General features: G+C 55.5%; 10 long non-coding RNA genes across 10 annotated transcripts; all 10 read left to right on the forward strand.

Annotated features, from left to right (window-relative positions):
• The first annotated feature begins 1454 nt into the window (after positions 1 to 1454).
• LOC142082343 (uncharacterized) lies at positions 1455 to 3788 on the forward strand. The gene is made up of 4 exons (XR_012673680.1): positions 1455 to 2241; positions 2661 to 2724; positions 3109 to 3282; positions 3387 to 3788. It is a non-coding gene; the product is annotated as an uncharacterized LOC142082343 (long non-coding RNA).
• A 6714-nt stretch (positions 3789 to 10502) lies between these two features.
• On the forward strand, positions 10503 to 13004 carry LOC142082344 (uncharacterized). Its single transcript, XR_012673681.1, has 4 exons — positions 10503 to 11457; positions 11877 to 11940; positions 12325 to 12498; positions 12603 to 13004. It is a non-coding gene; the product is annotated as an uncharacterized LOC142082344 (long non-coding RNA).
• A 6909-nt stretch (positions 13005 to 19913) lies between these two features.
• On the forward strand, positions 19914 to 22246 carry LOC142082345 (uncharacterized). Its single transcript, XR_012673682.1, has 4 exons — positions 19914 to 20700; positions 21119 to 21182; positions 21567 to 21740; positions 21845 to 22246. It is a non-coding gene; the product is annotated as an uncharacterized LOC142082345 (long non-coding RNA).
• Positions 22247 to 29035: 6789 nt separating this feature from the next.
• LOC142082346 (uncharacterized) lies at positions 29036 to 31537 on the forward strand. Its single transcript, XR_012673683.1, has 4 exons — positions 29036 to 29990; positions 30410 to 30473; positions 30858 to 31031; positions 31136 to 31537. It is a non-coding gene; the product is annotated as an uncharacterized LOC142082346 (long non-coding RNA).
• A 7111-nt stretch (positions 31538 to 38648) lies between these two features.
• Positions 38649 to 40572, forward strand: LOC142082347 (uncharacterized). Its single transcript, XR_012673684.1, has 5 exons — positions 38649 to 38937; positions 39183 to 39306; positions 39724 to 39787; positions 40172 to 40345; positions 40450 to 40572. It is a non-coding gene; the product is annotated as an uncharacterized LOC142082347 (long non-coding RNA).
• A 7165-nt stretch (positions 40573 to 47737) lies between these two features.
• Positions 47738 to 50071, forward strand: LOC142082348 (uncharacterized). Its single transcript, XR_012673685.1, has 4 exons — positions 47738 to 48524; positions 48944 to 49007; positions 49392 to 49565; positions 49670 to 50071. It is a non-coding gene; the product is annotated as an uncharacterized LOC142082348 (long non-coding RNA).
• A 6827-nt stretch (positions 50072 to 56898) lies between these two features.
• LOC142082349 (uncharacterized) lies at positions 56899 to 58824 on the forward strand. Its single transcript, XR_012673686.1, has 5 exons — positions 56899 to 57187; positions 57433 to 57556; positions 57976 to 58039; positions 58424 to 58597; positions 58702 to 58824. It is a non-coding gene; the product is annotated as an uncharacterized LOC142082349 (long non-coding RNA).
• Positions 58825 to 66211: 7387 nt separating this feature from the next.
• Positions 66212 to 68135, forward strand: LOC142082540 (uncharacterized). Its single transcript, XR_012673726.1, has 5 exons — positions 66212 to 66500; positions 66746 to 66869; positions 67287 to 67350; positions 67735 to 67908; positions 68013 to 68135. It is a non-coding gene; the product is annotated as an uncharacterized LOC142082540 (long non-coding RNA).
• A 7161-nt stretch (positions 68136 to 75296) lies between these two features.
• Positions 75297 to 77630, forward strand: LOC142082541 (uncharacterized). The gene is made up of 4 exons (XR_012673727.1): positions 75297 to 76083; positions 76503 to 76566; positions 76951 to 77124; positions 77229 to 77630. It is a non-coding gene; the product is annotated as an uncharacterized LOC142082541 (long non-coding RNA).
• A 34374-nt stretch (positions 77631 to 112004) lies between these two features.
• LOC142082350 (uncharacterized) lies at positions 112005 to 115746 on the forward strand. The gene is made up of 5 exons (XR_012673687.1): positions 112005 to 112959; positions 113385 to 113448; positions 113833 to 114006; positions 114111 to 114226; positions 115050 to 115746. It is a non-coding gene; the product is annotated as an uncharacterized LOC142082350 (long non-coding RNA).
• The last annotated feature ends 22047 nt before the right edge of the window (positions 115747 to 137793 follow it).

Genomic DNA, 137793 nt, shown 5'->3' on the forward strand with positions numbered 1-137793 from the left:
GTCCCAGCCAGCTCGCCTCTGCTCCCCCGGCACCGGGATCGGACCTTTCAGCCCCGTTTCTGCCCGAAGCATCACGCAAGCGCTTGCCCTCCCCGGGGGCACCTTTGGGACTTGAGAAGAGGCGCAGCAGCTGGGGTTTTGGGCTCAGAAATGGGCGCTAAGTGAGCTGGTTTGGGGGCCCAAAGCAGAAGCCGGTTTGGCCGTTTGTGCGGGGGGATGGGAGGGCGTTGGGGGCTGCGGGGGAAAGCAGGGGGTGGGCAGGGTGCGTGGACCCTCTCCGGGGAGGGGTCGGGTCTGGTCCTGCTGGACCCCGAAGTGCGGGAGGCCGGCACGCACCAGGCCCAACTCAACGTCTGCGGTGGTCTCTGGGGGGAAGAGGTGGTCTCTGCTTTTCAGACCCCGTACGCCCTCTTCGAGTCCAGCTCTTGCTTGTCGACTGCTTAGAATAGTTATTAACTAATTAGTCGTACAAACTCATTAATGCTTATACAATGTCCAACTATGATATTTAATCCTAATAGCCGAGTTTTGACGGCGATTGGTTTACGACCTTGTCAAAAGCCCAGGCTGTTGTAAATAGCCGGAGCTTGTAAGGAGAAGGAGCTGAAATCAACGGTGCAGAGCGGGAGCTTCAATTAGCCAGAACCGTAGCAAGCAGGAGCTGGAACGAGACGGGGTGTCTGCTGTCTGGGGCATGCCTTAGCCAGAGGCAAAATTACCAGCAGCTGTAACGAGCGGGAGCTGCGATTCGCTGCAGTGTCTGTTTGCCGGAGCATCCGTCGGCCAGACTGCACTCCCAGCACGGCTGAAGAGCAGCCGGGCGCAGGCAGGGCTGTCCCCGGCGAGGCGCTCCGAGCGGCAGGGAGGCGAGTTGTCCTTCTGCCAGCGGGGAGTCCGGCCTCTTCCCTCGGGGATTAAATCCACGCCACGCGTGGATCCGCTCTCTTTGCGTGGAGGGTCTCTCCCGGACCCGTTCCCGAGGGCTGAAGTGAGGTGGGGGTCCCCCGGCTCTCCCCGGGGGGCAGGCGGCAGCACGAGGCGGCGGTGTCTCCCCGGTACCCGGCAAAGGGGAGCGAAACCGGCCGGCTGGAGCTCCGGGGGTGCACAGCCCGGCCCCGCACGGCAGAATCCTTCCCTGGGTTTTCACCGTTGGCTGGGTGTGACAAACAGGTTCATTTTGTGCCTCCTCTTTTCCCAGCGTCACCTTCTGCGTCACGCGAAGAAAATCCTGCGCGGTTGACGCCGCTTGCTGCTCAGGTAACGGCACGTGTGGGGCCGGGGGAGCGGGGAGAAACATTGGCGCGTTCAAGGACGCTGCAGGTGCTCCGCGTCAAACCCAGGGAAAAGGCAAATTTGTGCCGGTGCAGAAAAGCTGATGAACAGTTGCCGTGAACAGAGCGCGCGTGCCTCGTTCCTGCATCGGTCCCTGGGTAGTTACGAGCGTTTTCCTTTCAGGGAAAAGAATGAGCTTTCGCCTACGATAAATTAAGAGCTGCCTGTGACCTTCTTTAGGGTCAAGTGTTTCTCTTCTGTTTGTTCGTACTGATTTTACGGGCAGGTTGGAAATAGCCTTTTATTTTTACACGCGTAATTGTAATTTGTAGTACTACGTGGTGTCAGGAGAGTGAATTTTGGAGCACCCAGGTACTACTAGAAACGTAATGAACGAGACACGATGGAAACTGATACTTCAACTTGATTTTTACTTGATTTTTTTTTCATTAGAGTGTTGACGGCATGTTGTCCTGTGGCTCCATCCACATTCTGTTCAGCGGAGTCTTCAATCTAGGACTTTGAAGGAAAAAAGTTGGTCCTTCCAAAACAGGGCTAGTCATTCATAGGATCGAGGCATAGACTTGGCGAGCCGCTTAAGTACGTGATCGGAATTAAAGCCAAATGCCGCTTCGCGTTGCTGCTGTTGGTCTTCGCTTTCATTAGTTTTCCCGCTGCTCCGTCATGGTTGGGAGCTCTGAATCATCCTTTTTTTCGCTCCCTAACGCATTTTTCTCCCCAAGGAGAGGCTACGTTTAAAAGCTACTTAGTTTCCTCACAAACGCATTGGTCAGTAAAATGGAGTTAGGATGCTTGGAACCACAAAAATGACACCAGTCTTACAGATCTGGACTATTTCTGAACACGTGTTCATCGCGTGCAGATGTCATCGGGATACGGATCATCTGCACTTCGTGCTCTGACGAGACGATCAGCTGAGACAGGGACGAGCTCCAAAAGGAAAGAAAGGTACAACGTCAAAGTTTTGTTTTGTTGTTGGGTTTTGTGGGTTTTTTTTGTGTTTGTGTGTTTTGGGGGTTTTTTTGTTTGTTGTTTTTTTTTTTTTGTTTGGTTGGTTGTTTGTTTTTCCTTAAGAGTGCGACGTTGACTGGTGGCAGCCTGCAGAGCTCTCTTGCTGCCTGACCTCTCTTTTCCTTCTCTGTCACTCCTCTTTCTAGGCAAGTGAGTTCTTGCGAAACTAAAGCTGCCAATGAGCCAAAAAAAAGGCACGGTTGTCTAAAACATGCAGAAGCTCTAGTGGCCTGTCTCAACAACCGCACCAAAGACGATGCCAAATACTTTCTCCTCCACTCAGTTGTAGCCTTCACAGAAGAGGAAGCTTTGTGCTCAACGTTGTTTGTTTTTTTTTTTTCCTTTCCTCTCAGCAGAACGTCAACTGCCGTGAAAGTACGAGACAGGTGGAAAGGATCCCTAGTGGTCTGCAAGTACAAGGTAGGCCTGTGACATGTGTCTGCGTTTTTCCTAAGGTGCTCGTAGCACGGACTTTACAGTTAACACGAGGAACGTGGCAGCTCTCCTTCTATGTGATTTTTTAACGTGAAATATTTTAACGCAAATACTAAAAATAAAGGAGGTCTGTTCTGGAGCGTGGTACGCCTCTGCAAAGCTTGCTTCCCTCCGTCTGTTTTCTCTTCCTGCAAGCACGGTCTTCTGTTTCTGTGCGCTTGCTAGGAAAGGGTGCTGTGAAAATAATGTTGGACTAGAAGAGGAAAGGAACCGTTTGTAAGAGTTGGGATGTTCGGGAGAAACAGGCTTTGTTTTCACGATAAAAGCTGTATGCTTTTTCAGTCAGTCAGTTTTTAAAATGCCTTACAGGAGCACTCGAACACCTTACTGAGATGCTAACATCTGCGCTAAAAGCAATCAAGGTCAAAGAAGAGGCGTGGACAACACGGGACAAATCGGTGTCGCTTCGGTGCGCTTTCCAGGCTTTCCCGAGAAGCGGTAGCAGCCTCGTAACTAGCGACAGAGAGTCCTGATGTGGTTTTGGTGAGTTACTGCTTCTATCGCGTCCTTTTTCCTAACCTGCAGCGCGTAATTTTGACTTTGGTTGGAAAGAGATTTTCCAGAATGGAAATCTTTCTCGTTCAAAGGAGTCGCCTTTTACGAACTTCCCCTCAGAATGGATCTGCAGAGATGACGTGCTCGGCAGTAGAAGTCATCCGCAAGGAGACTTTTCGCGCTCTCTCTGGAAAAAAAAAAAAAAGGGGTAGGTCGATTTCCTTGCACAGACCCAAGCGCGGCACGTCTTCCGATAGTCGACGTACGGCTGATCTTTGGTTCTCGGGTGTAACGGTCGAGAGATCGTAAAGACGCGTTCCTCCGCACGCTCGGGTACGGCCAACAGCGTTAGCAAACCTGCCGGTCCTTTTTGGTAGCCTGATGTATTGCAGCACCGGGGATTTGATATTCCCCACCGCCTGCCCCCCCCCCACCCCTCCCCAAAAATGTAAAACCGTATGGGAGATCTCTTATCTCCCTGATTTTTCTATCGTAAACGAAACTTTAAAAAGAAAGTTAAAATTGTATAACTTCCAAACTGACTTGCGTTGTTTAAACTGCAACTGCCAAATAGCTGTAGCGTATAATTTATTAGGTGTGCTTAAGCAGTTAGGTAGTTGCTCTAAACGTTTAAAAAGAGAGGCAACTGATCGGGTTTTTTTCCCGATCTTTTGGCAGAGCGCTCTGAAGTCCTTTATTTCTGCCTCGCTTTCAGTGGCGCGTTTCCCCGGCAGTTGGGTAGCATCGGTCTCGGCGCAGCTGGCCAGGCGTCCCTCCTAGTCATGTGACGCACGCAAAACCCCTGGTCAAACGATAGCTGTGTAGTTTGGAGGTAGATAATTTAACGGTATGAATTCACAGCTACGCAATTTCAATTAACGCAAAAGGAAAATCAAATATTTTTATAGTATAAGCCTTCTCGTTGTACGTCTGTAAGCGTACGCATGCCTTTTTAGCATAAAATGAATTGCTGAGGTTTGTTCTTTCTTTTTCATTTTACTCTTCAAAGTTTTACGCTTCACTTTCAGCTTTATCGGCCAAGCGAGCGAGATGCGCAGCAGCAGCTGCAGCAGCAGCAGCAGCAGCAGCGCCAGGGCTGGAGCTGTGGCGGCGGATCCGTGAGCGTAGATGCCGATTACGGCGCGCCCTTGTCCTGCAGCCTCACGGGGTTATCTCCCGGCAGCGGTGCTGTAAGGAAGGGACGAGGCGTTTTCCGACACCAGCGAGAGCGTTTACTTCTCTGCGAAGGACGCGTTCAGAATCGCGTCAATTAGTCCTCACGCGGATTTTAAGCGTTCGGATCGCTCGAGCTTTTAAAGGCCGCGTTGTATTTCGAGCTGACCCGTTTGCCTGGCACCCTCCTTTAGCTCGACTGCTACCCTCTCCCTTGTCCTGACCGAATTCCTCTGCTGCCTTCGGTGCTGTTTTTTTTAACGTGCTGAAATATATCCGTTGGGATTTTTGTTTTTCAGATGCCGCGCTGTAAGCGTCCCGTGGTGCTCAGGAGAGACCCCCGGCCCGGGTTTGCCTGCCGGTCGTTGGGCGTGCTGAGGGTAAGGGGCCGGCTGCCAGCCTGCGGGACGGGGGCTGAGGGGGGGCTGCAAGCGTTTGGGGGGGCCGCCCCTCCTTTATCTTTCTAGCAGAGCCCCCCTTTTTGGCGGGGGTGCGTGCGTACATACGCCAACGGCATTATTAAAGTAACGAGCTGCCGGTTGGGGCCGTTTCCCTCATGTTGTGCCTTTTTGGGGGCTGAATAAAAAGGGGGGGGTTGGGGGCCTGGAGGGGCGATGATGTCATTTGGGGCACCCCAACATCACCGGCGGGCTGATGATGCCGTGGAGGAGCAGGTGAGTGGGGAATGGGGGGTCATGGGGGGTCCCCCCCCCCCCGCCCAAAAAAGGGGGTCACAGCCCAAAAGTGCCTGATAATTCCTGGGGGGGTTCAAAAATTTTTAAAAACTGTAAATCTATCTGTGACGCCTCGAAATAGAGAAAAATCTCTCCTTGTTCTATACATTGAAAAATAATATTCCTTTATATGTATACAAGGATTTCAAAATAGGAACCTATATCTGCCCTATTATCTAAAGGATTTTAGAGCATAAAAAAATTCGGAAGACGTATATAGGGTTTTAAAATACAAAAAGAACTCCCGTCTATATAAATTAAAAAAGAAAGCACTTCCAAATGCAAAAGGGATGATATATTTTATGTGTGAAGGAATTGAAAATAGAAAAAACTCTGAATAGATACCGCTGTCTACACTTACTACGTGTTACATAGAGAGCCTAAATAGGCATTATATGTAATCTAAGAGATGATCTATAAGTGCAAATAGAAATCTAAGTCTATAAAGAGATAAGTGTAAATATACGTAAGTGTAAATAGAGAAGTCTATAAAGACATTTAAGTGTCAAAATACGTAAGTCGACAGATATCTAGTCTGAGCAGGTATTATATATAATGAGTGGGAAATAGGGGGGTATAAGTGAAACATAAATACATTCACTAAATATATAGAGAGAGAGGTATGTGTAAATACGTTAAGCGTAAACGTCTATGATAGATAAGGTTTTTAAAATGCAAAGAAACCCTGTTTCTAGAAAGGATTTAAAAACTCTTCACCCCCCCGAAACACCTCTCTGTTGAAGATCCGAAAGCGCTTTCAAAAGCTGCCTCTTCCCTGTTCTCTTTTTCCGTCTTTTCCCATCCTGATTGGGGGCCGGTCCCCCCAACAGGGACTTTCCCCTGCAGGGCCGTGCACACAGAGCGGGACCTGCCGCCGTGGCCTAAAAACACCACAAAACCCCTAATTCGGGGCCTGCAAGGGGTGGGGAAAAAGAAAACCCGCAATTTGGGGGGGAAAAATACCCAACTTGGAGCTCCCGGGAAAGCCAAATCCACCAGGATTTGGGCAGCCGGAAAGCAAAAAAACCCCCATTTTCATGCACAAAACGAAAAAGCAAAAATCACCAAGTTTTGTTGTGAAAAAGCGTTGAAAAACCTCCAAGTGGAATATTTTGGAAAAGGAAAAAACCCCAGCTTTGATATTATAAAAAAGCAAAAAAAACCCCGATTTGGGGAAGCTTTGGGGTGAAACACCAGCCATTTGAGGGGCCCGGACCCCTGGGGTGCTGCCTGCCCCGCCAACCTGCCCGTTGCCCCCCGCCCAAACTCTGACACCCCCCTCCCGCTCCCCCGCCCCCCACTCCCACCCCGCTCTCCCTCCTCCTGCGTTTTGGGTTTGTGCTGAGAACGGCGTCGGTGACGCGGGGCTGCGTGAGTTCCCGCTGCGCAGCGCTTGCACGGCGCCGGGGGCTGTGCTGCTCCTCGCCCCGCCCTGCCGGCGAGCGGGCTGGGGGTGCGCGAGGGCCTGGGAGGGGGCACCGCTGGGAGAGCTGACCCCGGCGGACCCAGGGGGTGTTCCAGGCCCTATGACGTCAGGAAATAAAACTCGGGGGGGAGGTCGGCGGGGGGGCCGCTGCTGGGCTGCGGCTGGCTGGGCGGGCATCGGGCGGTTGGCGGCGAGCCCTTGCTTTCGTTTGTACCGCTTGTCTGTCTGGGGTTTTTCTCTCTGTTGTTTGGGGTTTTTTTTTTTCCCCCCTTTCCCTCACGAGTGGAGTGTTTTCACTTTTGCCCTTCCAATTCTCTCCCCCCTCCCGCTGAGGGGGCAGCGAGGGAGCGGTTGTGTGGTGCTGAGTTGCCGGCTGGGATTCAACCCCGGCACAAGGTGAGTGGCAAGCCCTGCCTGGCTAAACGCTTTAGGCTCCCCGCGTTATTCCTGCCATCTGGCGAGGCCCTCCTTGTTCTTTCCTGCTGCTTTCAAGTGCCTTGTGCTCCAGCAGCAGGCTGGGAAGGAGGGTTGTGGCAGGAGCGGCGGCCCCCCGTGACTCCTTCTCGGGCTGTGAGCTTCGCCCCGCGTGTGGGCTGCCGAGGATCGTGGGCTCTGCAGGGGCCACAGGCAGCCCGCAGAGCTTGAGGCCGAGCCGTTCCTTTCCCCCTGTGAGCATCTGGGGAGGGGGACTGGGGGGGCTGCGGACCCCCGAGGGGGCCGAGGAGTGGGGCTGTGCATCCCGGGGGGGCCGGGGAGTGGGGCCGGGGGGGGCTGCGAGCCCTAGGGGGTTGGGGAGAGGGGCTGGAGGACTTCCGGACCATAGAGACCAGACCAGTCCAGACCAGAGAGTATAGCTGGAGGACTCCCGGACCATAGAGATGGCGGACTCCCAGACCAGAGAGTATGCCTGGAGGACTTCCGGACCATAGAGACGGAGGTTAGATGCATAGAATGTACCCGGGGGACTGCCGCACCATAGAGGAAAATGTCCGGCCTAGAGAGTACCCCTGGAGGACTGCCGGACCATAGAGAGCAAAGTCCGGCCTAGAGAGTACCCCGGACCATAGAGAGCAAAGTCCGGCCTAGAGAGTACCCCTGGAGGACTGCCGGACCATAGAGAGCAAAGGCTGGCCTAGAGAGTACCCCTGGAGGACTGCCGGACCATAGAGACGGGAGCTGGACCAGAGAGTACCCCTGGAGGACTGCCGGACCATGGAGAGCAAAGTCCGGCCTAGAGAGTACCCCTGGAGGACTGCCGGACCATAGAGAGCAAAGTCCGGCCTAGAGAGTACCCCTGGAGGACTGCCGGACCATAGAGAGCAAAGTCCGGCCTAGAGAGTACCCCTGGAGGACTGCCGGACCATAGAGACGGGAGCTGGACCAGAGAGAACCCCTGGAGGACTGCCGGACCATAGAGAGCAAAGTCCGGCCTAGAGAGTACCCCTGGAGGACTCCCGGACCATCGAGATCAAGGTCCCCCAAGAGCTGGGGAGTGGGGCTGTGGGTCCTGGCGGGACTTGAGAGTGGGGCTCCCAGGGGGCTGGAAAATGGTGTGGTCGGGTGCTGTGAGCTCCGGGGGTCCTGGGGCTGAGAAGTGCTTGCAAACGCTGGGGAGGGGCTGCGAGCCCTGCGCATGCGCGGTCCCCGGGCGCCGTGCGCATGCGCGGTCCCCGGGCGCCGTGCGCATGCGCGGTCCCCGGGCGCCGTGCGCATGCGCGGTCCCCGGGCGCCGTGCGCATGCGCGGTCCCCGGGCGCCGTGCGCATGCGCGGTCCCCGGGCGCCGTGCGCATGCGCGGTCCCCGGGCGCCGTGCGCATGCGCGGTCCCCGGGCGCCGTGCGCATGCGCGGTCCCCGGGCGCCGTGCGCATGCGCGGTCCCCGGGCGCCGTGCGCATGCGCGGTCCCCGGGCGCCGTGCGCATGCGCGGTCCCCGAGCTCCGACTACAACTCCCGGCGTGCCTCGCGCGGGCGGTCCGGTGGAGCCGCGCGCTCATTGGTTGCGGACGGCATTTCAACGGGGCGCCGTGCGCATGCGCGGTCCCGGGGCGCCGACTACAACTCCCGGCGTGCCTCGCGCGGGCGGTCCCGTGGAGCCGCGCGCTGATTGGTTGCGGACGGTATTTCAACGGGGCGCGCGGCGGGCTTTGCACCGAGGCGGCGGCGCAGCGTGAGTGTGAGGAGCCGCGGGCCCGGGGAGCCGGGCTGTGGCGGGGGGGGGGGGGGGGCGGTTCTGCAGGCTCCGGGGACGGGGGCTGGGGGGGCTCCAGGCGGGGGAGGGCCTGTGAGCATCTGGGGAGTGGGGAGTTGGGGGGGGGCTGCGTGCCCTAGGGGGGCCGCGCAGTGGGCCGGGGCGGGGGGGGGGGGGGGCGCTTTGTGCAAACAGATCCTCCCTGCGAGTCCCCACTGTCGCCCCGTGGGGCCGGGGACCGCCCAGCCCTCCCTGCAGGCAGACTGGGGGCTTCGCGGGCCGAGTCGAGGGAGGAGCTGCTGGAGAGAGGGCTTAGAAACGCCCTTCTGCCCCCGAAACTGCTGGAGCGTTTGAAGGGGAGGGACAGGTCCAGCCCAGGGCTGTTCCAGGAGCAAAAGCTGGTCCCAGCCAGCTCGCCTCTGCTCCCCCGGCACCGGGATCGGACCTTTCAGCCCCGTTTCTGCCCGAAGCATCACGCAAGCGCTTGCCCTCCCCGGGGGCACCTTTGGGACTTGAGAAGAGGCGCAGCAGCTGGGGTTTTGGGCTCAGAAATGGGCGCTAAGTGAGCTGGTTTGGGGGCCCAAAGCAGAAGCCGGTTTGGCCGTTTGTGCGGGGGGATGGGAGGGCGTTGGGGGCTGCGGGGGAAAGCAGGGGGTGGGCAGGGTGCGTGGACCCTCTCCGGGGAGGGGTCGGGTCTGGTCCTGCTGGACCCCGAAGTGCGGGAGGCCGGCACGCACCAGGCCCAACTCAACGTCTGCGGTGGTCTCTGGGGGGAAGAGGTGGTCTCTGCTTTTCAGACCCCGTACGCCCTCTTCGAGTCCAGCTCTTGCTTGTCGACTGCTTAGAATAGTTATTAACTAATTAGTCGTACAAACTCATTAATGCTTATACAATGTCCAACTATGATATTTAATCCTAATAGCCGAGTTTTGACGGCGATTGGTTTACGACCTTGTCAAAAGCCCAGGCTGTTGTAAATAGCCGGAGCTTGTAAGGAGAAGGAGCTGAAATCAACGGTGCAGAGCGGGAGCTTCAATTAGCCAGAACCGTAGCAAGCAGGAGCTGGAACGAGACGGGGTGTCTGCTGTCTGGGGCATGCCTTAGCCAGAGGCAAAATTACCAGCAGCTGTAACGAGCGGGAGCTGCGATTCGCTGCAGTGTCTGTTTGCCGGAGCATCCGTCGGCCAGACTGCACTCCCAGCACGGCTGAAGAGCAGCCGGGCGCAGGCAGGGCTGTCCCCGGCGAGGCGCTCCGAGCGGCAGGGAGGCGAGTTGTCCTTCTGCCAGCGGGGAGTCCGGCCTCTTCCCTCGGGGATTAAATCCACGCCACGCGTGGATCCGCTCTCTTTGCGTGGAGGGTCTCTCCCGGACCCGTTCCCGAGGGCTGAAGTGAGGTGGGGGTCCCCCGGCTCTCCCCGGGGGGCAGGCGGCAGCACGAGGCGGCGGTGTCTCCCCGGTACCCGGCAAAGGGGAGCGAAACCGGCCGGCTGGAGCTCCGGGGGTGCACAGCCCGGCCCCGCACGGCAGAATCCTTCCCTGGGTTTTCACCGTTGGCTGGGTGTGACAAACAGGTTCATTTTGTGCCTCCTCTTTTCCCAGCGTCACCTTCTGCGTCACGCGAAGAAAATCCTGCGCGGTTGACGCCGCTTGCTGCTCAGGTAACGGCACGTGTGGGGCCGGGGGAGCGGGGAGAAACATTGGCGCGTTCAAGGACGCTGCAGGTGCTCCGCGTCAAACCCAGGGAAAAGGCAAATTTGTGCCGGTGCAGAAAAGCTGATGAACAGTTGCCGTGAACAGAGCGCGCGTGCCTCGTTCCTGCATCGGTCCCTGGGTAGTTACGAGCGTTTTCCTTTCAGGGAAAAGAATGAGCTTTCGCCTACGATAAATTAAGAGCTGCCTGTGACCTTCTTTAGGGTCAAGTGTTTCTCTTCTGTTTGTTCGTACTGATTTTACGGGCAGGTTGGAAATAGCCTTTTATTTTTACACGCGTAATTGTAATTTGTAGTACTACGTGGTGTCAGGAGAGTGAATTTTGGAGCACCCAGGTACTACTAGAAACGTAATGAACGAGACACGATGGAAACTGATACTTCAACTTGATTTTTACTTGATTTTTTTTTCATTAGAGTGTTGACGGCATGTTGTCCTGTGGCTCCATCCACATTCTGTTCAGCGGAGTCTTCAATCTAGGACTTTGAAGGAAAAAAGTTGGTCCTTCCAAAACAGGGCTAGTCATTCATAGGATCGAGGCATAGACTTGGCGAGCCGCTTAAGTACGTGATCGGAATTAAAGCCAAATGCCGCTTCGCGTTGCTGCTGTTGGTCTTCGCTTTCATTAGTTTTCCCGCTGCTCCGTCATGGTTGGGAGCTCTGAATCATCCTTTTTTTCGCTCCCTAACGCATTTTTCTCCCCAAGGAGAGGCTACGTTTAAAAGCTACTTAGTTTCCTCACAAACGCATTGGTCAGTAAAATGGAGTTAGGATGCTTGGAACCACAAAAATGACACCAGTCTTACAGATCTGGACTATTTCTGAACACGTGTTCATCGCGTGCAGATGTCATCGGGATACGGATCATCTGCACTTCGTGCTCTGACGAGACGATCAGCTGAGACAGGGACGAGCTCCAAAAGGAAAGAAAGGTACAACGTCAAAGTTTTGTTTTGTTGTTGGGTTTTGTGGGTTTTTTTTGTGTTTGTGTGTTTTGGGGGTTTTTTTGTTTGTTTTTTTTTTTTTTTTGTTTGGTTGGTTGTTTGTTTTTCCTTAAGAGTGCGACGTTGACTGGTGGCAGCCTGCAGAGCTCTCTTGCTGCCTGACCTCTCTTTTCCTTCTCTGTCACTCCTCTTTCTAGGCAAGTGAGTTCTTGCGAAACTAAAGCTGCCAATGAGCCAAAAAAAAGGCACGGTTGTCTAAAACATGCAGAAGCTCTAGTGGCCTGTCTCAACAACCGCACCAAAGACGATGCCAAATACTTTCTCCTCCACTCAGTTGTAGCCTTCACAGAAGAGGAAGCTTTGTGCTCAACGTTGTTTGTTTTTTTTTTTTCCTTTCCTCTCAGCAGAACGTCAACTGCCGTGAAAGTACGAGACAGGTGGAAAGGATCCCTAGTGGTCTGCAAGTACAAGGTAGGCCTGTGACATGTGTCTGCGTTTTTCCTAAGGTGCTCGTAGCACGGACTTTACAGTTAACACGAGGAACGTGGCAGCTCTCCTTCTATGTGATTTTTTAACGTGAAATATTTTAACGCAAATACTAAAAATAAAGGAGGTCTGTTCTGGAGCGTGGTACGCCTCTGCAAAGCTTGCTTCCCTCCGTCTGTTTTCTCTTCCTGCAAGCACGGTCTTCTGTTTCTGTGCGCTTGCTAGGAAAGGGTGCTGTGAAAATAATGTTGGACTAGAAGAGGAAAGGAACCGTTTGTAAGAGTTGGGATGTTCGGGAGAAACAGGCTTTGTTTTCACGATAAAAGCTGTATGCTTTTTCAGTCAGTCAGTTTTTAAAATGCCTTACAGGAGCACTCGAACACCTTACTGAGATGCTAACATCTGCGCTAAAAGCAATCAAGGTCAAAGAAGAGGCGTGGACAACACGGGACAAATCGGTGTCGCTTCGGTGCGCTTTCCAGGCTTTCCCGAGAAGCGGTAGCAGCCTCGTAACTAGCGACAGAGAGTCCTGATGTGGTTTTGGTGAGTTACTGCTTCTATCGCGTCCTTTTTCCTAACCTGCAGCGCGTAATTTTGACTTTGGTTGGAAAGAGATTTTCCAGAATGGAAATCTTTCTCGTTCAAAGGAGTCGCCTTTTACGAACTTCCCCTCAGAATGGATCTGCAGAGATGACGTGCTCGGCAGTAGAAGTCATCCGCAAGGAGACTTTTCGCGCTCTCTCTGGAAAAAAAAAAAAAAGGGGTAGGTCGATTTCCTTGCACAGACCCAAGCGCGGCACGTCTTCCGATAGTCGACGTACGGCTGATCTTTGGTTCTCGGGTGTAACGGTCGAGAGATCGTAAAGACGCGTTCCTCCGCACGCTCGGGTACGGCCAACAGCGTTAGCAAACCTGCCGGTCCTTTTTGGTAGCCTGATGTATTGCAGCACCGGGGATTTGATATTCCCCACCGCCTGCCCCCCCCCCACCCCTCCCCAAAAATGTAAAACCGTATGGGAGATCTCTTATCTCCCTGATTTTTCTATCGTAAACGAAACTTTAAAAAGAAAGTTAAAATTGTATAACTTCCAAACTGACTTGCGTTGTTTAAACTGCAACTGCCAAATAGCTGTAGCGTATAATTTATTAGGTGTGCTTAAGCAGTTAGGTAGTTGCTCTAAACGTTTAAAAAGAGAGGCAACTGATCGGGTTTTTTTCCCGATCTTTTGGCAGAGCGCTCTGAAGTCCTTTATTTCTGCCTCGCTTTCAGTGGCGCGTTTCCCCGGCAGTTGGGTAGCATCGGTCTCGGCGCAGCTGGCCAGGCGTCCCTCCTAGTCATGTGACGCACGCAAAACCCCTGGTCAAACGATAGCTGTGTAGTTTGGAGGTAGATAATTTAACGGTATGAATTCACAGCTACGCAATTTCAATTAACGCAAAAGGAAAATCAAATATTTTTATAGTATAAGCCTTCTCGTTGTACGTCTGTAAGCGTACGCATGCCTTTTTAGCATAAAATGAATTGCTGAGGTTTGTTCTTTCTTTTTCATTTTACTCTTCAAAGTTTTACGCTTCACTTTCAGCTTTATCGGCCAAGCGAGCGAGATGCGCAGCAGCAGCTGCAGCAGCAGCAGCAGCAGCAGCGCCAGGGCTGGAGCTGTGGCGGCGGATCCGTGAGCGTAGATGCCGATTACGGCGCGCCCTTGTCCTGCAGCCTCACGGGGTTATCTCCCGGCAGCGGTGCTGTAAGGAAGGGACGAGGCGTTTTCCGACACCAGCGAGAGCGTTTACTTCTCTGCGAAGGACGCGTTCAGAATCGCGTCAATTAGTCCTCACGCGGATTTTAAGCGTTCGAATCGCTCGAGCTTTTAAAGGCCGCGTTGTATTTCGAGCTGACCCGTTTGCCTGGCACCCTCCTTTAGCTCGACTGCTACCCTCTCCCTTGTCCTGACCGAATTCCTCTGCTGCCTTCGGTGCTGTTTTTTTTAACGTGCTGAAATATATCCGTTGGGATTTTTGTTTTTCAGATGCCGCGCTGTAAGCGTCCCGTGGTGCTCAGGAGAGACCCCCGGCCCGGGTTTGCCTGCCGGTCGTTGGGCGTGCTGAGGGTAAGGGGCCGGCTGCCAGCCTGCGGGACGGGGGCTGAGGGGGGGCTGCAAGCGTTTGGGGGGGCCGCCCCTCCTTTATCTTTCTAGCAGAGCCCCCCTTTTTGGCGGGGGTGCGTGCGTACATACGCCAACGGCATTATTAAAGTAACGAGCTGCCGGTTGGGGCCGTTTCCCTCATGTTGTGCCTTTTTGGGGGCTGAATAAAAAGGGGGGGGTTGGGGGCCTGGAGGGGCGATGATGTCATTTGGGGCACCCCAACATCACCGGCGGGCTGATGATGCCGTGGAGGAGCAGGTGAGTGGGGAATGGGGGGTCATGGGGGGTCCCCCCCCCCCCCCCCCCAAAAAAGGGGGTCACAGCCCAAAAGTGCCTGATAATTCCTGGGGGGGTTCAAAAATTTTTAAAAACTGTAAATCTATCTGTGACGCCTCGAAATAGAGAAAAATCTCTCCTTGTTCTATACATTGAAAAATAATATTCCTTTATATGTATACAAGGATTTCAAAATAGGAACCTATATCTGCCCTATTATCTAAAGGATTTTAGAGCATAAAAAAATTCGGAAGACGTATATAGGGTTTTAAAATACAAAAAGAACTCCCGTCTATATAAATTAAAAAAGAAAGCACTTCCAAATGCAAAAGGGATGATATATTTTATGTGTGAAGGAATTGAAAATAGAAAAAACTCTGAATAGATACCGCTGTCTACACTTACTACGTGTTACATAGAGAGCCTAAATAGGCATTATATGTAATCTAAGAGATGATCTATAAGTGCAAATAGAAATCTAAGTCTATAAAGAGATAAGTGTAAATATACGTAAGTGTAAATAGAGAAGTCTATAAAGACATTTAAGTGTCAAAATACGTAAGTCGACAGATATCTAGTCTGAGCAGGTATTATATATAATGAGTGGGAAATAGGGGGGTATAAGTGAAACATAAATACATTCACTAAATATATATAGAGAGAGGTATGTGTAAATACGTTAAGCGTAAACGTCTATGATAGATAAGGTTTTTAAAATGCAAAGAAACCCTGTTTCTAGAAAGGATTTAAAAACTCTTCACCCCCCCGAAACACCTCTCTGTTGAAGATCCGAAAGCGCTTTCAAAAGCTGCCTCTTCCCTGTTCTCTTTTTCCGTCTTTTCCCATCCTGATTGGGGGCCGGTCCCCCCAACAGGGACTTTCCCCTGCAGGGCCGTGCACACAGAGCGGGACCTGCCGCCGTGGCCTAAAAACACCACAAAACCCCTAATTCGGGGCCTGCAAGGGGTGGGGAAAAAGAAAACCCGCAATTTGGGGGGGAAAAATACCCAACTTGGAGCTCCCGGGAAAGCCAAATCCACCAGGATTTGGGCAGCCGGAAAGCAAAAAAACCCCCATTTTCATGCACAAAACGAAAAAGCAAAAATCACCAAGTTTTGTTGTGAAAAAGCGTTGAAAAACCTCCAAGTGGAATATTTTGGAAAAGGAAAAAACCCCAGCTTTGATATTATAAAAAAGCAAAAAAAACCCCGATTTGGGGAAGCTTTGGGGTGAAACACCAGCCATTTGAGGGGCCCGGACCCCTGGGGTGCTGCCTGCCCCGCCAACCTGCCCGTTGCCCCCCGCCCAAACTCTGACACCCCCCTCCCGCTCCCCCGCCCCCCACTCCCACCCCGCTCTCCCTCCTCCTGCGTTTTGGGTTTGTGCTGAGAACGGCGTCGGTGACGCGGGGCTGCGTGAGTTCCCGCTGCGCAGCGCTTGCACGGCGCCGGGGGCTGTGCTGCTCCTCGCCCCGCCCTGCCGGCGAGCGGGCTGGGGGTGCGCGAGGGCCTGGGAGGGGGCACCGCTGGGAGAGCTGACCCCGGCGGACCCAGGGGGTGTTCCAGGCCCTATGACGTCAGGAAATAAAACTCGGGGGGGAGGTCGGCGGGGGGGCCGCTGCTGGGCTGCGGCTGGCTGGGCGGGCATCGGGCGGTTGGCGGCGAGCCCTTGCTTTCGTTTGTACCGCTTGTCTGTCTGGGGTTTTTCTCTCTGTTGTTTGGGGTTTTTTTTTTTCCCCCCTTTCCCTCACGAGTGGAGTGTTTTCACTTTTGCCCTTCCAATTCTCTCCCCCCTCCCGCTGAGGGGGCAGCGAGGGAGCGGTTGTGTGGTGCTGAGTTGCCGGCTGGGATTCAACCCCGGCACAAGGTGAGTGGCAAGCCCTGCCTGGCTAAACGCTTTAGGCTCCCCGCGTTATTCCTGCCATCTGGCGAGGCCCTCCTTGTTCTTTCCTGCTGCTTTCAAGTGCCTTGTGCTCCAGCAGCAGGCTGGGAAGGAGGGTTGTGGCAGGAGCGGCGGCCCCCCGTGACTCCTTCTCGGGCTGTGAGCTTCGCCCCGCGTGTGGGCTGCCGAGGATCGTGGGCTCTGCAGGGGCCACAGGCAGCCCGCAGAGCTTGAGGCCGAGCCGTTCCTTTCCCCCTGTGAGCATCTGGGGAGGGGGACTGGGGGGGCTGCGGACCCCCGAGGGGGCCGAGGAGTGGGGCTGTGCATCCCGGGGGGGCCGGGGAGTGGGGCCGGGGGGGGCTGCGAGCCCTAGGGGGTTGGGGAGAGGGGCTGGAGGACTTCCGGACCATAGAGACCAGACCAGTCCAGACCAGAGAGTATAGCTGGAGGACTCCCGGACCATAGAGATGGCGGACTCCCAGACCAGAGAGTATGCCTGGAGGACTTCCGGACCATAGAGACGGAGGTTAGATGCATAGAATGTACCCGGGGGACTGCCGCACCATAGAGGAAAATGTCCGGCCTAGAGAGTACCCCTGGAGGACTGCCGGACCATAGAGAGCAAAGTCCGGCCTAGAGAGTACCCCGGACCATAGAGAGCAAAGTCCGGCCTAGAGAGTACCCCTGGAGGACTGCCGGACCATAGAGAGCAAAGGCTGGCCTAGAGAGTACCCCTGGAGGACTGCCGGACCATAGAGACGGGAGCTGGACCAGAGAGTACCCCTGGAGGACTGCCGGACCATGGAGAGCAAAGTCCGGCCTAGAGAGTACCCCTGGAGGACTGCCGGACCATAGAGAGCAAAGTCCGGCCTAGAGAGTACCCCTGGAGGACTGCCGGACCATAGAGAGCAAAGTCCGGCCTAGAGAGTACCCCTGGAGGACTGCCGGACCATAGAGACGGGAGCTGGACCAGAGAGAACCCCTGGAGGACTGCCGGACCATAGAGAGCAAAGTCCGGCCTAGAGAGTACCCCTGGAGGACTCCCGGACCATCGAGATCAAGGTCCCCCAAGAGCTGGGGAGTGGGGCTGTGGGTCCTGGCGGGACTTGAGAGTGGGGCTCCCAGGGGGCTGGAAAATGGTGTGGTCGGGTGCTGTGAGCTCCGGGGGTCCTGGGGCTGAGAAGTGCTTGCAAACGCTGGGGAGGGGCTGCGAGCCCTGCGCATGCGCGGTCCCCGGGCGCCGTGCGCATGCGCGGTCCCCGGGCGCCGTGCGCATGCGCGGTCCCCGGGCGCCGTGCGCATGCGCGGTCCCCGGGCGCCGTGCGCATGCGCGGTCCCCGGGCGCCGTGCGCATGCGCGGTCCCCGGGCGCCGTGCGCATGCGCGGTCCCCGGGCGCCGTGCGCATGCGCGGTCCCCGGGCGCCGTGCGCATGCGCGGTCCCCGGGCGCCGTGCGCATGCGCGGTCCCCGGGCGCCGTGCGCATGCGCGGTCCCCGGGCGCCGTGCGCATGCGCGGTCCCCGGGCGCCGTGCGCATGCGCGGTCCCCGAGCTCCGACTACAACTCCCGGCGTGCCTCGCGCGGGCGGTCCGGTGGAGCCGCGCGCTCATTGGTTGCGGACGGCATTTCAACGGGGCGCCGTGCGCATGCGCGGTCCCGGGGCGCCGACTACAACTCCCGGCGTGCCTCGCGCGGGCGGTCCCGTGGAGCCGCGCGCTGATTGGTTGCGGACGGTATTTCAACGGGGCGCGCGGCGGGCTTTGCACCGAGGCGGCGGCGCAGCGTGAGTGTGAGGAGCCGCGGGCCCGGGGAGCCGGGCTGTGGCGGGGGGGGGGGGGGGCGGTTCTGCAGGCTCCGGGGACGGGGGCTGGGGGGGCTCCAGGCGGGGGAGGGCCTGTGAGCATCTGGGGAGTGGGGAGTTGGGGGGGGGCTGCGTGCCCTAGGGGGGCCGCGCAGTGGGCCGGGGCGGGGGGGGGGGGGGGCGCTTTGTGCAAACAGATCCTCCCTGCGAGTCCCCACTGTCGCCCCGTGGGGCCGGGGACCGCCCAGCCCTCCCTGCAGGCAGACTGGGGGCTTCGCGGGCCGAGTCGAGGGAGGAGCTGCTGGAGAGAGGGCTTAGAAACGCCCTTCTGCCCCCGAAACTGCTGGAGCGTTTGAAGGGGAGGGACAGGTCCAGCCCAGGGCTGTTCCAGGAGCAAAAGCTGGTCCCAGCCAGCTCGCCTCTGCTCCCCCGGCACCGGGATCGGACCTTTCAGCCCCGTTTCTGCCCGAAGCATCACGCAAGCGCTTGCCCTCCCCGGGGGCACCTTTGGGACTTGAGAAGAGGCGCAGCAGCTGGGGTTTTGGGCTCAGAAATGGGCGCTAAGTGAGCTGGTTTGGGGGCCCAAAGCAGAAGCCGGTTTGGCCGTTTGTGCGGGGGGATGGGAGGGCGTTGGGGGCTGCGGGGGAAAGCAGGGGGTGGGCAGGGTGCGTGGACCCTCTCCGGGGAGGGGTCGGGTCTGGTCCTGCTGGACCCCGAAGTGCGGGAGGCCGGCACGCACCAGGCCCAACTCAACGTCTGCGGTGGTCTCTGGGGGGAAGAGGTGGTCTCTGCTTTTCAGACCCCGTACGCCCTCTTCGAGTCCAGCTCTTGCTTGTCGACTGCTTAGAATAGTTATTAACTAATTAGTCGTACAAACTCATTAATGCTTATACAATGTCCAACTATGATATTTAATCCTAATAGCCGAGTTTTGACGGCGATTGGTTTACGACCTTGTCAAAAGCCCAGGCTGTTGTAAATAGCCGGAGCTTGTAAGGAGAAGGAGCTGAAATCAACGGTGCAGAGCGGGAGCTTCAATTAGCCAGAACCGTAGCAAGCAGGAGCTGGAACGAGACGGGGTGTCTGCTGTCTGGGGCATGCCTTAGCCAGAGGCAAAATTACCAGCAGCTGTAACGAGCGGGAGCTGCGATTCGCTGCAGTGTCTGTTTGCCGGAGCATCCGTCGGCCAGACTGCACTCCCAGCACGGCTGAAGAGCAGCCGGGCGCAGGCAGGGCTGTCCCCGGCGAGGCGCTCCGAGCGGCAGGGAGGCGAGTTGTCCTTCTGCCAGCGGGGAGTCCGGCCTCTTCCCTCGGGGATTAAATCCACGCCACGCGTGGATCCGCTCTCTTTGCGTGGAGGGTCTCTCCCGGACCCGTTCCCGAGGGCTGAAGTGAGGTGGGGGTCCCCCGGCTCTCCCCGGGGGGCAGGCGGCAGCACGAGGCGGCGGTGTCTCCCCGGTACCCGGCAAAGGGGAGCGAAACCGGCCGGCTGGAGCTCCGGGGGTGCACAGCCCGGCCCCGCACGGCAGAATCCTTCCCTGGGTTTTCACCGTTGGCTGGGTGTGACAAACAGGTTCATTTTGTGCCTCCTCTTTTCCCAGCGTCACCTTCTGCGTCACGCGAAGAAAATCCTGCGCGGTTGACGCCGCTTGCTGCTCAGGTAACGGCACGTGTGGGGCCGGGGGAGCGGGGAGAAACATTGGCGCGTTCAAGGACGCTGCAGGTGCTCCGCGTCAAACCCAGGGAAAAGGCAAATTTGTGCCGGTGCAGAAAAGCTGATGAACAGTTGCCGTGAACAGAGCGCGCGTGCCTCGTTCCTGCATCGGTCCCTGGGTAGTTACGAGCGTTTTCCTTTCAGGGAAAAGAATGAGCTTTCGCCTACGATAAATTAAGAGCTGCCTGTGACCTTCTTTAGGGTCAAGTGTTTCTCTTCTGTTTGTTCGTACTGATTTTACGGGCAGGTTGGAAATAGCCTTTTATTTTTACACGCGTAATTGTAATTTGTAGTACTACGTGGTGTCAGGAGAGTGAATTTTGGAGCACCCAGGTACTACTAGAAACGTAATGAACGAGACACGATGGAAACTGATACTTCAACTTGATTTTTACTTGATTTTTTTTTCATTAGAGTGTTGACGGCATGTTGTCCTGTGGCTCCATCCACATTCTGTTCAGCGGAGTCTTCAATCTAGGACTTTGAAGGAAAAAAGTTGGTCCTTCCAAAACAGGGCTAGTCATTCATAGGATCGAGGCATAGACTTGGCGAGCCGCTTAAGTACGTGATCGGAATTAAAGCCAAATGCCGCTTCGCGTTGCTGCTGTTGGTCTTCGCTTTCATTAGTTTTCCCGCTGCTCCGTCATGGTTGGGAGCTCTGAATCATCCTTTTTTTCGCTCCCTAACGCATTTTTCTCCCCAAGGAGAGGCTACGTTTAAAAGCTACTTAGTTTCCTCACAAACGCATTGGTCAGTAAAATGGAGTTAGGATGCTTGGAACCACAAAAATGACACCAGTCTTACAGATCTGGACTATTTCTGAACACGTGTTCATCGCGTGCAGATGTCATCGGGATACGGATCATCTGCACTTCGTGCTCTGACGAGACGATCAGCTGAGACAGGGACGAGCTCCAAAAGGAAAGAAAGGTACAACGTCAAAGTTTTGTTTTGTTGTTGGGTTTTGTGGGTTTTTTTTGTGTTTGTGTGTTTTGGGGGTTTTTTTGTTTGTTTTTTTTTTTTTTTGTTTGGTTGGTTGTTTGTTTTTCCTTAAGAGTGCGACGTTGACTGGTGGCAGCCTGCAGAGCTCTCTTGCTGCCTGACCTCTCTTTTCCTTCTCTGTCACTCCTCTTTCTAGGCAAGTGAGTTCTTGCGAAACTAAAGCTGCCAATGAGCCAAAAAAAAGGCACGGTTGTCTAAAACATGCAGAAGCTCTAGTGGCCTGTCTCAACAACCGCACCAAAGACGATGCCAAATACTTTCTCCTCCACTCAGTTGTAGCCTTCACAGAAGAGGAAGCTTTGTGCTCAACGTTGTTTGTTTTTTTTTTTTCCTTTCCTCTCAGCAGAACGTCAACTGCCGTGAAAGTACGAGACAGGTGGAAAGGATCCCTAGTGGTCTGCAAGTACAAGGTAGGCCTGTGACATGTGTCTGCGTTTTTCCTAAGGTGCTCGTAGCACGGACTTTACAGTTAACACGAGGAACGTGGCAGCTCTCCTTCTATGTGATTTTTTAACGTGAAATATTTTAACGCAAATACTAAAAATAAAGGAGGTCTGTTCTGGAGCGTGGTACGCCTCTGCAAAGCTTGCTTCCCTCCGTCTGTTTTCTCTTCCTGCAAGCACGGTCTTCTGTTTCTGTGCGCTTGCTAGGAAAGGGTGCTGTGAAAATAATGTTGGACTAGAAGAGGAAAGGAACCGTTTGTAAGAGTTGGGATGTTCGGGAGAAACAGGCTTTGTTTTCACGATAAAAGCTGTATGCTTTTTCAGTCAGTCAGTTTTTAAAATGCCTTACAGGAGCACTCGAACACCTTACTGAGATGCTAACATCTGCGCTAAAAGCAATCAAGGTCAAAGAAGAGGCGTGGACAACACGGGACAAATCGGTGTCGCTTCGGTGCGCTTTCCAGGCTTTCCCGAGAAGCGGTAGCAGCCTCGTAACTAGCGACAGAGAGTCCTGATGTGGTTTTGGTGAGTTACTGCTTCTATCGCGTCCTTTTTCCTAACCTGCAGCGCGTAATTTTGACTTTGGTTGGAAAGAGATTTTCCAGAATGGAAATCTTTCTCGTTCAAAGGAGTCGCCTTTTACGAACTTCCCCTCAGAATGGATCTGCAGAGATGACGTGCTCGGCAGTAGAAGTCATCCGCAAGGAGACTTTTCGCGCTCTCTCTGGAAAAAAAAAAAAAAGGGGTAGGTCGATTTCCTTGCACAGACCCAAGCGCGGCACGTCTTCCGATAGTCGACGTACGGCTGATCTTTGGTTCTCGGGTGTAACGGTCGAGAGATCGTAAAGACGCGTTCCTCCGCACGCTCGGGTACGGCCAACAGCGTTAGCAAACCTGCCGGTCCTTTTTGGTAGCCTGATGTATTGCAGCACCGGGGATTTGATATTCCCCACCGCCTGCCCCCCCCCCACCCCTCCCCAAAAATGTAAAACCGTATGGGAGATCTCTTATCTCCCTGATTTTTCTATCGTAAACGAAACTTTAAAAAGAAAGTTAAAATTGTATAACTTCCAAACTGACTTGCGTTGTTTAAACTGCAACTGCCAAATAGCTGTAGCGTATAATTTATTAGGTGTGCTTAAGCAGTTAGGTAGTTGCTCTAAACGTTTAAAAAGAGAGGCAACTGATCGGGTTTTTTTCCCGATCTTTTGGCAGAGCGCTCTGAAGTCCTTTATTTCTGCCTCGCTTTCAGTGGCGCGTTTCCCCGGCAGTTGGGTAGCATCGGTCTCGGCGCAGCTGGCCAGGCGTCCCTCCTAGTCATGTGACGCACGCAAAACCCCTGGTCAAACGATAGCTGTGTAGTTTGGAGGTAGATAATTTAACGGTATGAATTCACAGCTACGCAATTTCAATTAACGCAAAAGGAAAATCAAATATTTTTATAGTATAAGCCTTCTCGTTGTACGTCTGTAAGCGTACGCATGCCTTTTTAGCATAAAATGAATTGCTGAGGTTTGTTCTTTCTTTTTCATTTTACTCTTCAAAGTTTTACGCTTCACTTTCAGCTTTATCGGCCAAGCGAGCGAGATGCGCAGCAGCAGCTGCAGCAGCAGCAGCAGCAGCAGCGCCAGGGCTGGAGCTGTGGCGGCGGATCCGTGAGCGTAGATGCCGATTACGGCGCGCCCTTGTCCTGCAGCCTCACGGGGTTATCTCCCGGCAGCGGTGCTGTAAGGAAGGGACGAGGCGTTTTCCGACACCAGCGAGAGCGTTTACTTCTCTGCGAAGGACGCGTTCAGAATCGCGTCAATTAGTCCTCACGCGGATTTTAAGCGTTCGGATCGCTCGAGCTTTTAAAGGCCGCGTTGTATTTCGAGCTGACCCGTTTGCCTGGCACCCTCCTTTAGCTCGACTGCTACCCTCTCCCTTGTCCTGACCGAATTCCTCTGCTGCCTTCGGTGCTGTTTTTTTTAACGTGCTGAAATATATCCGTTGGGATTTTTGTTTTTCAGATGCCGCGCTGTAAGCGTCCCGTGGTGCTCAGGAGAGACCCCCGGCCCGGGTTTGCCTGCCGGTCGTTGGGCGTGCTGAGGGTAAGGGGCCGGCTGCCAGCCTGCGGGACGGGGGCTGAGGGGGGGCTGCAAGCGTTTGGGGGGGCCGCCCCTCCTTTATCTTTCTAGCAGAGCCCCCCTTTTTGGCGGGGGTGCGTGCGTACATACGCCAACGGCATTATTAAAGTAACGAGCTGCCGGTTGGGGCCGTTTCCCTCATGTTGTGCCTTTTTGGGGGCTGAATAAAAAGGGGGGGGTTGGGGGCCTGGAGGGGCGATGATGTCATTTGGGGCACCCCAACATCACCGGCGGGCTGATGATGCCGTGGAGGAGCAGGTGAGTGGGGAATGGGGGGTCATGGGGGGTCCCCCCCCCCCCCCCCCAAAAAAGGGGGTCACAGCCCAAAAGTGCCTGATAATTCCTGGGGGGGTTCAAAAATTTTTAAAAACTGTAAATCTATCTGTGACGCCTCGAAATAGAGAAAAATCTCTCCTTGTTCTATACATTGAAAAATAATATTCCTTTATATGTATACAAGGATTTCAAAATAGGAACCTATATCTGCCCTATTATCTAAAGGATTTTAGAGCATAAAAAAATTCGGAAGACGTATATAGGGTTTTAAAATACAAAAAGAACTCCCGTCTATATAAATTAAAAAAGAAAGCACTTCCAAATGCAAAAGGGATGATATATTTTATGTGTGAAGGAATTGAAAATAGAAAAAACTCTGAATAGATACCGCTGTCTACACTTACTACGTGTTACATAGAGAGCCTAAATAGGCATTATATGTAATCTAAGAGATGATCTATAAGTGCAAATAGAAATCTAAGTCTATAAAGAGATAAGTGTAAATATACGTAAGTGTAAATAGAGAAGTCTATAAAGACATTTAAGTGTCAAAATACGTAAGTCGACAGATATCTAGTCTGAGCAGGTATTATATATAATGAGTGGGAAATAGGGGGGTATAAGTGAAACATAAATACATTCACTAAATATATATAGAGAGAGGTATGTGTAAATACGTTAAGCGTAAACGTCTATGATAGATAAGGTTTTTAAAATGCAAAGAAACCCTGTTTCTAGAAAGGATTTAAAAACTCTTCACCCCCCCGAAACACCTCTCTGTTGAAGATCCGAAAGCGCTTTCAAAAGCTGCCTCTTCCCTGTTCTCTTTTTCCGTCTTTTCCCATCCTGATTGGGGGCCGGTCCCCCCAACAGGGACTTTCCCCTGCAGGGCCGTGCACACAGAGCGGGACCTGCCGCCGTGGCCTAAAAACACCACAAAACCCCTAATTCGGGGCCTGCAAGGGGTGGGGAAAAAGAAAACCCGCAATTTGGGGGGGAAAAATACCCAACTTGGAGCTCCCGGGAAAGCCAAATCCACCAGGATTTGGGCAGCCGGAAAGCAAAAAAACCCCCATTTTCATGCACAAAACGAAAAAGCAAAAATCACCAAGTTTTGTTGTGAAAAAGCGTTGAAAAACCTCCAAGTGGAATATTTTGGAAAAGGAAAAAACCCCAGCTTTGATATTATAAAAAAGCAAAAAAAACCCCGATTTGGGGAAGCTTTGGGGTGAAACACCAGCCATTTGAGGGGCCCGGACCCCTGGGGTGCTGCCTGCCCCGCCAACCTGCCCGTTGCCCCCCGCCCAAACTCTGACACCCCCCTCCCGCTCCCCCGCCCCCCACTCCCACCCCGCTCTCCCTCCTCCTGCGTTTTGGGTTTGTGCTGAGAACGGCGTCGGTGACGCGGGGCTGCGTGAGTTCCCGCTGCGCAGCGCTTGCACGGCGCCGGGGGCTGTGCTGCTCCTCGCCCCGCCCTGCCGGCGAGCGGGCTGGGGGTGCGCGAGGGCCTGGGAGGGGGCACCGCTGGGAGAGCTGACCCCGGCGGACCCAGGGGGTGTTCCAGGCCCTATGACGTCAGGAAATAAAACTCGGGGGGGAGGTCGGCGGGGGGGCCGCTGCTGGGCTGCGGCTGGCTGGGCGGGCATCGGGCGGTTGGCGGCGAGCCCTTGCTTTCGTTTGTACCGCTTGTCTGTCTGGGGTTTTTCTCTCTGTTGTTTGGGGTTTTTTTTTTTTCCCCCCTTTCCCTCACGAGTGGAGTGTTTTCACTTTTGCCCTTCCAATTCTCTCCCCCCTCCCGCTGAGGGGGCAGCGAGGGAGCGGTTGTGTGGTGCTGAGTTGCCGGCTGGGATTCAACCCCGGCACAAGGTGAGTGGCAAGCCCTGCCTGGCTAAACGCTTTAGGCTCCCCGCGTTATTCCTGCCATCTTGCGAGGCCCTCCTTGTTCTTTCCTGCTGCTTTCAAGTGCCTTGTGCTCCAGCAGCAGGCTGGGAAGGAGGGTTGTGGCAGGAGCGGTGGCCCCCCGTGACTCCTTCTCGGGCTGTGAGCTTCGCCCCGCGTGTGGGCTGCCGAGGATCGTGGGCTCTGCAGGGGCCACAGGCAGCCCGCAGAGCTTGAGGCCGAGCCGTTCCTTTCCCCCTGTGAGCATCTGGGGAGGGGGACTGGGGGGGCTGCGGACCCCCGAGGGGGCCGAGGAGTGGGGCTGTGCATCCCGGGGGGGCCGGGGAGTGGGGCCGGGGGGGGCTGCGAGCCCTAGGGGGTCGGGGAGAGGGGCTGGAGGACTTCCGGACCATAGAGACCAGACCAGTCCAGACCAGAGAGTATAGCTGGAGGACTCCCGGACCATAGAGATGGCGGACTCCCAGACCAGAGAGTATGCCTGGAGGACTTCCGGACCATAGAGACGGAGGTTAGATGCATAGAATGTACCCGGGGGACTGCCGCACCATAGAGGAAAATGTCCGGCCTAGAGAGTACAGCTGGAGGACTTCTGGACCATCGAGACGGTCGTCCGGAGCGGAGAGTGCACGTGGGGAACTTCCGGACCACAGAGAGCCAAGTCCGGCCTAGAGAGTACCCCTGGAGGACTGCCGGACCATAGAGAGCAAAGTCCGGCCTAGAGAGTACCCCTGGACCATAGAGAGCAAAGTCCGGCCTAGAGAGTACCCCTGGAGGACTGCCGGACCATAGAGAGCAAAGGCTGGCCTAGAGAGTACCCCTGGAGGACTGCCGGACCATAGAGACGGGAGCTGGACCAGAGAGTACCCCTGGAGGACTGCCGGACCATGGAGAGCAAAGTCCGGCCTAGAGAGTACCCCTGGAGGACTGCCGGACCATAGAGAGCAAAGTCCGGCCTAGAGAGTACCCCTGGAGGACTGCCGGACCATAGAGAGCAAAGTCCGGCCTAGAGAGTACCCCTGGAGGACTGCCGGACCATAGAGAGCAAAGTCCGGCCTAGAGAGTACCCCTGGAGGACTGCCGGACCATAGAGACGGGAGCTGGACCAGAGAGAACCCCTGGAGGACTGCCGGACCATAGAGAGCAAAGTCCGGCCTAGAGAGTACCCCTGGAGGACTCCCGGACCATCGAGATCAAGGTCCCCCAAGAGCTGGGGAGTGGGGCTGTGGGTCCTGGCGGGACTTGAGAGTGGGGCTCCCAGGGGGCTGGAAAATGGTGTGGTCGGGTGCTGTGAGCTCCGGGGGTCCTGGGGCTGAGAAGTGCTTGCAAACGCTGGGGAGGGGCTGCGAGCCCTGCGCATGCGCGGTCCCCGGGCGCCGTGCGCATGCGCGGTCCCCGGGCGCCGTGCGCATGCGCGGTCCCCGGGCGCCGTGCGCATGCGCGGTCCCCGGGCGCCGTGCGCATGCGCGGTCCCCGGGCGCCGTGCGCATGCGCGGTCCCCGGGCGCCGTGCGCATGCGCGGTCCCCGGGCGCCGTGCGCATGCGCGGTCCCCGGGCGCCGTGCGCATGCGCGGTCCCCGAGCTCCGACTACAACTCCCGGCGTGCCTCGCGCGGGCGGTCCGGTGGAGCCGCGCGCTCATTGGTTGCGGACGGCATTTCAACGGGGCGCCGTGCGCATGCGCGGTCCCGGGGCGCCGACTACAACTCCCGGCGTGCCTCGCGCGGGCGGTCCCGTGGAGCCGCGCGCTGATTGGTTGCGGACGGTATTTCAACGGGGCGCGCGGCGGGCTTTGCACCGAGGCGGCGGCGCAGCGTGAGTGTGAGGAGCCGCGGGCCCGGGGAGCCGGGCTGTGGCGGGGGGGGGGGGGCGGTGGTTCTGCAGGCTCCGGGGACGGGGGCTGGGGGGGCTCCAGGCGGGGGAGGGCCTGTGAGCATCTGGGGAGTGGGGAGTTGGGGGGGGGCTGCGTGCCCTAGGGGGGCCGCGCAGTGGGCCGGGGCGGGGGGGGGGGGGGGCGCTTTGTGCAAACAGATCCTCCCTGCGAGTCCCCACTGTCGCCCCGTGGGGCCGGGGACCGCCCAGCCCTCCCTGCAGGCAGACTGGGGGCTTCGCGGGCCGAGTCGAGGGAGGAGCTGCTGGAGAGAGGGCTTAGAAACGCCCTTCTGCCCCCGAAACTGCTGGAGCGTTTGAAGGGGAGGGACAGGTCCAGCCCAGGGCTGTTCCAGGAGCAAAAGCTGGTCCCAGCCAGCTCGCCTCTGCTCCCCCGGCACCGGGATCGGACCTTTCAGCCCCGTTTCTGCCCGAAGCATCACGCAAGCGCTTGCCCTCCCCGGGGGCACCTTTGGGACTTGAGAAGAGGCGCAGCAGCTGGGGTTTTGGGCTCAGAAATGGGCGCTAAGTGAGCTGGTTTGGGGGCCCAAAGCAGAAGCCGGTTTGGCCGTTTGTGCGGGGGGATGGGAGGGCGTTGGGGGCTGCGGGGGAAAGCAGGGGGTGGGCAGGGTGCGTGGACCCTCTCCGGGGAGGGGTCGGGTCTGGTCCTGCTGGACCCCGAAGTGCGGGAGGCCGGCACGCACCAGGCCCAACTCAACGTCTGCGGTGGTCTCTGGGGGGAAGAGGTGGTCTCTGCTTTTCAGACCCCGTACGCCCTCTTCGAGTCCAGCTCTTGCTTGTCGACTGCTTAGAATAGTTATTAACTAATTAGTCGTACAAACTCATTAATGCTTATACAATGTCCAACTATGATATTTAATCCTAATAGCCGAGTTTTGACGGCGATTGGTTTACGACCTTGTCAAAAGCCCAGGCTGTTGTAAATAGCCGGAGCTTGTAAGGAGAAGGAGCTGAAATCAACGGTGCAGAGCGGGAGCTTCAATTAGCCAGAACCGTAGCAAGCAGGAGCTGGAACGAGACGGGGTGTCTGCTGTCTGGGGCATGCCTTAGCCAGAGGCAAAATTACCAGCAGCTGTAACGAGCGGGAGCTGCGATTCGCTGCAGTGTCTGTTTGCCGGAGCATCCGTCGGCCAGACTGCACTCCCAGCACGGCTGAAGAGCAGCCGGGCGCAGGCAGGGCTGTCCCCGGCGAGGCGCTCCGAGCGGCAGGGAGGCGAGTTGTCCTTCTGCCAGCGGGGAGTCCGGCCTCTTCCCTCGGGGATTAAATCCACGCCACGCGTGGATCCGCTCTCTTTGCGTGGAGGGTCTCTCCCGGACCCGTTCCCGAGGGCTGAAGTGAGGTGGGGGTCCCCCGGCTCTCCCCGGGGGGCAGGCGGCAGCACGAGGCGGCGGTGTCTCCCCGGTACCCGGCAAAGGGGAGCGAAACCGGCCGGCTGGAGCTCCGGGGGTGCACAGCCCGGCCCCGCACGGCAGAATCCTTCCCTGGGTTTTCACCGTTGGCTGGGTGTGACAAACAGGTTCATTTTGTGCCTCCTCTTTTCCCAGCGTCACCTTCTGCGTCACGCGAAGAAAATCCTGCGCGGTTGACGCCGCTTGCTGCTCAGGTAACGGCACGTGTGGGGCCGGGGGAGCGGGGAGAAACATTGGCGCGTTCAAGGACGCTGCAGGTGCTCCGCGTCAAACCCAGGGAAAAGGCAAATTTGTGCCGGTGCAGAAAAGCTGATGAACAGTTGCCGTGAACAGAGCGCGCGTGCCTCGTTCCTGCATCGGTCCCTGGGTAGTTACGAGCGTTTTCCTTTCAGGGAAAAGAATGAGCTTTCGCCTACGATAAATTAAGAGCTGCCTGTGACCTTCTTTAGGGTCAAGTGTTTCTCTTCTGTTTGTTCGTACTGATTTTACGGGCAGGTTGGAAATAGCCTTTTATTTTTACACGCGTAATTGTAATTTGTAGTACTACGTGGTGTCAGGAGAGTGAATTTTGGAGCACCCAGGTACTACTAGAAACGTAATGAACGAGACACGATGGAAACTGATACTTCAACTTGATTTTTACTTGATTTTTTTTTCATTAGAGTGTTGACGGCATGTTGTCCTGTGGCTCCATCCACATTCTGTTCAGCGGAGTCTTCAATCTAGGACTTTGAAGGAAAAAAGTTGGTCCTTCCAAAACAGGGCTAGTCATTCATAGGATCGAGGCATAGACTTGGCGAGCCGCTTAAGTACGTGATCGGAATTAAAGCCAAATGCCGCTTCGCGTTGCTGCTGTTGGTCTTCGCTTTCATTAGTTTTCCCGCTGCTCCGTCATGGTTGGGAGCTCTGAATCATCCTTTTTTTCGCTCCCTAACGCATTTTTCTCCCCAAGGAGAGGCTACGTTTAAAAGCTACTTAGTTTCCTCACAAACGCATTGGTCAGTAAAATGGAGTTAGGATGCTTGGAACCACAAAAATGACACCAGTCTTACAGATCTGGACTATTTCTGAACACGTGTTCATCGCGTGCAGATGTCATCGGGATACGGATCATCTGCACTTCGTGCTCTGACGAGACGATCAGCTGAGACAGGGACGAGCTCCAAAAGGAAAGAAAGGTACAACGTCAAAGTTTTGTTTTGTTGTTGGGTTTTGTGGGTTTTTTTTGTGTTTGTGTGTTTTGGGGGTTTTTTTGTTTGTTTTTTTTTTTTTTTTGTTTGGTTGGTTGTTTGTTTTTCCTTAAGAGTGCGACGTTGACTGGTGGCAGCCTGCAGAGCTCTCTTGCTGCCTGACCTCTCTTTTCCTTCTCTGTCACTCCTCTTTCTAGGCAAGTGAGTTCTTGCGAAACTAAAGCTGCCAATGAGCCAAAAAAAAGGCACGGTTGTCTAAAACATGCAGAAGCTCTAGTGGCCTGTCTCAACAACCGCACCAAAGACGATGCCAAATACTTTCTCCTCCACTCAGTTGTAGCCTTCACAGAAGAGGAAGCTTTGTGCTCAACGTTGTTTGTTTTTTTTTTTTCCTTTCCTCTCAGCAGAACGTCAACTGCCGTGAAAGTACGAGACAGGTGGAAAGGATCCCTAGTGGTCTGCAAGTACAAGGTAGGCCTGTGACATGTGTCTGCGTTTTTCCTAAGGTGCTCGTAGCACGGACTTTACAGTTAACACGAGGAACGTGGCAGCTCTCCTTCTATGTGATTTTTTAACGTGAAATATTTTAACGCAAATACTAAAAATAAAGGAGGTCTGTTCTGGAGCGTGGTACGCCTCTGCAAAGCTTGCTTCCCTCCGTCTGTTTTCTCTTCCTGCAAGCACGGTCTTCTGTTTCTGTGCGCTTGCTAGGAAAGGGTGCTGTGAAAATAATGTTGGACTAGAAGAGGAAAGGAACCGTTTGTAAGAGTTGGGATGTTCGGGAGAAACAGGCTTTGTTTTCACGATAAAAGCTGTATGCTTTTTCAGTCAGTCAGTTTTTAAAATGCCTTACAGGAGCACTCGAACACCTTACTGAGATGCTAACATCTGCGCTAAAAGCAATCAAGGTCAAAGAAGAGGCGTGGACAACACGGGACAAATCGGTGTCGCTTCGGTGCGCTTTCCAGGCTTTCCCGAGAAGCGGTAGCAGCCTCGTAACTAGCGACAGAGAGTCCTGATGTGGTTTTGGTGAGTTACTGCTTCTATCGCGTCCTTTTTCCTAACCTGCAGCGCGTAATTTTGACTTTGGTTGGAAAGAGATTTTCCAGAATGGAAATCTTTCTCGTTCAAAGGAGTCGCCTTTTACGAACTTCCCCTCAGAATGGATCTGCAGAGATGACGTGCTCGGCAGTAGAAGTCATCCGCAAGGAGACTTTTCGCGCTCTCTCTGGAAAAAAAAAAAAAAGGGGTAGGTCGATTTCCTTGCACAGACCCAAGCGCGGCACGTCTTCCGATAGTCGACGTACGGCTGATCTTTGGTTCTCGGGTGTAACGGTCGAGAGATCGTAAAGACGCGTTCCTCCGCACGCTCGGGTACGGCCAACAGCGTTAGCAAACCTGCCGGTCCTTTTTGGTAGCCTGATGTATTGCAGCACCGGGGATTTGATATTCCCCACCGCCTGCCCCCCCCCCACCCCTCCCCAAAAATGTAAAACCGTATGGGAGATCTCTTATCTCCCTGATTTTTCTATCGTAAACGAAACTTTAAAAAGAAAGTTAAAATTGTATAACTTCCAAACTGACTTGCGTTGTTTAAACTGCAACTGCCAAATAGCTGTAGCGTATAATTTATTAGGTGTGCTTAAGCAGTTAGGTAGTTGCTCTAAACGTTTAAAAAGAGAGGCAACTGATCGGGTTTTTTTCCCGATCTTTTGGCAGAGCGCTCTGAAGTCCTTTATTTCTGCCTCGCTTTCAGTGGCGCGTTTCCCCGGCAGTTGGGTAGCATCGGTCTCGGCGCAGCTGGCCAGGCGTCCCTCCTAGTCATGTGACGCACGCAAAACCCCTGGTCAAACGATAGCTGTGTAGTTTGGAGGTAGATAATTTAACGGTATGAATTCACAGCTACGCAATTTCAATTAACGCAAAAGGAAAATCAAATATTTTTATAGTATAAGCCTTCTCGTTGTACGTCTGTAAGCGTACGCATGCCTTTTTAGCATAAAATGAATTGCTGAGGTTTGTTCTTTCTTTTTCATTTTACTCTTCAAAGTTTTACGCTTCACTTTCAGCTTTATCGGCCAAGCGAGCGAGATGCGCAGCAGCAGCTGCAGCAGCAGCAGCAGCAGCAGCGCCAGGGCTGGAGCTGTGGCGGCGGATCCGTGAGCGTAGATGCCGATTACGGCGCGCCCTTGTCCTGCAGCCTCACGGGGTTATCTCCCGGCAGCGGTGCTGTAAGGAAGGGACGAGGCGTTTTCCGACACCAGCGAGAGCGTTTACTTCTCTGCGAAGGACGCGTTCAGAATCGCGTCAATTAGTCCTCACGCGGATTTTAAGCGTTCGAATCGCTCGAGCTTTTAAAGGCCGCGTTGTATTTCGAGCTGACCCGTTTGCCTGGCACCCTCCTTTAGCTCGACTGCTACCCTCTCCCTTGTCCTGACCGAATTCCTCTGCTGCCTTCGGTGCTGTTTTTTTTAACGTGCTGAAATATATCCGTTGGGATTTTTGTTTTTCAGATGCCGCGCTGTAAGCGTCCCGTGGTGCTCAGGAGAGACCCCCGGCCCGGGTTTGCCTGCCGGTCGTTGGGCGTGCTGAGGGTAAGGGGCCGGCTGCCAGCCTGCGGGACGGGGGCTGAGGGGGGGCTGCAAGCGTTTGGGGGGGCCGCCCCTCCTTTATCTTTCTAGCAGAGCCCCCCTTTTTGGCGGGGGTGCGTGCGTACATACGCCAACGGCATTATTAAAGTAACGAGCTGCCGGTTGGGGCCGTTTCCCTCATGTTGTGCCTTTTTGGGGGCTGAATAAAAAGGGGGGGGTTGGGGGCCTGGAGGGGCGATGATGTCATTTGGGGCACCCCAACATCACCGGCGGGCTGATGATGCCGTGGAGGAGCAGGTGAGTGGGGAATGGGGGGTCATGGGGGGTCCCCCCCCCCCCCCCCCAAAAAAGGGGGTCACAGCCCAAAAGTGCCTGATAATTCCTGGGGGGGTTCAAAAATTTTTAAAAACTGTAAATCTATCTGTGACGCCTCGAAATAGAGAAAAATCTCTCCTTGTTCTATACATTGAAAAATAATATTCCTTTATATGTATACAAGGATTTCAAAATAGGAACCTATATCTGCCCTATTATCTAAAGGATTTTAGAGCATAAAAAAATTCGGAAGACGTATATAGGGTTTTAAAATACAAAAAGAACTCCCGTCTATATAAATTAAAAAAGAAAGCACTTCCAAATGCAAAAGGGATGATATATTTTATGTGTGAAGGAATTGAAAATAGAAAAAACTCTGAATAGATACCGCTGTCTACACTTACTACGTGTTACATAGAGAGCCTAAATAGGCATTATATGTAATCTAAGAGATGATCTATAAGTGCAAATAGAAATCTAAGTCTATAAAGAGATAAGTGTAAATATACGTAAGTGTAAATAGAGAAGTCTATAAAGACATTTAAGTGTCAAAATACGTAAGTCGACAGATATCTAGTCTGAGCAGGTATTATATATAATGAGTGGGAAATAGGGGGGTATAAGTGAAACATAAATACATTCACTAAATATATATAGAGAGAGGTATGTGTAAATACGTTAAGCGTAAACGTCTATGATAGATAAGGTTTTTAAAATGCAAAGAAACCCTGTTTCTAGAAAGGATTTAAAAACTCTTCACCCCCCCGAAACACCTCTCTGTTGAAGATCCGAAAGCGCTTTCAAAAGCTGCCTCTTCCCTGTTCTCTTTTTCCGTCTTTTCCCATCCTGATTGGGGGCCGGTCCCCCCAACAGGGACTTTCCCCTGCAGGGCCGTGCACACAGAGCGGGACCTGCCGCCGTGGCCTAAAAACACCACAAAACCCCTAATTCGGGGCCTGCAAGGGGTGGGGAAAAAGAAAACCCGCAATTTGGGGGGGAAAAATACCCAACTTGGAGCTCCCGGGAAAGCCAAATCCACCAGGATTTGGGCAGCCGGAAAGCAAAAAAACCCCCATTTTCATGCACAAAACGAAAAAGCAAAAATCACCAAGTTTTGTTGTGAAAAAGCGTTGAAAAACCTCCAAGTGGAATATTTTGGAAAAGGAAAAAACCCCAGCTTTGATATTATAAAAAAGCAAAAAAAACCCCGATTTGGGGAAGCTTTGGGGTGAAACACCAGCCATTTGAGGGGCCCGGACCCCTGGGGTGCTGCCTGCCCCGCCAACCTGCCCGTTGCCCCCCGCCCAAACTCTGACACCCCCCTCCCGCTCCCCCGCCCCCCACTCCCACCCCGCTCTCCCTCCTCCTGCGTTTTGGGTTTGTGCTGAGAACGGCGTCGGTGACGCGGGGCTGCGTGAGTTCCCGCTGCGCAGCGCTTGCACGGCGCCGGGGGCTGTGCTGCTCCTCGCCCCGCCCTGCCGGCGAGCGGGCTGGGGGTGCGCGAGGGCCTGGGAGGGGGCACCGCTGGGAGAGCTGACCCCGGCGGACCCAGGGGGTGTTCCAGGCCCTATGACGTCAGGAAATAAAACTCGGGGGGGAGGTCGGCGGGGGGGCCGCTGCTGGGCTGCGGCTGGCTGGGCGGGCATCGGGCGGTTGGCGGCGAGCCCTTGCTTTCGTTTGTACCGCTTGTCTGTCTGGGGTTTTTCTCTCTGTTGTTTGGGGTTTTTTTTTTTTCCCCCCTTTCCCTCACGAGTGGAGTGTTTTCACTTTTGCCCTTCCAATTCTCTCCCCCCTCCCGCTGAGGGGGCAGCGAGGGAGCGGTTGTGTGGTGCTGAGTTGCCGGCTGGGATTCAACCCCGGCACAAGGTGAGTGGCAAGCCCTGCCTGGCTAAACGCTTTAGGCTCCCCGCGTTATTCCTGCCATCTTGCGAGGCCCTCCTTGTTCTTTCCTGCTGCTTTCAAGTGCCTTGTGCTCCAGCAGCAGGCTGGGAAGGAGGGTTGTGGCAGGAGCGGCGGCACCCCGTGACTCCTTCTCGGGCTGTGAGCTTCGCCCCGCGTGTGGGCTGCCGAGGATCGTGGGCTCTGCAGGGGCCACAGGCAGCCCGCAGAGCTTGAGGCCGAGCCGTTCCTTTCCCCCTGTGAGCATCTGGGGAGGGGGACTGGGGGGGCTGCGGACCCCCGAGGGGGCCGAGGAGTGGGGCTGTGCATCCCGGGGGGGCCGGGGAGTGGGGCCGGGGGGGGCTGCGAGCCCTAGGGGGTCGGGGAGAGGGGCTGGAGGACTTCCGGACCATAGAGACCAGACCAGTCCAGACCAGAGAGTATAGCTGGAGGACTCCCGGACCATAGAGATGGCGGACTCCCAGACCAGAGAGTATGCCTGGAGGACTTCCGGACCATAGAGACGGAGGTTAGATGCATAGAATGTACCCGGGGGACTGCCGCACCATAGAGGAAAATGTCCGGCCTAGAGAGTACAGCTGGAGGACTTCTGGACCATCGAGACGGTCGTCCGGAGCGGAGAGTGCACGTGGGGAACTTCCGGACCACAGAGAGCCAAGTCCGGCCTAGAGAGTACCCCTGGAGGACTGCCGGACCATAGAGAGCAAAGTCCGGCCTAGAGAGTACCCCTGGACCATAGAGAGCAAAGTCCGGCCTAGAGAGTACCCCTGGAGGACTGCCGGACCATAGAGAGCAAAGGCTGGCCTAGAGAGTACCCCTGGAGGACTGCCGGACCATAGAGACGGGAGCTGGACCAGAGAGTACCCCTGGAGGACTGCCGGACCATGGAGAGCAAAGTCCGGCCTAGAGAGTACCCCTGGAGGACTGCCGGACCATAGAGAGCAAAGTCCGGCCTAGAGAGTACCCCTGGAGGACTGCCGGACCATAGAGAGCAAAGTCCGGCCTAGAGAGTACCCCTGGAGGACTGCCGGACCATAGAGAGCAAAGTCCGGCCTAGAGAGTACCCCTGGAGGACTGCCGGACCATAGAGACGGGAGCTGGACCAGAGAGAACCCCTGGAGGACTGCCGGACCATAGAGAGCAAAGTCCGGCCTAGAGAGTACCCCTGGAGGACTCCCGGACCATCGAGATCAAGGTCCCCCAAGAGCTGGGGAGTGGGGCTGTGGGTCCTGGCGGGACTTGAGAGTGGGGCTCCCAGGGGGCTGGAAAATGGTGTGGTCGGGTGCTGTGAGCTCCGGGGGTCCTGGGGCTGAGAAGTGCTTGCAAACGCTGGGGAGGGGCTGCGAGCCCTGCGCATGCGCGGTCCCCGGGCGCCGTGCGCATGCGCGGTCCCCGGGCGCCGTGCGCATGCGCGGTCCCCGGGCGCCGTGCGCATGCGCGGTCCCCGGGCGCCGTGCGCATGCGCGGTCCCCGGGCGCCGTGCGCATGCGCGGTCCCCGGGCGCCGTGCGCATGCGCGGTCCCCGGGCGCCGTGCGCATGCGCGGTCCCCGGGCGCCGTGCGCATGCGCGGTCCCCGGGCGCCGTGCGCATGCGCGGTCCCCGAGCTCCGACTACAACTCCCGGCGTGCCTCGCGCGGGCGGTCCGGTGGAGCCGCGCGCTCATTGGTTGCGGACGGCATTTCAACGGGGCGCCGTGCGCATGCGCGGTCCCGGGGCGCCGACTACAACTCCCGGCGTGCCTCGCGCGGGCGGTCCCGTGGAGCCGCGCGCTGATTGGTTGCGGACGGTATTTCAACGGGGCGCGCGGCGGGCTTTGCACCGAGGCGGCGGCGCAGCGTGAGTGTGAGGAGCCGCGGGCCCGGGGAGCCGGGCTGTGGCGGGGGGGGGGGGGCGGTGGTTCTGCAGGCTCCGGGGACGGGGGCTGGGGGGGCTCCAGGCGGGGGAGGGCCTGTGAGCATCTGGGGAGTGGGGAGTTGGGGGGGGGCTGCGTGCCCTAGGGAGGCCGCGCAGTGGGCCGGGGCGGGGGGGGGGGGGGCGCTTTGTGCAAACAGATCCTCCCTGCGAGTCCCCACTGTCGCCCCGTGGGGCCGGGGACCGCCCAGCCCTCCCTGCAGGCAGACTGGGGGCTTCGCGGGCCGAGTCGAGGGAGGAGCTGCTGGAGAGAGGGCTTAGAAACGCCCTTCTGCCCCCGAAACTGCTGGAGCGTTTGAAGGGGAGGGACAGGTCCAGCCCAGGGCTGTTCCAGGAGCAAAAGCTGGTCCCAGCCAGCTCGCCTCTGCTCCCCCGGCACCGGGATCGGACCTTTCAGCCCCGTTTCTGCCCGAAGCATCACGCAAGCGCTTGCCCTCCCCGGGGGCACCTTTGGGACTTGAGAAGAGGCGCAGCAGCTGGGGTTTTGGGCTCAGAAATGGGCGCTAAGTGAGCTGGTTTGGGGGCCCAAAGCAGAAGCCGGTTTGGCCGTTTGTGCGGGGGGATGGGAGGGCGTTGGGGGCTGCGGGGGAAAGCAGGGGGTGGGCAGGGTGCGTGGACCCTCTCCGGGGAGGGGTCGGGTCTGGTCCTGCTGGACCCCGAAGTGCGGGAGGCCGGCACGCACCAGGCCCAACTCAACGTCTGCGGTGGTCTCTGGGGGGAAGAGGTGGTCTCTGCTTTTCAGACCCCGTACGCCCTCTTCGAGTCCAGCTCTTGCTTGTCGACTGCTTAGAATAGTTATTAACTAATTAGTCGTACAAACTCATTAATGCTTATACAATGTCCAACTATGATATTTAATCCTAATAGCCGAGTTTTGACGGCGATTGGTTTACGACCTTGTCAAAAGCCCAGGCTGTTGTAAATAGCCGGAGCTTGTAAGGAGAAGGAGCTGAAATCAACGGTGCAGAGCGGGAGCTTCAATTAGCCAGAACCGTAGCAAGCAGGAGCTGGAACGAGACGGGGTGTCTGCTGTCTGGGGCATGCCTTAGCCAGAGGCAAAATTACCAGCAGCTGTAACGAGCGGGAGCTGCGATTCGCTGCAGTGTCTGTTTGCCGGAGCATCCGTCGGCCAGACTGCACTCCCAGCACGGCTGAAGAGCAGCCGGGCGCAGGCAGGGCTGTCCCCGGCGAGGCGCTCCGAGCGGCAGGGAGGCGAGTTGTCCTTCTGCCAGCGGGGAGTCCGGCCTCTTCCCTCGGGGATTAAATCCACGCCACGCGTGGATCCGCTCTCTTTGCGTGGAGGGTCTCTCCCGGACCCGTTCCCGAGGGCTGAAGTGAGGTGGGGGTCCCCCGGCTCTCCCCGGGGGGCAGGCGGCAGCACGAGGCGGCGGTGTCTCCCCGGTACCCGGCAAAGGGGAGCGAAACCGGCCGGCTGGAGCTCCGGGGGTGCACAGCCCGGCCCCGCACGGCAGAATCCTTCCCTGGGTTTTCACCGTTGGCTGGGTGTGACAAACAGGTTCATTTTGTGCCTCCTCTTTTCCCAGCGTCACCTTCTGCGTCACGCGAAGAAAATCCTGCGCGGTTGACGCCGCTTGCTGCTCAGGTAACGGCACGTGTGGGGCCGGGGGAGCGGGGAGAAACATTGGCGCGTTCAAGGACGCTGCAGGTGCTCCGCGTCAAACCCAGGGAAAAGGCAAATTTGTGCCGGTGCAGAAAAGCTGATGAACAGTTGCCGTGAACAGAGCGCGCGCGCCTCGTTCCTGCATCGGTCCCTGGGTAGTTACGAGCGTTTTCCTTTCAGGGAAAAGAATGAGCTTTCGCCTACGATAAATTAAGAGCTGCCTGTGACCTTCTTTAGGGTCAAGTGTTTCTCTTCTGTTTGTTCGTACTGATTTTACGGGCAGGTTGGAAATAGCCTTTTATTTTTACACGCGTAATTGTAATTTGTAGTACTACGTGGTGTCAGGAGAGTGAATTTTGGAGCACCCAGGTACTACTAGAAACGTAATGAACGAGACACGATGGAAACTGATACTTCAACTTGATTTTTACTTGATTTTTTTTTCATTAGAGTGTTGACGGCATGTTGTCCTGTGGCTCCATCCACATTCTGTTCAGCGGAGTCTTCAATCTAGGACTTTGAAGGAAAAAAGTTGGTCCTTCCAAAACAGGGCTAGTCATTCATAGGATCGAGGCATAGACTTGGCGAGCCGCTTAAGTACGTGATCGGAATTAAAGCCAAATGCCGCTTCGCGTTGCTGCTGTTGGTCTTCGCTTTCATTAGTTTTCCCGCTGCTCCGTCATGGTTGGGAGCTCTGAATCATCCTTTTTTTCGCTCCCTAACGCATTTTTCTCCCCAAGGAGAGGCTACGTTTAAAAGCTACTTAGTTTCCTCACAAACGCATTGGTCAGTAAAATGGAGTTAGGATGCTTGGAACCACAAAAATGACACCAGTCTTACAGATCTGGACTATTTCTGAACACGTGTTCATCGCGTGCAGATGTCATCGGGATACGGATCATCTGCACTTCGTGCTCTGACGAGACGATCAGCTGAGACAGGGACGAGCTCCAAAAGGAAAGAAAGGTACAACGTCAAAGTTTTGTTTTGTTGTTGGGTTTTGTGGGGTTTTTTTGTGTTTGTGTGTTTTGGGGGTTTTTTTGTTTGTTTTTTTTTTTTTTGTTTGGTTGGTTGTTTGTTTTTCCTTAAGAGTGCGACGTTGACTGGTGGCAGCCTGCAGAGCTCTCTTGCTGCCTGACCTCTCTTTTCCTTCTCTGTCACTCCTCTTTCTAGGCAAGTGAGTTCTTGCGAAACTAAAGCTGCCAATGAGCCAAAAAAAAGGCACGGTTGTCTAAAACATGCAGAAGCTCTAGTGGCCTGTCTCAACAACCGCACCAAAGACGATGCCAAATACTTTCTCCTCCACTCAGTTGTAGCCTTCACAGAAGAGGAAGCTTTGTGCTCAACGTTGTTTGTTTTTTTTTTTTCCTTTCCTCTCAGCAGAACGTCAACTGCCGTGAAAGTACGAGACAGGTGGAAAGGATCCCTAGTGGTCTGCAAGTACAAGGTAGGCCTGTGACATGTGTCTGCGTTTTTCCTAAGGTGCTCGTAGCACGGACTTTACAGTTAACACGAGGAACGTGGCAGCTCTCCTTCTATGTGATTTTTTAACGTGAAATATTTTAACGCAAATACTAAAAATAAAGGAGGTCTGTTCTGGAGCGTGGTACGCCTCTGCAAAGCTTGCTTCCCTCCGTCTGTTTTCTCTTCCTGCAAGCACGGTCTTCTGTTTCTGTGCGCTTGCTAGGAAAGGGTGCTGTGAAAATAATGTTGGACTAGAAGAGGAAAGGAACCGTTTGTAAGAGTTGGGATGTTCGGGAGAAACAGGCTTTGTTTTCACGATAAAAGCTGTATGCTTTTTCAGTCAGTCAGTTTTTAAAATGCCTTACAGGAGCACTCGAACACCTTACTGAGATGCTAACATCTGCGCTAAAAGCAATCAAGGTCAAAGAAGAGGCGTGGACAACACGGGACAAATCGGTGTCGCTTCGGTGCGCTTTCCAGGCTTTCCCGAGAAGCGGTAGCAGCCTCGTAACTAGCGACAGAGAGTCCTGATGTGGTTTTGGTGAGTTACTGCTTCTATCGCGTCCTTTTTCCTAACCTGCAGCGCGTAATTTTGACTTTGGTTGGAAAGAGATTTTCCAGAATGGAAATCTTTCTCGTTCAAAGGAGTCGCCTTTTACGAACTTCCCCTCAGAATGGATCTGCAGAGATGACGTGCTCGGCAGTAGAAGTCATCCGCAAGGAGACTTTTCGCGCTCTCTCTGGAAAAAAAAAAAAAAGGGGTAGGTCGATTTCCTTGCACAGACCCAAGCGCGGCACGTCTTCCGATAGTCGACGTACGGCTGATCTTTGGTTCTCGGGTGTAACGGTCGAGAGATCGTAAAGACGCGTTCCTCCGCACGCTCGGGTACGGCCAACAGCGTTAGCAAACCTGCCGGTCCTTTTTGGTAGCCTGATGTATTGCAGCACCGGGGATTTGATATTCCCCACCGCCTGCCCCCCCCCCACCCCTCCCCAAAAATGTAAAACCGTATGGGAGATCTCTTATCTCCCTGATTTTTCTATCGTAAACGAAACTTTAAAAAGAAAGTTAAAATTGTATAACTTCCAAACTGACTTGCGTTGTTTAAACTGCAACTGCCAAATAGCTGTAGCGTATAATTTATTAGGTGTGCTTAAGCAGTTAGGTAGTTGCTCTAAACGTTTAAAAAGAGAGGCAACTGATCGGGTTTTTTTCCCGATCTTTTGGCAGAGCGCTCTGAAGTCCTTTATTTCTGCCTCGCTTTCAGTGGCGCGTTTCCCCGGCAGTTGGGTAGCATCGGTCTCGGCGCAGCTGGCCAGGCGTCCCTCCTAGTCATGTGACGCACGCAAAACCCCTGGTCAAACGATAGCTGTGTAGTTTGGAGGTAGATAATTTAACGGTATGAATTCACAGCTACGCAATTTCAATTAACGCAAAAGGAAAATCAAATATTTTTATAGTATAAGCCTTCTCGTTGTACGTCTGTAAGCGTACGCATGCCTTTTTAGCATAAAATGAATTGCTGAGGTTTGTTCTTTCTTTTTCATTTTACTCTTCAAAGTTTTACGCTTCACTTTCAGCTTTATCGGCCAAGCGAGCGAGATGCGCAGCAGCAGCTGCAGCAGCAGCAGCAGCAGCAGCGCCAGGGCTGGAGCTGTGGCGGCGGATCCGTGAGCGTAGATGCCGATTACGGCGCGCCCTTGTCCTGCAGCCTCACGGGGTTATCTCCCGGCAGCGGTGCTGTAAGGAAGGGACGAGGCGTTTTCCGACACCAGCGAGAGCGTTTACTTCTCTGCGAAGGACGCGTTCAGAATCGCGTCAATTAGTCCTCACGCGGATTTTAAGCGTTCGGATCGCTCGAGCTTTTAAAGGCCGCGTTGTATTTCGAGCTGACCCGTTTGCCTGGCACCCTCCTTTAGCTCGACTGCTACCCTCTCCCTTGTCCTGACCGAATTCCTCTGCTGCCTTCGGTGCTGTTTTTTTTAACGTGCTGAAATATATCCGTTGGGATTTTTGTTTTTCAGATGCCGCGCTGTAAGCGTCCCGTGGTGCTCAGGAGAGACCCCCGGCCCGGGTTTGCCTGCCGGTCGTTGGGCGTGCTGAGGGTAAGGGGCCGGCTGCCAGCCTGCGGGACGGGGGCTGAGGGGGGGCTGCAAGCGTTTGGGGGGGCCGCCCCTCCTTTATCTTTCTAGCAGAGCCCCCCTTTTTGGCGGGGGTGCGTGCGTACATACGCCAACGGCATTATTAAAGTAACGAGCTGCCGGTTGGGGCCGTTTCCCTCATGTTGTGCCTTTTTGGGGGCTGAATAAAAAGGGGGGGGTTGGGGGCCTGGAGGGGCGATGATGTCATTTGGGGCACCCCAACATCACCGGCGGGCTGATGATGCCGTGGAGGAGCAGGTGAGTGGGGAATGGGGGGTCATGGGGGGTCCCCCCCCCCCCGCCCAAAAAAGGGGGTCACAGCCCAAAAGTGCCTGATAATTCCTGGGGGGGTTCAAAAATTTTTAAAAACTGTAAATCTATCTGTGACGCCTCGAAATAGAGAAAAATCTCTCCTTGTTCTATACATTGAAAAATAATATTCCTTTATATGTATACAAGGATTTCAAAATAGGAACCTATATCTGCCCTATTATCTAAAGGATTTTAGAGCATAAAAAAATTCGGAAGACGTATATAGGGTTTTAAAATACAAAAAGAACTCCCGTCTATATAAATTAAAAAAGAAAGCACTTCCAAATGCAAAAGGGATGATATATTTTATGTGTGAAGGAATTGAAAATAGAAAAAACTCTGAATAGATACCGCTGTCTACACTTACTACGTGTTACATAGAGAGCCTAAATAGGCATTATATGTAATCTAAGAGATGATCTATAAGTGCAAATAGAAATCTAAGTCTATAAAGAGATAAGTGTAAATATACGTAAGTGTAAATAGAGAAGTCTATAAAGACATTTAAGTGTCAAAATACGTAAGTCGACAGATATCTAGTCTGAGCAGGTATTATATATAATGAGTGGGAAATAGGGGGGTATAAGTGAAACATAAATACATTCACTAAATATATAGAGAGAGAGGTATGTGTAAATACGTTAAGCGTAAACGTCTATGATAGATAAGGTTTTTAAAATGCAAAGAAACCCTGTTTCTAGAAAGGATTTAAAAACTCTTCACCCCCCCGAAACACCTCTCTGTTGAAGATCCGAAAGCGCTTTCAAAAGCTGCCTCTTCCCTGTTCTCTTTTTCCGTCTTTTCCCATCCTGATTGGGGGCCGGTCCCCCCAACAGGGACTTTCCCCTGCAGGGCCGTGCACACAGAGCGGGACCTGCCGCCGTGGCCTAAAAACACCACAAAACCCCTAATTCGGGGCCTGCAAGGGGTGGGGAAAAAGAAAACCCGCAATTTGGGGGGGAAAAATACCCAACTTGGAGCTCCCGGGAAAGCCAAATCCACCAGGATTTGGGCAGCCGGAAAGCAAAAAAACCCCCATTTTCATGCACAAAACGAAAAAGCAAAAATCACCAAGTTTTGTTGTGAAAAAGCGTTGAAAAACCTCCAAGTGGAATATTTTGGAAAAGGAAAAAACCCCAGCTTTGATATTATAAAAAAGCAAAAAAAACCCCGATTTGGGGAAGCTTTGGGGTGAAACACCAGCCATTTGAGGGGCCCGGACCCCTGGGGTGCTGCCTGCCCCGCCAACCTGCCCGTTGCCCCCCGCCCAAACTCTGACACCCCCCTCCCGCTCCCCCGCCCCCCACTCCCACCCCGCTCTCCCTCCTCCTGCGTTTTGGGTTTGTGCTGAGAACGGCGTCGGTGACGCGGGGCTGCGTGAGTTCCCGCTGCGCAGCGCTTGCACGGCGCCGGGGGCTGTGCTGCTCCTCGCCCCGCCCTGCCGGCGAGCGGGCTGGGGGTGCGCGAGGGCCTGGGAGGGGGCACCGCTGGGAGAGCTGACCCCGGCGGACCCAGGGGGTGTTCCAGGCCCTATGACGTCAGGAAATAAAACTCGGGGGGGAGGTCGGCGGGGGGGCCGCTGCTGGGCTGCGGCTGGCTGGGCGGGCATCGGGCGGTTGGCGGCGAGCCCTTGCTTTCGTTTGTACCGCTTGTCTGTCTGGGGTTTTTCTCTCTGTTGTTTGGGGTTTTTTTTTTTCCCCCCTTTCCCTCACGAGTGGAGTGTTTTCACTTTTGCCCTTCCAATTCTCTCCCCCCTCCCGCTGAGGGGGCAGCGAGGGAGCGGTTGTGTGGTGCTGAGTTGCCGGCTGGGATTCAACCCCGGCACAAGGTGAGTGGCAAGCCCTGCCTGGCTAAACGCTTTAGGCTCCCCGCGTTATTCCTGCCATCTGGCGAGGCCCTCCTTGTTCTTTCCTGCTGCTTTCAAGTGCCTTGTGCTCCAGCAGCAGGCTGGGAAGGAGGGTTGTGGCAGGAGCGGCGGCCCCCCGTGACTCCTTCTCGGGCTGTGAGCTTCGCCCCGCGTGTGGGCTGCCGAGGATCGTGGGCTCTGCAGGGGCCACAGGCAGCCCGCAGAGCTTGAGGCCGAGCCGTTCCTTTCCCCCTGTGAGCATCTGGGGAGGGGGACTGGGGGGGCTGCGGACCCCCGAGGGGGCCGAGGAGTGGGGCTGTGCATCCCGGGGGGGCCGGGGAGTGGGGCCGGGGGGGGCTGCGAGCCCTAGGGGGTTGGGGAGAGGGGCTGGAGGACTTCCGGACCATAGAGACCAGACCAGTCCAGACCAGAGAGTATAGCTGGAGGACTCCCGGACCATAGAGATGGCGGACTCCCAGACCAGAGAGTATGCCTGGAGGACTTCCGGACCATAGAGACGGAGGTTAGATGCATAGAATGTACCCGGGGGACTGCCGCACCATAGAGGAAAATGTCCGGCCTAGAGAGTACCCCTGGAGGACTGCCGGACCATAGAGAGCAAAGTCCGGCCTAGAGAGTACCCCGGACCATAGAGAGCAAAGTCCGGCCTAGAGAGTACCCCTGGAGGACTGCCGGACCATAGAGAGCAAAGGCTGGCCTAGAGAGTACCCCTGGAGGACTGCCGGACCATAGAGACGGGAGCTGGACCAGAGAGTACCCCTGGAGGACTGCCGGACCATGGAGAGCAAAGTCCGGCCTAGAGAGTACCCCTGGAGGACTGCCGGACCATAGAGAGCAAAGTCCGGCCTAGAGAGTACCCCTGGAGGACTGCCGGACCATAGAGAGCAAAGTCCGGCCTAGAGAGTACCCCTGGAGGACTGCCGGACCATAGAGACGGGAGCTGGACCAGAGAGAACCCCTGGAGGACTGCCGGACCATAGAGAGCAAAGTCCGGCCTAGAGAGTACCCCTGGAGGACTCCCGGACCATCGAGATCAAGGTCCCCCAAGAGCTGGGGAGTGGGGCTGTGGGTCCTGGCGGGACTTGAGAGTGGGGCTCCCAGGGGGCTGGAAAATGGTGTGGTCGGGTGCTGTGAGCTCCGGGGGTCCTGGGGCTGAGAAGTGCTTGCAAACGCTGGGGAGGGGCTGCGAGCCCTGCGCATGCGCGGTCCCCGGGCGCCGTGCGCATGCGCGGTCCCCGGGCGCCGTGCGCATGCGCGGTCCCCGGGCGCCGTGCGCATGCGCGGTCCCCGGGCGCCGTGCGCATGCGCGGTCCCCGGGCGCCGTGCGCATGCGCGGTCCCCGGGCGCCGTGCGCATGCGCGGTCCCCGGGCGCCGTGCGCATGCGCGGTCCCCGGGCGCCGTGCGCATGCGCGGTCCCCGGGCGCCGTGCGCATGCGCGGTCCCCGGGCGCCGTGCGCATGCGCGGTCCCCGGGCGCCGTGCGCATGCGCGGTCCCCGAGCTCCGACTACAACTCCCGGCGTGCCTCGCGCGGGCGGTCCGGTGGAGCCGCGCGCTGATTGGTTGCGGACGGTATTTCAACGGGGCGCCGTGCGCATGCGCGGTCCCGGGGCGCCGACTACAACTCCCGGCGTGCCTCGCGCGGGCGGTCCCGTGGAGCCGCGCGCTGATTGGTTGCGGACGGTATTTCAACGGGGCGCGCGGCGGGCTTTGCACCGAGGCGGCGGCGCAGCGTGAGTGTGAGGAGCCGCGGGCCCGGGGAGCCGGGCTGTGGCGGGGGGGGGGGGGGGGGGGGGCGGTTCTGCAGGCTCTGGGGACGGGGGCTGGGGGGGCTCCAGGCGGGGGAGGGCCTGTGAGCATCTGGGGAGTGGGGAGTTGGGGGGGGGCTGCGTGCCCTAGGGGGGCCGCGCAGTGGGCCGGGGCGGGGGGGGGGGGGGCGCTTTGTGCAAACAGATCCTCCCTGCGAGTCCCCACTGTCGCCCCGTGGGGCCGGGGACCGCCCAGCCCTCCCTGCAGGCAGACTGGGGGCTTCGCGGGCCGAGTCGAGGGAGGAGCTGCTGGAGAGAGGGCTTAGAAACGCCCTTCTGCCCCCGAAACTGCTGGAGCGTTTGAAGGGGAGGGACAGGTCCAGCCCAGGGCTGTTCCAGGAGCAAAAGCTGGTCCCAGCCAGCTCGCCTCTGCTCCCCCGGCACCGGGATCGGACCTTTCAGCCCCGTTTCTGCCCGAAGCATCACGCAAGCGCTTGCCCTCCCCGGGGGCACCTTTGGGACTTGAGAAGAGGCGCAGCAGCTGGGGTTTTGGGCTCAGAAATGGGCGCTAAGTGAGCTGGTTTGGGGGCCCAAAGCAGAAGCCGGTTTGGCCGTTTGTGCGGGGGGATGGGAGGGCGTTGGGGGCTGCGGGGGAAAGCAGGGGGTGGGCAGGGTGCGTGGACCCTCTCCGGGGAGGGGTCGGGTCTGGTCCTGCTGGACCCCGAAGTGCGGGAGGCCGGCACGCACCAGGCCCAACTCAACGTCTGCGGTGGTCTCTGGGGGGAAGAGGTGGTCTCTGCTTTTCAGACCCCGTACGCCCTCTTCGAGTCCAGCTCTTGCTTGTCGACTGCTTAGAATAGTTATTAACTAATTAGTCGTACAAACTCATTAATGCTTATACAATGTCCAACTATGATATTTAATCCTAATAGCCGAGTTTTGACGGCGATTGGTTTACGACCTTGTCAAAAGCCCAGGCTGTTGTAAATAGCCGGAGCTTGTAAGGAGAAGGAGCTGAAATCAACGGTGCAGAGCGGGAGCTTCAATTAGCCAGAACCGTAGCAAGCAGGAGCTGGAACGAGACGGGGTGTCTGCTGTCTGGGGCATGCCTTAGCCAGAGGCAAAATTACCAGCAGCTGTAACGAGCGGGAGCTGCGATTCGCTGCAGTGTCTGTTTGCCGGAGCATCCGTCGGCCAGACTGCACTCCCAGCACGGCTGAAGAGCAGCCGGGCGCAGGCAGGGCTGTCCCCGGCGAGGCGCTCCGAGCGGCAGGGAGGCGAGTTGTCCTTCTGCCAGCGGGGAGTCCGGCCTCTTCCCTCGGGGATTAAATCCACGCCACGCGTGGATCCGCTCTCTTTGCGTGGAGGGTCTCTCCCGGACCCGTTCCCGAGGGCTGAAGTGAGGTGGGGGTCCCCCGGCTCTCCCCGGGGGGCAGGCGGCAGCACGAGGCGGCGGTGTCTCCCCGGTACCCGGCAAAGGGGAGCGAAACCGGCCGGCTGGAGCTCCGGGGGTGCACAGCCCGGCCCCGCACGGCAGAATCCTTCCCTGGGTTTTCACCGTTGGCTGGGTGTGACAAACAGGTTCATTTTGTGCCTCCTCTTTTCCCAGCGTCACCTTCTGCGTCACGCGAAGAAAATCCTGCGCGGTTGACGCCGCTTGCTGCTCAGGTAACGGCACGTGTGGGGCCGGGGGAGCGGGGAGAAACATTGGCGCGTTCAAGGACGCTGCAGGTGCTCCGCGTCAAACCCAGGGAAAAGGCAAATTTGTGCCGGTGCAGAAAAGCTGATGAACAGTTGCCGTGAACAGAGCGCGCGTGCCTCGTTCCTGCATCGGTCCCTGGGTAGTTACGAGCGTTTTCCTTTCAGGGAAAAGAATGAGCTTTCGCCTACGATAAATTAAGAGCTGCCTGTGACCTTCTTTAGGGTCAAGTGTTTCTCTTCTGTTTGTTCGTACTGATTTTACGGGCAGGTTGGAAATAGCCTTTTATTTTTACACGCGTAATTGTAATTTGTAGTACTACGTGGTGTCAGGAGAGTGAATTTTGGAGCACCCAGGTACTACTAGAAACGTAATGAACGAGACACGATGGAAACTGATACTTCAACTTGATTTTTACTTGATTTTTTTTTCATTAGAGTGTTGACGGCATGTTGTCCTGTGGCTCCATCCACATTCTGTTCAGCGGAGTCTTCAATCTAGGACTTTGAAGGAAAAAAGTTGGTCCTTCCAAAACAGGGCTAGTCATTCATAGGATCGAGGCATAGACTTGGCGAGCCGCTTAAGTACGTGATCGGAATTAAAGCCAAATGCCGCTTCGCGTTGCTGCTGTTGGTCTTCGCTTTCATTAGTTTTCCCGCTGCTCCGTCATGGTTGGGAGCTCTGAATCATCCTTTTTTTCGCTCCCTAACGCATTTTTCTCCCCAAGGAGAGGCTACGTTTAAAAGCTACTTAGTTTCCTCACAAACGCATTGGTCAGTAAAATGGAGTTAGGATGCTTGGAACCACAAAAATGACACCAGTCTTACAGATCTGGACTATTTCTGAACACGTGTTCATCGCGTGCAGATGTCATCGGGATACGGATCATCTGCACTTCGTGCTCTGACGAGACGATCAGCTGAGACAGGGACGAGCTCCAAAAGGAAAGAAAGGTACAACGTCAAAGTTTTGTTTTGTTGTTGGGTTTTGTGGGTTTTTTTTGTGTTTGTGTGTTTTGGGGGTTTTTTTGTTTGTTGTTTTTTTTTTTTTGTTTGGTTGGTTGTTTGTTTTTCCTTAAGAGTGCGACGTTGACTGGTGGCAGCCTGCAGAGCTCTCTTGCTGCCTGACCTCTCTTTTCCTTCTCTGTCACTCCTCTTTCTAGGCAAGTGAGTTCTTGCGAAACTAAAGCTGCCAATGAGCCAAAAAAAAGGCACGGTTGTCTAAAACATGCAGAAGCTCTAGTGGCCTGTCTCAACAACCGCACCAAAGACGATGCCAAATACTTTCTCCTCCACTCAGTTGTAGCCTTCACAGAAGAGGAAGCTTTGTGCTCAACGTTGTTTGTTTTTTTTTTTTCCTTTCCTCTCAGCAGAACGTCAACTGCCGTGAAAGTACGAGACAGGTGGAAAGGATCCCTAGTGGTCTGCAAGTACAAGGTAGGCCTGTGACATGTGTCTGCGTTTTTCCTAAGGTGCTCGTAGCACGGACTTTACAGTTAACACGAGGAACGTGGCAGCTCTCCTTCTATGTGATTTTTTAACGTGAAATATTTTAACGCAAATACTAAAAATAAAGGAGGTCTGTTCTGGAGCGTGGTACGCCTCTGCAAAGCTTGCTTCCCTCCGTCTGTTTTCTCTTCCTGCAAGCACGGTCTTCTGTTTCTGTGCGCTTGCTAGGAAAGGGTGCTGTGAAAATAATGTTGGACTAGAAGAGGAAAGGAACCGTTTGTAAGAGTTGGGATGTTCGGGAGAAACAGGCTTTGTTTTCACGATAAAAGCTGTATGCTTTTTCAGTCAGTCAGTTTTTAAAATGCCTTACAGGAGCACTCGAACACCTTACTGAGATGCTAACATCTGCGCTAAAAGCAATCAAGGTCAAAGAAGAGGCGTGGACAACACGGGACAAATCGGTGTCGCTTCGGTGCGCTTTCCAGGCTTTCCCGAGAAGCGGTAGCAGCCTCGTAACTAGCGACAGAGAGTCCTGATGTGGTTTTGGTGAGTTACTGCTTCTATCGCGTCCTTTTTCCTAACCTGCAGCGCGTAATTTTGACTTTGGTTGGAAAGAGATTTTCCAGAATGGAAATCTTTCTCGTTCAAAGGAGTCGCCTTTTACGAACTTCCCCTCAGAATGGATCTGCAGAGATGACGTGCTCGGCAGTAGAAGTCATCCGCAAGGAGACTTTTCGCGCTCTCTCTGGAAAAAAAAAAAAAAGGGGTAGGTCGATTTCCTTGCACAGACCCAAGCGCGGCACGTCTTCCGATAGTCGACGTACGGCTGATCTTTGGTTCTCGGGTGTAACGGTCGAGAGATCGTAAAGACGCGTTCCTCCGCACGCTCGGGTACGGCCAACAGCGTTAGCAAACCTGCCGGTCCTTTTTGGTAGCCTGATGTATTGCAGCACCGGGGATTTGATATTCCCCACCGCCTGCCCCCCCCCCACCCCTCCCCAAAAATGTAAAACCGTATGGGAGATCTCTTATCTCCCTGATTTTTCTATCGTAAACGAAACTTTAAAAAGAAAGTTAAAATTGTATAACTTCCAAACTGACTTGCGTTGTTTAAACTGCAACTGCCAAATAGCTGTAGCGTATAATTTATTAGGTGTGCTTAAGCAGTTAGGTAGTTGCTCTAAACGTTTAAAAAGAGAGGCAACTGATCGGGTTTTTTTCCCGATCTTTTGGCAGAGCGCTCTGAAGTCCTTTATTTCTGCCTCGCTTTCAGTGGCGCGTTTCCCCGGCAGTTGGGTAGCATCGGTCTCGGCGCAGCTGGCCAGGCGTCCCTCCTAGTCATGTGACGCACGCAAAACCCCTGGTCAAACGATAGCTGTGTAGTTTGGAGGTAGATAATTTAACGGTATGAATTCACAGCTACGCAATTTCAATTAACGCAAAAGGAAAATCAAATATTTTTATAGTATAAGCCTTCTCGTTGTACGTCTGTAAGCGTACGCATGCCTTTTTAGCATAAAATGAATTGCTGAGGTTTGTTCTTTCTTTTTCATTTTACTCTTCAAAGTTTTACGCTTCACTTTCAGCTTTATCGGCCAAGCGAGCGAGATGCGCAGCAGCAGCTGCAGCAGCAGCAGCAGCAGCAGCGCCAGGGCTGGAGCTGTGGCGGCGGATCCGTGAGCGTAGATGCCGATTACGGCGCGCCCTTGTCCTGCAGCCTCACGGGGTTATCTCCCGGCAGCGGTGCTGTAAGGAAGGGACGAGGCGTTTTCCGACACCAGCGAGAGCGTTTACTTCTCTGCGAAGGACGCGTTCAGAATCGCGTCAATTAGTCCTCACGCGGATTTTAAGCGTTCGGATCGCTCGAGCTTTTAAAGGCCGCGTTGTATTTCGAGCTGACCCGTTTGCCTGGCACCCTCCTTTAGCTCGACTGCTACCCTCTCCCTTGTCCTGACCGAATTCCTCTGCTGCCTTCGGTGCTGTTTTTTTTAACGTGCTGAAATATATCCGTTGGGATTTTTGTTTTTCAGATGCCGCGCTGTAAGCGTCCCGTGGTGCTCAGGAGAGACCCCCGGCCCGGGTTTGCCTGCCGGTCGTTGGGCGTGCTGAGGGTAAGGGGCCGGCTGCCAGCCTGCGGGACGGGGGCTGAGGGGGGGCTGCAAGCGTTTGGGGGGGCCGCCCCTCCTTTATCTTTCTAGCAGAGCCCCCCTTTTTGGCGGGGGTGCGTGCGTACATACGCCAACGGCATTATTAAAGTAACGAGCTGCCGGTTGGGGCCGTTTCCCTCATGTTGTGCCTTTTTGGGGGCTGAATAAAAAGGGGGGGGTTGGGGGCCTGGAGGGGCGATGATGTCATTTGGGGCACCCCAACATCACCGGCGGGCTGATGATGCCGTGGAGGAGCAGGTGAGTGGGGAATGGGGGGTCATGGGGGGTCCCCCCCCCCCCGCCCAAAAAAGGGGGTCACAGCCCAAAAGTGCCTGATAATTCCTGGGGGGGTTCAAAAATTTTTAAAAACTGTAAATCTATCTGTGACGCCTCGAAATAGAGAAAAATCTCTCCTTGTTCTATACATTGAAAAATAATATTCCTTTATATGTATACAAGGATTTCAAAATAGGAACCTATATCTGCCCTATTATCTAAAGGATTTTAGAGCATAAAAAAATTCGGAAGACGTATATAGGGTTTTAAAATACAAAAAGAACTCCCGTCTATATAAATTAAAAAAGAAAGCACTTCCAAATGCAAAAGGGATGATATATTTTATGTGTGAAGGAATTGAAAATAGAAAAAACTCTGAATAGATACCGCTGTCTACACTTACTACGTGTTACATAGAGAGCCTAAATAGGCATTATATGTAATCTAAGAGATGATCTATAAGTGCAAATAGAAATCTAAGTCTATAAAGAGATAAGTGTAAATATACGTAAGTGTAAATAGAGAAGTCTATAAAGACATTTAAGTGTCAAAATACGTAAGTCGACAGATATCTAGTCTGAGCAGGTATTATATATAATGAGTGGGAAATAGGGGGGTATAAGTGAAACATAAATACATTCACTAAATATATAGAGAGAGAGGTATGTGTAAATACGTTAAGCGTAAACGTCTATGATAGATAAGGTTTTTAAAATGCAAAGAAACCCTGTTTCTAGAAAGGATTTAAAAACTCTTCACCCCCCCGAAACACCTCTCTGTTGAAGATCCGAAAGCGCTTTCAAAAGCTGCCTCTTCCCTGTTCTCTTTTTCCGTCTTTTCCCATCCTGATTGGGGGCCGGTCCCCCCAACAGGGACTTTCCCCTGCAGGGCCGTGCACACAGAGCGGGACCTGCCGCCGTGGCCTAAAAACACCACAAAACCCCTAATTCGGGGCCTGCAAGGGGTGGGGAAAAAGAAAACCCGCAATTTGGGGGGGAAAAATACCCAACTTGGAGCTCCCGGGAAAGCCAAATCCACCAGGATTTGGGCAGCCGGAAAGCAAAAAAACCCCCATTTTCATGCACAAAACGAAAAAGCAAAAATCACCAAGTTTTGTTGTGAAAAAGCGTTGAAAAACCTCCAAGTGGAATATTTTGGAAAAGGAAAAAACCCCAGCTTTGATATTATAAAAAAGCAAAAAAAACCCCGATTTGGGGAAGCTTTGGGGTGAAACACCAGCCATTTGAGGGGCCCGGACCCCTGGGGTGCTGCCTGCCCCGCCAACCTGCCCGTTGCCCCCCGCCCAAACTCTGACACCCCCCTCCCGCTCCCCCGCCCCCCACTCCCACCCCGCTCTCCCTCCTCCTGCGTTTTGGGTTTGTGCTGAGAACGGCGTCGGTGACGCGGGGCTGCGTGAGTTCCCGCTGCGCAGCGCTTGCACGGCGCCGGGGGCTGTGCTGCTCCTCGCCCCGCCCTGCCGGCGAGCGGGCTGGGGGTGCGCGAGGGCCTGGGAGGGGGCACCGCTGGGAGAGCTGACCCCGGCGGACCCAGGGGGTGTTCCAGGCCCTATGACGTCAGGAAATAAAACTCGGGGGGGAGGTCGGCGGGGGGGCCGCTGCTGGGCTGCGGCTGGCTGGGCGGGCATCGGGCGGTTGGCGGCGAGCCCTTGCTTTCGTTTGTACCGCTTGTCTGTCTGGGGTTTTTCTCTCTGTTGTTTGGGGTTTTTTTTTTTCCCCCCTTTCCCTCACGAGTGGAGTGTTTTCACTTTTGCCCTTCCAATTCTCTCCCCCCTCCCGCTGAGGGGGCAGCGAGGGAGCGGTTGTGTGGTGCTGAGTTGCCGGCTGGGATTCAACCCCGGCACAAGGTGAGTGGCAAGCCCTGCCTGGCTAAACGCTTTAGGCTCCCCGCGTTATTCCTGCCATCTGGCGAGGCCCTCCTTGTTCTTTCCTGCTGCTTTCAAGTGCCTTGTGCTCCAGCAGCAGGCTGGGAAGGAGGGTTGTGGCAGGAGCGGCGGCCCCCCGTGACTCCTTCTCGGGCTGTGAGCTTCGCCCCGCGTGTGGGCTGCCGAGGATCGTGGGCTCTGCAGGGGCCACAGGCAGCCCGCAGAGCTTGAGGCCGAGCCGTTCCTTTCCCCCTGTGAGCATCTGGGGAGGGGGACTGGGGGGGCTGCGGACCCCCGAGGGGGCCGAGGAGTGGGGCTGTGCATCCCGGGGGGGCCGGGGAGTGGGGCCGGGGGGGGCTGCGAGCCCTAGGGGGTTGGGGAGAGGGGCTGGAGGACTTCCGGACCATAGAGACCAGACCAGTCCAGACCAGAGAGTATAGCTGGAGGACTCCCGGACCATAGAGATGGCGGACTCCCAGACCAGAGAGTATGCCTGGAGGACTTCCGGACCATAGAGACGGAGGTTAGATGCATAGAATGTACCCGGGGGACTGCCGCACCATAGAGGAAAATGTCCGGCCTAGAGAGTACCCCTGGAGGACTGCCGGACCATAGAGAGCAAAGTCCGGCCTAGAGAGTACCCCGGACCATAGAGAGCAAAGTCCGGCCTAGAGAGTACCCCTGGAGGACTGCCGGACCATAGAGAGCAAAGGCTGGCCTAGAGAGTACCCCTGGAGGACTGCCGGACCATAGAGACGGGAGCTGGACCAGAGAGTACCCCTGGAGGACTGCCGGACCATGGAGAGCAAAGTCCGGCCTAGAGAGTACCCCTGGAGGACTGCCGGACCATGGAGAGCAAAGTCCGGCCTAGAGAGTACCCCTGGAGGACTGCCGGACCATAGAGAGCAAAGTCCGGCCTAGAGAGTACCCCTGGAGGACTGCCGGACCATAGAGACGGGAGCTGGACCAGAGAGAACCCCTGGAGGACTGCCGGACCATAGAGAGCAAAGTCCGGCCTAGAGAGTACCCCTGGAGGACTCCCGGACCATCGAGATCAAGGTCCCCCAAGAGCTGGGGAGTGGGGCTGTGGGTCCTGGCGGGACTTGAGAGTGGGGCTCCCAGGGGGCTGGAAAATGGTGTGGTCGGGTGCTGTGAGCTCCGGGGGTCCTGGGGCTGAGAAGTGCTTGCAAACGCTGGGGAGGGGCTGCGAGCCCTGCGCATGCGCGGTCCCCGGGCGCCGTGCGCATGCGCGGTCCCCGGGCGCCGTGCGCATGCGCGGTCCCCGGGCGCCGTGCGCATGCGCGGTCCCCGGGCGCCGTGCGCATGCGCGGTCCCCGAGCTCCGACTACAACTCCCGGTGTGCCTCGCGCGGGCGGTCCGGTGGAGCCGCGCGCTCATTGGTTGCGGACGGCATTTCAACGGGGCGCCGTGCGCATGCGCGGTCCCGGGGCGCCGACTACAACTCCCGGCGTGCCTCGCGCGGGCGGTCCCGTGGAGCCGCGCGCTGATTGGTTGCGGACGGTATTTCAACGGGGCGCGCGGCGGGCTTTGCACCGAGGCGGCGGCGCAGCGTGAGTGTGAGGAGCCGCGGGCCCGGGGAGCCGGGCTGTGGCGGGGGGGGGGGGGGGCGGTTCTGCAGGCTCCGGGGACGGGGGCTGGGGGGGCTCCAGGCGGGGGAGGGCCTGTGAGCATCTGGGGAGTGGGGAGTTGGGGGGGGGCTGCGTGCCCTAGGGGGGCCGCGCAGTGGGCCGGGGCGGGGGGGGGGGGGGCGCTTTGTGCAAACAGATCCTCCCTGCGAGTCCCCACTGTCGCCCCGTGGGGCCGGGGACCGCCCAGCCCTCCCTGCAGGCAGACTGGGGGCTTCGCGGGCCGAGTCGAGGGAGGAGCTGCTGGAGAGAGGGCTTAGAAACGCCCTTCTGCCCCCGAAACTGCTGGAGCGTTTGAAGGGGAGGGACAGGTCCAGCCCAGGGCTGTTCCAGGAGCAAAAGCTGGTCCCAGCCAGCTCGCCTCTGCTCCCCCGGCACCGGGATCGGACCTTTCAGCCCCGTTTCTGCCCGAAGCATCACGCAAGCGCTTGCCCTCCCCGGGGGCACCTTTGGGACTTGAGAAGAGGCGCAGCAGCTGGGGTTTTGGGCTCAGAAATGGGCGCTAAGTGAGCTGGTTTGGGGGCCCAAAGCAGAAGCCGGTTTGGCCGTTTGTGCGGGGGGATGGGAGGGCGTTGGGGGCTGCGGGGGAAAGCAGGGGGTGGGCAGGGTGCGTGGACCCTCTCCGGGGAGGGGTCGGGTCTGGTCCTGCTGGACCCCGAAGTGCGGGAGGCCGGCACGCACCAGGCCCAACTCAACGTCTGCGGTGGTCTCTGGGGGGAAGAGGTGGTCTCTGCTTTTCAGACCCCGTACGCCCTCTTCGAGTCCAGCTCTTGCTTGTCGACTGCTTAGAATAGTTATTAACTAATTAGTCGTACAAACTCATTAATGCTTATACAATGTCCAACTATGATATTTAATCCTAATAGCCGAGTTTTGACGGCGATTGGTTTACGACCTTGTCAAAAGCCCAGGCTGTTGTAAATAGCCGGAGCTTGTAAGGAGAAGGAGCTGAAATCAACGGTGCAGAGCGGGAGCTTCAATTAGCCAGAACCGTAGCAAGCAGGAGCTGGAACGAGACGGGGTGTCTGCTGTCTGGGGCATGCCTTAGCCAGAGGCAAAATTACCAGCAGCTGTAACGAGCGGGAGCTGCGATTCGCTGCAGTGTCTGTTTGCCGGAGCATCCGTCGGCCAGACTGCACTCCCAGCACGGCTGAAGAGCAGCCGGGCGCAGGCAGGGCTGTCCCCGGCGAGGCGCTCCGAGCGGCAGGGAGGCGAGTTGTCCTTCTGCCAGCGGGGAGTCCGGCCTCTTCCCTCGGGGATTAAATCCACGCCACGCGTGGATCCGCTCTCTTTGCGTGGAGGGTCTCTCCCGGACCCGTTCCCGAGGGCTGAAGTGAGGTGGGGGTCCCCCGGCTCTCCCCGGGGGGCAGGCGGCAGCACGAGGCGGCGGTGTCTCCCCGGTACACGGCAAAGGGGAGCGAAACCGGCCGGCTGGAGCTCCGGGGGTGCACAGCCCGGCCCCGCACGGCAGAATCCTTCCCTGGGTTTTCACCGTTGGCTGGGTGTGACAAACAGGTTCATTTTGTGCCTCCTCTTTTCCCAGCGTCACCTTCTGCGTCACGCGAAGAAAATCCTGCGCGGTTGACGCCGCTTGCTGCTCAGGTAACGGCACGTGTGGGGCCGGGGGAGCGGGGAGAAACATTGGCGCGTTCAAGGACGCTGCAGGTGCTCCGCGTCAAACCCAGGGAAAAGGCAAATTTGTGCCGGTGCAGAAAAGCTGATGAACAGTTGCCGTGAACAGAGCGCGCGTGCCTCGTTCCTGCATCGGTCCCTGGGTAGTTACGAGCGTTTTCCTTTCAGGGAAAAGAATGAGCTTTCGCCTACGATAAATTAAGAGCTGCCTGTGACCTTCTTTAGGGTCAAGTGTTTCTCTTCTGTTTGTTCGTACTGATTTTACGGGCAGGTTGGAAATAGCCTTTTATTTTTACACGCGTAATTGTAATTTGTAGTACTACGTGGTGTCAGGAGAGTGAATTTTGGAGCACCCAGGTACTACTAGAAACGTAATGAACGAGACACGATGGAAACTGATACTTCAACTTGATTTTTACTTGATTTTTTTTTCATTAGAGTGTTGACGGCATGTTGTCCTGTGGCTCCATCCACATTCTGTTCAGCGGAGTCTTCAATCTAGGACTTTGAAGGAAAAAAGTTGGTCCTTCCAAAACAGGGCTAGTCATTCATAGGATCGAGGCATAGACTTGGCGAGCCGCTTAAGTACGTGATCGGAATTAAAGCCAAATGCCGCTTCGCGTTGCTGCTGTTGGTCTTCGCTTTCATTAGTTTTCCCGCTGCTCCGTCATGGTTGGGAGCTCTGAATCATCCTTTTTTTCGCTCCCTAACGCATTTTTCTCCCCAAGGAGAGGCTACGTTTAAAAGCTACTTAGTTTCCTCACAAACGCATTGGTCAGTAAAATGGAGTTAGGATGCTTGGAACCACAAAAATGACACCAGTCTTACAGATCTGGACTATTTCTGAACACGTGTTCATCGCGTGCAGATGTCATCGGGATACGGATCATCTGCACTTCGTGCTCTGACGAGACGATCAGCTGAGACAGGGACGAGCTCCAAAAGGAAAGAAAGGTACAACGTCAAAGTTTTGTTTTGTTGTTGGGTTTTGTGGGTTTTTTTTGTGTTTGTGTGTTTTGGGGGTTTTTTTGTTTGTTTTTTTTTTTTTTTTGTTTGGTTGGTTGTTTGTTTTTCCTTAAGAGTGCGACGTTGACTGGTGGCAGCCTGCAGAGCTCTCTTGCTGCCTGACCTCTCTTTTCCTTCTCTGTCACTCCTCTTTCTAGGCAAGTGAGTTCTTGCGAAACTAAAGCTGCCAATGAGCCAAAAAAAAGGCACGGTTGTCTAAAACATGCAGAAGCTCTAGTGGCCTGTCTCAACAACCGCACCAAAGACGATGCCAAATACTTTCTCCTCCACTCAGTTGTAGCCTTCACAGAAGAGGAAGCTTTGTGCTCAACGTTGTTTGTTTTTTTTTTTTCCTTTCCTCTCAGCAGAACGTCAACTGCCGTGAAAGTACGAGACAGGTGGAAAGGATCCCTAGTGGTCTGCAAGTACAAGGTAGGCCTGTGACATGTGTCTGCGTTTTTCCTAAGGTGCTCGTAGCACGGACTTTACAGTTAACACGAGGAACGTGGCAGCTCTCCTTCTATGTGATTTTTTAACGTGAAATATTTTAACGCAAATACTAAAAATAAAGGAGGTCTGTTCTGGAGCGTGGTACGCCTCTGCAAAGCTTGCTTCCCTCCGTCTGTTTTCTCTTCCTGCAAGCACGGTCTTCTGTTTCTGTGCGCTTGCTAGGAAAGGGTGCTGTGAAAATAATGTTGGACTAGAAGAGGAAAGGAACCGTTTGTAAGAGTTGGGATGTTCGGGAGAAACAGGCTTTGTTTTCACGATAAAAGCTGTATGCTTTTTCAGTCAGTCAGTTTTTAAAATGCCTTACAGGAGCACTCGAACACCTTACTGAGATGCTAACATCTGCGCTAAAAGCAATCAAGGTCAAAGAAGAGGCGTGGACAACACGGGACAAATCGGTGTCGCTTCGGTGCGCTTTCCAGGCTTTCCCGAGAAGCGGTAGCAGCCTCGTAACTAGCGACAGAGAGTCCTGATGTGGTTTTGGTGAGTTACTGCTTCTATCGCGTCCTTTTTCCTAACCTGCAGCGCGTAATTTTGACTTTGGTTGGAAAGAGATTTTCCAGAATGGAAATCTTTCTCGTTCAAAGGAGTCGCCTTTTACGAACTTCCCCTCAGAATGGATCTGCAGAGATGACGTGCTCGGCAGTAGAAGTCATCCGCAAGGAGACTTTTCGCGCTCTCTCTGGAAAAAAAAAAAAAAGGGGTAGGTCGATTTCCTTGCACAGACCCAAGCGCGGCACGTCTTCCGATAGTCGACGTACGGCTGATCTTTGGTTCTCGGGTGTAACGGTCGAGAGATCGTAAAGACGCGTTCCTCCGCACGCTCGGGTACGGCCAACAGCGTTAGCAAACCTGCCGGTCCTTTTTGGTAGCCTGATGTATTGCAGCACCGGGGATTTGATATTCCCCACCGCCTGCCCCCCCCCCACCCCTCCCCAAAAATGTAAAACCGTATGGGAGATCTCTTATCTCCCTGATTTTTCTATCGTAAACGAAACTTTAAAAAGAAAGTTAAAATTGTATAACTTCCAAACTGACTTGCGTTGTTTAAACTGCAACTGCCAAATAGCTGTAGCGTATAATTTATTAGGTGTGCTTAAGCAGTTAGGTAGTTGCTCTAAACGTTTAAAAAGAGAGGCAACTGATCGGGTTTTTTTCCCGATCTTTTGGCAGAGCGCTCTGAAGTCCTTTATTTCTGCCTCGCTTTCAGTGGCGCGTTTCCCCGGCAGTTGGGTAGCATCGGTCTCGGCGCAGCTGGCCAGGCGTCCCTCCTAGTCATGTGACGCACGCAAAACCCCTGGTCAAACGATAGCTGTGTAGTTTGGAGGTAGATAATTTAACGGTATGAATTCACAGCTACGCAATTTCAATTAACGCAAAAGGAAAATCAAATATTTTTATAGTATAAGCCTTCTCGTTGTACGTCTGTAAGCGTACGCATGCCTTTTTAGCATAAAATGAATTGCTGAGGTTTGTTCTTTCTTTTTCATTTTACTCTTCAAAGTTTTACGCTTCACTTTCAGCTTTATCGGCCAAGCGAGCGAGATGCGCAGCAGCAGCTGCAGCAGCAGCAGCAGCAGCAGCGCCAGGGCTGGAGCTGTGGCGGCGGATCCGTGAGCGTAGATGCCGATTACGGCGCGCCCTTGTCCTGCAGCCTCACGGGGTTATCTCCCGGCAGCGGTGCTGTAAGGAAGGGACGAGGCGTTTTCCGACACCAGCGAGAGCGTTTACTTCTCTGCGAAGGACGCGTTCAGAATCGCGTCAATTAGTCCTCACGCGGATTTTAAGCGTTCGAATCGCTCGAGCTTTTAAAGGCCGCGTTGTATTTCGAGCTGACCCGTTTGCCTGGCACCCTCCTTTAGCTCGACTGCTACCCTCTCCCTTGTCCTGACCGAATTCCTCTGCTGCCTTCGGTGCTGTTTTTTTTAACGTGCTGAAATATATCCGTTGGGATTTTTGTTTTTCAGATGCCGCGCTGTAAGCGTCCCGTGGTGCTCAGGAGAGACCCCCGGCCCGGGTTTGCCTGCCGGTCGTTGGGCGTGCTGAGGGTAAGGGGCCGGCTGCCAGCCTGCGGGACGGGGGCTGAGGGGGGGCTGCAAGCGTTTGGGGGGGCCGCCCCTCCTTTATCTTTCTAGCAGAGCCCCCCTTTTTGGCGGGGGTGCGTGCGTACATACGCCAACGGCATTATTAAAGTAACGAGCTGCCGGTTGGGGCCGTTTCCCTCATGTTGTGCCTTTTTGGGGGCTGAATAAAAAGGGGGGGGTTGGGGGCCTGGAGGGGCGATGATGTCATTTGGGGCACCCCAACATCACCGGCGGGCTGATGATGCCGTGGAGGAGCAGGTGAGTGGGGAATGGGGGGTCATGGGGGGTCCCCCCCCCCCCCCCCCCAAAAAAGGGGGTCACAGCCCAAAAGTGCCTGATAATTCCTGGGGGGGTTCAAAAATTTTTAAAAACTGTAAATCTATCTGTGACGCCTCGAAATAGAGAAAAATCTCTCCTTGTTCTATACATTGAAAAATAATATTCCTTTATATGTATACAAGGATTTCAAAATAGGAACCTATATCTGCCCTATTATCTAAAGGATTTTAGAGCATAAAAAAATTCGGAAGACGTATATAGGGTTTTAAAATACAAAAAGAACTCCCGTCTATATAAATTAAAAAAGAAAGCACTTCCAAATGCAAAAGGGATGATATATTTTATGTGTGAAGGAATTGAAAATAGAAAAAACTCTGAATAGATACCGCTGTCTACACTTACTACGTGTTACATAGAGAGCCTAAATAGGCATTATATGTAATCTAAGAGATGATCTATAAGTGCAAATAGAAATCTAAGTCTATAAAGAGATAAGTGTAAATATACGTAAGTGTAAATAGAGAAGTCTATAAAGACATTTAAGTGTCAAAATACGTAAGTCGACAGATATCTAGTCTGAGCAGGTATTATATATAATGAGTGGGAAATAGGGGGGTATAAGTGAAACATAAATACATTCACTAAATATATATAGAGAGAGGTATGTGTAAATACGTTAAGCGTAAACGTCTATGATAGATAAGGTTTTTAAAATGCAAAGAAACCCTGTTTCTAGAAAGGATTTAAAAACTCTTCACCCCCCCGAAACACCTCTCTGTTGAAGATCCGAAAGCGCTTTCAAAAGCTGCCTCTTCCCTGTTCTCTTTTTCCGTCTTTTCCCATCCTGATTGGGGGCCGGTCCCCCCAACAGGGACTTTCCCCTGCAGGGCCGTGCACACAGAGCGGGACCTGCCGCCGTGGCCTAAAAACACCACAAAACCCCTAATTCGGGGCCTGCAAGGGGTGGGGAAAAAGAAAACCCGCAATTTGGGGGGGAAAAATACCCAACTTGGAGCTCCCGGGAAAGCCAAATCCACCAGGATTTGGGCAGCCGGAAAGCAAAAAAACCCCCATTTTCATGCACAAAACGAAAAAGCAAAAATCACCAAGTTTTGTTGTGAAAAAGCGTTGAAAAACCTCCAAGTGGAATATTTTGGAAAAGGAAAAAACCCCAGCTTTGATATTATAAAAAAGCAAAAAAAACCCCGATTTGGGGAAGCTTTGGGGTGAAACACCAGCCATTTGAGGGGCCCGGACCCCTGGGGTGCTGCCTGCCCCGCCAACCTGCCCGTTGCCCCCCGCCCAAACTCTGACACCCCCCTCCCGCTCCCCCGCCCCCCACTCCCACCCCGCTCTCCCTCCTCCTGCGTTTTGGGTTTGTGCTGAGAACGGCGTGGGTGACGCGGGGCTGCGTGAGTTCCCGCTGCGCAGCGCTTGCACGGCGCCGGGGGCTGTGCTGCTCCTCGCCCCGCCCTGCCGGCGAGCGGGCTGGGGGTGCGCGAGGGCCTGGGAGGGGGCACCGCTGGGAGAGCTGACCCCGGCGGACCCAGGGGGTGTTCCAGGCCCTATGACGTCAGGAAATAAAACTCGGGGGGGAGGTCGGCGGGGGGGCCGCTGCTGGGCTGCGGCTGGCTGGGCGGGCATCGGGCGGTTGGCGGCGAGCCCTTGCTTTCGTTTGTACCGCTTGTCTGTCTGGGGTTTTTCTCTCTGTTGTTTGGGGTTTTTTTTTTTCCCCCCTTTCCCTCACGAGTGGAGTGTTTTCACTTTTGCCCTTCCAATTCTCTCCCCCCTCCCGCTGAGGGGGCAGCGAGGGAGCGGTTGTGTGGTGCTGAGTTGCCGGCTGGGATTCAACCCCGGCACAAGGTGAGTGGCAAGCCCTGCCTGGCTAAACGCTTTAGGCTCCCCGCGTTATTCCTGCCATCTTGCGAGGCCCTCCTTGTTCTTTCCTGCTGCTTTCAAGTGCCTTGTGCTCCAGCAGCAGGCTGGGAAGGAGGGTTGTGGCAGGAGCGGTGGCCCCCCGTGACTCCTTCTCGGGCTGTGAGCTTCGCCCCGCGTGTGGGCTGCCGAGGATCGTGGGCTCTGCAGGGGCCACAGGCAGCCCGCAGAGCTTGAGGCCGAGCCGTTCCTTTCCCCCTGTGAGCATCTGGGGAGGGGGACTGGGGGGGCTGCGGACCCCCGAGGGGGCCGAGGAGTGGGGCTGTGCATCCCGGGGGGGCCGGGGAGTGGGGCCGGGGGGGGCTGCGAGCCCTAGGGGGTCGGGGAGAGGGGCTGGAGGACTTCCGGACCATAGAGACCAGACCAGTCCAGACCAGAGAGTATAGCTGGAGGACTCCCGGACCATAGAGATGGCGGACTCCCAGACCAGAGAGTATGCCTGGAGGACTTCCGGACCATAGAGACGGAGGTTAGATGCATAGAATGTACCCGGGGGACTGCCGCACCATAGAGGAAAATGTCCGGCCTAGAGAGTACAGCTGGAGGACTTCTGGACCATCGAGACGGTCGTCCGGAGCGGAGAGTGCACGTGGGGAACTTCCGGACCACAGAGAGCCAAGTCCGGCCTAGAGAGTACCCCTGGAGGACTGCCGGACCATAGAGAGCAAAGTCCGGCCTAGAGAGTACCCCTGGACCATAGAGAGCAAAGTCCGGCCTAGAGAGTACCCCTGGAGGACTGCCGGACCATAGAGAGCAAAGGCTGGCCTAGAGAGTACCCCTGGAGGACTGCCGGACCATAGAGACGGGAGCTGGACCAGAGAGTACCCCTGGAGGACTGCCGGACCATGGAGAGCAAAGTCCGGCCTAGAGAGTACCCCTGGAGGACTGCCGGACCATAGAGAGCAAAGTCCGGCCTAGAGAGTACCCCTGGAGGACTGCCGGACCATAGAGAGCAAAGTCCGGCCTAGAGAGTACCCCTGGAGGACTGCCGGACCATAGAGAGCAAAGTCCGGCCTAGAGAGTACCCCTGGAGGACTGCCGGACCATAGAGACGGGAGCTGGACCAGAGAGAACCCCTGGAGGACTGCCGGACCATAGAGAGCAAAGTCCGGCCTAGAGAGTACCCCTGGAGGACTCCCGGACCATCGAGATCAAGGTCCCCCAAGAGCTGGGGAGTGGGGCTGTGGGTCCTGGCGGGACTTGAGAGTGGGGCTCCCAGGGGGCTGGAAAATGGTGTGGTCGGGTGCTGTGAGCTCCGGGGGTCCTGGGGCTGAGAAGTGCTTGCAAACGCTGGGGAGGGGCTGCGAGCCCTGCGCATGCGCGGTCCCCGGGCGCCGTGCGCATGCGCGGTCCCCGGGCGCCGTGCGCATGCGCGGTCCCCGGGCGCCGTGCGCATGCGCGGTCCCCGGGCGCCGTGCGCATGCGCGGTCCCCGGGCGCCGTGCGCATGCGCGGTCCCCGGGCGCCGTGCGCATGCGCGGTCCCCGGGCGCCGTGCGCATGCGCGGTCCCCGGGCGCCGTGCGCATGCGCGGTCCCCGGGCGCCGTGCGCATGCGCGGTCCCCGAGCTCCGACTACAACTCCCGGCGTGCCTCGCGCGGGCGGTCCGGTGGAGCCGCGCGCTCATTGGTTGCGGACGGCATTTCAACGGGGCGCCGTGCGCATGCGCGGTCCCGGGGCGCCGACTACAACTCCCGGCGTGCCTCGCGCGGGCGGTCCCGTGGAGCCGCGCGCTGATTGGTTGCGGACGGTATTTCAACGGGGCGCGCGGCGGGCTTTGCACCGAGGCGGCGGCGCAGCGTGAGTGTGAGGAGCCGCGGGCCCGGGGAGCCGGGCTGTGGCGGGGGGGGGGGGGCGGTTCTGCAGGCTCCGGGGACGGGGGCTGGGGGGGCTCCAGGCGGGGGAGGGCCTGTGAGCATCTGGGGAGTGGGGAGTTGGGGGGGGGCTGCGTGCCCTAGGGAGGCCGCGCAGTGGGCCGGGGCGGGGGGGGGGGGGGCGCTTTGTGCAAACAGATCCTCCCTGCGAGTCCCCACTGTCGCCCCGTGGGGCCGGGGACCGCCCAGCCCTCCCTGCAGGCAGACTGGGGGCTTCGCGGGCCGAGTCGAGGGAGGAGCTGCTGGAGAGAGGGCTTAGAAACGCCCTTCTGCCCCCGAAACTGCTGGAGCGTTTGAAGGGGAGGGACAGGTCCAGCCCAGGGCTGTTCCAGGAGCAAAAGCTGGTCCCAGCCAGCTCGCCTCTGCTCCCCCGGCACCGGGATCGGACCTTTCAGCCCCGTTTCTGCCCGAAGCATCACGCAAGCGCTTGCCCTCCCCGGGGGCACCTTTGGGACTTGAGAAGAGGCGCAGCAGCTGGGGTTTTGGGCTCAGAAATGGGCGCTAAGTGAGCTGGTTTGGGGGCCCAAAGCAGAAGCCGGTTTGGCCGTTTGTGCGGGGGGATGGGAGGGCGTTGGGGGCTGCGGGGGAAAGCAGGGGGTGGGCAGGGTGCGTGGACCCTCTCCGGGGAGGGGTCGGGTCTGGTCCTGCTGGACCCCGAAGTGCGGGAGGCCGGCACGCACCAGGCCCAACTCAACGTCTGCGGTGGTCTCTGGGGGGAAGAGGTGGTCTCTGCTTTTCAGACCCCGTACGCCCTCTTCGAGTCCAGCTCTTGCTTGTCGACTGCTTAGAATAGTTATTAACTAATTAGTCGTACAAACTCATTAATGCTTATACAATGTCCAACTATGATATTTAATCCTAATAGCCGAGTTTTGACGGCGATTGGTTTACGACCTTGTCAAAAGCCCAGGCTGTTGTAAATAGCCGGAGCTTGTAAGGAGAAGGAGCTGAAATCAACGGTGCAGAGCGGGAGCTTCAATTAGCCAGAACCGTAGCAAGCAGGAGCTGGAACGAGACGGGGTGTCTGCTGTCTGGGGCATGCCTTAGCCAGAGGCAAAATTACCAGCAGCTGTAACGAGCGGGAGCTGCGATTCGCTGCAGTGTCTGTTTGCCGGAGCATCCGTCGGCCAGACTGCACTCCCAGCACGGCTGAAGAGCAGCCGGGCGCAGGCAGGGCTGTCCCCGGCGAGGCGCTCCGAGCGGCAGGGAGGCGAGTTGTCCTTCTGCCAGCGGGGAGTCCGGCCTCTTCCCTCGGGGATTAAATCCACGCCACGCGTGGATCCGCTCTCTTTGCGTGGAGGGTCTCTCCCGGACCCGTTCCCGAGGGCTGAAGTGAGGTGGGGGTCCCCCGGCTCTCCCCGGGGGGCAGGCGGCAGCACGAGGCGGCGGTGTCTCCCCGGTACCCGGCAAAGGGGAGCGAAACCGGCCGGCTGGAGCTCCGGGGGTGCACAGCCCGGCCCCGCACGGCAGAATCCTTCCCTGGGTTTTCACCGTTGGCTGGGTGTGACAAACAGGTTCATTTTGTGCCTCCTCTTTTCCCAGCGTCACCTTCTGCGTCACGCGAAGAAAATCCTGCGCGGTTGACGCCGCTTGCTGCTCAGGTAACGGCACGTGTGGGGCCGGGGGAGCGGGGAGAAACATTGGCGCGTTCAAGGACGCTGCAGGTGCTCCGCGTCAAACCCAGGGAAAAGGCAAATTTGTGCCGGTGCAGAAAAGCTGATGAACAGTTGCCGTGAACAGAGCGCGCGCGCCTCGTTCCTGCATCGGTCCCTGGGTAGTTACGAGCGTTTTCCTTTCAGGGAAAAGAATGAGCTTTCGCCTACGATAAATTAAGAGCTGCCTGTGACCTTCTTTAGGGTCAAGTGTTTCTCTTCTGTTTGTTCGTACTGATTTTACGGGCAGGTTGGAAATAGCCTTTTATTTTTACACGCGTAATTGTAATTTGTAGTACTACGTGGTGTCAGGAGAGTGAATTTTGGAGCACCCAGGTACTACTAGAAACGTAATGAACGAGACACGATGGAAACTGATACTTCAACTTGATTTTTACTTGATTTTTTTTTCATTAGAGTGTTGACGGCATGTTGTCCTGTGGCTCCATCCACATTCTGTTCAGCGGAGTCTTCAATCTAGGACTTTGAAGGAAAAAAGTTGGTCCTTCCAAAACAGGGCTAGTCATTCATAGGATCGAGGCATAGACTTGGCGAGCCGCTTAAGTACGTGATCGGAATTAAAGCCAAATGCCGCTTCGCGTTGCTGCTGTTGGTCTTCGCTTTCATTAGTTTTCCCGCTGCTCCGTCATGGTTGGGAGCTCTGAATCATCCTTTTTTTCGCTCCCTAACGCATTTTTCTCCCCAAGGAGAGGCTACGTTTAAAAGCTACTTAGTTTCCTCACAAACGCATTGGTCAGTAAAATGGAGTTAGGATGCTTGGAACCACAAAAATGACACCAGTCTTACAGATCTGGACTATTTCTGAACACGTGTTCATCGCGTGCAGATGTCATCGGGATACGGATCATCTGCACTTCGTGCTCTGACGAGACGATCAGCTGAGACAGGGACGAGCTCCAAAAGGAAAGAAAGGTACAACGTCAAAGTTTTGTTTTGTTGTTGGGTTTTGTGGGGTTTTTTTGTGTTTGTGTGTTTTGGGGGTTTTTTTGTTTGTTTTTTTTTTTTTTGTTTGGTTGGTTGTTTGTTTTTCCTTAAGAGTGCGACGTTGACTGGTGGCAGCCTGCAGAGCTCTCTTGCTGCCTGACCTCTCTTTTCCTTCTCTGTCACTCCTCTTTCTAGGCAAGTGAGTTCTTGCGAAACTAAAGCTGCCAATGAGCCAAAAAAAAGGCACGGTTGTCTAAAACATGCAGAAGCTCTAGTGGCCTGTCTCAACAACCGCACCAAAGACGATGCCAAATACTTTCTCCTCCACTCAGTTGTAGCCTTCACAGAAGAGGAAGCTTTGTGCTCAACGTTGTTTGTTTTTTTTTTTTCCTTTCCTCTCAGCAGAACGTCAACTGCCGTGAAAGTACGAGACAGGTGGAAAGGATCCCTAGTGGTCTGCAAGTACAAGGTAGGCCTGTGACATGTGTCTGCGTTTTTCCTAAGGTGCTCGTAGCACGGACTTTACAGTTAACACGAGGAACGTGGCAGCTCTCCTTCTATGTGATTTTTTAACGTGAAATATTTTAACGCAAATACTAAAAATAAAGGAGGTCTGTTCTGGAGCGTGGTACGCCTCTGCAAAGCTTGCTTCCCTCCGTCTGTTTTCTCTTCCTGCAAGCACGGTCTTCTGTTTCTGTGCGCTTGCTAGGAAAGGGTGCTGTGAAAATAATGTTGGACTAGAAGAGGAAAGGAACCGTTTGTAAGAGTTGGGATGTTCGGGAGAAACAGGCTTTGTTTTCACGATAAAAGCTGTATGCTTTTTCAGTCAGTCAGTTTTTAAAATGCCTTACAGGAGCACTCGAACACCTTACTGAGATGCTAACATCTGCGCTAAAAGCAATCAAGGTCAAAGAAGAGGCGTGGACAACACGGGACAAATCGGTGTCGCTTCGGTGCGCTTTCCAGGCTTTCCCGAGAAGCGGTAGCAGCCTCGTAACTAGCGACAGAGAGTCCTGATGTGGTTTTGGTGAGTTACTGCTTCTATCGCGTCCTTTTTCCTAACCTGCAGCGCGTAATTTTGACTTTGGTTGGAAAGAGATTTTCCAGAATGGAAATCTTTCTCGTTCAAAGGAGTCGCCTTTTACGAACTTCCCCTCAGAATGGATCTGCAGAGATGACGTGCTCGGCAGTAGAAGTCATCCGCAAGGAGACTTTTCGCGCTCTCTCTGGAAAAAAAAAAAAAAGGGGTAGGTCGATTTCCTTGCACAGACCCAAGCGCGGCACGTCTTCCGATAGTCGACGTACGGCTGATCTTTGGTTCTCGGGTGTAACGGTCGAGAGATCGTAAAGACGCGTTCCTCCGCACGCTCGGGTACGGCCAACAGCGTTAGCAAACCTGCCGGTCCTTTTTGGTAGCCTGATGTATTGCAGCACCGGGGATTTGATATTCCCCACCGCCTGCCCCCCCCCCACCCCTCCCCAAAAATGTAAAACCGTATGGGAGATCTCTTATCTCCCTGATTTTTCTATCGTAAACGAAACTTTAAAAAGAAAGTTAAAATTGTATAACTTCCAAACTGACTTGCGTTGTTTAAACTGCAACTGCCAAATAGCTGTAGCGTATAATTTATTAGGTGTGCTTAAGCAGTTAGGTAGTTGCTCTAAACGTTTAAAAAGAGAGGCAACTGATCGGGTTTTTTTCCCGATCTTTTGGCAGAGCGCTCTGAAGTCCTTTATTTCTGCCTCGCTTTCAGTGGCGCGTTTCCCCGGCAGTTGGGTAGCATCGGTCTCGGCGCAGCTGGCCAGGCGTCCCTCCTAGTCATGTGACGCACGCAAAACCCCTGGTCAAACGATAGCTGTGTAGTTTGGAGGTAGATAATTTAACGGTATGAATTCACAGCTACGCAATTTCAATTAACGCAAAAGGAAAATCAAATATTTTTATAGTATAAGCCTTCTCGTTGTACGTCTGTAAGCGTACGCATGCCTTTTTAGCATAAAATGAATTGCTGAGGTTTGTTCTTTCTTTTTCATTTTACTCTTCAAAGTTTTACGCTTCACTTTCAGCTTTATCGGCCAAGCGAGCGAGATGCGCAGCAGCAGCTGCAGCAGCAGCAGCAGCAGCAGCGCCAGGGCTGGAGCTGTGGCGGCGGATCCGTGAGCGTAGATGCCGATTACGGCGCGCCCTTGTCCTGCAGCCTCACGGGGTTATCTCCCGGCAGCGGTGCTGTAAGGAAGGGACGAGGCGTTTTCCGACACCAGCGAGAGCGTTTACTTCTCTGCGAAGGACGCGTTCAGAATCGCGTCAATTAGTCCTCACGCGGATTTTAAGCGTTCGGATCGCTCGAGCTTTTAAAGGCCGCGTTGTATTTCGAGCTGACCCGTTTGCCTGGCACCCTCCTTTAGCTCGACTGCTACCCTCTCCCTTGTCCTGACCGAATTCCTCTGCTGCCTTCGGTGCTGTTTTTTTTAACGTGCTGAAATATATCCGTTGGGATTTTTGTTTTTCAGATGCCGCGCTGTAAGCGTCCCGTGGTGCTCAGGAGAGACCCCCGGCCCGGGTTTGCCTGCCGGTCGTTGGGCGTGCTGAGGGTAAGGGGCCGGCTGCCAGCCTGCGGGACGGGGGCTGAGGGGGGGCTGCAAGCGTTTGGGGGGGCCGCCCCTCCTTTATCTTTCTAGCAGAGCCCCCCTTTTTGGCGGGGGTGCGTGCGTACATACGCCAACGGCATTATTAAAGTAACGAGCTGCCGGTTGGGGCCGTTTCCCTCATGTTGTGCCTTTTTGGGGGCTGAATAAAAAGGGGGGGGTTGGGGGCCTGGAGGGGCGATGATGTCATTTGGGGCACCCCAACATCACCGGCGGGCTGATGATGCCGTGGAGGAGCAGGTGAGTGGGGAATGGGGGGTCATGGGGGGTCCCCCCCCCCCCGCCCAAAAAAGGGGGTCACAGCCCAAAAGTGCCTGATAATTCCTGGGGGGGTTCAAAAATTTTTAAAAACTGTAAATCTATCTGTGACGCCTCGAAATAGAGAAAAATCTCTCCTTGTTCTATACATTGAAAAATAATATTCCTTTATATGTATACAAGGATTTCAAAATAGGAACCTATATCTGCCCTATTATCTAAAGGATTTTAGAGCATAAAAAAATTCGGAAGACGTATATAGGGTTTTAAAATACAAAAAGAACTCCCGTCTATATAAATTAAAAAAGAAAGCACTTCCAAATGCAAAAGGGATGATATATTTTATGTGTGAAGGAATTGAAAATAGAAAAAACTCTGAATAGATACCGCTGTCTACACTTACTACGTGTTACATAGAGAGCCTAAATAGGCATTATATGTAATCTAAGAGATGATCTATAAGTGCAAATAGAAATCTAAGTCTATAAAGAGATAAGTGTAAATATACGTAAGTGTAAATAGAGAAGTCTATAAAGACATTTAAGTGTCAAAATACGTAAGTCGACAGATATCTAGTCTGAGCAGGTATTATATATAATGAGTGGGAAATAGGGGGGTATAAGTGAAACATAAATACATTCACTAAATATATAGAGAGAGAGGTATGTGTAAATACGTTAAGCGTAAACGTCTATGATAGATAAGGTTTTTAAAATGCAAAGAAACCCTGTTTCTAGAAAGGATTTAAAAACTCTTCACCCCCCCGAAACACCTCTCTGTTGAAGATCCGAAAGCGCTTTCAAAAGCTGCCTCTTCCCTGTTCTCTTTTTCCGTCTTTTCCCATCCTGATTGGGGGCCGGTCCCCCCAACAGGGACTTTCCCCTGCAGGGCCGTGCACACAGAGCGGGACCTGCCGCCGTGGCCTAAAAACACCACAAAACCCCTAATTCGGGGCCTGCAAGGGGTGGGGAAAAAGAAAACCCGCAATTTGGGGGGGAAAAATACCCAACTTGGAGCTCCCGGGAAAGCCAAATCCACCAGGATTTGGGCAGCCGGAAAGCAAAAAAACCCCCATTTTCATGCACAAAACGAAAAAGCAAAAATCACCAAGTTTTGTTGTGAAAAAGCGTTGAAAAACCTCCAAGTGGAATATTTTGGAAAAGGAAAAAACCCCAGCTTTGATATTATAAAAAAGCAAAAAAAACCCCGATTTGGGGAAGCTTTGGGGTGAAACACCAGCCATTTGAGGGGCCCGGACCCCTGGGGTGCTGCCTGCCCCGCCAACCTGCCCGTTGCCCCCCGCCCAAACTCTGACACCCCCCTCCCGCTCCCCCGCCCCCCACTCCCACCCCGCTCTCCCTCCTCCTGCGTTTTGGGTTTGTGCTGAGAACGGCGTCGGTGACGCGGGGCTGCGTGAGTTCCCGCTGCGCAGCGCTTGCACGGCGCCGGGGGCTGTGCTGCTCCTCGCCCCGCCCTGCCGGCGAGCGGGCTGGGGGTGCGCGAGGGCCTGGGAGGGGGCACCGCTGGGAGAGCTGACCCCGGCGGACCCAGGGGGTGTTCCAGGCCCTATGACGTCAGGAAATAAAACTCGGGGGGGAGGTCGGCGGGGGGGCCGCTGCTGGGCTGCGGCTGGCTGGGCGGGCATCGGGCGGTTGGCGGCGAGCCCTTGCTTTCGTTTGTACCGCTTGTCTGTCTGGGGTTTTTCTCTCTGTTGTTTGGGGTTTTTTTTTTTCCCCCCTTTCCCTCACGAGTGGAGTGTTTTCACTTTTGCCCTTCCAATTCTCTCCCCCCTCCCGCTGAGGGGGCAGCGAGGGAGCGGTTGTGTGGTGCTGAGTTGCCGGCTGGGATTCAACCCCGGCACAAGGTGAGTGGCAAGCCCTGCCTGGCTAAACGCTTTAGGCTCCCCGCGTTATTCCTGCCATCTGGCGAGGCCCTCCTTGTTCTTTCCTGCTGCTTTCAAGTGCCTTGTGCTCCAGCAGCAGGCTGGGAAGGAGGGTTGTGGCAGGAGCGGCGGCCCCCCGTGACTCCTTCTCGGGCTGTGAGCTTCGCCCCGCGTGTGGGCTGCCGAGGATCGTGGGCTCTGCAGGGGCCACAGGCAGCCCGCAGAGCTTGAGGCCGAGCCGTTCCTTTCCCCCTGTGAGCATCTGGGGAGGGGGACTGGGGGGGCTGCGGACCCCCGAGGGGGCCGAGGAGTGGGGCTGTGCATCCCGGGGGGGCCGGGGAGTGGGGCCGGGGGGGGCTGCGAGCCCTAGGGGGTTGGGGAGAGGGGCTGGAGGACTTCCGGACCATAGAGACCAGACCAGTCCAGACCAGAGAGTATAGCTGGAGGACTCCCGGACCATAGAGATGGCGGACTCCCAGACCAGAGAGTATGCCTGGAGGACTTCCGGACCATAGAGACGGAGGTTAGATGCATAGAATGTACCCGGGGGACTGCCGCACCATAGAGGAAAATGTCCGGCCTAGAGAGTACCCCTGGAGGACTGCCGGACCATAGAGAGCAAAGTCCGGCCTAGAGAGTACCCCGGACCATAGAGAGCAAAGTCCGGCCTAGAGAGTACCCCTGGAGGACTGCCGGACCATAGAGAGCAAAGGCTGGCCTAGAGAGTACCCCTGGAGGACTGCCGGACCATAGAGACGGGAGCTGGACCAGAGAGTACCCCTGGAGGACTGCCGGACCATGGAGAGCAAAGTCCGGCCTAGAGAGTACCCCTGGAGGACTGCCGGACCATAGAGAGCAAAGTCCGGCCTAGAGAGTACCCCTGGAGGACTGCCGGACCATAGAGAGCAAAGTCCGGCCTAGAGAGTACCCCTGGAGGACTGCCGGACCATAGAGACGGGAGCTGGACCAGAGAGAACCCCTGGAGGACTGCCGGACCATAGAGAGCAAAGTCCGGCCTAGAGAGTACCCCTGGAGGACTCCCGGACCATCGAGATCAAGGTCCCCCAAGAGCTGGGGAGTGGGGCTGTGGGTCCTGGCGGGACTTGAGAGTGGGGCTCCCAGGGGGCTGGAAAATGGTGTGGTCGGGTGCTGTGAGCTCCGGGGGTCCTGGGGCTGAGAAGTGCTTGCAAACGCTGGGGAGGGGCTGCGAGCCCTGCGCATGCGCGGTCCCCGGGCGCCGTGCGCATGCGCGGTCCCCGGGCGCCGTGCGCATGCGCGGTCCCCGGGCGCCGTGCGCATGCGCGGTCCCCGGGCGCCGTGCGCATGCGCGGTCCCCGGGCGCCGTGCGCATGCGCGGTCCCCGGGCGCCGTGCGCATGCGCGGTCCCCGGGCGCCGTGCGCATGCGCGGTCCCCGGGCGCCGTGCGCATGCGCGGTCCCCGGGCGCCGTGCGCATGCGCGGTCCCCGGGCGCCGTGCGCATGCGCGGTCCCCGGGCGCCGTGCGCATGCGCGGTCCCCGAGCTCCGACTACAACTCCCGGCGTGCCTCGCGCGGGCGGTCCGGTGGAGCCGCGCGCTCATTGGTTGCGGACGGCATTTCAACGGGGCGCCGTGCGCATGCGCGGTCCCGGGGCGCCGACTACAACTCCCGGCGTGCCTCGCGCGGGCGGTCCCGTGGAGCCGCGCGCTGATTGGTTGCGGACGGTATTTCAACGGGGCGCGCGGCGGGCTTTGCACCGAGGCGGCGGCGCAGCGTGAGTGTGAGGAGCCGCGGGCCCGGGGAGCCGGGCTGTGGCGGGGGGGGGGGGGGGGCGGTTCTGCAGGCTCCGGGGACGGGGGCTGGGGGGGCTCCAGGCGGGGGAGGGCCTGTGAGCATCTGGGGAGTGGGGAGTTGGGGGGGGGCTGCGTGCCCTAGGGGGGCCGCGCAGTGGGCCGGGGCGGGGGGGGGGGGGGGCGCTTTGTGCAAACAGATCCTCCCTGCGAGTCCCCACTGTCGCCCCGTGGGGCCGGGGACCGCCCAGCCCTCCCTGCAGGCAGACTGGGGGCTTCGCGGGCCGAGTCGAGGGAGGAGCTGCTGGAGAGAGGGCTTAGAAACGCCCTTCTGCCCCCGAAACTGCTGGAGCGTTTGAAGGGGAGGGACAGGTCCAGCCCAGGGCTGTTCCAGGAGCAAAAGCTGGTCCCAGCCAGCTCGCCTCTGCTCCCCCGGCACCGGGATCGGACCTTTCAGCCCCGTTTCTGCCCGAAGCATCACGCAAGCGCTTGCCCTCCCCGGGGGCACCTTTGGGACTTGAGAAGAGGCGCAGCAGCTGGGGTTTTGGGCTCAGAAATGGGCGCTAAGTGAGCTGGTTTGGGGGCCCAAAGCAGAAGCCGGTTTGGCCGTTTGTGCGGGGGGATGGGAGGGCGTTGGGGGCTGCGGGGGAAAGCAGGGGGTGGGCAGGGTGCGTGGACCCTCTCCGGGGAGGGGTCGGGTCTGGTCCTGCTGGACCCCGAAGTGCGGGAGGCCGGCACGCACCAGGCCCAACTCAACGTCTGCGGTGGTCTCTGGGGGGAAGAGGTGGTCTCTGCTTTTCAGACCCCGTACGCCCTCTTCGAGTCCAGCTCTTGCTTGTCGACTGCTTAGAATAGTTATTAACTAATTAGTCGTACAAACTCATTAATGCTTATACAATGTCCAACTATGATATTTAATCCTAATAGCCGAGTTTTGACGGCGATTGGTTTACGACCTTGTCAAAAGCCCAGGCTGTTGTAAATAGCCGGAGCTTGTAAGGAGAAGGAGCTGAAATCAACGGTGCAGAGCGGGAGCTTCAATTAGCCAGAACCGTAGCAAGCAGGAGCTGGAACGAGACGGGGTGTCTGCTGTCTGGGGCATGCCTTAGCCAGAGGCAAAATTACCAGCAGCTGTAACGAGCGGGAGCTGCGATTCGCTGCAGTGTCTGTTTGCCGGAGCATCCGTCGGCCAGACTGCACTCCCAGCACGGCTGAAGAGCAGCCGGGCGCAGGCAGGGCTGTCCCCGGCGAGGCGCTCCGAGCGGCAGGGAGGCGAGTTGTCCTTCTGCCAGCGGGGAGTCCGGCCTCTTCCCTCGGGGATTAAATCCACGCCACGCGTGGATCCGCTCTCTTTGCGTGGAGGGTCTCTCCCGGACCCGTTCCCGAGGGCTGAAGTGAGGTGGGGGTCCCCCGGCTCTCCCCGGGGGGCAGGCGGCAGCACGAGGCGGCGGTGTCTCCCCGGTACCCGGCAAAGGGGAGCGAAACCGGCCGGCTGGAGCTCCGGGGGTGCACAGCCCGGCCCCGCACGGCAGAATCCTTCCCTGGGTTTTCACCGTTGGCTGGGTGTGACAAACAGGTTCATTTTGTGCCTCCTCTTTTCCCAGCGTCACCTTCTGCGTCACGCGAAGAAAATCCTGCGCGGTTGACGCCGCTTGCTGCTCAGGTAACGGCACGTGTGGGGCCGGGGGAGCGGGGAGAAACATTGGCGCGTTCAAGGACGCTGCAGGTGCTCCGCGTCAAACCCAGGGAAAAGGCAAATTTGTGCCGGTGCAGAAAAGCTGATGAACAGTTGCCGTGAACAGAGCGCGCGTGCCTCGTTCCTGCATCGGTCCCTGGGTAGTTACGAGCGTTTTCCTTTCAGGGAAAAGAATGAGCTTTCGCCTACGATAAATTAAGAGCTGCCTGTGACCTTCTTTAGGGTCAAGTGTTTCTCTTCTGTTTGTTCGTACTGATTTTACGGGCAGGTTGGAAATAGCCTTTTATTTTTACACGCGTAATTGTAATTTGTAGTACTACGTGGTGTCAGGAGAGTGAATTTTGGAGCACCCAGGTACTACTAGAAACGTAATGAACGAGACACGATGGAAACTGATACTTCAACTTGATTTTTACTTGATTTTTTTTTCATTAGAGTGTTGACGGCATGTTGTCCTGTGGCTCCATCCACATTCTGTTCAGCGGAGTCTTCAATCTAGGACTTTGAAGGAAAAAAGTTGGTCCTTCCAAAACAGGGCTAGTCATTCATAGGATCGAGGCATAGACTTGGCGAGCCGCTTAAGTACGTGATCGGAATTAAAGCCAAATGCCGCTTCGCGTTGCTGCTGTTGGTCTTCGCTTTCATTAGTTTTCCCGCTGCTCCGTCATGGTTGGGAGCTCTGAATCATCCTTTTTTTCGCTCCCTAACGCATTTTTCTCCCCAAGGAGAGGCTACGTTTAAAAGCTACTTAGTTTCCTCACAAACGCATTGGTCAGTAAAATGGAGTTAGGATGCTTGGAACCACAAAAATGACACCAGTCTTACAGATCTGGACTATTTCTGAACACGTGTTCATCGCGTGCAGATGTCATCGGGATACGGATCATCTGCACTTCGTGCTCTGACGAGACGATCAGCTGAGACAGGGACGAGCTCCAAAAGGAAAGAAAGGTACAACGTCAAAGTTTTGTTTTGTTGTTGGGTTTTGTGGGTTTTTTTTGTGTTTGTGTGTTTTGGGGGTTTTTTTGTTTGTTTTTTTTTTTTTTTTGTTTGGTTGGTTGTTTGTTTTTCCTTAAGAGTGCGACGTTGACTGGTGGCAGCCTGCAGAGCTCTCTTGCTGCCTGACCTCTCTTTTCCTTCTCTGTCACTCCTCTTTCTAGGCAAGTGAGTTCTTGCGAAACTAAAGCTGCCAATGAGCCAAAAAAAAGGCACGGTTGTCTAAAACATGCAGAAGCTCTAGTGGCCTGTCTCAACAACCGCACCAAAGACGATGCCAAATACTTTCTCCTCCACTCAGTTGTAGCCTTCACAGAAGAGGAAGCTTTGTGCTCAACGTTGTTTGTTTTTTTTTTTTCCTTTCCTCTCAGCAGAACGTCAACTGCCGTGAAAGTACGAGACAGGTGGAAAGGATCCCTAGTGGTCTGCAAGTACAAGGTAGGCCTGTGACATGTGTCTGCGTTTTTCCTAAGGTGCTCGTAGCACGGACTTTACAGTTAACACGAGGAACGTGGCAGCTCTCCTTCTATGTGATTTTTTAACGTGAAATATTTTAACGCAAATACTAAAAATAAAGGAGGTCTGTTCTGGAGCGTGGTACGCCTCTGCAAAGCTTGCTTCCCTCCGTCTGTTTTCTCTTCCTGCAAGCACGGTCTTCTGTTTCTGTGCGCTTGCTAGGAAAGGGTGCTGTGAAAATAATGTTGGACTAGAAGAGGAAAGGAACCGTTTGTAAGAGTTGGGATGTTCGGGAGAAACAGGCTTTGTTTTCACGATAAAAGCTGTATGCTTTTTCAGTCAGTCAGTTTTTAAAATGCCTTACAGGAGCACTCGAACACCTTACTGAGATGCTAACATCTGCGCTAAAAGCAATCAAGGTCAAAGAAGAGGCGTGGACAACACGGGACAAATCGGTGTCGCTTCGGTGCGCTTTCCAGGCTTTCCCGAGAAGCGGTAGCAGCCTCGTAACTAGCGACAGAGAGTCCTGATGTGGTTTTGGTGAGTTACTGCTTCTATCGCGTCCTTTTTCCTAACCTGCAGCGCGTAATTTTGACTTTGGTTGGAAAGAGATTTTCCAGAATGGAAATCTTTCTCGTTCAAAGGAGTCGCCTTTTACGAACTTCCCCTCAGAATGGATCTGCAGAGATGACGTGCTCGGCAGTAGAAGTCATCCGCAAGGAGACTTTTCGCGCTCTCTCTGGAAAAAAAAAAAAAAGGGGTAGGTCGATTTCCTTGCACAGACCCAAGCGCGGCACGTCTTCCGATAGTCGACGTACGGCTGATCTTTGGTTCTCGGGTGTAACGGTCGAGAGATCGTAAAGACGCGTTCCTCCGCACGCTCGGGTACGGCCAACAGCGTTAGCAAACCTGCCGGTCCTTTTTGGTAGCCTGATGTATTGCAGCACCGGGGATTTGATATTCCCCACCGCCTGCCCCCCCCCCACCCCTCCCCAAAAATGTAAAACCGTATGGGAGATCTCTTATCTCCCTGATTTTTCTATCGTAAACGAAACTTTAAAAAGAAAGTTAAAATTGTATAACTTCCAAACTGACTTGCGTTGTTTAAACTGCAACTGCCAAATAGCTGTAGCGTATAATTTATTAGGTGTGCTTAAGCAGTTAGGTAGTTGCTCTAAACGTTTAAAAAGAGAGGCAACTGATCGGGTTTTTTTCCCGATCTTTTGGCAGAGCGCTCTGAAGTCCTTTATTTCTGCCTCGCTTTCAGTGGCGCGTTTCCCCGGCAGTTGGGTAGCATCGGTCTCGGCGCAGCTGGCCAGGCGTCCCTCCTAGTCATGTGACGCACGCAAAACCCCTGGTCAAACGATAGCTGTGTAGTTTGGAGGTAGATAATTTAACGGTATGAATTCACAGCTACGCAATTTCAATTAACGCAAAAGGAAAATCAAATATTTTTATAGTATAAGCCTTCTCGTTGTACGTCTGTAAGCGTACGCATGCCTTTTTAGCATAAAATGAATTGCTGAGGTTTGTTCTTTCTTTTTCATTTTACTCTTCAAAGTTTTACGCTTCACTTTCAGCTTTATCGGCCAAGCGAGCGAGATGCGCAGCAGCAGCTGCAGCAGCAGCAGCAGCAGCAGCGCCAGGGCTGGAGCTGTGGCGGCGGATCCGTGAGCGTAGATGCCGATTACGGCGCGCCCTTGTCCTGCAGCCTCACGGGGTTATCTCCCGGCAGCGGTGCTGTAAGGAAGGGACGAGGCGTTTTCCGACACCAGCGAGAGCGTTTACTTCTCTGCGAAGGACGCGTTCAGAATCGCGTCAATTAGTCCTCACGCGGATTTTAAGCGTTCGGATCGCTCGAGCTTTTAAAGGCCGCGTTGTATTTCGAGCTGACCCGTTTGCCTGGCACCCTCCTTTAGCTCGACTGCTACCCTCTCCCTTGTCCTGACCGAATTCCTCTGCTGCCTTCGGTGCTGTTTTTTTTAACGTGCTGAAATATATCCGTTGGGATTTTTGTTTTTCAGATGCCGCGCTGTAAGCGTCCCGTGGTGCTCAGGAGAGACCCCCGGCCCGGGTTTGCCTGCCGGTCGTTGGGCGTGCTGAGGGTAAGGGGCCGGCTGCCAGCCTGCGGGACGGGGGCTGAGGGGGGGCTGCAAGCGTTTGGGGGGGCCGCCCCTCCTTTATCTTTCTAGCAGAGCCCCCCTTTTTGGCGGGGGTGCGTGCGTACATACGCCAACGGCATTATTAAAGTAACGAGCTGCCGGTTGGGGCCGTTTCCCTCATGTTGTGCCTTTTTGGGGGCTGAATAAAAAGGGGGGGGTTGGGGGCCTGGAGGGGCGATGATGTCATTTGGGGCACCCCAACATCACCGGCGGGCTGATGATGCCGTGGAGGAGCAGGTGAGTGGGGAATGGGGGGTCATGGGGGGTCCCCCCCCCCCCCCCCAAAAAAGGGGGTCACAGCCCAAAAGTGCCTGATAATTCCTGGGGGGGTTCAAAAATTTTTAAAAACTGTAAATCTATCTGTGACGCCTCGAAATAGAGAAAAATCTCTCCTTGTTCTATACATTGAAAAATAATATTCCTTTATATGTATACAAGGATTTCAAAATAGGAACCTATATCTGCCCTATTATCTAAAGGATTTTAGAGCATAAAAAAATTCGGAAGACGTATATAGGGTTTTAAAATACAAAAAGAACTCCCGTCTATATAAATTAAAAAAGAAAGCACTTCCAAATGCAAAAGGGATGATATATTTTATGTGTGAAGGAATTGAAAATAGAAAAAACTCTGAATAGATACCGCTGTCTACACTTACTACGTGTTACATAGAGAGCCTAAATAGGCATTATATGTAATCTAAGAGATGATCTATAAGTGCAAATAGAAATCTAAGTCTATAAAGAGATAAGTGTAAATATACGTAAGTGTAAATAGAGAAGTCTATAAAGACATTTAAGTGTCAAAATACGTAAGTCGACAGATATCTAGTCTGAGCAGGTATTATATATAATGAGTGGGAAATAGGGGGGTATAAGTGAAACATAAATACATTCACTAAATATATATAGAGAGAGGTATGTGTAAATACGTTAAGCGTAAACGTCTATGATAGATAAGGTTTTTAAAATGCAAAGAAACCCTGTTTCTAGAAAGGATTTAAAAACTCTTCACCCCCCCGAAACACCTCTCTGTTGAAGATCCGAAAGCGCTTTCAAAAGCTGCCTCTTCCCTGTTCTCTTTTTCCGTCTTTTCCCATCCTGATTGGGGGCCGGTCCCCCCAACAGGGACTTTCCCCTGCAGGGCCGTGCACACAGAGCGGGACCTGCCGCCGTGGCCTAAAAACACCACAAAACCCCTAATTCGGGGCCTGCAAGGGGTGGGGAAAAAGAAAACCCGCAATTTGGGGGGGAAAAATACCCAACTTGGAGCTCCCGGGAAAGCCAAATCCACCAGGATTTGGGCAGCCGGAAAGCAAAAAAACCCCCATTTTCATGCACAAAACGAAAAAGCAAAAATCACCAAGTTTTGTTGTGAAAAAGCGTTGAAAAACCTCCAAGTGGAATATTTTGGAAAAGGAAAAAACCCCAGCTTTGATATTATAAAAAAGCAAAAAAAACCCCGATTTGGGGAAGCTTTGGGGTGAAACACCAGCCATTTGAGGGGCCCGGACCCCTGGGGTGCTGCCTGCCCCGCCAACCTGCCCGTTGCCCCCCGCCCAAACTCTGACACCCCCCTCCCGCTCCCCCGCCCCCCACTCCCACCCCGCTCTCCCTCCTCCTGCGTTTTGGGTTTGTGCTGAGAACGGCGTCGGTGACGCGGGGCTGCGTGAGTTCCCGCTGCGCAGCGCTTGCACGGCGCCGGGGGCTGTGCTGCTCCTCGCCCCGCCCTGCCGGCGAGCGGGCTGGGGGTGCGCGAGGGCCTGGGAGGGGGCACCGCTGGGAGAGCTGACCCCGGCGGACCCAGGGGGTGTTCCAGGCCCTATGACGTCAGGAAATAAAACTCGGGGGGGAGGTCGGCGGGGGGGCCGCTGCTGGGCTGCGGCTGGCTGGGCGGGCATCGGGCGGTTGGCGGCGAGCCCTTGCTTTCGTTTGTACCGCTTGTCTGTCTGGGGTTTTTCTCTCTGTTGTTTGGGGTTTTTTTTTTTCCCCCCTTTCCCTCACGAGTGGAGTGTTTTCACTTTTGCCCTTCCAATTCTCTCCCCCCTCCCGCTGAGGGGGCAGCGAGGGAGCGGTTGTGTGGTGCTGAGTTGCCGGCTGGGATTCAACCCCGGCACAAGGTGAGTGGCAAGCCCTGCCTGGCTAAACGCTTTAGGCTCCCCGCGTTATTCCTGCCATCTTGCGAGGCCCTCCTTGTTCTTTCCTGCTGCTTTCAAGTGCCTTGTGCTCCAGCAGCAGGCTGGGAAGGAGGGTTGTGGCAGGAGCGGTGGCCCCCCGTGACTCCTTCTCGGGCTGTGAGCTTCGCCCCGCGTGTGGGCTGCCGAGGATCGTGGGCTCTGCAGGGGCCACAGGCAGCCCGCAGAGCTTGAGGCCGAGCCGTTCCTTTCCCCCTGTGAGCATCTGGGGAGGGGGACTGGGGGGGCTGCGGACCCCCGAGGGGGCCGAGGAGTGGGGCTGTGCATCCCGGGGGGGCCGGGGAGTGGGGCCGGGGGGGGCTGCGAGCCCTAGGGGGTCGGGGAGAGGGGCTGGAGGACTTCCGGACCATAGAGACCAGACCAGTCCAGACCAGAGAGTATAGCTGGAGGACTCCCGGACCATAGAGATGGCGGACTCCCAGACCAGAGAGTATGCCTGGAGGACTTCCGGACCATAGAGACGGAGGTTAGATGCATAGAATGTACCCGGGGGACTGCCGCACCATAGAGGAAAATGTCCGGCCTAGAGAGTACAGCTGGAGGACTTCTGGACCATCGAGACGGTCGTCCGGAGCGGAGAGTGCACGTGGGGAACTTCCGGACCACAGAGAGCCAAGTCCGGCCTAGAGAGTACCCCTGGAGGACTGCCGGACCATAGAGAGCAAAGTCCGGCCTAGAGAGTACCCCTGGACCATAGAGAGCAAAGTCCGGCCTAGAGAGTACCCCTGGAGGACTGCCGGACCATAGAGAGCAAAGGCTGGCCTAGAGAGTACCCCTGGAGGACTGCCGGACCATAGAGACGGGAGCTGGACCAGAGAGTACCCCTGGAGGACTGCCGGACCATGGAGAGCAAAGTCCGGCCTAGAGAGTACCCCTGGAGGACTGCCGGACCATAGAGAGCAAAGTCCGGCCTAGAGAGTACCCCTGGAGGACTGCCGGACCATAGAGAGCAAAGTCCGGCCTAGAGAGTACCCCTGGAGGACTGCCGGACCATAGAGACGGGAGCTGGACCAGAGAGAACCCCTGGAGGACTGCCGGACCATAGAGAGCAAAGTCCGGCCTAGAGAGTACCCCTGGAGGACTCCCGGACCATCGAGATCAAGGTCCCCCAAGAGCTGGGGAGTGGGGCTGTGGGTCCTGGCGGGACTTGAGAGTGGGGCTCCCAGGGGGCTGGAAAATGGTGTGGTCGGGTGCTGTGAGCTCCGGGGGTCCTGGGGCTGAGAAGTGCTTGCAAACGCTGGGGAGGGGCTGCGAGCCCTGCGCATGCGCGGTCCCCGGGCGCCGTGCGCATGCGCGGTCCCCGGGCGCCGTGCGCATGCGCGGTCCCCGGGCGCCGTGCGCATGCGCGGTCCCCGGGCGCCGTGCGCATGCGCGGTCCCCGGGCGCCGTGCGCATGCGCGGTCCCCGGGCGCCGTGCGCATGCGCGGTCCCCGGGCGCCGTGCGCATGCGCGGTCCCCGGGCGCCGTGCGCATGCGCGGTCCCCGGGCGCCGTGCGCATGCGCGGTCCCCGGGCGCCGTGCGCATGCGCGGTCCCCGGGCGCCGTGCGCATGCGCGGTCCCCGGGCGCCGTGCGCATGCGCGGTCCCCGAGCTCCGACTACAACTCCCGGCGTGCCTCGCGCGGGCGGTCCGGTGGAGCCGCGCGCTCATTGGTTGCGGACGGCATTTCAACGGGGCGCCGTGCGCATGCGCGGTCCCGGGGCGCCGACTACAACTCCCGGCGTGCCTCGCGCGGGCGGTCCCGTGGAGCCGCGCGCTGATTGGTTGCGGACGGTATTTCAACGGGGCGCGCGGCGGGCTTTGCACCGAGGCGGCGGCGCAGCGTGAGTGTGAGGAGCCGCGGGCCCGGGGAGCCGGGCTGTGGCGGGGGGGGGGGGGGCGGTTCTGCAGGCTCCGGGGACGGGGGCTGGGGGGGCTCCAGGCGGGGGAGGGCCTGTGAGCATCTGGGGAGTGGGGAGTTGGGGGGGGGCTGCGTGCCCTAGGGAGGCCGCGCAGTGGGCCGGGGCGGGGGGGGGGGGGGCGCTTTGTGCAAACAGATCCTCCCTGCGAGTCCCCACTGTCGCCCCGTGGGGCCGGGGACCGCCCAGCCCTCCCTGCAGGCAGACTGGGGGCTTCGCGGGCCGAGTCGAGGGAGGAGCTGCTGGAGAGAGGGCTTAGAAACGCCCTTCTGCCCCCGAAACTGCTGGAGCGTTTGAAGGGGAGGGACAGGTCCAGCCCAGGGCTGTTCCAGGAGCAAAAGCTGGTCCCAGCCAGCTCGCCTCTGCTCCCCCGGCACCGGGATCGGACCTTTCAGCCCCGTTTCTGCCCGAAGCATCACGCAAGCGCTTGCCCTCCCCGGGGGCACCTTTGGGACTTGAGAAGAGGCGCAGCAGCTGGGGTTTTGGGCTCAGAAATGGGCGCTAAGTGAGCTGGTTTGGGGGCCCAAAGCAGAAGCCGGTTTGGCCGTTTGTGCGGGGGGATGGGAGGGCGTTGGGGGCTGCGGGGGAAAGCAGGGGGTGGGCAGGGTGCGTGGACCCTCTCCGGGGAGGGGTCGGGTCTGGTCCTGCTGGACCCCGAAGTGCGGGAGGCCGGCACGCACCAGGCCCAACTCAACGTCTGCGGTGGTCTCTGGGGGGAAGAGGTGGTCTCTGCTTTTCAGACCCCGTACGCCCTCTTCGAGTCCAGCTCTTGCTTGTCGACTGCTTAGAATAGTTATTAACTAATTAGTCGTACAAACTCATTAATGCTTATACAATGTCCAACTATGATATTTAATCCTAATAGCCGAGTTTTGACGGCGATTGGTTTACGACCTTGTCAAAAGCCCAGGCTGTTGTAAATAGCCGGAGCTTGTAAGGAGAAGGAGCTGAAATCAACGGTGCAGAGCGGGAGCTTCAATTAGCCAGAACCGTAGCAAGCAGGAGCTGGAACGAGACGGGGTGTCTGCTGTCTGGGGCATGCCTTAGCCAGAGGCAAAATTACCAGCAGCTGTAACGAGCGGGAGCTGCGATTCGCTGCAGTGTCTGTTTGCCGGAGCATCCGTCGGCCAGACTGCACTCCCAGCACGGCTGAAGAGCAGCCGGGCGCAGGCAGGGCTGTCCCCGGCGAGGCGCTCCGAGCGGCAGGGAGGCGAGTTGTCCTTCTGCCAGCGGGGAGTCCGGCCTCTTCCCTCGGGGATTAAATCCACGCCACGCGTGGATCCGCTCTCTTTGCGTGGAGGGTCTCTCCCGGACCCGTTCCCGAGGGCTGAAGTGAGGTGGGGGTCCCCCGGCTCTCCCCGGGGGGCAGGCGGCAGCACGAGGCGGCGGTGTCTCCCCGGTACCCGGCAAAGGGGAGCGAAACCGGCCGGCTGGAGCTCCGGGGGTGCACAGCCCGGCCCCGCACGGCAGAATCCTTCCCTGGGTTTTCACCGTTGGCTGGGTGTGACAAACAGGTTCATTTTGTGCCTCCTCTTTTCCCAGCGTCACCTTCTGCGTCACGCGAGGAAAATCCTGCGCGGTTGACGCCGCTTGCTGCTCAGGTAACGGCACGTGTGGGGCCGGGGGAGCGGGGAGAAACATTGGCGCGTTCAAGGACGCTGCAGGTGCTCCGCGTCAAACCCAGGGAAAAGGCAAATTTGTGCCGGTGCAGAAAAGCTGATGAACAGTTGCCGTGAACAGAGCGCGCGTGCCTCGTTCCTGCATCGGTCCCTGGGTAGTTACGAGCGTTTTCCTTTCAGGGAAAAGAATGAGCTTTCGCCTACGATAAATTAAGAGCTGCCTGTGACCTTCTTTAGGGTCAAGTGTTTCTCTTCTGTTTGTTCGTACTGATTTTACGGGCAGGTTGGAAATAGCCTTTTATTTTTACACGCGTAATTGTAATTTGTAGTACTACGTGGTGTCAGGAGAGTGAATTTTGGAGCACCCAGGTACTACTAGAAACGTAATGAACGAGACACGATGGAAACTGATACTTCAACTTGATTTTTACTTGATTTTTTTTTCATTAGAGTGTTGACGGCATGTTGTCCTGTGGCTCCATCCACATTCTGTTCAGCGGAGTCTTCAATCTAGGACTTTGAAGGAAAAAAGTTGGTCCTTCCAAAACAGGGCTAGTCATTCATAGGATCGAGGCATAGACTTGGCGAGCCGCTTAAGTACGTGATCGGAATTAAAGCCAAATGCCGCTTCGCGTTGCTGCTGTTGGTCTTCGCTTTCATTAGTTTTCCCGCTGCTCCGTCATGGTTGGGAGCTCTGAATCATCCTTTTTTTCGCTCCCTAACGCATTTTTCTCCCCAAGGAGAGGCTACGTTTAAAAGCTACTTAGTTTCCTCACAAACGCATTGGTCAGTAAAATGGAGTTAGGATGCTTGGAACCACAAAAATGACACCAGTCTTACAGATCTGGACTATTTCTGAACACGTGTTCATCGCGTGCAGATGTCATCGGGATACGGATCATCTGCACTTCGTGCTCTGACGAGACGATCAGCTGAGACAGGGACGAGCTCCAAAAGGAAAGAAAGGTACAACGTCAAAGTTTTGTTTTGTTGTTGGGTTTTGTGGGTTTTTTTTGTGTTTGTGTGTTTTGGGGGTTTTTTTGTTTGTGTTTTTTTTTTTTGTTTGGTTGTTTGGTTGGTTGTTTGTTTTTCCTTAAGAGTGCGACGTTGACTGGTGGCAGCCTGCAGAGCTCTCTTGCTGCCTGACCTCTCTTTTCCTTCTCTGTCACTCCTCTTTCTAGGCAAGTGAGTTCTTGCGAAACTAAAGCTGCCAATGAGCCAAAAAAAAGGCACGGTTGTCTAAAACATGCAGAAGCTCTAGTGGCCTGTCTCAACAACCGCACCAAAGACGATGCCAAATACTTTCTCCTCCACTCAGTTGTAGCCTTCACAGAAGAGGAAGCTTTGTGCTCAACGTTGTTTGTTTTTTTTTTTTCCTTTCCTCTCAGCAGAACGTCAACTGCCGTGAAAGTACGAGACAGGTGGAAAGGATCCCTAGTGGTCTGCAAGTACAAGGTAGGCCTGTGACATGTGTCTGCGTTTTTCCTAAGGTGCTCGTAGCACGGACTTTACAGTTAACACGAGGAACGTGGCAGCTCTCCTTCTATGTGATTTTTTAACGTGAAATATTTTAACGCAAATACTAAAAATAAAGGAGGTCTGTTCTGGAGCGTGGTACGCCTCTGCAAAGCTTGCTTCCCTCCGTCTGTTTTCTCTTCCTGCAAGCACGGTCTTCTGTTTCTGTGCGCTTGCTAGGAAAGGGTGCTGTGAAAATAATGTTGGACTAGAAGAGGAAAGGAACCGTTTGTAAGAGTTGGGATGTTCGGGAGAAACAGGCTTTGTTTTCACGATAAAAGCTGTATGCTTTTTCAGTCAGTCAGTTTTTAAAATGCCTTACAGGAGCACTCGAACACCTTACTGAGATGCTAACATCTGCGCTAAAAGCAATCAAGGTCAAAGAAGAGGCGTGGACAACACGGGACAAATCGGTGTCGCTTCGGTGCGCTTTCCAGGCTTTCCCGAGAAGCGGTAGCAGCCTCGTAACTAGCGACAGAGTGTCCTGATGTGGTTTTGGTGAGTTACTGCTTCTATCGCGTCCTTTTTCCTAACCTGCAGCGCGTAATTTTGACTTTGGTTGGAAAGAGATTTTCCAGAATGGAAATCTTTCTCGTTCAAAGGAGTCGCCTTTTACGAACTTCCCCTCAGAATGGATCTGCAGAGATGACGTGCTCGGCAGTAGAAGTCATCCGCAAGGAGACTTTTCGCGCTCTCTCTGGAAAAAAAAAAAAAAGGGGTAGGTCGATTTCCTTGCACAGACCCAAGCGCGGCACGTCTTCCGATAGTCGACGTACGGCTGATCTTTGGTTCTCGGGTGTAACGGTCGAGAGATCGTAAAGACGCGTTCCTCCGCACGCTCGGGTACGGCCAACAGCGTTAGCAAACCTGCCGGTCCTTTTTGGTAGCCTGATGTATTGCAGCACCGGGGATTTGATATTCCCCACCGCCTGCCCCCCCCCCACCCCTCCCCAAAAATGTAAAACCGTATGGGAGATCTCTTATCTCCCTGATTTTTCTATCGTAAACGAAACTTTAAAAAGAAAGTTAAAATTGTATAACTTCCAAACTGACTTGCGTTGTTTAAACTGCAACTGCCAAATAGCTGTAGCGTATAATTTATTAGGTGTGCTTAAGCAGTTAGGTAGTTGCTCTAAACGTTTAAAAAGAGAGGCAACTGATCGGGTTTTTTTCCCGATCTTTTGGCAGAGCGCTCTGAAGTCCTTTATTTCTGCCTCGCTTTCAGTGGCGCGTTTCCCCGGCAGTTGGGTAGCATCGGTCTCGGCGCAGCTGGCCAGGCGTCCCTCCTAGTCATGTGACGCACGCAAAACCCCTGGTCAAACGATAGCTGTGTAGTTTGGAGGTAGATAATTTAACGGTATGAATTCACAGCTACGCAATTTCAATTAACGCAAAAGGAAAATCAAATATTTTTATAGTATAAGCCTTCTCGTTGTACGTCTGTAAGCGTACGCATGCCTTTTTAGCATAAAATGAATTGCTGAGGTTTGTTCTTTCTTTTTCATTTTACTCTTCAAAGTTTTACGCTTCGCTTTCAGCTTTATCGGCCAAGCGAGCGAGATGCGCAGCAGCAGCTGCAGCAGCAGCAGCAGCAGCAGCGCCAGGGCTGGAGCTGTGGCGGCGGATCCGTGAGCGTAGATGCCGATTACGGCGCGCCCTTGTCCTGCAGCCTCACGGGGTTATCTCCCGGCAGCGGTGCTGTAAGGAAGGGACGAGGCGTTTTCCGACACCAGCGAGAGCGTTTACTTCTCTGCGAAGGACGCGTTCAGAATCGCGTCAATTAGTCCTCACGCGGATTTTAAGCGTTCGGATCGCTCGAGCTTTTAAAGGCCGCGTTGTATTTCGAGCTGACCCGTTTGCCTGGCACCCTCCTTTAGCTCGACTGCTACCCTCTCCCTTGTCCTGACCGAATTCCTCTGCTGCCTTCGGTGCTGTTTTTTTTAACGTGCTGAAATATATCCGTTGGGATTTTTGTTTTTCAGATGCCGCGCTGTAAGCGTCCCGTGGTGCTCAGGAGAGACCCCCGGCCCGGGTTTGCCTGCCGGTCGTTGGGCGTGCTGAGGGTAAGGGGCCGGCTGCCAGCCTGCGGGACGGGGGCTGAGGGGGGGCTGCAAGCGTTTGGGGGGGCCGCCCCTCCTTTATCTTTCTAGCAGAGCCCCCCTTTTTGGCGGGGGTGCGTGCGTACATACGCCAACGGCATTATTAAAGTAACGAGCTGCCGGTTGGGGCCGTTTCCCTCATGTTGTGCCTTTTTGGGGGCTGAATAAAAAGGGGGGGGTTGGGGGCCTGGAGGGGCGATGATGTCATTTGGGGCACCCCAACATCACCGGCGGGCTGATGATGCCGTGGAGGAGCAGGTGAGTGGGGAATGGGGGGTCATGGGGGGTCCCCCCCCCCCCGCCCAAAAAAGGGGGTCACAGCCCAAAAGTGCCTGATAATTCCTGGGGGGGTTCAAAAATTTTTAAAAACTGTAAATCTATCTGTGACGCCTCGAAATAGAGAAAAATCTCTCCTTGTTCTATACATTGAAAAATAATATTCCTTTATATGTATACAAGGATTTCAAAATAGGAACCTATATCTGCCCTATTATCTAAAGGATTTTAGAGCATAAAAAAATTCGGAAGACGTATATAGGGTTTTAAAATACAAAAAGAACTCCCGTCTATATAAATTAAAAAAGAAAGCACTTCCAAATGCAAAAGGGATGATATATTTTATGTGTGAAGGAATTGAAAATAGAAAAAACTCTGAATAGATACCGCTGTCTACACTTACTACGTGTTACATAGAGAGCCTAAATAGGCATTATATGTAATCTAAGAGATGATCTATAAGTGCAAATAGAAATCTAAGTCTATAAAGAGATAAGTGTAAATATACGTAAGTGTAAATAGAGAAGTCTATAAAGACATTTAAGTGTCAAAATACGTAAGTCGACAGATATCTAGTCTGAGCAGGTATTATATATAATGAGTGGGAAATAGGGGGGTATAAGTGAAACATAAATACATTCACTAAATATATAGAGAGAGAGGTATGTGTAAATACGTTAAGCGTAAACGTCTATGATAGATAAGGTTTTTAAAATGCAAAGAAACCCTGTTTCTAGAAAGGATTTAAAAACTCTTCACCCCCCCGAAACACCTCTCTGTTGAAGATCCGAAAGCGCTTTCAAAAGCTGCCTCTTCCCTGTTCTCTTTTTCCGTCTTTTCCCATCCTGATTGGGGGCCGGTCCCCCCAACAGGGACTTTCCCCTGCAGGGCCGTGCACACAGAGCGGGACCTGCCGCCGTGGCCTAAAAACACCACAAAACCCCTAATTCGGGGCCTGCAAGGGGTGGGGAAAAAGAAAACCCGCAATTTGGGGGGGAAAAATACCCAACTTGGAGCTCCCGGGAAAGCCAAATCCACCAGGATTTGGGCAGCCGGAAAGCAAAAAAACCCCCATTTTCATGCACAAAACGAAAAAGCAAAAATCACCAAGTTTTGTTGTGAAAAAGCGTTGAAAAACCTCCAAGTGGAATATTTTGGAAAAGGAAAAAACCCCAGCTTTGATATTATAAAAAAGCAAAAAAAACCCCGATTTGGGGAAGCTTTGGGGTGAAACACCAGCCATTTGAGGGGCCCGGACCCCTGGGGTGCTGCCTGCCCCGCCAACCTGCCCGTTGCCCCCCGCCCAAACTCTGACACCCCCCTCCCGCTCCCCCGCCCCCCACTCCCACCCCGCTCTCCCTCCTCCTGCGTTTTGGGTTTGTGCTGAGAACGGCGTCGGTGACGCGGGGCTGCGTGAGTTCCCGCTGCGCAGCGCTTGCACGGCGCCGGGGGCTGTGCTGCTCCTCGCCCCGCCCTGCCGGCGAGCGGGCTGGGGGTGCGCGAGGGCCTGGGAGGGGGCACCGCTGGGAGAGCTGACCCCGGCGGACCCAGGGGGTGTTCCAGGCCCTATGACGTCAGGAAATAAAACTCGGGGGGGAGGTCGGCGGGGGGGCCGCTGCTGGGCTGCGGCTGGCTGGGCGGGCATCGGGCGGTTGGCGGCGAGCCCTTGCTTTCGTTTGTACCGCTTGTCTGTCTGGGGTTTTTCTCTCTGTTGTTTGGGGTTTTTTTTTTTCCCCCCTTTCCCTCACGAGTGGAGTGTTTTCACTTTTGCCCTTCCAATTCTCTCCCCCCTCCCGCTGAGGGGGCAGCGAGGGAGCGGTTGTGTGGTGCTGAGTTGCCGGCTGGGATTCAACCCCGGCACAAGGTGAGTGGCAAGCCCTGCCTGGCTAAACGCTTTAGGCTCCCCGCGTTATTCCTGCCATCTGGCGAGGCCCTCCTTGTTCTTTCCTGCTGCTTTCAAGTGCCTTGTGCTCCAGCAGCAGGCTGGGAAGGAGGGTTGTGGCAGGAGCGGCGGCCCCCCGTGACTCCTTCTCGGGCTGTGAGCTTCGCCCCGCGTGTGGGCTGCCGAGGATCGTGGGCTCTGCAGGGGCCACAGGCAGCCCGCAGAGCTTGAGGCCGAGCCGTTCCTTTCCCCCTGTGAGCATCTGGGGAGGGGGACTGGGGGGGCTGCGGACCCCCGAGGGGGCCGAGGAGTGGGGCTGTGCATCCCGGGGGGGCCGGGGAGTGGGGCCGGGGGGGGCTGCGAGCCCTAGGGGGTTGGGGAGAGGGGCTGGAGGACTTCCGGACCATAGAGACCAGACCAGTCCAGACCAGAGAGTATAGCTGGAGGACTCCCGGACCATAGAGATGGCGGACTCCCAGACCAGAGAGTATGCCTGGAGGACTTCCGGACCATAGAGACGGAGGTTAGATGCATAGAATGTACCCGGGGGACTGCCGCACCATAGAGGAAAATGTCCGGCCTAGAGAGTACCCCTGGAGGACTGCCGGACCATAGAGAGCAAAGTCCGGCCTAGAGAGTACCCCGGACCATAGAGAGCAAAGTCCGGCCTAGAGAGTACCCCTGGAGGACTGCCGGACCATAGAGAGCAAAGGCTGGCCTAGAGAGTACCCCTGGAGGACTGCCGGACCATAGAGACGGGAGCTGGACCAGAGAGTACCCCTGGAGGACTGCCGGACCATGGAGAGCAAAGTCCGGCCTAGAGAGTACCCCTGGAGGACTGCCGGACCATAGAGAGCAAAGTCCGGCCTAGAGAGTACCCCTGGAGGACTGCCGGACCATGGAGAGCAAAGTCCGGCCTAGAGAGTACCCCTGGAGGACTGCCGGACCATAGAGACGGGAGCTGGACCAGAGAGAACCCCTGGAGGACTGCCGGACCATAGAGAGCAAAGTCCGGCCTAGAGAGTACCCCTGGAGGACTCCCGGACCATCGAGATCAAGGTCCCCCAAGAGCTGGGGAGTGGGGCTGTGGGTCCTGGCGGGACTTGAGAGTGGGGCTCCCAGGGGGCTGGAAAATGGTGTGGTCGGGTGCTGTGAGCTCCGGGGGTCCTGGGGCTGAGAAGTGCTTGCAAACGCTGGGGAGGGGCTGCGAGCCCTGCGCATGCGCGGTCCTCGGGCGCCGTGCGCATGCGCGGTCCCCGGGCGCCGTGCGCATGCGCGGTCCCCGGGCGCCGTGCGCATGCGCGGTCCCCGGGCGCCGTGCGCATGCGCGGTCCCCGAGCTCCGACTACAACTCCCGGCGTGCCTCGCGCGGGCGGTCCGGTGGAGCCGCGCGCTCATTGGTTGCGGACGGCATTTCAACGGGGCGCCGTGCGCATGCGCGGTCCCGGGGCGCCGACTACAACTCCCGGCGTGCCTCGCGCGGGCGGTCCCGTGGAGCCGCGCGCTGATTGGTTGCGGACGGTATTTCAACGGGGCGCGCGGCGGGCTTTGCACCGAGGCGGCGGCGCAGCGTGAGTGTGAGGAGCCGCGGGCCCGGGGAGCCGGGCTGTGGCGGGGGGGGGGGGGGCGGTTCTGCAGGCTCCGGGGACGGGGGCTGGGGGGGCTCCAGGCGGGGGAGGGCCTGTGAGCATCTGGGGAGTGGGGAGTTGGGGGGGGGCTGCGTGCCCTAGGGGGGCCGCGCAGTGGGCCGGGGCGGGGGGGGGGGGGGCGCTTTGTGCAAACAGATCCTCCCTGCGAGTCCCCACTGTCGCCCCGTGGGGCCGGGGACCGCCCAGCCCTCCCTGCAGGCAGACTGGGGGCTTCGCGGGCCGAGTCGAGGGAGGAGCTGCTGGAGAGAGGGCTTAGAAACGCCCTTCTGCCCCCGAAACTGCTGGAGCGTTTGAAGGGGAGGGACAGGTCCAGCCCAGGGCTGTTCCAGGAGCAAAAGCTGGTCCCAGCCAGCTCGCCTCTGCTCCCCCGGCACCGGGATCGGACCTTTCAGCCCCGTTTCTGCCCGAAGCATCACGCAAGCGCTTGCCCTCCCCGGGGGCACCTTTGGGACTTGAGAAGAGGCGCAGCAGCTGGGGTTTTGGGCTCAGAAATGGGCGCTAAGTGAGCTGGTTTGGGGGCCCAAAGCAGAAGCCGGTTTGGCCGTTTGTGCGGGGGGATGGGAGGGCGTTGGGGGCTGCGGGGGAAAGCAGGGGGTGGGCAGGGTGCGTGGACCCTCTCCGGGGAGGGGTCGGGTCTGGTCCTGCTGGACCCCGAAGTGCGGGAGGCCGGCACGCACCAGGCCCAACTCAACGTCTGCGGTGGTCTCTGGGGGGAAGAGGTGGTCTCTGCTTTTCAGACCCCGTACGCCCTCTTCGAGTCCAGCTCTTGCTTGTCGACTGCTTAGAATAGTTATTAACTAATTAGTCGTACAAACTCATTAATGCTTATACAATGTCCAACTATGATATTTAATCCTAATAGCCGAGTTTTGACGGCGATTGGTTTACGACCTTGTCAAAAGCCCAGGCTGTTGTAAATAGCCGGAGCTTGTAAGGAGAAGGAGCTGAAATCAACGGTGCAGAGCGGGAGCTTCAATTAGCCAGAACCGTAGCAAGCAGGAGCTGGAACGAGACGGGGTGTCTGCTGTCTGGGGCATGCCTTAGCCAGAGGCAAAATTACCAGCAGCTGTAACGAGCGGGAGCTGCGATTCGCTGCAGTGTCTGTTTGCCGGAGCATCCGTCGGCCAGACTGCACTCCCAGCACGGCTGAAGAGCAGCCGGGCGCAGGCAGGGCTGTCCCCGGCGAGGCGCTCCGAGCGGCAGGGAGGCGAGTTGTCCTTCTGCCAGCGGGGAGTCCGGCCTCTTCCCTCGGGGATTAAATCCACGCCACGCGTGGATCCGCTCTCTTTGCGTGGAGGGTCTCTCCCGGACCCGTTCCCGAGGGCTGAAGTGAGGTGGGGGTCCCCCGGCTCTCCCCGGGGGGCAGGCGGCAGCACGAGGCGGCGGTGTCTCCCCGGTACCCGGCAAAGGGGAGCGAAACCGGCCGGCTGGAGCTCCGGGGGTGCACAGCCCGGCCCCGCACGGCAGAATCCTTCCCTGGGTTTTCACCGTTGGCTGGGTGTGACAAACAGGTTCATTTTGTGCCTCCTCTTTTCCCAGCGTCACCTTCTGCGTCACGCGAAGAAAATCCTGCGCGGTTGACGCCGCTTGCTGCTCAGGTAACGGCACGTGTGGGGCCGGGGGAGCGGGGAGAAACATTGGCGCGTTCAAGGACGCTGCAGGTGCTCCGCGTCAAACCCAGGGAAAAGGCAAATTTGTGCCGGTGCAGAAAAGCTGATGAACAGTTGCCGTGAACAGAGCGCGCGTGCCTCGTTCCTGCATCGGTCCCTGGGTAGTTACGAGCGTTTTCCTTTCAGGGAAAAGAATGAGCTTTCGCCTACGATAAATTAAGAGCTGCCTGTGACCTTCTTTAGGGTCAAGTGTTTCTCTTCTGTTTGTTCGTACTGATTTTACGGGCAGGTTGGAAATAGCCTTTTATTTTTACACGCGTAATTGTAATTTGTAGTACTACGTGGTGTCAGGAGAGTGAATTTTGGAGCACCCAGGTACTACTAGAAACGTAATGAACGAGACACGATGGAAACTGATACTTCAACTTGATTTTTACTTGATTTTTTTTTCATTAGAGTGTTGACGGCATGTTGTCCTGTGGCTCCATCCCCATTCTGTTCAGCGGAGTCTTCAATCTAGGACTTTGAAGGAAAAAAGTTGGTCCTTCCAAAACAGGGCTAGTCATTCATAGGATCGAGGCATAGACTTGGCGAGCCGCTTAAGTACGTGATCGGAATTAAAGCCAAATGCCGCTTCGCGTTGCTGCTGTTGGTCTTCGCTTTCATTAGTTTTCCCGCTGCTCCGTCATGGTTGGGAGCTCTGAATCATCCTTTTTTTCGCTCCCTAACGCATTTTTCTCCCCAAGGAGAGGCTACGTTTAAAAGCTACTTAGTTTCCTCACAAACGCATTGGTCAGTAAAATGGAGTTAGGATGCTTGGAACCACAAAAATGACACCAGTCTTACAGATCTGGACTATTTCTGAACACGTGTTCATCGCGTGCAGATGTCATCGGGATACGGATCGTCTGCACTTCGTGCTCTGACGAGACGATCAGCTGAGACAGGGACGAGCTCCAAAAGGAAAGAAAGGTACAACGTCAAAGTTTTGTTTTGTTGTTGGGTTTTGTGGGTTTTTTTTGTGTTTGTGTGTTTTGGGGGTTTTTTTGTTTGTTTTTTTTTTTTTTGTTTGGTTGTTTGGTTGGTTGTTTGTTTTTCCTTAAGAGTGCGACGTTGACTGGTGGCAGCCTGCAGAGCTCTCTTGCTGCCTGACCTCTCTTTTCCTTCTCTGTCACTCCTCTTTCTAGGCAAGTGAGTTCTTGCGAAACTAAAGCTGCCAATGAGCCAAAAAAAAGGCACGGTTGTCTAAAACATGCAGAAGCTCTAGTGGCCTGTCTCAACAACCGCACCAAAGACGATGCCAAATACTTTCTCCTCCACTCAGTTGTAGCCTTCACAGAAGAGGAAGCTTTGTGCTCAACGTTGTTTGTTTTTTTTTTTTCCTTTCCTCTCAGCAGAACGTCAACTGCCGTGAAAGTACGAGACAGGTGGAAAGGATCCCTAGTGGTCTGCAAGTACAAGGTAGGCCTGTGACATGTGTCTGCGTTTTTCCTAAGGTGCTCGTAGCACGGACTTTACAGTTAACACGAGGAACTGAGAGGCAGCTCTCCTTCTATGTGATTTTTTAACGTGAAATATTTCAACGCAAATACTAAAGATAAAGGAGGTCTGTTCTGGAGCGTGGTACGCCTCTGCAAAGCTTGCTTCCCTCCGTCTGTTTTCTCTTCCTGCAAGCACGCTCTTCTGTTTCTGTGCGCTTGCTAGGAAAGGGTGCTGTGAAAATAATGTTGGACTAGAAGAGGAAAGGAACCGTTTGTAAGAGTTGGGATGTTCGGGAGAAACAGGCTTTGTTTTCACGATAAAAGCTGTATGCTTTTTCAGTCAGTCAGTTTTTAAAATGCCTTACAGGAGCACTCGAACACCTTACTGAGATGCTAACATCTGCGCTAAAAGCAATCAAGGTCAAAGAAGAGGCGTGGACAACACGGGACAAATCGGTGTCGCTTCGGTGCGCTTTCCAGGCTTTCCCGAGAAGCGGTAGCAGCCTCGTAACTAGCGACAGAGAGTCCTGATGTGGTTTTGGTGAGTTACTGCTTCTATCGCGTCCTTTTTCCTAACCTGCAGCGCGTAATTTTGACTTTGGTTGGAAAGAGATTTTCCAGAATGGAAATCTTTCTCGTTCAAAGGAGTCGCCTTTTACGAACTTCCCCTCAGAATGGATCTGCAGAGATGACGTGCTCGGCAGTAGAAGTCATCCGCAAGGAGACTTTTCGCGCTCTCTCTGGAAAAAAAAAAAAAAGGGGTAGGTCGATTTCCTTGCACAGACCCAAGCGCGGCACTTCTTCCGATAGTCGACGTACGGCTGATCTTTGGTTCTCGGGTGTAACGGTCGAGAGATCGTAAAGACGCGTTCCTCCGCACGCTCGGGTACGGCCAACAGCGTTAGCAAACCTGCCGGTCCTTTTTGGTAGCCTGATGTATTGCAGCACCGGGGATTTGATATTCCCCACCGCCTGCCCCCCCCCCACCCCTCCCCAAAAATGTAAAACCGTATGGGAGATCTCTTATCTCCCTGATTTTTCTATCGTAAACGAAACTTTAAAAAGAAAGTTAAAATTGTATAACTTCCAAACTGACTTGCGTTGTTTAAACTGCAACTGCCAAATAGCTGTAGCGTATAATTTATTAGGTGTGCTTAAGCAGTTAGGTAGTTGCTCTAAACGTTTAAAAAGAGAGGCAACTGATCGGGTTTTTTTCCCGATCTTTTGGCAGAGCGCTCTGAAGTCCTTTATTTCTGCCTCGCTTTCAGTGGCGCGTTTCCCCGGCAGTTGGGTAGCATCGGTCTCGGCGCAGCTGGCCAGGCGTCCCTCCTAGTCATGTGACGCACGCAAAACCCCTGGTCAAACGATAGCTGTGTAGTTTGGAGGTAGATAATTTAACGGTATGAATTCACAGCTACGCAATTTCAATTAACGCAAAAGGAAAATCAGATATTTTTATAGTATAAGCCTTCTCGTTGTACGTCTGTAAGCGTACGCATGCCTTTTTAGCATAAAATGAATTGCTGAGGTTTGTTCTTTCTTTTTCATTTTACTCTTCAAAGTTTTACGCTTCGCTTTCAGCTTTATCGGCCAAGCGAGCGAGATGCGCAGCAGCAGCTGCAGCAGCAGCAGCAGCAGCAGCGCCAGGGCTGGAGCTGTGGCGGCGGATGCGTGAGCGTAGATGCCGATTACGGCGCGCCCTTGTCCTGCAGCCTCACGGGGTTATCTCCCGGCAGCGGTGCTGTAAGGAAGGGACGAGGCGTTTTCCGACACCAGCGAGAGCGTTTACTTCTCTGCGAAGGACGTGTTCAGAATCGCGTCAATTAGTCCTCACGCGGATTTTAAGCGTTCGGATCGCTCGAGCTTTTAAAGGCCGCGTTGTATTTCGAGCTGACCCGTTTGCCTGGCACCCTCCTTTAGCTCGACTGCTGCCCTCTCCCTTGTCCTGACCGAATTCCTCTGCTGCCTTCGGTGCTGTTTTTTTTAACGTGCTGAAATATATCCGTTGGGATTTTTGTTTTTCAGATGCCGCGCTGTAAGCGTCCCGTGGTGCTCAGGAGAGACCCCCGGCCCGGGTTTGCCTGCCGGTCGTTGGGCGTGCTGAGGGTAAGGGGCCGGCTGCCAGCCTGCGGGACGGGGGCTGAGGGGGGGCTGCAAGCGTTTGGGGGGGCCGCCCCTCCTTTATCTTTCTAGCAGAGCCCCCCTTTTTGGCGGGGGTGCGTGCGTACATACGCCAACGGCATTATTAAAGTAACGAGCTGCCGGTTGGGGCCGTTTCCCTCATGTTGTGCCTTTTTGGGGGCTGAATAAAAAGGGGGGGGTTGGGGGCCTGGAGGGGCGATGATGTCATTTGGGGCACCCCAACATCACCGGCGGGCTGATGATGCCGTGGAGGAGCAGGTGAGTGGGGAATGGGGGGTCATGGGGGGTCCGTCCCCCCCCCCCCCCAAAAAAGGGGGTCACAGCCCAAAAGTGCCTGATAATTCCTGGGGGGGTTCAAAAATTTTTAAAAACTGTAAATCTATCTGTGACGCCTCGAAATAGAGAAAAATCTCTCCTTGTTCTATACATTGAAAAATAATATTCCTTTATATGTATACAAGGATTTCAAAATAGGAACCTATATCTGCCCTATTATCTAAAGGATTTTAGAGCATAAAAAAATTCGGAAGACGTATATAGGGTTTTAAAATACAAAAAGAACTCCCGTCTATATAAATTAAAAAAGAAAGCACTTCCAAATGCAAAAGGGATGATATATTTTATGTGTGAAGGAATTGAAAATAGAAAAAACTCTGAATAGATACCGCTGTCTACACTTACTACGTGTTACATAGAGAGCCTAAATAGGCATTATATGTAATCTAAGAGATGATCTATAAGTGCAAATAGAAATCTAAGTCTATAAAGAGATAAGTGTAAATATACGTAAGTGTAAATAGAGAAGTCTATAAAGACATTTAAGTGTCAAAATACGTAAGTCGACAGATATCTAGTCTGAGCAGGTATTATATATAATGAGTGGGAAATAGGGGGGTATAAGTGAAACATAAATACATTCACTAAATATATAGAGAGAGAGGTATGTGTAAATACGTTAAGCGTAAACGTCTATGATAGATAAGGTTTTTAAAATGCAAAGAAACCCTGTTTCTAGAAAGGATTTAAAAACTCTTCACCCCCCCGAAACACCTCTCTGTTGAAGATCCGAAAGCGCTTTCAAAAGCTGCCTCTTCCCTGTTCTCTTTTTCCGTCTTTTCCCATCCTGATTGGGGGCCGGTCCCCCCAACAGGGACTTTCCCCTGCAGGGCCGTGCACACAGAGCGGGACCTGCCGCCGTGGCCTAAAAACACCACAAAACCCCTAATTCGGGGCCTGCAAGGGGTGGGGAAAAAGAAAACCCGCAATTTGGGGGGGAAAAATACCCAACTTGGAGCTCCCGGGAAAGCCAAATCCACCAGGATTTGGGCAGCCGGAAAGCAAAAAAACCCCCATTTTCATGCACAAAACGAAAAAGAAAAAATCACCAAGTTTTGTTGTGAAAAAGCGTTGAAAAACCTCCAAGTGGAATATTTTGGAAAAGGAAAAAACCCCAGCTTTGATATTATAAAAAAGCAAAAAAAACCCCGATTTGGGGAAGCTTTGGGGTGAAACACCAGCCATTTGAGGGGCCCGGACCCCTGGGGTGCTGCCTGCCCCGCCAACCTGCCCGTTGCCCCCCGCCCAAACTCTGACACCCCCCTCCCGCTCCCCCGCCCCCCACTCCCACCCCGCTCTCCCTCCTCCTGCGTTTTGGGTTTGTGCTGAGAACGGCGTCGGTGACGCGGGGCTGCGTGAGTTCCCGCTGCGCAGCGCTTGCACGGCGCCGGGGGCTGTGCTGCTCCTCGCCCCGCCCTGCCGGCGAGCGGGCTGGGGGTGCGCGAGGGCCTGGGAGGGGGCACCGCTGGGAGAGCTGACCCCGGCGGACCCAGGGGGTGTTCCAGGCCCTATGACGTCAGGAAATAAAACTCGGGGGGGAGGTCGGCGGGGGGGCCGCTGCTGGGCTGCGGCTGGCTGGGCGGGCATCGGGCGGTTGGCGGCGAGCCCTTGCTTTCGTTTGTACCGCTTGTCTGTCTGGGGTTTTTCTCTCTGTTGTTTGGGGTTTTTTTTTTTCCCCCCTTTCCCTCACGAGTGGAGTGTTTTCACTTTTGCCCTTCCAATTCTCTCCCCCCTCCCGCTGAGGGGGCAGCGAGGGAGCGGTTGTGTGGTGCTGAGTTGCCGGCTGGGATTCAACCCCGGCACAAGGTGAGTGGCAAGCCCTGCCTGGCTAAACGCTTTAGGCTCCCCGCGTTATTCCTGCCATCTGGCGAGGCCCTCCTTGTTCTTTCCTGCTGCTTTCAAGTGCCTTGTGCTCCAGCAGCAGGCTGGGAAGGAGGGTTGTGGCAGGAGCGGCGGCCCCCCGTGACTCCTTCTCGGGCTGTGAGCTTCGCCCCGCGTGTGGGCTGCCGAGGATCGTGGGCTCTGCAGGGGCCACAGGCAGCCCGCAGAGCTTGAGGCCGAGCCGTTCCTTTCCCCCTGTGAGCATCTGGGGAGGGGGACTGGGGGGGCTGCGGACCCCCGAGGGGGCCGAGGAGTGGGGCTGTGCATCCCGGGGGGGCCGGGGAGTGGGGCCGGGGGGGGCTGCGAGCCCTAGGGGGTCGGGGAGAGGGGCTGGAGGACTTCCGGACCATAGAGACCAGACCAGTCCAGACCAGAGAGTATAGCTGGAGGACTCCCGGACCATAGAGATGGCGGACTCCCAGACCAGAGAGTACGCCTGGAGGACTTCCGGACCATAGAGACGGAGGTTCAGATGCATAGAATGTACCCGGGGGACTGCCGCACCATAGAGGAAAATGTCCGGCCTAGAGAGTACAGCTGGAGGACTTCTGGACCATCGAGACGGTCGTCCGGAGCGGAGAGTGCACGTGGGGAACTTCCGGACCACAGAGAGCCAAGTCCGGCCTAGAGAGTACCCCTGGAGGACTGCCGGACCATAGAGAGCAAAGTCCGGCCTAGAGAGTACCCCTGGACCATAGAGAGCAAAGTCCGGCCTAGAGAGTACCCCTGGAGGACTGCCGGACCATAGAGAGCAAAGGCTGGCCTAGAGAGTACCCCTGGAGGACTGCCGGACCATAGAGACGGGAGCTGGACCAGAGAGAACCCCTGGAGGACTGCCGGACCATGGAGAGCAAAGTCCGGCCTAGAGAGTACCCCTGGAGGACTGCCGGACCATAGAGAGCAAAGTCCGGCCTAGAGAGTACCCCTGGAGGACTGCCGGACCATAGAGAGCAAAGTCCGGCCTAGAGAGTACCCCTGGAGGACTGCCGGACCATAGAGACGGGAGCTGGACCAGAGAGAACCCCTGGAGGACTGCCGGACCATAGAGAGCAAAGTCCGGCCTAGAGAGTACCCCTGGAGGACTCCCGGACCATCGAGATCAAGGTCCCCCAAGAGCTGGGGAGTGGGGCTGTGGGTCCTGGCGGGACTTGAGAGTGGGGCTCCCAGGGGGCTGGAAAATGGTGTGGTCGGGTGCTGTGAGCTCCGGGGGTCCTGGGGCTGAGAAGTGCTTGCAAACGCTGGGGAGGGGCTGCGAGCCCTGCGCATGCGCGGTCCCCGGGCGCCGTGCGCATGCGCGGTCCCCGGGCGCCGTGCGCATGCGCGGTCCCCGGGCGCCGTGCGCATGCGCGGTCCCCGGGCGCCGTGCGCATGCGCGGTCCCCGGGCGCCGTGCGCATGCGCGGTCCCCGGGCGCCGTGCGCATGCGCGGTCCCCGGGCGCCGTGCGCATGCGCGGTCCCCGGGCGCCGTGCGCATGCGCGGTCCCCGAGCTCCGACTACAACTCCCGGCGTGCCTCGCGCGGGCGGTCCGGTGGAGCCGCGCGCTGATTGGTTGCGGACGGCATTTCAACGGGGCGCCGTGCGCATGCGCGGTCCCGGGGCGCCGACTACAACTCCCGGCGTGCCTCGCGCGGGCGGTCCCGTGGAGCCGCGCGCTGATTGGTTGCGGACGGTATTTCAACGGGGCGCGCGGCGGGCTTTGCACCGAGGCGGCGGCGCAGCGTGAGTGTGAGGAGCCGCGGGCCCGGGGAGCCGGGCTGTGGCGGCGGGGGGGGGGGGGCGGTTCTGCAGGCTCCGGGGACGGGGGCTGGGGGGGCTCCAGGCGGGGGAGGGCCTGTGAGCATCTGGGGAGTGGGGAGTTGGGGGGGGGCTGCGTGCCCTAGGGGGGCCGCGCAGTGGGCCGGGGCGGGGCGGGGGGGGGGGCGGGCCGGCGGGCGGGAGGGGGGGGGGCGCTTTGTGCAAACAGATCCTCCCTGCGAGTCCCCACTGTCGCCCCGTGGGGCCGGGGACCGCCCAGCCCTCCCTGCAGGCAGACTGGGGGCTTCGCGGGCCGAGTCGAGGGAGGAGCTGCTGGAGAGAGGGCTGGAGCTGGAGCTGGAGAGAGCTGCTGGAGAGAGGAGCCCCGTTTCTGCCCGAAGCATCACGCAAGCGCTTGCCCTCCCCGGGGGCACCTTTGGGACTTGAGAAGAGGCGCAGCAGCTGGGGTTTTGGGCTCAGAAATGGGCGCTAAGTGAGCTGGTTTGGGGGCCCAAAGCAGAAGCCGGTTTGGCCGTTTGTGCGGGGGGATGGGAGGGCGTTGGGGGCTGCGGGGGAAAGCAGGGGGTGGGCAGGGTGCGTGGACCCTCTCCGGGGAGGGGTCGGGTCTGGTCCTGCTGGACCCCGAAGTGCGGGAGGCCGGCACGCACCAGGCCCAACTCAACGTCTGCGGTGGTCTCTGGGGGGAAGAGGTGGTCTCTGCTTTTCAGACCCCGTACGCCCTCTTCGAGTCCAGCTCTTGCTTGTCGACTGCTTAGAATAGTTATTAACTAATTAGTCGTACAAACTCATTCATGCTTATACAATGTCCAACTATGATATTTAATCCTAATAGCCGAGTTTTGACGGCGATTGGTTTACGACCTTGTCAAAAGCCCAGGCTGTTGTAAATAGCTGGAGCTTGTAAGGAGAAGGAGCTGAAATCAACGGTGCAGAGCGGGAGCTTCAATTAGCCAGAACCGTAGCAAGCAGGAGCTGGAACGAGACGGGGTGTCTGCTGTCTGGGGCATGCCTTAGCCAGAGGCAAAATTACCAGCAGCTGTAACGAGCGGGAGCTGCGATTCGCTGCAGTGTCTGTTTGCCGGAGCATCCGTCGGCCAGACTGCACTCCCAGCACGGCTGAAGAGCAGCCGGGCGCAGGCAGGGCTGTCCCCGGCGAGGCGCTCCGAGCGGCAGGGAGGCGAGTTGTCCTTCTGCCAGCGGGGAGTCCGGCCTCTTCCCTCGGGGATTAAATCCACGCCACGCGTGGATCCGCTCTCTTTGCGTGGAGGGTCTCTCCCGGACCCGTTCCCGAGGGCTGAAGTGAGGTGGGGGTCCCCCGGCTCTCCCCGGGGGGCAGGCGGCAGCACGAGGCGGCGGTGTCTCCCCGGTACCCGGCAAAGGGGAGCGAAACCGGCCGGCTGGAGCTCCGGGGGTGCACAGCCCGGCCCCGCACGGCAGAATCCTTCCCTGGGTTTTCACCGTTGGCTGGGTGTGACAAACAGGTTCATTTTGTGCCTCCTCTTTTCCCAGCGTCACCTTCTGCGTCACGCGAGGAAAATCCTGCGCGGTTGACGCCGCTTGCTGCTCAGGTAACGGCACGTGTGGGGCCGGGGGAGCGGGGAGAAACATTGGCGCGTTCAAGGACGCTGCAGGTGCTCCGCGTCAAACCCGGGGAAAAGGCAAATTTGTGCCGGTGCAGAAAAGCTGATGAACAGTTGCCGTGAACAGAGCGCGCGTGCCTCGTTCCTGCATCGGTCCCTGGGTAGTTACGAGCGTTTTCCTTTCAGGGAAAAGAATGAGCTTTCGCCTACGATAAATTAAGAGCTGCCTGTGACCTTCTTTAGGGTCAAGTGTTTCTCTTCTGTTTGTTCGTACTGATTTTACGGGCAGGTTGGAAATAGCCTTTTATTTTTACACGCGTAATTGTAATTTGTAGTACTACGTGGTGTCAGGAGAGTGAATTTTGGAGCACCCAGGTACTACTAGAAACGTAATGAACGAGACACGATGGAAACTGATACTTCAACTTGATTTTTACTTGATTTTTTTTTCATTAGAGTGTTGACGGCATGTTGTCCTGTGGCTCCATCCCCATTCTGTTCAGCGGAGTCTTCAATCTAGGACTTTGAAGGAAAAAAGTTGGTCCTTCCAAAACAGGGCTAGTCATTCATAGGATCGAGGCATAGACTTGGCGAGCCGCTTAAGTACGTGATCGGAATTAAAGCCAAATGCCGCTTCGCGTTGCTGCTGTTGGTCTTCGCTTTCATTAGTTTTCCCGCTGCTCCGTCATGGTTGGGAGCTCTGAATCATCCTTTTTTTCGCTCCCTAACGCATTTTTCTCCCCAAGGAGAGGCTACGTTTAAAAGCTACTTAGTTTCCTCACAAACGCATTGGTCAGTAAAATGGAGTTAGGATGCTTGGAACCACAAAAATGACACCAGTCTTACAGATCTGGACTATTTCTGAACACGTGTTCATCGCGTGCAGATGTCATCGGGATACGGATCATCTGCACTTCGTGCTCTGACGAGACGATCAGCTGAGACAGGGACGAGCTCCAAAAGGAAAGAAAGGTACAACGTCAAAGTTTTGTTTTGTTGTTGGGTTTTGTGGGTTTTTTTTGTGTTTGTGTGTTTTGGGGGTTTTTTTGTTTGTTTTTTTTTTTTTTGTTTGGTTGTTTGGTTGGTTGTTTGTTTTTCCTTAAGAGTGCGACGTTGACTGGTGGCAGCCTGCAGAGCTCTCTTGCTGCCTGACCTCTCTTTTCCTTCTCTGTCACTCCTCTTTCTAGGCAAGTGAGTTCTTGCGAAACTAAAGCTGCCAATGAGCCAAAAAAAAGGCACGGTTGTCTAAAACATGCAGAAGCTCTAGTGGCCTGTCTCAACAACCGCACCAAAGACGATGCCAAATACTTTCTCCTCCACTCAGTTGTAGCCTTCACAGAAGAGGAAGCTTTGTGCTCAACGTTGTTTGTTTTTTTTTTTTCCTTTCCTCTCAGCAGAACGTCAACTGCCGTGAAAGTACGAGACAGGTGGAAAGGATCCCTAGTGGTCTGCAAGTACAAGGTAGGCCTGGGACATGTGTCTGCGTTTTTCCTAAGGTGCTTGTAGCACGGACTTTACAGTTAACACGAGGAACGTGGCAGCTCTCCTTCTATGTGATTTTTTAACGTGAAATATTTCAACGCAAATACTAAAAATAAAGGAGGTCTGTTCTGGAGCGTGGTACGCCTCTGCAAAGCTTGCTTCCCTCCGTCTGTTTTCTCTTCCTGCAAGCACGCTCTTCTGTTTCTGTGCGCTTGCTAGGAAAGGGTGCTGTGAAAATAATGTTGGACTAGAAGAGGAAAGGAACCGTTTGTAAGAGTTGGGACGTTCGGGAGAAACAGGCTTTGTTTTCACGATAAAAGCTGTATGCTTTTTCAGTCAGTCAGTTTTTAAAATGCCTTACAGGAGCACTCGAACACCTTACTGAGATGCTAGCATCTGCGCTAAAAGCAATCAAGGTCAAAGAAGAGGCGTGGACAACACGGGACAAATCGGTGTCGCTTCGGTGCGCTTTCCAGGCTTTCCCGAGAAGCGGTAGCAGCCTCGTAACTAGCGACAGAGAGTCCTGATGTGGTTTTGGTGAGTTACTGCTTCTATCGCGTCCTTTTTCCTAACCTGCAGCGCGTAATTTTGACTTTGGTTGGAAAGAGATTTTCCAGAATGGAAATCTTTCTCGTTCAAAGGAGTCGCCTTTTACGAACTTCCCCTCAGAATGGATCTGCAGAGATGACGTGCTCGGCAGTAGAAGTCATCCGCAAGGAGACTTTTCGCGCTCTCTCTGGAAAAAAAAAAAAAAGGGGTAGGTCGATTTCCTTGCACAGACCCAAGCGCGGCACGTCTTCCGATAGTCGACGTACGGCTGATCTTTGGTTCTCGGGTGTAACGGTCGAGAGATCGTAAAGACGCGTTCCTCCGCACGCTCGGGTACGGCCAACAGCGTTAGCAAACCTGCCGGTCCTTTTTGGTAGCCTGATGTATTGCAGCACCGGGGATTTGATATTCCCCACCGCCTGCCCCTCCCCACCCCCCCCCCAAAAAAAAAGTAAAACCGTATGGGAGATCTCTTATCTCCCTGATTTTTCTATCGTAAACGAAACTTTAAAAAGAAAGTTAAAATTGTATAACTTCCAAACTGACTTGCGTTGTTTAAACTGCAACTGCCAAATAGCTGTAGCGTATAATTTATTAGGTGTGCTTAAGCAGTTAGGTAGTTGCTCTAAACGTTTAAAAAGAGAGGCAACTGATCGGGTTTTTTTCCCGATCTTTTGGCAGAGCGCTCTGAAGTCCTTTATTTCTGCCTCGCTTTCAGTGGCGCGTTTCCCCGGCAGTTGGGTAGCATCGGTCTCGGCGCAGCTGGCCAGGCGTCCCTCCTAGTCATGTGACGCACGCAAAACCCCTGGTCAAACGATAGCTGTGTAGTTTGGAGGTAGATAATTTAACGGTATGAATTCACAGCTACGCAATTTCAATTAACGCAAAAGGAAAATCAGATATTTTTATAGTATAAGCCTTCTCGTTGTACGTCTGTAAGCGTACGCACGCCTTTTTAGCATAAAATGAATTGCTGAGGTTTGTTCTTTCTTTTTCATTTTACTCTTCAAAGTTTTACGCTTCACTTTCAGCTTTATCGGCCAAGCGAGCGAGATGCGCAGCAGCAGCAGCAGCAGCAGCAGCAGCAGCAGCGCCAGGGCTGGAGCTGTGGCGGCGGATCCGTGAGCGTAGATGCCGATTACGGCGCGCCCTTGTCCTGCAGCCTCACGGGGTTATCTCCCGGCAGCGGTGCTGTAAGGAAGGGACGAGGCGTTTTCCGACACCAGCGAGAGCGTTTACTTCTCTGCGAAGGACGCGTTCAGAATCGCGTCAATTAGTCCTCACGCGGATTTTAAGCGTTCGGATCGCTCGAGCTTTTAAAGGCCGCGTTGTATTTCGAGCTGACCCGTTTGCCTGGCACCCTCCTTTAGCTCGACTGCTACCCTCTCCCTTGTCCTGACCGAATTCCTCTGCTGCCTTCGGTGCTGTTTTTTTTAACGTGCTGAAATATATCCGTTGGGATTTTTGTTTTTCAGATGCCGCGCTGTAAGCGTCCCGTGGTGCTCAGGAGAGACCCCCGGCCCGGGTTTGCCTGCCGGTCGTTGGGCGTGCTGAGGGTAAGGGGCCGGCTGCCAGCCTGCGGGACGGGGGCTGAGGGGGGGCTGCAAGCGTTTGGGGGGGCCGCCCCTCCTTTATCTTTCTAGCAGAGCCCCCCTTTTTGGCGGGGGTGCGTGCGTACATACGCCAACGGCATTATTAAAGTAACGAGCTGCCGGTTGGGGCCGTTTCCCTCATGTTGTGCCTTTTTGGGGGCTGAATAAAAAGGGGGGGGTTGGGGGCCTGGAGGGGCGATGATGTCATTTGGGGCACCCCAACATCACCGGCGGGCTGATGATGCCGTGGAGGAGCAGGTGAGTGGGGAATGGGGGGTCATGGGGGGTCCCCCCCCCCCCGCCCAAAAAAGGGGGTCACAGCCCAAAAGTGCCTGATAATTCCTGGGGGGGTTCAAAAATTTTTAAAAACTGTAAATCTATCTGTGACGCCTCGAAATAGAGAAAAATCTCTCCTTGTTCTATACATTGAAAAATAATATTCCTTTATATGTATACAAGGATTTCAAAATAGGAACCTATATCTGCCCTATTATCTAAAGGATTTTAGAGCATAAAAAAATTCGGAAGACGTATATAGGGTTTTAAAATACAAAAAGAACTCCCGTCTATATAAATTAAAAAAGAAAGCACTTCCAAATGCAAAAGGGATGATATATTTTATGTGTGAAGGAATTGAAAATAGAAAAAACTCTGAATAGATACCGCTGTCTACACTTACTACGTGTTACATAGCCTAAATAGGCATTATATGTAATCTAAGAGATGATCTATAAGTGCAAATAGAAATCTAAGTCTATAAAGAGATAAGTGTAAATATACGTAAGTGTAAATAGAGAAGTCTATAAAGACATTTAAGTGTCAAAATACGTAAGTCGACAGATATCTAGTCTGAGCAGGTATTATATATAATGAGTGGGAAATAGGGGGGTATAAGTGAAACATAAATACATTCACTAAATATATAGAGAGAGAGGTATGTGTAAATACGTTAAGCGTAAACGTCTATGATAGATAAGGTTTTTAAAATGCAAAGAAACCCTGTTTCTAGAAAGGATTTAAAAACTCTTCACCCCCCCGAAACACCTCTCTGTTGAAGATCCGAAAGCGCTTTCAAAAGCTGCCTCTTCCCTGTTCTCTTTTTCCGTCTTTTCCCATCCTGATTGGGGGCCGGTCCCCCCAACAGGGACTTTCCCCTGCAGGGCCGTGCACACAGAGCGGGACCTGCCGCCGTGGCCTAAAAACACCACAAAACCCCTAATTCGGGGCCTGCAAGGGGTGGGGAAAAAGAAAACCCGCAATTTGGGGGGGAAAAATACCCAACTTGGAGCTCCCGGGAAAGCCAAATCCACCAGGATTTGGGCAGCCGGAAAGCAAAAAAACCCCCATTTTCATGCACAAAACGAAAAAGCAAAAATCACCAAGTTTTGTTGTGAAAAAGCGTTGAAAAACCTCCAAGTGGAATATTTTGGAAAAGGAAAAAACCCCAGCTTTGATATTATAAAAAAGCAAAAAAAACCCCGATTTGGGGAAGCTTTGGGGTGAAACACCAGCCATTTGAGGGGCCCGGACCCCTGGGGTGCTGCCTGCCCCGCCAACCTGCCCGTTGCCCCCCGCCCAAACTCTGACACCCCCCTCCCGCTCCCCCGCCCCCCACTCCCACCCCGCTCTCCCTCCTCCTGCGTTTTGGGTTTGTGCTGAGAACGGCGTCGGTGACGCGGGGCTGCGTGAGTTCCCGCTGCGCAGCGCTTGCACGGCGCCGGGGGCTGTGCTGCTCCTCGCCCCGCCCTGCCGGCGAGCGGGCTGGGGGTGCGCGAGGGCCTGGGAGGGGGCACCGCTGGGAGAGCTGACCCCGGCGGACCCAGGGGGTGTTCCAGGCCCTATGACGTCAGGAAATAAAACTCGGGGGGGAGGTCGGCGGGGGGGCCGCTGCTGGGCTGCGGCTGGCTGGGCGGGCATCGGGCGGTTGGCGGCGAGCCCTTGCTTTCGTTTGTACCGCTTGTCTGTCTGGGGTTTTTCTCTCTGTTGTTTGGGGTTTTTTTTTTTCCCCCCTTTCCCTCACGAGTGGAGTGTTTTCACTTTTGCCCTTCCAATTCTCTCCCCCCTCCCGCTGAGGGGGCAGCGAGGGAGCGGTTGTGTGGTGCTGAGTTGCCGGCTGGGATTCAACCCCGGCACAAGGTGAGTGGCAAGCCCTGCCTGGCTAAACGCTTTAGGCTCCCCGCGTTATTCCTGCCATCTGGCGAGGCCCTCCTTGTTCTTTCCTGCTGCTTTCAAGTGCCTTGTGCTCCAGCAGCAGGCTGGGAAGGAGGGTTGTGGCAGGAGCGGCGGCCCCCCGTGACTCCTTCTCGGGCTGTGAGCTTCGCCCCGCGTGTGGGCTGCCGAGGATCGTGGGCTCTGCAGGGGCCACAGGCAGCCCGCAGAGCTTGAGGCCGAGCCGTTCCTTTCCCCCTGTGAGCATCTGGGGAGGGGGACTGGGGGGGCTGCGGACCCCCGAGGGGGCCGAGGAGTGGGGCTGTGCATCCCGGGGGGGCCGGGGAGTGGGGCCGGGGGGGGCTGCGAGCCCTAGGGGGTCGGGGAGAGGGGCTGGAGGACTTCCGGACCATAGAGACCAGACCAGTCCAGACCAGAGAGTATAGCTGGAGGACTCCCGGACCATAGAGATGGCGGACTCCCAGACCAGAGAGTACGCCTGGAGGACTTCCGGACCATAGAGACGGAGGTTCAGATGCATAGAATGTACCCGGGGGACTGCCGCACCATAGAGGAAAATGTCCGGCCTAGAGAGTACAGCTGGAGGACTTCTGGACCATCGAGACGGTCGTCCGGAGCGGAGAGTGCACGTGGGGAACTTCCGGACCACAGAGAGCCAAGTCCGGCCTAGAGAGTACCCCTGGAGGACTGCCGGACCATAGAGAGCAAAGTCCGGCCTAGAGAGTACCCCTGGACCATAGAGAGCAAAGTCCGGCCTAGAGAGTACCCCTGGAGGACTGCCGGACCATAGAGAGCAAAGGCTGGCCTAGAGAGTACCCCTGGAGGACTGCCGGACCATAGAGACGGGAGCTGGACCAGAGAGTACCCCTGGAGGACTGCCGGACCATGGAGAGCAAAGTCCGGCCTAGAGAGTACCCCTGGAGGACTGCCGGACCATAGAGAGCAAAGTCCGGCCTAGAGAGTACCCCTGGAGGACTGCCGGACCATAGAGAGCAAAGTCCGGCCTAGAGAGTACCCCTGGAGGACTGCCGGACCATAGAGACGGGAGCTGGACCAGAGAGAACCCCTGGAGGACTGCCGGACCATAGAGAGCAAAGTCCGGCCTAGAGAGTACCCCTGGAGGACTCCCGGACCATCGAGATCAAGGTCCCCCAAGAGCTGGGGAGTGGGGCTGTGGGTCCTGGCGGGACTTGAGAGTGGGGCTCCCAGGGGGCTGGAAAATGGTGTGGTCGGGTGCTGTGAGCTCCGGGGGTCCTGGGGCTGAGAAGTGCTTGCAAACGCTGGGGAGGGGCTGCGAGCCCTGCGCATGCGCGGTCCCCGGGCGCCGTGCGCATGCGCGGTCCCCGGGCGCCGTGCGCATGCGCGGTCCCCGGGCGCCGTGCGCATGCGCGGTCCCCGGGCGCCGTGCGCATGCGCGGTCCCCGGGCGCCGTGCGCATGCGCGGTCCCCGGGCGCCGTGCGCATGCGCGGTCCCCGGGCGCCGTGCGCATGCGCGGTCCCCGGGCGCCGTGCGCATGCGCGGTCCCCGGGCGCCGTGCGCATGCGCGGTCCCCGGGCGCCGTGCGCATGCGCGGTCCCCGGGCGCCGTGCGCATGCGCGGTCCCCGAGCTCCGACTACAACTCCCGGCGTGCCTCGCGCGGGCGGTCCGGTGGAGCCGCGCGCTGATTGGTTGCGGACGGCATTTCAACGGGGCGCCGTGCGCATGCGCGGTCCCGGGGCGCCGACTACAACTCCCGGCGTGCCTCGCGCGGGCGGTCCGGTGGAGCCGCGCGCTGATTGGTTGCGGACGGTATTTCAACGGGGCGCGCGGCGGGCTTTGCACCGAGGCGGCGGCGCAGCGTGAGTGTGAGGAGCCGCGGGCCCGGGGAGCCGGGCTGTGGCGGGGGGGGGGGGGGGGCGGTTCTGCAGGCTCCGGGGACGGGGGCTGGGGGGGCTCCAGGCGGGGGAGGGCCTGTGAGCATCTGGGGAGTGGGGAGTTGGGGGGGGGCTGCGTGCCCTAGGGGGGCCGCGCAGTGGGCCGGGGCGGGGGGGGGGGGGGGCGCTTTGTGCAAACAGATCCTCCCTGCGAGTCCCCACTGTCGCCCCGTGGGGCCGGGGACCGCCCAGCCCTCCCTGCAGGCAGACTGGGGGCTTCGCGGGCCGAGTCGAGGGAGGAGCTGCTGGAGAGAGGGCTTAGAAACGCCCTTCTGCCCCCGAAACTGCTGGAGCGTTTGAAGGGGAGGGACAGGTCCAGCCCAGGGCTGTTCCAGGAGCAAAAGCTGGTCCCAGCCAGCTCGCCTCTGCTCCCCCGGCACCGGGATCGGACCTTTCAGCCCCGTTTCTGCCCGAAGCATCACGCAAGCGCTTGCCCTCCCCGGGGGCACCTTTGGGACTTGAGAAGAGGCGCAGCAGCTGGGGTTTTGGGCTCAGAAATGGGCGCTAAGTGAGCTGGTTTGGGGGCCCAAAGCAGAAGCCGGTTTGGCCGTTTGTGCGGGGGGATGGGAGGGCGTTGGGGGCTGCGGGGGAAAGCAGGGGGTGGGCAGGGTGCGTGGACCCTCTCCGGGGAGGGGTCGGGTCTGGTCCTGCTGGACCCCGAAGTGCGGGAGGCCGGCACGCACCAGGCCCAACTCAACGTCTGCGGTGGTCTCTGGGGGGAAGAGGTGGTCTCTGCTTTTCAGACCCCGTACGCCCTCTTCGAGTCCAGCTCTTGCTTGTCGACTGCTTAGAATAGTTATTAACTAATTAGTCGTACAAACTCATTAATGCTTATACAATGTCCAACTATGATATTTAATCCTAATAGCCGAGTTTTGACGGCGATTGGTTTACGACCTTGTCAAAAGCCCAGGCTGTTGTAAATAGCCGGAGCTTGTAAGGAGAAGGAGCTGAAATCAACGGTGCAGAGCGGGAGCTTCAATTAGCCAGAACCGTAGCAAGCAGGAGCTGGAACGAGACGGGGTGTCTGCTGTCTGGGGCATGCCTTAGCCAGAGGCAAAATTACCAGCAGCTGTAACGAGCGGGAGCTGCGATTCGCTGCAGTGTCTGTTTGCCGGAGCATCCGTCGGCCAGACTGCACTCCCAGCACGGCTGAAGAGCAGCCGGGCGCAGGCAGGGCTGTCCCCGGCGAGGCGCTCCGAGCGGCAGGGAGGCGAGTTGTCCTTCTGCCAGCGGGGAGTCCGGCCTCTTCCCTCGGGGATTAAATCCACGCCACGCGTGGATCCGCTCTCTTTGCGTGGAGGGTCTCTCCCGGACCCGTTCCCGAGGGCTGAAGTGAGGTGGGGGTCCCCCGGCTCTCCCCGGGGGGCAGGCGGCAGCACGAGGCGGCGGTGTCTCCCCGGTACCCGGCAAAGGGGAGCGAAACCGGCCGGCTGGAGCTCCGGGGGTGCACAGCCCGGCCCCGCACGGCAGAATCCTTCCCTGGGTTTTCACCGTTGGCTGGGTGTGACAAACAGGTTCATTTTGTGCCTCCTCTTTTCCCAGCGTCACCTTCTGCGTCACGCGAAGAAAATCCTGCGCGGTTGACGCCGCTTGCTGCTCAGGTAACGGCACGTGTGGGGCCGGGGGAGCGGGGAGAAACATTGGCGCGTTCAAGGACGCTGCAGGTGCTCCGCGTCAAACCCAGGGAAAAGGCAAATTTGTGCCGGTGCAGAAAAGCTGATGAACAGTTGCCGTGAACAGAGCGCGCGTGCCTCGTTCCTGCATCGGTCCCTGGGTAGTTACGAGCGTTTTCCTTTCAGGGAAAAGAATGAGCTTTCGCCTACGATAAATTAAGAGCTGCCTGTGACCTTCTTTAGGGTCAAGTGTTTCTCTTCTGTTTGTTCGTACTGATTTTACGGGCAGGTTGGAAATAGCCTTTTATTTTTACACGCGTAATTGTAATTTGTAGTACTACGTGGTGTCAGGAGAGTGAATTTTGGAGCACCCAGGTACTACTAGAAACGTAATGAACGAGACACGATGGAAACTGATACTTCAACTTGATTTTTACTTGATTTTTTTTTCATTAGAGTGTTGACGGCATGTTGTCCTGTGGCTCCATCCCCATTCTGTTCAGCGGAGTCTTCAATCTAGGACTTTGAAGGAAAAAAGTTGGTCCTTCCAAAACAGGGCTAGTCATTCATAGGATCGAGGCATAGACTTGGCGAGCCGCTTAAGTACGTGATCGGAATTAAAGCCAAATGCCGCTTCGCGTTGCTGCTGTTGGTCTTCGCTTTCATTAGTTTTCCCGCTGCTCCGTCATGGTTGGGAGCTCTGAATCATCCTTTTTTTCGCTCCCTAACGCATTTTTCTCCCCAAGGAGAGGCTACGTTTAAAAGCTACTTAGTTTCCTCACAAACGCATTGGTCAGTAAAATGGAGTTAGGATGCTTGGAACCACAAAAATGACACCAGTCTTACAGATCTGGACTATTTCTGAACACGTGTTCATCGCGTGCAGATGTCATCGGGATACGGATCATCTGCACTTCGTGCTCTGACGAGACGATCAGCTGAGACAGGGACGAGCTCCAAAAGGAAAGAAAGGTACAACGTCAAAGTTTTGTTTTGTTGTTGGGTTTTGTGGGTTTTTTTTGTGTTTGTGTGTTTTGGGGGTTTTTTTGTTTGTTTTTTTTTTTTTTGTTTGGTTGTTTGGTTGGTTGTTTGTTTTTCCTTAAGAGTGCGACGTTGACTGGTGGCAGCCTGCAGAGCTCTCTTGCTGCCTGACCTCTCTTTTCCTTCTCTGTCACTCCTCTTTCTAGGCAAGTGAGTTCTTGCGAAACTAAAGCTGCCAATGAGCCAAAAAAAAGGCACGGTTGTCTAAAACATGCAGAAGCTCTAGTGGCCTGTCTCAACAACCGCACCAAAGACGATGCCAAATACTTTCTCCTCCACTCAGTTGTAGCCTTCACAGAAGAGGAAGCTTTGTGCTCAACGTTGTTTGTTTTTTTTTTTTCCTTTCCTCTCAGCAGAACGTCAACTGCCGTGAAAGTACGAGACAGGTGGAAAGGATCCCTAGTGGTCTGCAAGTACAAGGTAGGCCTGTGACATGTGTCTGCGTTTTTCCTAAGGTGCTCGTAGCACGGACTTTACAGTTAACACGAGGAACGTGGCAGCTCTCCTTCTATATGATTTTTTAACGTGAAATATTTCAACGCAAATACTAAAAATAAAGGAGGTCTGTTCTGGAGCGTGGTACGCCTCTGCAAAGCTTGCTTCCCTCCGTCTGTTTTCTCTTCCTGCAAGCACGCTCTTCTGTTTCTGTGCGCTTGCTAGGAAAGGGTGCTGTGAAAATAATGTTGGACTAGAAGAGGAAAGGAACCGTTTGTAAGAGTTGGGATGTTCGGGAGAAACAGGCTTTGTTTTCACGATAAAAGCTGTATGCTTTTTCAGTCAGTCAGTTTTTAAAATGCCTTACAGGAGCACTCGAACACCTTACTGAGATGCTAGCATCTGCGCTAAAAGCAATCAAGGTCAAAGAAGAGGCGTGGACAACACGGGACAAATCGGTGTCGCTTCGGTGCGCTTTCCAGGCTTTCCCGAGAAGCGGTAGCAGCCTCGTAACTAGCGACAGAGAGTCCTGATGTGGTTTTGGTGAGTTACTGCTTCTATCGCGTCCTTTTTCCTAACCTGCAGCGCGTAATTTTGACTTTGGTTGGAAAGAGATTTTCCAGAATGGAAATCTTTCTCGTTCAAAGGAGTCGCCTTTTACGAACTTCCCCTCAGAATGGATCTGCAGAGATGACGTGCTCGGCAGTAGAAGTCATCCGCAAGGAGACTTTTCGCGCTCTCTCTGGAAAAAAAAAAAAAAGGGGTAGGTCGATTTCCTTGCACAGACCCAAGCGCGGCACGTCTTCCGATAGTCGACGTACGGCTGATCTTTGGTTCTCGGGTGTAACGGTCGAGAGATCGTAAAGACGCGTTCCTCCGCACGCTCGGGTACGGCCAACAGCGTTAGCAAACCTGCCAGTCCTTTTTGATAGCCTGATGTATTGCAGCACCGGGGATTTGATATTCCCCACCGCCTGCCCCTCCCCACCCCCCCCCCAAAAAAAAAGTAAAACCGTATGGGAGATCTCTTATCTCCCTGATTTTTCTATCGTAAACGAAACTTTAAAAAGAAAGTTAAAATTGTATAACTTCCAAACTGACTTGCGTTGTTTAAACTGCAACTGCCAAATAGCTGTAGCGTATAATTTATTAGGTGTGCTTAAGCAGTTAGGTAGTTGCTCTAAACGTTTAAAAAGAGAGGCAACTGATCGGGTTTTTTTCCCGATCTTTTGGCAGAGCGCTCTGAAGTCCTTTATTTCTGTCTCGCTTTCAGTGGCGCGTTTCCCCGGCAGTTGGGTAGCATCGGTCTCGGCGCAGCTGGCCAGGCGTCCCTCCTAGTCATGTGACGCACGCAAAACCCCTGGTCAAACGATAGCTGTGTAGTTTGGAGGTAGATAATTTAACGGTATGAATTCACAGCTACGCAATTTCAATTAACGCAAAAGGAAAATCAGATATTTTTATAGTATAAGCCTTCTCGTTGTACGTCTGTAAGCGTACGCACGCCTTTTTAGCATAAAATGAATTGCTGAGGTTTGTTCTTTCTTTTTCATTTTACTCTTCAAAGTTTTACGCTTCGCTTTCAGCTTTATCGGCCAAGCGAGCGAGATGCGCAGCAGCAGCTGCAGCAGCAGCAGCAGCAGCAGCGCCAGGGCTGGAGCTGTGGCGGCGGATGCGTGAGCGTAGATGCCGATTACGGCGCGCCCTTGTCCTGCAGCCTCACGGGGTTATCTCCCGGCAGCGGTGCTGTAAGGAAGGGACGAGGCGTTTTCCGACACCAGCGAGAGCGTTTACTTCTCTGCGAAGGACGCGTTCAGAATCGCGTCAATTAGTCCTCACGCGGATTTTAAGCGTTCGGATCGCTCGAGCTTTTAAAGGCCGCGTTGTATTTCGAGCTGACCCGTTTGCCTGGCACCCTCCTTTAGCTCGACTGCTGCCCTCTCCCTTGTCCTGACCGAATTCCTCTGCTGCCTTCGGTGCTGTTTTTTTTAACGTGCTGAAATATATCCGTTGGGATTTTTGTTTTTCAGATGCCGCGCTGTAAGCGTCCCGTGGTGCTCAGGAGAGACCCCCGGCCCGGGTTTGCCTGCCGGTCGTTGGGCGTGCTGAGGGTAAGGGGCCGGCTGCCAGCCTGCGGGACGGGGGCTGAGGGGGTGCTGCAAGCGTTTGGGGGGGCCGCCCCTCCTTTATCTTTCTAGCAGAGCCCCCCTTTTTGGCGGGGGTGCGTGCGTACATACGCCAACGGCATTATTAAAGTAACGAGCTGCCGGTTGGGGCCGTTTCCCTCATGTTGTGCCTTTTTGGGGGCTGAATAAAAAGGGGGGGGTTGGGGGCCTGGAGGGGCGATGATGTCATTTGGGGCACCCCAACATCACCGGCGGGCTGATGATGCCGTGGAGGAGCAGGTGAGTGGGGAATGGGGGGTCATGGGGGTGTCGTCCCCCCCCCCCCCCCCAAAAAGGGGGTCACAGCCCAAAAGTGCCTGATAATTCCTGGGGGGGTTCAAAAATTTTTAAAAACTGTAAATCTATCTGTGACGCCTCGAAATAGAGAAAAATCTCTCCTTGTTCTATACATTGAAAAATAATATTCCTTTATATGTATACAAGGATTTCAAAATAGGAACCTATATCTGCCCTATTATCTAAAGGATTTTAGAGCATAAAAAAATTCGGAAGACGTATATAGGGTTTTAAAATACAAAAAGAACTCCCGTCTATATAAATTAAAAAAGAAAGCACTTCCAAATGCAAAAGGGATGATATATTTTATGTGTGAAGGAATTGAAAATAGAAAAAACTCTGAATAGATACCGCTGTCTACACTTACTACGTGTTACATAGAGAGCCTAAATAGGCATTATATGTAATCTAAGAGATGATCTATAAGTGCAAATAGAAATCTAAGTCTATAAAGAGATAAGTGTAAATATACGTAAGTGTAAATAGAGAAGTCTATAAAGACATTTAAGTGTCAAAATACGTAAGTCGACAGATATCTAGTCTGAGCAGGTATTATATATAATGAGTGGGAAATAGGGGGGTATAAGTGAAACATAAATACATTCACTAAATATATAGAGAGAGAGGTATGTGTAAATACGTTAAGCGTAAACGTCTATGATAGATAAGGTTTTTAAAATGCAAAGAAACCCTGTTTCTAGAAAGGATTTAAAAACTCTTCACCCCCCCGAAACACCTCTCTGTTGAAGATCCGAAAGCGCTTTCAAAAGCTGCCTCTTCCCTGTTCTCTTTTTCCGTCTTTTCCCATCCTGATTGGGGGCCGGTCCCCCCAACAGGGACTTTCCCCTGCAGGGCCGTGCACACAGAGCGGGACCTGCCGCCGTGGCCTAAAAACACCACAAAACCCCTAATTCGGGGCCTGCAAGGGGTGGGGAAAAAGAAAACCCGCAATTTGGGGGGGAAAAATACCCAACTTGGAGCTCCCGGGAAAGCCAAATCCACCAGGATTTGGGCAGCCGGAAAGCAAAAAAACCCCCATTTTCATGCACAAAACGAAAAAGCAAAAATCACCAAGTTTTGTTGTGAAAAAGCGTTGAAAAACCTCCAAGTGGAATATTTTGGAAAAGGAAAAAACCCCAGCTTTGATATTATAAAAAAGCAAAAAAAACCCCGATTTGGGGAAGCTTTGGGGTGAAACACCAGCCATTTGAGGGGCCCGGACCCCTGGGGTGCTGCCTGCCCCGCCAACCTGCCCGTTGCCCCCCGCCCAAACTCTGACACCCCCCTCCCGCTCCCCCGCCCCCCACTCCCACCCCGCTCTCCCTCCTCCTGCGTTTTGGGTTTGTGCTGAGAACGGCGTCGGTGACGCGGGGCTGCGTGAGTTCCCGCTGCGCAGCGCTTGCACGGCGCCGGGGGCTGTGCTGCTCCTCGCCCCGCCCTGCCGGCGAGCGGGCTGGGGGTGCGCGAGGGCCTGGGAGGGGGCACCGCTGGGAGAGCTGACCCCGGCGGACCCAGGGGGTGTTCCAGGCCCTATGACGTCAGGAAATAAAACTCGGGGGGGAGGTCGGCGGGGGGGCCGCTGCTGGGCTGCGGCTGGCTGGGCGGGCATCGGGCGGTTGGCGGCGAGCCCTTGCTTTCGTTTGTACCGCTTGTCTGTCTGGGGTTTTTCTCTCTGTTGTTTGGGGTTTTTTTTTTTCCCCCCTTTCCCTCACGAGTGGAGTGTTTTCACTTTTGCCCTTCCAATTCTCTCCCCCCTCCCGCTGAGGGGGCAGCGAGGGAGCGGTTGTGTGGTGCTGAGTTGCCGGCTGGGATTCAACCCCGGCACAAGGTGAGTGGCAAGCCCTGCCTGGCTAAACGCTTTAGGCTCCCCGCGTTATTCCTGCCATCTGGCGAGGCCCTCCTTGTTCTTTCCTGCTGCTTTCAAGTGCCTTGTGCTCCAGCAGCAGGCTGGGAAGGAGGGTTGTGGCAGGAGCGGCGGCCCCCCGTGACTCCTTCTCGGGCTGTGAGCTTCGCCCCGCGTGTGGGCTGCCGAGGATCGTGGGCTCTGCAGGGGCCACAGGCAGCCCGCAGAGCTTGAGGCCGAGCCGTTCCTTTCCCCCTGTGAGCATCTGGGGAGGGGGACTGGGGGGGCTGCGGACCCCCGAGGGGGCCGAGGAGTGGGGCTGTGCATCCCGGGGGGGCCGGGGAGTGGGGCCGGGGGGGGCTGCGAGCCCTAGGGGGTCGGGGAGAGGGGCTGGAGGACTTCCGGACCATAGAGACCAGACCAGTCCAGACCAGAGAGTATAGCTGGAGGACTCCCGGACCATAGAGATGGCGGACTCCCAGACCAGAGAGTACGCCTGGAGGACTTCCGGACCATAGAGACGGAGGTTCAGATGCATAGAATGTACCCGGGGGACTGCCGCACCATAGAGGAAAATGTCCGGCCTAGAGAGTACAGCTGGAGGACTTCTGGACCATCGAGACGGTCGTCCGGAGCGGAGAGTGCACGTGGGGAACTTCCGGACCACAGAGAGCCAAGTCCGGCCTAGAGAGTACCCCTGGAGGACTGCCGGACCATAGAGAGCAAAGTCCGGCCTAGAGAGTACCCCTGGACCATAGAGAGCAAAGTCCGGCCTAGAGAGTACCCCTGGAGGACTGCCGGACCATAGAGAGCAAAGGCTGGCCTAGAGAGTACCCCTGGAGGACTGCCGGACCATAGAGACGGGAGCTGGACCAGAGAGTACCCCTGGAGGACTGCCGGACCATGGAGAGCAAAGTCCGGCCTAGAGAGTACCCCTGGAGGACTGCCGGACCATAGAGAGCAAAGTCCGGCCTAGAGAGTACCCCTGGAGGACTGCCGGACCATAGAGAGCAAAGTCCGGCCTAGAGAGTACCCCTGGAGGACTCCCGGACCATCGAGATCAAGGTCCCCCAAGAGCTGGGGAGTGGGGCTGTGGGTCCTGGCGGGACTTGAGAGTGGGGCTCCCAGGGGGCTGGAAAATGGTGTGGTCGGGTGCTGTGAGCTCCGGGGGTCCTGGGGCTGAGAAGTGCTTGCAAACGCTGGGGAGGGGCTGCGAGCCGTGCGCATGCGCGGTCCCCGGGCGCCGTGCGCATGCGCGGTCCCCGGGCGCCGTGCGCATGCGCGGTCCCCGGGCGCCGTGCGCATGCGCGGTCCCCGGGCGCCGTGCGCATGCGCGGTCCCCGGGCGCCGTGCGCATGCGCGGTCCCCGGGCGCCGTGCGCATGCGCGGTCCCCGGGCGCCGTGCGCATGCGCGGTCCCCGGGCGCCGTGCGCATGCGCGGTCCCCGGGCGCCGTGCGCATGCGCGGTCCCCGGGCGCCGTGCGCATGCGCGGTCCCCGAGCTCCGACTACAACTCCCGGCGTGCCTCGCGCGGGCGGTCCGGTGGAGCCGCGCGCTGATTGGTTGCGGACGGTATTTCAACGGGGCGCCGTGCGCATGCGCGGTCCCGGGGCGCCGACTACAACTCCCGGCGTGCCTCGCGCGGGCGGTCCCGTGGAGCCGCGCGCTGATTGGTTGCGGACGGTATTTCAACGGGGCGCGCGGCGGGCTTTGCACCGAGGCGGCGGCGCAGCGTGAGTGTGAGGAGCCGCGGGCCCGGGGAGCCGGGCTGTGGCGGGGGGGGGGGGCGGTTCTGCAGGCTCCGGGGACGGGGGCTGGGGGGGCTCCAGGCGGGGGAGGGCCTGTGAGCATCTGGGGAGTGGGGAGTTGGGGGGGGGCTGCGTGCCCTAGGGGGGCCGCGCAGTGGGCCGGGGCGGGGCGGGGGGGGGGGCGGGCCGGCGGGCGGGGGGGGGGGGGGCGCTTTGTGCAAACAGATCCTCCCTGCGAGTCCCCACTGTCGCCCCGTGGGGCCGGGGACCGCCCAGCCCTCCCTGCAGGCAGACTGGGGGCTTCGCGGGCCGAGTCGAGGGAGGAGCTGCTGGAGAGAGGGCTTAGAAACGCCCTTCTGCCCCCGAAACTGCTGGAGCGTTTGAAGGGGAGGGACAGGTCCAGCCCAGGGCTGTTCCAGGAGCAAAAGCTGGTCCCAGCCAGCTCGCCTCTGCTCCCCCGGCACCGGGATCGGACCTTTCAGCCCCGTTTCTGCCCGAAGCATCACGCAAGCGCTTGCCCTCCCCGGGGGCACCTTTGGGACTTGAGAAGAGGCGCAGCAGCTGGGGTTTTGGGCTCAGAAATGGGCGCTAAGTGAGCTGGTTTGGGGGCCCAAAGCAGAAGCCGGTTTGGCCGTTTGTGCGGGGGGATGGGAGGGCGTTGGGGGCTGCGGGGGAAAGCAGGGGGTGGGCAGGGTGCGTGGACCCTCTCCGGGGAGGGGTCGGGTCTGGTCCTGCTGGACCCCGAAGTGCGGGAGGCCGGCACGCACCAGGCCCAACTCAACGTCTGCGGTGGTCTCTGGGGGGAAGAGGTGGTCTCTGCTTTTCAGACCCCGTACGCCCTCTTCGAGTCCAGCTCTTGCTTGTCGACTGCTTAGAATAGTTATTAACTAATTAGTCGTACAAACTCATTAATGCTTATACAATGTCCAACTATGATATTTAATCCTAATAGCCGAGTTTTGACGGCGATTGGTTTACGACCTTGTCAAAAGCCCAGGCTGTTGTAAATAGCCGGAGCTTGTAAGGAGAAGGAGCTGAAATCAACGGTGCAGAGCGGGAGCTTCAATTAGCCAGAACCGTAGCAAGCAGGAGCTGGAACGAGACGGGGTGTCTGCTGTCTGGGGCATGCCTTAGCCAGAGGCAAAATTACCAGCAGCTGTAACGAGCGGGAGCTGCGATTCGCTGCAGTGTCTGTTTGCCGGAGCATCCGTCGGCCAGACTGCACTCCCAGCACGGCTGAAGAGCAGCCGGGCGCAGGCAGGGCTGTCCCCGGCGAGGCGCTCCGAGCGGCAGGGAGGCGAGTTGTCCTTCTGCCAGCGGGGAGTCCGGCCTCTTCCCTCGGGGATTAAATCCACGCCACGCGTGGATCCGCTCTCTTTGCGTGGAGGGTCTCTCCCGGACCCGTTCCCGAGGGCTGAAGTGAGGTGGGGGTCCCCCGGCTCTCCCCGGGGGGCAGGCGGCAGCACGAGGCGGCGGTGTCTCCCCGGTACCCGGCAAAGGGGAGCGAAACCGGCCGGCTGGAGCTCCGGGGGTGCACAGCCCGGCCCCGCACGGCAGAATCCTTCCCTGGGTTTTCACCGTTGGCTGGGTGTGACAAACAGGTTCATTTTGTGCCTCCTCTTTTCCCAGCGTCACCTTCTGCGTCACGCGAAGAAAATCCTGCGCGGTTGACGCCGCTTGCTGCTCAGGTAACGGCACGTGTGGGGCCGGGGGAGCGGGGAGAAACATTGGCGCGTTCAAGGACGCTGCAGGTGCTCCGCGTCAAACCCAGGGAAAAGGCAAATTTGTGCCGGTGCAGAAAAGCTGATGAACAGTTGCCGTGAACAGAGCGCGCGTGCCTCGTTCCTGCATCGGTCCCTGGGTAGTTACGAGCGTTTTCCTTTCAGGGAAAAGAATGAGCTTTCGCCTACGATAAATTAAGAGCTGCCTGTGACCTTCTTTAGGGTCAAGTGTTTCTCTTCTGTTTGTTCGTACTGATTTTACGGGCAGGTTGGAAATAGCCTTTTATTTTTACACGCGTAATTGTAATTTGTAGTACTACGTGGTGTCAGGAGAGTGAATTTTGGAGCACCCAGGTACTACTAGAAACGTAATGAACGAGACACGATGGAAACTGATACTTCAACTTGATTTTTACTTGATTTTTTTTTCATTAGAGTGTTGACGGCATGTTGTCCTGTGGCTCCATCCACATTCTGTTCAGCGGAGTCTTCAATCTAGGACTTTGAAGGAAAAAAGTTGGTCCTTCCAAAACAGGGCTAGTCATTCATAGGATCGAGGCATAGACTTGGCGAGCCGCTTAAGTACGTGATCGGAATTAAAGCCAAATGCCGCTTCGCGTTGCTGCTGTTGGTCTTCGCTTTCATTAGTTTTCCCGCTGCTCCGTCATGGTTGGGAGCTCTGAATCATCCTTTTTTTCGCTCCCTAACGCATTTTTCTCCCCAAGGAGAGGCTACGTTTAAAAGCTACTTAGTTTCCTCACAAACGCATTGGTCAGTAAAATGGAGTTAGGATGCTTGGAACCACAAAAATGACACCAGTCTTACAGATCTGGACTATTTCTGAACACGTGTTCATCGCGTGCAGATGTCATCGGGATACGGATCGTCTGCACTTCGTGCTCTGACGAGACGATCAGCTGAGACAGGGACGAGCTCCAAAAGGAAAGAAAGGTACAACGTCAAAGTTTTGTTTTGTTGTTGGGTTTTGTGGGTTTTTTTTGTGTTTGTGTGTTTTGGGGGTTTTTTTGTTTGTTTTTTTTTTTTTTGTTTGGTTGTTTGGTTGGTTGTTTGTTTTTCCTTAAGAGTGCGACGTTGACTGGTGGCAGCCTGCAGAGCTCTCTTGCTGCCTGACCTCTCTTTTCCTTCTCTGTCACTCCTCTTTCTAGGCAAGTGAGTTCTTGCGAAACTAAAGCTGCCAATGAGCCAAAAAAAAGGCACGGTTGTCTAAAACATGCAGAAGCTCTAGTGGCCTGTCTCAACAACCGCACCAAAGACGATGCCAAATACTTTCTCCTCCACTCAGTTGTAGCCTTCACAGAAGAAGAAGCTTTGTGCTCAACGTTGTTTGTTTTTTTTTTTTCCTTTCCTCTCAGCAGAACGTCAACTGCCGTGAAAGTACGAGACAGGTGGAAAGGATCCCTAGTGGTCTGCAAGTACAAGGTAGGCCTGTGACATGTGTCTGCGTTTTTCCTAAGGTGCTCGTAGCACGGACTTTACAGTTAACACGAGGAACGTGGCAGCTCTCCTTCTATGTGATTTTTTAACGTGAAATATTTTAACGCAAATACTAAAAATAAAGGAGGTCTGTTCTGGAGCGTGGTACGCCTCTGCAAAGCTTGCTTCCCTCCGTCTGTTTTCTCTTCCTGCAAGCACGGTCTTCTGTTTCTGTGCGCTTGCTAGGAAAGGGTGCTGTGAAAATAATGTTGGACTAGAAGAGGAAAGGAACCGTTTGTAAGAGTTGGGATGTTCGGGAGAAACAGGCTTTGTTTTCACGATAAAAGCTGTATGCTTTTTCAGTCAGTCAGTTTTTAAAATGCCTTACAGGAGCACTCGAACACCTTACTGAGATGCTAACATCTGCGCTAAAAGCAATCAAGGTCAAAGAAGAGGCGTGGACAACACGGGACAAATCGGTGTCGCTTCGGTGCGCTTTCCAGGCTTTCCCGAGAAGCGGTAGCAGCCTCGTAACTAGCGACAGAGAGTCCTGATGTGGTTTTGGTGAGTTACTGCTTCTATCGCGTCCTTTTTCCTAACCTGCAGCGCGTAATTTTGACTTTGGTTGGAAAGAGATTTTCCAGAATGGAAATCTTTCTCGTTCAAAGGAGTCGCCTTTTACGAACTTCCCCTCAGAATGGATCTGCAGAGATGACGTGCTCGGCAGTAGAAGTCATCCGCAAGGAGACTTTTCGCGCTCTCTCTGGAAAAAAAAAAAAAAGGGGTAGGTCGATTTCCTTGCACAGACCCAAGCGCGGCACGTCTTCCGATAGTCGACGTACGGCTGATCTTTGGTTCTCGGGTGTAACGGTCGAGAGATCGTAAAGACGCGTTCCTCCGCACGCTCGGGTACGGCCAACAGCGTTAGCAAACCTGCCGGTCCTTTTTGGTAGCCTGATGTATTGCAGCACCGGGGATTTGATATTCCCCACCGCCTGCCCCCCCCCCACCCCTCCCCAAAAATGTAAAACCGTATGGGAGATCTCTTATCTCCCTGATTTTTCTATCGTAAACGAAACTTTAAAAAGAAAGTTAAAATTGTATAACTTCCAAACTGACTTGCGTTGTTTAAACTGCAACTGCCAAATAGCTGTAGCGTATAATTTATTAGGTGTGCTTAAGCAGTTAGGTAGTTGCTCTAAACGTTTAAAAAGAGAGGCAACTGATCGGGTTTTTTTCCCGATCTTTTGGCAGAGCGCTCTGAAGTCCTTTATTTCTGCCTCGCTTTCAGTGGCGCGTTTCCCCGGCAGTTGGGTAGCATCGGTCTCGGCGCAGCTGGCCAGGCGTCCCTCCTAGTCATGTGACGCACGCAAAACCCCTGGTCAAACGATAGCTGTGTAGTTTGGAGGTAGATAATTTAACGGTATGAATTCACAGCTACGCAATTTCAATTAACGCAAAAGGAAAATCAGATATTTTTATAGTATAAGCCTTCTCGTTGTACGTCTGTAAGCGTACGCATGCCTTTTTAGCATAAAATGAATTGCTGAGGTTTGTTCTTTCTTTTTCATTTTACTCTTCAAAGTTTTACGCTTCGCTTTCAGCTTTATCGGCCAAGCGAGCGAGATGCGCAGCAGCAGCTGCAGCAGCAGCAGCAGCAGCAGCGCCAGGGCTGGAGCTGTGGCGGCGGATGCGTGAGCGTAGATGCCGATTACGGCGCGCCCTTGTCCTGCAGCCTCACGGGGTTATCTCCCGGCAGCGGTGCTGTAAGGAAGGGACGAGGCGTTTTCCGACACCAGCGAGAGCGTTTACTTCTCTGCGAAGGACGCGTTCAGAATCGCGTCAATTAGTCCTCACGCGGATTTTAAGCGTTCGAATCGCTCGAGCTTTTAAAGGCCGCGTTGTATTTCGAGCTGACCCGTTTGCCTGGCACCCTCCTTTAGCTCGACTGCTACCCTCTCCCTTGTCCTGACCGAATTCCTCTGCTGCCTTCGGTGCTGTTTTTTTTAACGTGCTGAAATATATCCGTTGGGATTTTTGTTTTTCAGATGCCGCGCTGTAAGCGTCCCGTGGTGCTCAGGAGAGACCCCCGGCCCGGGTTTGCCTGCCGGTCGTTGGGCGTGCTGAGGGTAAGGGGCCGGCTGCCAGCCTGCGGGACGGGGGCTGAGGGGGGGCTGCAAGCGTTTGGGGGGGCCGCCCCTCCTTTATCTTTCTAGCAGAGCCCCCCTTTTTGGCGGGGGTGCGTGCGTACATACGCCAACGGCATTATTAAAGTAACGAGCTGCCGGTTGGGGCCGTTTCCCTCATGTTGTGCCTTTTTGGGGGCTGAATAAAAAGGGGGGGGTTGGGGGCCTGGAGGGGCGATGATGTCATTTGGGGCACCCCAACATCACCGGCGGGCTGATGATGCCGTGGAGGAGCAGGTGAGTGGGGAATGGGGGGTCATGGGGGGTCCCCCCCCCCCCCCCCCAAAAAAGGGGGTCACAGCCCAAAAGTGCCTGATAATTCCTGGGGGGGTTCAAAAATTTTTAAAAACTGTAAATCTATCTGTGACGCCTCGAAATAGAGAAAAATCTCTCCTTGTTCTATACATTGAAAAATAATATTCCTTTATATGTATACAAGGATTTCAAAATAGGAACCTATATCTGCCCTATTATCTAAAGGATTTTAGAGCATAAAAAAATTCGGAAGACGTATATAGGGTTTTAAAATACAAAAAGAACTCCCGTCTATATAAATTAAAAAAGAAAGCACTTCCAAATGCAAAAGGGATGATATATTTTATGTGTGAAGGAATTGAAAATAGAAAAAACTCTGAATAGATACCGCTGTCTACACTTACTACGTGTTACATAGAGAGCCTAAATAGGCATTATATGTAATCTAAGAGATGATCTATAAGTGCAAATAGAAATCTAAGTCTATAAAGAGATAAGTGTAAATATACGTAAGTGTAAATAGAGAAGTCTATAAAGACATTTAAGTGTCAAAATACGTAAGTCGACAGATATCTAGTCTGAGCAGGTATTATATATAATGAGTGGGAAATAGGGGGGTATAAGTGAAACATAAATACATTCACTAAATATATATAGAGAGAGGTATGTGTAAATACGTTAAGCGTAAACGTCTATGATAGATAAGGTTTTTAAAATGCAAAGAAACCCTGTTTCTAGAAAGGATTTAAAAACTCTTCACCCCCCCGAAACACTTCTCTGTTGAAGATCCGAAAGCGCTTTCAAAAGCTGCCTCTTCCCTGTTCTCTTTTTCCGTCTTTTCCCATCCTGATTGGGGGCCGGTCCCCCCAACAGGGACTTTCCCCTGCAGGGCCGTGCACACAGAGCGGGACCTGCCGCCGTGGCCTAAAAACACCACAAAACCCCTAATTCGGGGCCTGCAAGGGGTGGGGAAAAAGAAAACCCGCAATTTGGGGGGGAAAAATACCCAACTTGGAGCTCCCGGGAAAGCCAAATCCACCAGGATTTGGGCAGCCGGAAAGCAAAAAAACCCCCATTTTCATGCACAAAACGAAAAAGCAAAAATCACCAAGTTTTGTTGTGAAAAAGCGTTGAAAAACCTCCAAGTGGAATATTTTGGAAAAGGAAAAAACCCCAGCTTTGATATTATAAAAAAGCAAAAAAAACCCCGATTTGGGGAAGCTTTGGGGTGAAACACCAGCCATTTGAGGGGCCCGGACCCCTGGGGTGCTGCCTGCCCCGCCAACCTGCCCGTTGCCCCCCGCCCAAACTCTGACACCCCCCTCCCGCTCCCCCGCCCCCCACTCCCACCCCGCTCTCCCTCCTCCTGCGTTTTGGGTTTGTGCTGAGAACGGCGTCGGTGACGCGGGGCTGCGTGAGTTCCCGCTGCGCAGCGCTTGCACGGCGCCGGGGGCTGTGCTGCTCCTCGCCCCGCCCTGCCGGCGAGCGGGCTGGGGGTGCGCGAGGGCCTGGGAGGGGGCACCGCTGGGAGAGCTGACCCCGGCGGACCCAGGGGGTGTTCCAGGCCCTATGACGTCAGGAAATAAAACTCGGGGGGGAGGTCGGCGGGGGGGCCGCTGCTGGGCTGCGGCTGGCTGGGCGGGCATCGGGCGGTTGGCGGCGAGCCCTTGCTTTCGTTTGTACCGCTTGTCTGTCTGGGGTTTTTCTCTCTGTTGTTTGGGGTTTTTTTTTTTTCCCCCCTTTCCCTCACGAGTGGAGTGTTTTCACTTTTGCCCTTCCAATTCTCTCCCCCCTCCCGCTGAGGGGGCAGCGAGGGAGCGGTTGTGTGGTGCTGAGTTGCCGGCTGGGATTCAACCCCGGCACAAGGTGAGTGGCAAGCCCTGCCTGGCTAAACGCTTTAGGCTCCCCGCGTTATTCCTGCCATCTTGCGAGGCCCTCCTTGTTCTTTCCTGCTGCTTTCAAGTGCCTTGTGCTCCAGCAGCAGGCTGGGAAGGAGGGTTGTGGCAGGAGCGGCGGCCCCCCGTGACTCCTTCTCGGGCTGTGAGCTTCGCCCCGCGTGTGGGCTGCCGAGGATCGTGGGCTCTGCAGGGGCCACAGGCAGCCCGCAGAGCTTGAGGCCGAGCCGTTCCTTTCCCCCTGTGAGCATCTGGGGAGGGGGACTGGGGGGGCTGCGGACCCCCGAGGGGGCCGAGGAGTGGGGCTGTGCATCCCGGGGGGGCCGGGGAGTGGGGCCGGGGGGGGCTGCGAGCCCTAGGGGGTCGGGGAGAGGGGCTGGAGGACTTCCGGACCATAGAGACCAGACCAGTCCAGACCAGAGAGTATAGCTGGAGGACTCCCGGACCATAGAGATGGCGGACTCCCAGACCAGAGAGTATGCCTGGAGGACTTCCGGACCATAGAGACGGAGGTTAGATGCATAGAATGTACCCGGGGGACTGCCGCACCATAGAGGAAAATGTCCGGCCTAGAGAGTACAGCTGGAGGACTTCTGGACCATCGAGACGGTCGTCCGGAGCGGAGAGTGCACGTGGGGAACTTCCGGACCACAGAGAGCCAAGTCCGGCCTAGAGAGTACCCCTGGAGGACTGCCGGACCATAGAGAGCAAAGTCCGGCCTAGAGAGTACCCCTGGACCATAGAGAGCAAAGTCCGGCCTAGAGAGTACCCCTGGAGGACTGCCGGACCATAGAGAGCAAAGTCCGGCCTAGAGAGTACCCCTGGAGGACTGCCGGACCATAGAGACGGGAGCTGGACCAGAGAGTACCCCTGGAGGACTGCCGGACCATGGAGAGCAAAGTCCGGCCTAGAGAGTACCCCTGGAGGACTGCCGGACCATAGAGAGCAAAGTCCGGCCTAGAGAGTACCCCTGGAGGACTGCCGGACCATAGAGAGCAAAGTCCGGCCTAGAGAGTACCCCTGGAGGACTGCCGGACCATAGAGACGGGAGCTGGACCAGAGAGAACCCCTGGAGGACTGCCGGACCATAGAGAGCAAAGTCCGGCCTAGAGAGTACCCCTGGAGGACTCCCGGACCATCGAGATCAAGGTCCCCCAAGAGCTGGGGAGTGGGGCTGTGGGTCCTGGCGGGACTTGAGAGTGGGGCTCCCAGGGGGCTGGAAAATGGTGTGGTCGGGTGCTGTGAGCTCCGGGGGTCCTGGGGCTGAGAAGTGCTTGCAAACGCTGGGGAGGGGCTGCGAGCCCTGCGCATGCGCGGTCCCCGGGCGCCGTGCGCATGCGCGGTCCCCGGGCGCCGTGCGCATGCGCGGTCCCCGGGCGCCGTGCGCATGCGCGGTCCCCGGGCGCCGTGCGCATGCGCGGTCCCCGGGCGCCGTGCGCATGCGCGGTCCCCGGGCGCCGACTACAACTCCCGGCGTGCCTCGCGCGGGCGGTCCCGTGGAGCCGCGCGCTGATTGGTTGCGGACGGTATTTCAACGGGGCGCGCGGCGGGCTTTGCACCGAGGCGGCGGCGCAGCGTGAGTGTGAGGAGCCGCGGGCCCGGGGAGCCGGGCTGTGGCGGGGGGGGGGGGCGGTTCTGCAGGCTCCGGGGACGGGGGCTGGGGGGGCTCCAGGCGGGGGAGGGCCTGTGAGCATCTGGGGAGTGGGGAGTTGGGGGGGGGCTGCGTGCCCTAGGGGGGCCGCGCAGTGGGCCGGGGCGGGGGGGGGGGGGGCGCTTTGTGCAAACAGATCCTCCCTGCGAGTCCCCACTGTCGCCCCGTGGGGCCGGGGACCGCCCAGCCCTCCCTGCAGGCAGACTGGGGGCTTCGCGGGCCGAGTCGAGGGAGGAGCTGCTGGAGAGAGGGCTTAGAAACGCCCTTCTGCCCCCGAAACTGCTGGAGCGTTTGAAGGGGAGGGACAGGTCCACCCCAGGGCTGTTCCAGGAGCAAAAGCTGGTCCCAGCCAGCTCGCCTCTGCTCCCCCGGCACCGGGATCGGACCTTTCAGCCCCGTTTCTGCCCGAAGCATCACGCAAGCGCTTGCCCTCCCCGGGGGCACCTTTGGGACTTGAGAAGAGGCGCAGCAGCTGGGGTTTTGGGCTCAGAAATGGGCGCTAAGTGAGCTGGTTTGGGGGCCCAAAGCAGAAGCCGGTTTGGCCGTTTGTGCGGGGGGGTGGGAGGGCGTTGGGGGCTGCGGGGGAAAGCAGGGGGTGGGCAGGGTGCGTGGACCCTCTCCGGGGAGGGGTCGGGTCTGGTCCTGCTGGTCCCCGAAGTGCCGGAGGCCGGCACGCACCAGGCCCAACTCAACGTCTGCGGTGGTCTCTGGGGGGAAGAGGTGGTCTCTGCTTTTCAGACCCCGCACGCCCTCTTCGAGTCCAGCTCTTGCTTGTCGACTGCTTAGAATAGTTATTAACTAATTAGTCGTACAAACTCATTAATGCTTATACAATGTCCAACTACGATATTTAATCCTAATAGCCGAGTTTTGACGGCGATTGGTTTACGACCTTGTCAAAAGCCCAGGCTGTTGTAAATAGCCGGAGCTTGTAAGGAGAAGGAGCTGAAATCAACGGTGCAGAGCGGGAGCTTCAATTAGCCAGAACCGTAGCAAGCAGGAGCTGGAACGAGACGGGGTGTCTGCTGTCTGGGGCATGCCTTAGCCAGAGGCAAAATTACCAGCAGCTGTAACGAGCGGGAGCTGCGATTCGCTGCAGTGTCTGTTTGCCGGAGCATCCGTCGGCCAGACTGCACTCCCAGCACGGCTGAAGAGCAGCCGGGCGCAGGCAGGGCTGTCCCCGGCGAGGCGCTCCGAGCGGCAGGGAGGCGAGTTGTCCTTCTGCCAGCGGGGAGTCCGGCCTCTTCCCTCGGGGATTAAATCCACGCCACGCGTGGATCCGCTCTCTTTGCGTGGAGGGTCTCTCCCGGACCCGTTCCCGAGGGCTGAAGTGAGGTGGGGGTCCCCCGGCTCTCCCCGGGGGGCAGGCGGCAGCACGAGGCGGCGGTGTCTCCCCGGTACCCGGCAAAGGGGAGCGAAACCGGCCGGCTGGAGCTCCGGGGGTGCACAGCCCGGCCCCGCACGGCAGAATCCTTCCCTGGGTTTTCACCGTTGGCTGGGTGTGACAAACAGGTTCATTTTGTGCCTCCTCTTTTCCCAGCGTCACCTTCTGCGTCACGCGAAGAAAATCCTGCGCGGTTGACGCCGCTTGCTGCTCAGGTAACGGCACGTGTGGGGCCGGGGGAGCGGGGAGAAACATTGGCGCGTTCAAGGACGCTGCAGGTGCTCCGCGTCAAACCCAGGGAAAAGGCAAATTTGTGCCGGTGCAGAAAAGCTGATGAACAGTTGCCGTGAACAGAGCGCGCGTGCCTCGTTCCTGCATCGGTCCCTGGGTAGTTACGAGCGTTTTCCTTTCAGGGAAAAGAATGAGCTTTCGCCTACGATAAATTAAGAGCTGCCTGTGACCTTCTTTAGGGTCAAGTGTTTCTCTTCTGTTTGTTCGTACTGATTTTACGGGCAGGTTGGAAATAGCCTTTTATTTTTACACGCGTAATTGTAATTTGTAGTACTACGTGGTGTCAGGAGAGTGAATTTTGGAGCACCCAGGTACTACTAGAAACGTAATGAACGAGACACGATGGAAACTGATACTTCAACTTGATTTTTACTTGATTTTTTTTTCATTAGAGTGTTGACGGCATGTTGTCCTGTGGCTCCATCCACATTCTGTTCAGCGGAGTCTTCAATCTAGGACTTTGAAGGAAAAAAGTTGGTCCTTCCAAAACAGGGCTAGTCATTCATAGGATCGAGGCATAGACTTGGCGAGCCGCTTAAGTACGTGATCAGAATTGAAGCCAAATGCCGCTTCGCGTTGCTGCTGTTGGTCTTCGCTTTCATTAGTTTTCCCGCTGCTCCGTCATGGTTGGGAGCTCTGAATCATCCTTTTTTTCGCTCCCTAACGCATTTTTCTCCCCAAGGAGAGGCTACGTTTAAAAGCTACTTAGTTTCCTCACAAACGCATTGGTCAGTAAAATGGAGTTAGGATGCTTGGAACCACAAAAATGACACCAGTCTTACAGATCTGGACTATTTCTGAACACGTGTTCATCGCGTGCAGATGTCATCGGGATACGGGTCATCTGCACTTCGTGCTCTGACGAGACGATCAGCTGAGACAGGGACGAGCTCCAAAAGGAAAGAAAGGTACAACGTCAAAGTTTTGTTTTGTTGTTGGGTTTTGTGGGGTTTTTTTGTGTTTGTGTGTTTTGGGGTTTTTTTTGTTTGTTTTTTTTTTTTTTGTTTGGTTGTTTGGTTGGTTGTTTGTTTTTCCTTAAGAGTGCGACGTTGACTGGTGGCAGCCTGCAGAGCTCTCTTGCTGCCTGACCTCTCTTTTCCTTCTCTGTCACTCCTCTTTCTAGGCAAGTGAGTTCTTGCGAAACTAAAGCTGCCAATGAGCCAAAAAAAAGGCACGGTTGTCTAAAACATGCAGAAGCTCTAGTGGCCTGTCTCAACAACCGCACCAAAGACGATGCTAAATACTTTCTCCTCCACTCAGTTGTAGCCTTCACAGAAGAGGAAGCTTTGTGCTAAACGTTGTTTGTTTTTTTTTTTTCCTTTCCTCTCAGCAGAACGTCAACTGCCGTGAAAGTACGAGACAGGTGGAAAGGATCCCTAGTGGTCTGCAAGTACAAGGTAGGCCTGTGACATGTGTCTGCGTTTTTCCTAAGGTGCTTGTAGCACGGACTTTACAGTTAACACGAGGAACGTGGCAGCTCTCCTTCTATGTGATTTTTTAACGTGAAATATTTCAACGCAAATACTAAAAATAAAGGAGGTCTGTTCTGGAGCGTGGTACGCCTCTGCAAAGCTTGCTTCCCTCCGTCTGTTTTCTCTTCCTGCAAGCACGGTCTTCTGTTTCTGTGCGCTTGCTAGGAAAGGGTGCTGTGAAAATAATGTTGGACTAGAAGAGGAAAGGAACCGTTTGTAAGAGTTGGGATGTTCGGGAGAAACAGGCTTTGTTTTCACGATAAAAGCTTTATGCTTTTTCAGTCAGTCAGTTTTTAAAATGCCTTACAGGAGCACTCGAACACCTTACTGAGATGCTAACATCTGCGCTAAAAGCAATCAAGGTCAAAGAAGAGGCGTGGACAACACGGGACAAATCGGTGTCGCTTCGGTGCGCTTTCCAGGCTTTCCCGAGAAGCGGTAGCAGCCTCGTAACTAGCGACAGAGAGTCCTGATGTGGTTTCGGTGAGTTACTGCTTCTATCGCGTCCTTTTTCCTAACCTGCAGCGCGTAATTTTGACTTTGGTTGGAAAGAGATTTTCCAGAATGGAAATCTTTCTCGTTCAAAGGAGTCGCCTTTTACGAACTTCCCCTCAGAACGGATCTTCAGAGATGACGTGCTCGGCAGTAGAAGTCATCCGCAAGGAGACTTTTCGCGCTCTCTCTGGAAAAAAAAAAAAAGGGGGTAGGTCGATTTCCTTGCACAGACCCAAGCGCGGCACGTCTTCCGATAGTCGACGTACGGCTGATCTTTGGTTCTCGGGTGTAACGGTCGAGAGATCGTAAAGACGCGTTCCTCCGCACGCTCGGGTACGGCCAACAGCGTTAGCAAACCTGCCAGTCCTTTTTGGTAGCCTGATGTATTGCAGCACCGGGGATTTGATATTCCCCACCGCCTGCCCCCCCCCCCCCAAAAAAAAAGTAAAACCGTATGGGAGATCTCTTATCTCCCTGATTTTTCTATCGTAAACGAAATTTTAAAAAGAAAGTTAAAATTGTATAACTTCCAAACTGACTTGCGTTGTTTAAACTGCAACTGCCAAATAGCTGTAGCGTATAATTTATTAGGTGTGCTTAAGCAGTTAGGTAGTTGCTCTAAACGTTTAAAAAGAGAGGCAACTGATCGGGTTTTTTTCCCGATCTTTTGGCAGAGCGCTCTGAAGTCCTTTATTTCTGTCTCGCTTTCGACAGCGCCTTTCCCCGGCAGTTGGGTAGCATCGGTCTCGGCGCAGCTGGCCAGGCGTCCCTCCTAGTCATGTGACGCACGCAAAACCCCTGGTCAAACGATAGCTGTGTAGTTTGGAGGTAGATAATTTAACGGTATGAATTCACAGCTACGCAATTTCAATTAACGCAAAAGGAAAATCAGATATTTTTATAGTATAAGCCTTCTCGTTGTACGTCTGTAAGCGTACGCACGCCTTTTTAGCATAAAATGAATTGCTGAGGTTTGTTCTTTCTTCTTCATTTTACTCTTCAAAGTTTTACGCTTCACTTTCAGCTTTATCGGCCAAGCGAGCGAGATGCGCAGCAGCAGCAGCAGCAGCAGCGCCAGGGCTGGAGCTGTGGCGGCGGATCCGTGAGCGTAGATGCCGATTACGGCGCGCCCTTGTCCTGCAGCCTCACGGGGTTATCTCCCGGCAGCGGTGCTGTAAGGAAGGGACGAGGCGTTTTCCGACACCAGCGAGAGCGTTTACTTCTCTGCGAAGGACGCGTTCAGAATCGCGTCAATTAGTCCTCACGCGGATTTTAAGCGTTCGGATCGCTCGAGCTTTTAAAGGCGGCGTTGTATTTCGAGCTGAGCCGTTTGCCTGGCACCCTCCTTTAGCTCGACTGCTGCCCTCTCCCTTGTCCTGACCGAATTCCTCTGCTGCCTTCGGTGCTGTTTTTTTTAACGTGCTGAAATATATCCGTTGGGATTTTTGTTTTTCAGATGCCGCGCTGTAAGCGTCCCGTGGTGCTCAGGAGAGACCCCCGGCCCGGGTTTGCCTGCCGGTCGTTGGGCGTGCTGAGGGTAAGGGGCCAGCTGCCAGCCTGCGGGACGGGGGCTGAGGGGGTGCTGCAAGCGTTTGGGGGGGCCGCCCCTCCTTTATCTTTCTAGCAGAGCCCCCCTTTTTGGCGGGGGTGCGTGCGTACATACGCCAACGGCATTATTAAAGTAACGAGCTGCCGGTTGGGGCCGTTTCCCTCATGTTGTGCCTTTTTGGGGGCTGAATAAAAAGGGGGGGGTTGGGGGCCTGGAGGGGTGATGATGTCATTTGGGGCACCCCAACATCACCGGCGGGCTGATGATGCCGTGGAGGAGCAGGTGAGTGGGGAATGGGGGGTCATGGGGGTGTCGTCGTCCCCCCCCCCCCCCAAAAAGGGGGTCACAGCCCAAAAGTGCCTGATAATTCCTGGGGGGGTTCAAAAATTTTTAAAAACTGTAAATCTATCTGTGACGCCTCGAAATAGAGAAAAATCTCTCCTTGTTCTATACATTGAAAAATAATATTCCTTTATATGTATACAAGGATTTCAAAATAGGAACCTATATCTGCCCTATTATCTAAAGGATTTTAGAGCATAAAAAAATTCGGAAGACGTATATAGGGTTTTAAAATACAAAAAGAACTCCCGTCTATATAAATTAAAAAAGAAAGCACTTCCAAATGCAAAAGGGATGATATATTTTATGTATGAAGGAATTGAAAATAGAAAAAAGTCTGAATAGATACCGCTGTCTACACTTACTACGTGTTACATAGAGAGCCTAAATAGGCATTATATGTAATCTAAGAGATGATCTATAAGTGCAAATAGAAATCTAAGTCTATAAAGAGATAAGTGTAAATATACGTAAGTGTAAATAGAGAAGTCTATAAAGACATTTAAGTGTCAAAATACGTAAGTCGACAGATATCTAGTCTGAGCAGGTATTATATATGAGTGGGAAATAGGGGGGTATAAGTGAAACATAAATACATTCACTAAATATATATAGAGAGAGGTATGTGTAAATACGTTAAGCGTAAACGTCTATGATAGATAAGGTTTTTAAAATGCAAAGAAACCCTGTTTCTAGAAAGGATTTAAAAACTCTTCACCCCCCCGAAACACCTCTCTGTTGAAGATCCGAAAGCGCTTTCAAAAGCTGCCTCTTCCCTGTTCTCTTTTTCCGTCTTTTCCCATCCTGATTGGGGGCCGGTCCCCCCAACAGGGACTTTCCCCTGCAGGGCCGTGCACACGGAGCGGGACCTGCCGCCGTGGCCTAAAAACACCACAAAACCCCTAATTCGGGGCCTGCAAGGGGTGGGGAAAAAGAAAACCCGCAATTTGGGGGGGAAAAATACCCAACTTGGAGCTCCCGGGAAAGCCAAATCCACCAGGATTTGGGCAGCCGGAAAGCAAAAAAACCCCCATTTTCATGCACAAAACGAAAAAGCAAAAATCACCAAGTTTTGTTGTGAAAAAGCGTTGAAAAACCTCCAAGTGGAATATTTTGGAAAAGGAAAAAAACCCAGCTTTGATATTATAAAAAAGCAAAAAAAACCCCGATTTGGGGAAGCTTTGGGGTGAAACACCAGCCATTTGAGGGGCCCGGACCCCTGGGGTGCTGCCTGCCCCGCCAACCTGCCCGTTGCCCCCCGCCCAAACTCTGACACCCCCCTCCCGCTCCCCCGCCCCCCACTCCCACCCCGCTCTCCCTCCTCCTGCGTTTTGGGTTTGTGCTGAGAACGGCGTCGGTGACGCGGGGCTGCGTGAGTTCCCGCTGCGCAGCGCTTGCACGGCGCCGGGGGCCGTGCTGCTCCTCGCCCCGCCCTGCCGGCGAGCGGGCTGGGGGTGCGCGAGGGCCTGGGAGGGGGCACCGCTGGGAGAGCTGACCCCGGCGGACCCAGGGGGTGTTCCAGACCCTATGACGTCAGGAAATAAAACTCGGGGGGGGAGGTCGGCGGGGGGGCCGCTGCTGGGCTGCGGCTGGCTGGGCGGGCATCGGGCGGTTGGCGGCGAGCCCTTGCTTTCGTTTGTACCGCTTGTCTGTCTGGGGTTTTTCTCTCTGTTGTTTGGGGTTTTTTTTTTCCCCCCCTTTCCCTCACGAGTGGAGTGTTTTCACTTTTGCCCTTCCAATTCTCTCCCCCCTCCCGCTGAGGGGGCAGCGAGGGAGCGGTTGTGTGGTGCTGAGTTGCCGGCTGGGATTCAACCCCGGCACAAGGTGAGTGGCAAGCCCTGCCTGGCTAAACGCTTTAGGCTCCCCGCGTTGTTCCTGCCATCTTGCGAGGCCCTCCTTGTTCTTTCCTGCTGCTTTCAAGTGCCTTGTGCTCCAGCAGCAGGCTGGGAAGGAGGGTTGTGGCAGGAGCGGCGGCCCCCCGTGACTCCTTCTCGGGCTGTGAGCTTCGCCCCGCGTGTGGGCTGCCGAGGATCGTGGGCTCTGCAGGGGCCACAGGCAGCCCGCAGAGCTTGAGGCCGAGCCGTTCCTTTCCCCCTGTGAGCATCTGGGGAGGGGGACTGGGGGGGCTGCGGACCCCCGAGGGGGCCGAGGAGTGGGGCTGTGCATCCCGGGGGGGCCGGGGAGTGGGGCCGGGGGGGGCTGCGAGCCCTAGGGGGTCGGGGAGAGGGGCTGGAGGACTTCCGGACCATAGAGACCCGACCAGTCCAGACCAGAGAGTATAGCTGGAGGACTCCCGGACCATAGAGATGGCGGACTCCCAGACCAGAGAGTACGCCTGGAGGACTTCCGGACCATAGAGACGGAGGTTAGATGCATAGAATGTACCCGGGGGACTGCCGCACCATAGAGGAAAATGTCCGGCCTAGAGAGTACAGCTGGAGGACTTCTGGACCATCGAGACGGTCGTCCGGAGCGGAGAGTGCACGTGGGGAACTTCCGGACCACAGAGAGCCAAGTCCGGCCTAGAGAGTACCCCTGGAGGACTGCCGGACCATAGAGAGCAAAGTCCGGCCTAGAGAGTACCCCTGGACCATAGAGAGCAAAGTCCGGCCTAGAGAGTACCCCTGGAGGACTGCCGGACCATAGAGAGCAAAGTCCGGCCTAGAGAGTACCCCTGGAGGACTGCCGGACCATGGAGAGCAAAGTCCGGCCTAGAGAGTACCCCTGGAGGACTGCCGGACCATAGAGAGCAAAGTCCGGCCTAGAGAGTACCCCTGGAGGACTGCCGGACCATAGAGACGGGAGCTGGACCAGAGAGAACCCCTGGAGGACTGCCGGACCATAGAGAGCAAAGTCCGGCCTAGAGAGTACCCCTGGAGGACTGCCGGACCATCGAGATCAAGGTCCCCCAAGAGCTGGGGAGTGGGGCTGTGGGTCCTGGCGGGACTTGAGAGTGGGGCTCCCAGGGGGCTGGAAAATGGTGTGGTCGGGTGCTGTGAGCTCCGGGGGTCCTGGGGCTGAGAAGTGCTTGCAAACGCTGGGGAGGGGCTGCGAGCCGTGCGCATGCGCGGTCCCCGGGCGCCGTGCGCATGCGCGGTCCCCGGGCGCCGTGCGCATGCGCGGTCCCCGGGCGCCGTGCGCATGCGCGGTCCCCGGGCGCCGTGCGCATGCGCGGTCCCCGGGCGCCGTGCGCATGCGCGGTCCCGGGGCGCCGACTACAACTCCCGGCGTGCCTCGCGCGGGCGGTCCGGTGGAGCCGCGCGCTCATTGGTTGCGGACGGTATTTCAACGGGGCGCGCGGCGGGCTTTGCACCGAGGCGGCGGCGCAGCGTGAGTGTGAGGAGCCGCGGGCCCGGGGAGCCGGGCTGTGGCGGGGGGGGAGGGGGGGCGGTTCTGCAGGCTCCGGGGACGGGGGCTGGGGGGGCTCCAGGCGGGGGAGGGCCTGTGAGCATCTGGGGAGTGGGGAGTTGGGGAGGGGCTGCGTGCCCTAGGGGGGCCGCGCAGTGGGCCGGGGCGGGCCGGCGGGCGGGAGGGGGGGGGCGCTTTGTGCAAACAGATCCTCCCTGCGAGTCCCCACTGTCGCCCCGTGGGGCCGGGGACCG

This window comes from Calonectris borealis, chromosome 4, assembly GCF_964195595.1.
Source record: "Calonectris borealis chromosome 4, bCalBor7.hap1.2, whole genome shotgun sequence".
NCBI lineage: Eukaryota > Metazoa > Chordata > Aves > Procellariiformes > Procellariidae > Calonectris > Calonectris borealis.